This window comes from Dama dama, chromosome 5, assembly GCF_033118175.1.
Source record: "Dama dama isolate Ldn47 chromosome 5, ASM3311817v1, whole genome shotgun sequence".
In the NCBI taxonomy this organism is placed as follows: domain Eukaryota; kingdom Metazoa; phylum Chordata; class Mammalia; order Artiodactyla; family Cervidae; genus Dama; species Dama dama.
This window is the reverse complement of record NC_083685.1, coordinates 112,799,948-112,901,296: the sequence shown is the minus strand read 5'-3', so window position 1 is coordinate 112,901,296 and position 101,349 is coordinate 112,799,948. Positions and strand designations below refer to the sequence as shown.

Here is a 101,349-nt window from a genome sequence, read left to right as displayed (position 1 = left end):
TGTATGTGATGGGTAATCATGTGGCCACATATTTTGCCATCATATCTTGTCAGTTATAACATCAGTTACACAAACAAGGCGTGTCATACCAATTTATTAGTATATGTGAATATTGTTTTTCCGTGGAGATAAACATTCCCAATGTACCTTGGAGTAAAAATCTCCTGTATGCTCTATGTGCTGAAATTATTGTGTCAAGGTTAAAACTTTCTAAGAATGAATGATGAATGTGAAAACCAATAGTTCTATGTACAAAAATAGTGTACAACTTTCAAATGGTGATACAAAGAAATAGGTGGGCAACTATGTAAATATCAAAGAGTGTGTTGACTAAATCAGTGCTTCTCAAACTTAGAGACTATCTGGAAAGTTGGGGCGAAGAGAACTTATTCTCCAGACATCTGATTGGATAGGTCTCTGCACCAGCCCAAGAATTTTCCTTTAGAACAAGTTCCAAGGTGACAATGGTGCTGCTGGTCTGAGGACCTACACTGAGTAGCACCAAGTGAGAAAACTTTGCAAAAAATATCATAGTCTTTTTGAACTGTGAAACAATTATGAAAATATAAATGATAATATAAAGCAAAATGATAGTTGTGCTGTGCTTAATCACTCAGTCATGTCCGACTCTTTGTGACCCCATGGACTGCAGCCCACCAGGCTCCTCTGTCCATGGGGATTCTCCAGGCAAGAATACTTGAGTGGCTTGCCATGCCCTCCTCCAGGGGATCTTCCCAACCCAGGGATCAAACCCAGGTCTCCTGCATTGCAGGCGGATTCTTTACTGTCTGAGTCTCCAGAGAAGCCCAAGAATATTGGAGTGGGTAGCCTACCCCTTCTCCAGGGGATCTTCCCAACCCAGGAATCAAACCAGGGTCTCCTGCATTTCAGGGGTATTTTTTACTGTCTAAGTCACCATGGAAGCCCAAAACTGAGATATGGAGAGATAAAATAAATTTTCTAATGTCATACAGTAGGTAAGCAGCAGATCTGGATTTGACCCCAAGGTCCCACCCTCTTTTCTACACACACACCTGCAGGGCTACTGGGGAAAAAGAAGGAAGATGAAAGGAAGGAAAAAGGGATTTTACAACAGATATTGTCCCAATTTTTCAGCTCATTGTAATATCTCTTTTGGGAGTGCTTCTGGGTAAGATGGAATAGTTCATAGCAAGCCAACACTTTCTTCAGGAAGAGCTAGAAAAGTCAGATAAACTGCAGAACTAACATTTATAAAAGCATTAGACGTGGACAAAATTGTAATTCTAGAAGACACATGCACCTCTACGTTCATAGCATAATTCACAATAGCCAAGACAGGGAAACAACCTAAATGGCATCAACAGATGAATGGATAAAGAAGATGTGGTATATACACATACAATGGAATATTACTCATCCATAAAAAAGAATGAAATAATGCCGTATGCTGCAACATAGATGTAGCTAGAGATAATCCTACTAAGTGAAGTCAGAAAAACAAATACCATATGATATAAACTTATATGTCAAATCTAAAATATGACACAAATGAGAACACATTTGTGGTTGCCATGGGGGAGGAGGGTGGGATAGGGAAGGACTGAGAGTTTGGAATTAGCAGAGGCAAACTGTTATATATAAAACGGACGAACAACAAGGTCCTACTGTAGAGCACAAGGAACTGCATTATGGCTTAATTCTTTCAGTATCATGAATTAAACCATAATGGAAAAAATATAATGAAAGAATAGTTACATGTGTATATAAAACTGAATCACTTTGCTATATAGCAAAAATTAACACAACACTATAAATTAACTATACTTCCAAAAGAAAAGCATTAAAGAGCTGCAGAAGTTCTTTAGACAGACTAATGTTCTGGGGGCTAGAGGGGGATTTTATAGAAATGACTGAAAATCTATAGCTCCTTTTCCCCTGGGAGCATTCATGAATTCTGAGCAGGACCAAACACTGATAATCTGGGCTCATCCTAAACAGAGGGCTTTGCTGCCAAGCAGAAAAGCCATTAGAGCTTCCAACAGTCACATAAGAACTAGAAAATCAAAATGAGAGACTTTAGGGACCTCCCATATGCAGCCAGTTTCTCCTCCAAACCCATGCTGAATTCCAAAGGTATTCAGGGAGGAAAGCTAAAAAGAGACACTGACAAACCTCTGAAAAGCAGAAATTATTATATTTCTCTTGATGTTGAGGACACAATCTGCCAGGCCTCAGCTGAAAGCTGAGGATGGTCACATTTAAAAATAGGGCAAATCCAAGGTGCACTGAATCTCATCAAATCTGTAATACAGCCTCACCCCCACAAGACCCGCATTGGATTAATGGGACTGGCCACACTTTGTGTCTTACAGAGCTAGTATAAACTGTCTCTGGTGGAAAACAACCATTTTGTGGAGACTTTACAGTGCTTAGATACATAATTTCTAACACACAATAAAAAATTACTACCTATGTGAAAAGACAGAAATATATGACTGATAATCAAATGAAAAAAATAAACAATAGTAAATTCGCAGTAGCATCTACTATGAATTCACAGTAGAAGACAAAGGTTTTTAAATAATTATTTTAACAGGTTTAGAAAATAGAAAATATACAAAATAGATGAAAAATGGAGAATTTTAACAGGAAATAGAAAATTTTAAATTAAGTGGTTATTTGATAACAAAAAAATCAAATGGACACTGAAAATAAGAAATCGATGGATGGGTTTACTAGCTATAACAGAGACAGGGTAAATGCACTGAAATACAAGTCAATATCTCTTTTGAGAGGAACAAAGGAATTGGAAAAGAATATTCCTAAATACCTCCCTACTTCTCCTCCCAACCCCCACAAACTCATTCCATTTCCTGCCTTATATATATGTTAGTCACTCAGTCGTGTCCAACTCTTTGCAACCACGTGGACTATAGCCCACCAGGCTCCTCTGTCCATGGAATTCTCCAGGCAAGAATCCTGGAGTGGGTTGCCATTTCCTTCTCCAGGGGATCTTCCCAACCCAGGGATCAAACCTGAGTCTCCCACATTGCAAGCAGATTCTTTACCATCTGAGTCACCAGGGAAATTTCAGCTTTATAATTTTAGGTGATATTTTTTAGGAGTAACTGCAACAGATATTGTTGTTGCTGTTATTATTATTTTTATTTTGAAATAATTTTAGATTTACCAAAGAATTGTAAAGATAATAGAAAGAGTCCCTGCAAATCTTCACCCAGTTTCCTCTAGGATATATATATATATTTAGCAAGTACTAAACCTTTGGGCAAGTAAAATGATCCTCGGTTTTTATTTCCTCTTATGTAAAATTAAAAGGTTGGACCATATTCTTTAAGATCTCTTCCAACTCTAATAACCTATGATCTAAATTGAAGATATATTTTAAATTCTGCCTAGTGGCCACTAAAAGATAATGAAGATGATGATTAATATTTTATATGCATGAGCTTTTATTACTATGTGCCTACCACTCTCCATACATTATCCATCATTTAATCCTCACAAAACTGAACCTATGGGCTAGGTTCTATTATGATGTCCATTTAAGAGATGGAGAAACTATTCACACAGATGTTATGAATGGGTGGAAGTCCTACAGCTCTCTATGCTGTGAAAAAGGAACTAGATTAACTCAACCAACCCAACTGTAATGAGTATTTACCTGGAGAGGGTGAGGGGAGAAATGAAAGAGTGGAAATAGAAGAAGGAATTGGGATAGTCGTGGTATAAGAGAAATGGTCCTTGGGACTTCCCTGGTGGTCCAGCACTTAAGAATTTGCCTGCCAATGCAAGGAACAGAGGTTCAATCCCTGGTCTGGGAAGATACCACACGACACGGAGCAACTAAGCGCACATGCCACACCTACCGAGCTCGTGCGCCCGGGAGAACATGCTCTCCAACAAGGGAAGCCACCACAAGAAGCCCACGCACCACAACTAGAGAAACCAACAAAGACTCAGCACAGCCAAAAAACAAATGCAATTAATTAATTTAAATAAAAATTAAAATGAAGGGCTGCATAGTTATGCAAGATATGGACCCTGAGGGAGGCTAAGTGACCTCCCTGATATTTTTAAAAAAGACAGAGAGAAATGACCTTTGATTTAGAGTAAGCAGTCCTATTTTAAGCTCCAGCTCTACCATGTTTTGGCTTTGTGACTTGAAGCAATTCATGTCAAGTGCTCTAAACTTCAGTTTCTACATCCCCCAAATAAGGGAAATTCTATAATAGTAGCTGCTATAGACTAGATGTTTCTATCTGCTCCCCACCAACACACACTCAAAATTTATGTTGAAACCCTAATCCCCAGTGTGATGGTATTTGGAGGTGGGGCCTTTGGGAGGTAATTAGGGCTAAGTAGGTCATGAAGGTGGGGCCCCATGATGGGATTAATGCCCTTATTAAAAGGAAGAGACACAAAATCTCTGTCTTGGCCACGTGGGGATGCACAAGAAGGCATCTCTTTGCAACTCACGAAGAACCAAATCAGCCAGCACCTTGATCTTGGATTGGCCAGCCTTCAGATCTGTGAAGAATAATGTTGTGTGTCTAAGCCACCCAGTCTACAGCATCTTTTTTGTAGTACCCTAAGGTGGCTCAGTGGCGGAGAATCCACCTGCCACTGCAGGAGACCTGGGTTCGATCCCTGGGTCGGGAAGATCTCCTGGAGGAGGGCATGGCAACCCACTCCAGTATTCTTACCTGGAGAATCCCATGGACAGAGGAGCCTGGCAGGCTACAGTCCGTGGAGTTGAAAAAGAGTCAGTCCTGATTGAGCAACTGAGCATACGCACAGCCCAAACTGACTATGGGGGCTAACACCTACAGGACATACTGTGCGCCTGGCTTGCTCCAGGTTTCTTCATTCATTGCACAAGTATTTTTTGCAAACTTCTCTGTGTCAGGCACTGTTCTAAATGCTCCAGACACTCAGCAAACAAAACCAGATCCCTCCTTTCTATAGCTTATGGTTTAATTTGGAGAGATGAGCAATAAACAAGTAAACCATTAGTCCTTACAAAAACTATACGGAGTAGGTACTATTATTAGCCTCCTTATTTAAACAAGGAAACTGGGGCAGAGCAGGTAAGGGGATTTGCTCACTCCCACAGCTGGGAAGTAATAAAAACAGATTCAAATGCAGACTGTTTGGCTCCAGAGGCCACACACTCCACGTCTACACTGTTCTGCCTGTGTGGTAGTGGCTTCACAAGAATCTTGTGAGAATCTAGTGAGAGAAATGTACTAAAACTCTTTGCAGGACTTCCCTGGTGACCCAGTGGCTAAGACTCAACATCCCCAATGCATGGGGCCCAAGTTTGATCCCTAGTCGGGGAACTAGATCCTGCATGCTGCAACTAAGACCCAAGCACAGCCAAATAAATAAAAACAGTTTTTTAAAAAGTCTCCTTGTAAACTGTAAAGCACTGTACACACAATGGAGCCGGCTGGCCAGGACCTGCAGAGGCAATGACTATGGTGGGAAAGTACCTACAGTGTACTGCTCAATATGAGGCCCCTTCAATTCCAGAATTCTCTGGGATGCTCCTGATGTGAGTGGTTGAGGGGCTGGCAGGCATGCAAAATAATGAATTTGGCTGCCTTCCTGGTGGCTCAGATGCCCCACAGAGACACAGCCTGAAACACTACCTTGATCTTCACTCATCTTATTTTGGGTCACCATCCTGTCAGAAGAGAAGTCCCGTAGGCAGAGTGACTAAGGCTGGTGAGTCATGCACCCTGCCAACCTCTTCTGTGTACCAGCATCCCTCAGGCGAGGGAAAGAGAGGAGAGCTTGTGCCCACCTGCACCCAGTGTCAAGAGCTGGGGCTAGGGAAGCGAGGACTTCCCTTCAGACAAGACAGAAGGCTCTCTATAGTCACTCACAGGCCCTCACCCACACACAACACACATACACACACACACGCATGAAACAGTCTCCTGCCACAAAGAGGTACTTGTCAATCCTTCCTTAGAAGAGGGCCCTCGGACTTCCCTGGTGGTCCCTTGATTAAGACTCTGTACTTCCACTGTAGAGGGCACAGATTCAATCCCTTGTTGGGAAAGTTCCACAGGCCACATGATGCAGCCAAAAAAATAAGAGGCCCCAGTAGTTACTGGCTGGCTGAGTGAGTGGATAAGTGGAAGGACAAATAACAGATCACATTTGCAAAGCGATTAACAGCTTACAAACCGTTGTCCCATATACTAGTTCATGTAATCTTGAAAAAAGAATGAGGTGGGTATCACCCGAATCCCAAATATATAAATAAAAATACTGATGCTCAGAGAATTACTGTCAACTCTTCAAAGTCTCACAGCTGATTAAGGGCATTTACTGAATGAATGAATGAGTTGGTGAATCAGGATCTGAAACCACGTTGTCTTCTCTGAATTCAGTTACTCTCTTTACCATATATGATGGCACTCTCCTCATGAAGAATTAAACACAGTCTCAGGTGGCTCAGATGGTAAAGAATATGCCTGAAATGTGGGAGACATGGATTCAATCCCTGGGTCGGGAAGATCCCCTAGAGAAAGGAATGGCAACCCAGTCCAGTAGTCTCATCTGGAATTCCATGGACAGAAGAACCTGGCGGGATACCGTCCACCAGGGGTCTGTAAGAGTCAGACACGACTGAGAGACAAACACTTTTCCTTTTTCCTCTGAGGGAGGGAAGTTGGAGGCAGTAGTGATAATCAGGCAGTTCAGGAAGATGTCCTGCAAACCAGTGTCACCTTCTCAGCTGATGCCTTTCCACAGAGAGAATGACCCACCCTCTGAGTCCACCAAGTTCGTGCTCTGGCAGCCACCCCAGACCATACTGTTATAACATTTTCACTTACAGACTCACCCCATTTAGGCTGTGAGCCCTGAGCTTTGTGCATCTCTGGGTCCCCAGCATCTCTGGCATCAGCCAGGTAATGAATAAATGAATGAAGTATGTGGCAGAACTCCTTATATTCTCCAAAACAAGGGATCAGCAGTAATCTGACCCCCAAGATTCCATACAATAGTTTGGTAGCAAGAAGATGTACAGGGCCAGTTCTGCCCTGTACAAATCCAAAATCTGCCTCTTCTCCCTGCTCCCGCCCACCTCCCTCTGTCTCCCTTAGAAAGCCCACTAATATTTAGGAGGCTAATATCAACAGGGCACTCTCTACTTTCAGAGAACAAAAGAGGACAAGGACATCCCAACTGCTCCACCCCAGACATCCCAGAGAGCTAAATTCTCTTTCTCCCTCAAAAGGGCCCCACATAGCGTGCTTCCACCCACGACTTGGCTCTCCCACATACACACATACCCTTTTCTACCTCCCTGCAGACAGCCTGCTGCTGCCACCTTCCCACCCAGTCCTCAGCTATCAGAATTCTGAACACCCAAAAAGGGAAAAGCAATTTGTGCTGAGAGAAGATAGAGCCAGGGAGGAAGGGAAGGGCTGTTTGCTGCCAGCTGACGTCCTGCAGACTGAGCTGCCTGCGTCTGTGCCAAGGGTGGGGCCACCGGCAAAATCTGATCAAGACGGAGATGGAGAGAGAGAAATGTATACTGACTCCTACAGCACTTTCTGAGTTCTAGCTTAAACTGTCCTGAATTGGCCTCACCGAGAGAGAGGATGATATCAAAGGCTGGGGACTTTCCTGGTGGTCCAGCGGTTAAGAGTGTGTTTCCATTGGAGGGGACGTGGGTTTGATCCCTGGTCGGGGAACTAAGATCCTGCATGCCACCTGGTGAGGTCAAAAACAAACCAACAAACCAAAGGCTCACTCATGATGAAGGATGGGCGGTCATACATTCATTCAACAAGCATTTACTGGGCATACTACATGCCAAGCAGCACAATCAGCACAGGGATGCAGCTGTGAAAGACAGCACACCTGTCCTGGGAAAACTCACACTGCAGCGGGAGAGATAGACAAGTAAACAGGCAACTGTTCTGCAGAGAGATCAGAGGAAAGGAAGAGACACTGGGCACCGTGAGAGGTCAGAGGAGGGGCACCTCACCCAGACTCAGGAGTGAAGAGGTAGTCAGGGAGTCTGCCTGGAGGAGGCCACACCCAACACACTGAGACAAGAGGAACGAGGAGGAATTAGATCAGTGATCACGGGAGGAGAGGCATTTCTGGGCAGCAGGAACAGCCTGTGCAAAGGCCTAGGGCTGACACAGAGAGAACCCTGCTGGCATGGGCCATGATCTGGAGCAGCCCAGTGAGGGGCTAAGCAGAGGAAAGTTCAAAAGAGGAGTGCCTTTGTCGCAGATGTTAAGGAGTTTGGATGTTGTTTTCCAAGACAGCTGGGCTTTCATCAAAAGGCTTAACAGGAAGAGGTGACTGACCCAATCTGCATTTTGGAAAAATGAGTCTGGCAACCAAGTGGGGAAGAGAGTCCCAGGGTTCAATAGGGGGAAGTAAGGGACTTTTCTGGGGGTTCAGTGGTTAAGACTTCACCTTCCAATGCAGGGGGTGCAGGTTCAATCCCTGGTTGGGGAGCTAAGATCCCATGTTTCAGGGCCAAAAATAAAAAAATAAAACAGAAGCAGTATTGTAACAAATTCAATAAAGACTTTTTTAAATGGTCCACATTAAAAAAAAAAAAACTTAAAAAAAAAAAAAAAGATGGGCAAATAAAAGAACACCAAGGAAGCTAGGGTTGTAACCCAGTGAGAAATGATGAGAACTTGAATTTAGGATGATTCTGAGGGCAGGAGGAGGAAGACACAGATCTGAACAGGATCTAAGAATTAGACTTCCTGGACATGGTGACCAGCAAGGGAATTTGGGGGTCAGGGGAGGGAGAAGAAGATGATGCCCAGGTCCTGTTTTTGGTGTTGAGCGAATCAGATGAGCATGCCTTAAATAGAGTTGGGGAATCTGAGCAGAGGAGAAATTTTGGGCTGGAAACAGACAAGTTCAACATGGAGACTCTTGAGTTTAGCAAGATCTCTCTTGCAGACATCCAGATGCAGCATGGGGTGGAGGTAAGGTGTGGGGCTAGAGATGAACACAAGAGCTGATGCGTATCTGCTGTGGTTAAAATTCTGGGTGTGGATGAGATCGTTGGAGAAGAATTTGCACATCTGAGAGTGTATAGACTCTGTCTTCCTGCCCCCAGGCAAGATGGGCTGAGATAATGTAAGTGAAAGTGCTTGGCCTGACACATGGGTCAGAATGGATGCTCAGTAAATTGCAGTTGAATAAACAGCAGGTCCAGAATCATGAACAATCATTTAGTCTAATGTTTTGCTTCCCAGGTGGCGCTAGTGGTAAGGAACCTGCCTGCCAATGCAGGAGACATAAGAGACGAGGGTTCAATCCCTGGCTCAGGAAGATCCCCTGGAGGAGGGCATGGCAATCCACTCCAGAGAATCCCATGGACGTAGGGACCTGGTGGGCTACAATCCATAGGATCACAAAGAGTCGGACACAATTGAAGCAACTTAACTACAATGTTTCGCTTCAGAATACAATCAACATCATTCCCCTCTTTCTTTCAAAACTTTCAGTCCTGTTATCTCTCCTTTTTTTTTTAAATCCTATCATCTCTTGATCCTAATTGAAAAGTTCCACACCTCATACACACTGTTCCTATCAGATTCCAGTCTTTGAGTCCTGATCATCTTGCTCGCTATATTCACCAACTGCTAACCCTCTCTCCCTGCCTCCTACACTCTCCCTTTGCTGATATTTTTAAACTGTTTATTTTCAGATACTCTTCGTCACTGCCATCAGCTGCCTATTTGAGATATTTTCATCAAATATTGTATTTGTGTAGTTAAATCGTAACTTTTCGTACAGGAAAGCAATGACACAAGTAATCCAACAAAAATGATCAGTTTAAATGACTCTTAATTGGGTTGGGCTTCAGGCGTTGCATCTGAATATGCATTTATTAGATAATCCAAAACTCAAATTCAAACAAAATGGCCATATTAGGGAAATTGATCCAAGAGGAACTTGCTTAGAACTTGCCCAATTGTTCCATTCCAAAGCCTTCAACATGGCACCCAGACTTCTACCTATCCATCTTTCTATCCACCTATCCATTCCATCCATCAATCTTCCCATCCATCTATCATCCAAATCCATCTGTCTGTCCGTCCATCCATCCATCTATCTAAAAACACCTTCTGAATGCCTGCTCTAGTCCGGACACTTCACTAGGTGCTGTTGTTCAGTCGCTGTCATTTCTGACTGCAGCATGCCAGGCTTCCCTGTCCTTCACCATCTCCCAGAATTTGTTCAAATTCATGTCCATTGAGTCTGTGATGCCATCCAACCATTTCATCCCCTGTTATCCCCTGCCTTCAATCTTTCCCAGCATCAAGGTCTTTTCCAAAGAGTCCAGCTTTCCATCAGGTGAAAAGTATTGCACTAGGTGCTGAGGGCTATGAAAATAAATGTAACATGGAACCGAGAGTCTCCCAATCCAAGTGGGAGACTCAAGATTAAATGCTCTAAAAGAAGAATTAGAAGAGAAGGCATAATAACTCTTTCCAGAAGAATCAGGGAAGGCTTCACAAGAAAGGCTCTGATGGAGGAGAAAATTTCGGAAGGGGATAATTGTACCTCTCACAGGGATACAGGACAGAGGGGCAAGATTTACACCCTAGTATACAGGCCACACCTGGGCATGGGGAATCTAACCACAGGACTTCAAACCATGTCCCCTCTCTTCGCCTCTGTATATTCATCATTATGTCAAAGGGTTTGTAATGCCCTTTTCTAACTATGCTCCACTGAAGGTAGAGTAACCAGTTGTCTCTGTTTGCCCCGGTTTGGGAGATTCCTTGGGATTTGGGAGTTTAGATGCAGAACAGATCCAGGATGCTGGTCACTGTAACTGAAGGGTGATCCTCACAGATACCATCGGGAGCTCATAGAGGCAGGAAGCAGAGGAGGCAGGACTCAGGGTGGAGGACGGTCCAGGGTACTCAGAGCTCCCAGTTCTCCTCTCACCGGACCAGTCATGATGCTTTTTACACATGGAGTTTCTTTGTTAGATTTTGTTGGAAGAAACATTGCTGTTAGTTTTTTAAACAGTTTGAAAACCATTGGACTGAATGGTCTCTAGTGTCCCTACCAGTCTTTTGAAATTAAAATTATGTATCTATGGGAAGTTGATTTTTATCTCTCCTTTCCATCATCCTACCTTGTATTTTTTTCCCCCTTTGTCTAATGAGAGGCACAGTGGCCTATAAGACAGATATAAGTATTTTGGCTCAAAAGTCTTCCTTCCTATAGGACTTTTAGAAGCTCTAAAATAAATGAGAAAATACTAAGCTAAATTAAAATTGAGGGGATTTTGCGTCAAGGTTTCTTTTTTGATATGGACTATTTTTTAAAGTCCTTATCGAATTTGTTACAATATTGCTTCTGTTTTATGTTTTGTTTTTTTTTTTTTTTTTGGCTGTGAGACATGCAGGATCTTAGCTCCCTGACCAGGAGTCAAACCCGTACCTCCTACATCAGAAGGAGAAGTCTTAATCACTGGACCACCATGCAAATCCCAAAATTGAGTTTTAAAATCCATACCATTCCAGCCTAAAGGAAGGTATCTTTCGTTTTATATCTTTCTCTCTCTCCACCTAGCACCACTTGTTCTGAAATTATATCTCTGGGGATAAGTTTGGTGATTGGGGGACAATTGTTCAATTGTGTCCAACTCTGCGACCCCATGGACTATAGCATACCAGTTTCCTCTGCCCTCCACTATCTCCCAGAGGAGAGTTTCCATGTCACATTTATTTTCAAATCTCTCAGCACCTGGTGCAATACTTTCCACCTGATGCGAAGAGCCAACTCTTTGGAAAAGACCCTGATGCTGGGAAAGATTGAAGGCAGAGAACGACAGAGGATGAGATGGTTGGATGGCATCACAGACTCAATGGACATGAGTTTGCTCAAATTCATGTCCATTGAGTCGGTGATGCTATCTAACCATCTCATCTCTGCCACTCTGTTCTTTTGCCTTCAATCTTCCCCAGCATCAGGGTCTTTTTCAATGAGTGTGCTCTCCACATTAGGCGGCCAAAGTACTGGAACTTCAGCCTCAGCATCAGTCCTACCAATGAATATGCAGGGTTGATTTCCTTCAGGATTAACTGGCTTCATCTTCTTGCAGTCCAAGGGACTCCCAAGAGTCTTCCCCAACACCACAGTTCAAAAGCATCAGAATTCAGTGTTCACCCTTCTTTATGGTCCAACTCTCACATCCATACAAGACTACTGGAAAAACCATAGCTTTGACTATACAGACCTTTTTCAGCAAAGTGATGTCTCTGCTTTTTAATACGTAGAGACAAGGGGACAATGAATCACCCTAAAGAATCTCTTCTTTTTCAAACAAACAAACAAACAAAAAAAACCCTCTTGTTTCAGGGTGGGACCACGAGCTGAGAGGGGACCATGAGAAGCAGTTGGAAACAACATCCCAGCTCTCCCTCCCATTTCACCTCCCTCTGGCAGCTCTAATTGAGGCCTGTCACAGGGAGAGAAGCCAGCTGCAAATTGCATTCATCAACGAATTACCGCAATTACAGCCCCAGCCCCAGCCTAATGGGGGTGACACGTCCGGTCAGGCAGTCCCTTCCTCTGATTCAGAGATGCCAAATGCTTTGGACTGCCAGGGTCACTTTCCCCAATCCAGACCCGATGCTTTATCCTGGCCCCACACCCTGCCTTCTGTCAATACAGTAGGAAGGATGAATGCTCCCCCAAACTCCTCCCGGGTGCTTCCATCTATCAACTTTCACTGAAATTCACCCAGCAATCTAAGGCCTAATCCCCTGCTGTTTTTTTTTTTTTTTTTTTTTCTTTTTGGCCTTGCCTCACAACATGCAGGATCTTAGCTCCCATGCCCCCTGCAGTGAAAGCTCAGAGTCTTAACCACTGGACCTCCAGGGAAGTCCCTCCGCTGCTGTTTTTTAAGCTGAGTTTCCTCCAGATTTGGTCCTTGGAAGAATTGATTTGCTGACAGTTCAAGGGCCTTTTAAGAATGTTTTCCTTGTTGGCGGAGGGCCAGCCCACCTTCTCCATTCCTCCTGCCCACCCTGACACACAGGGCCAGGTCTAGGGTGAGGTTCAGATGAAACCTGTGGAGGTGTAGTGGAAGTGTCACCTCCCAGAGGGAGAAGTATGTGGCCACCCACATCTGTCCGCAGCTGCTTCCTCACTCCCTTCCCTGGAACCAGCAGTCCTGGTTTCAACAAGAGGGGTGTGTGTGTGTGTGTGTGTGTGTGTGTGTGTGTGTGTGTGTGTGACAAACCACAGGAAATCCACATGCCAGAGACAGGAGGGTTATGGAGCGCATGACATTGCATCCCTCTGTGTGATTTGAGGTATGAAAACACAACCAAATGCCCTCAGAGAATTCTTTCTTTTTCTCTCCCTTGCTTTTTTGATGAGAATTCTGGCATCTCTACAAACAGGGCTGTGCCAGAGAAAAGCGAGGTTCAGAGGTCAGTCCATCCATCCCCCAGCCTCTGACCAGAAACAATCATCTCTTCCTTTCTCCCAGTCTCTGTTTGAATTTGAGAGGGGACAAGGAAAGGAGGTGTCTTTCCAGTGCTGAAGTTTTTAAGGAAGCCAGCCCAGATTCCACCCTTTCCTTCCAGAGAATGTATCCTGTGATGTTTAAGTAGGAGTCAAGCCTTGAGAATGAATTTCTCCAGAAGTGTCCTTGTTCCAAGAGAGGAGGTGGGGATGGGTACACCTAGTAAAGGAAGCATGCAACAGAAGGGATTTGAGTCAAATGTCTGGGAACAGTGGGGTTCAACTGACCCATTGACAAGGAAAGAGGTCAACATGGGCAACCCAGTACCCCAACTTCCTGGAGGCTTTCAAAGAAACTCAGCATTTCATTCTGAGTTTCAGAAGAGAAAGGGCAGCTCAGAGGCAGGAACCAAGGATGCTGGGGGTAGGGAGGGACCAAGAAACAGAGAGAGAAACAAGGCGGGACAGGGCAGATAAGGACTGAGGTTGAGACCCAGAGGGAGAGTAGAAAGAGGATGGGATTGCCAAACACAGGCAGCAATCAGGGCTCTGGCGTGCCCAGGTCAGCGACTTCTCCTCTCGGTCTACACCCTGAGTGGATGCCTTGATGCCCCGCCCAGGCCCCTCTACTGGCTGTGAGTGCTGGTTCCAATGACTCCAACCATTTGTGGTGGCCTCTTCTCTGGAGACCTGAGCAACCAGCAGCCTATTAACTGACTGATGGGATGGGGGAAGGGTACCAAGACCAGCTTCCTTGCCTCAGGGGGCTCCTCTCTGTGGTTTCAGGCTCCATCCAGAGCTTCCCTACTGGGTGAAGTCCAAATCAGACTCCAGCTGTGAGAGGGGGCGTTTGCTGAGCCCCTCTCCTGCCCCATCCTGCTTCCCTCTCTCCTCTTTTCCTGAGACTTTGCCCTCAATAAACCTTGTGCCTCTGAATCCCTGTCTCAGGCTCTGCAGCAAGGATCTAGAACGTCTCTGAGTACAGATTATACCTTTAGCTCCAGAGCCAAGGAAGGTGTATCTGTGCACAATAAAACTAAACCTTAAGATATTATAGGCGATTTTTTTGAAAGAATGAGTGAGTGATTGGATTGATGCTCTGGGTGGGAGACAAGAGGGTGGAGGGTTTTATTGTAGAATTGACCTCTCCCACTACACATACACACACATTCGGGCCACCTGCTAATGTTTGTGCAAACTCAGGAGCAGATAATCCAGATCCCCCAGCTGGCATCTTCCCCTTCAGTAGCTCCTGCCTGAGCTCTCTTTCTGCTCCAGCACCTTTCAGGGGTTGGGAGAGGGCTGGGCTGAGGAAGGCAGCAAGTGATGGGAAGATGATGAAACTTCAGTCTATCAACACTGTTGCTACTATCTCAGCAGTATGATGAAAGGTCAAAAGCTATTGAGTAAAATCAGGTTAGGAATTTTCTGTGGATTCTAGTTAAGTGGGCTCCATCAGCAAACAGACAGTTAAAGAGATGGTTTATAGCATGAACACACCCTGATTGAAGCTATAAAATCACCTGCAAAGTAATCAGGTTTGAATCAATGAGAATCATAATTTGATAAGGTGTTTTCAATTAAATTGAGGGAATTCCCTGATGGTCCAGTGGTTAGGACTCAGAACGTCCACTGCAGGGGGCACAGGTTCAATTCTTGGTCATGGAACTAGATCCCACATGCCACAACTAAGAAGTTTGAATGCTGCAACTAAGACCCAACACTGAATAAATGCGTAACTTTTAAATAGTAACAATATTTTTAAAAGAAATTGAATACGAACAACATATGTAATTTAAGAATTTCTGGGAGCCACATTTTTTAAAGGTAAAATGAAGCAGATGAAACTAATTTTAATGAAGCATTTTAACTCACTATATTCAAAAACTCAAACATATCTATATAAAAAAGTATTTATGAGATGTATACATTCTTTTTTCATACTGAGTCTTCAAAATCTGTTGTATATTTCACATTTACAGGTCTCAGAGCAGTTACATTTCCCCTGCTCAGTGGCCATGTATGGCTGGTGGCTGCCATATTGGATACCACAAGCCTAGAACTTGGGAGTCCCTTTCCTATCCCCTGCCCTACACTGGGCTCCTCTGGAGTGCCGAGGCAGATAATGGGATCTAGATACAGTTTGACCATCCTGGGGTGACCTTGGGAGGAGCTGGGGGAGGGGAGTGGTGAACAGACTCTAGGCAGCATCCCAGGCCAGGTAACTCATTATTGGAAAGGGAGGAACGAAACTGTCTGTTAAACCTCAACCTCAGGTCTTGCCTCCTGAGCAGTAGGTAGGACCAAGAAAGTACTTCCAATCCCATGGTCCTCCAAGCCCCTACTTAATCAGAATACTTAATTCCAGTTCTAAATCTGCTTCTTTTCCTCACCTCCTCCAGGAAACCTTCCCAGATAAATTCCCTAACCTTATTTGATAGTGTCTTTCCTGAATGCTATTAGCATTTATAGATTAAAACAGATTCTTCACTGAGGTGACACCCCAACCCTCCAACCCTTGGGTGGACACCCCGCATTCCACTGCCACTGTCCTGGGGATACAGCGGTGTGCAAAATGGATGAAGGCTGTCCTGTACAGCCTGGAGATGAAGGCAGACAGTAAACAAACTTAAAAACAAAACAAGGTCATTTCAACAAGAGATAAGAGGAAGACAGAAAGATCATTAAGGAGTTCCCCATGCCCACCTCCTACTCAGGACCAGAGAAAGAAAACCAGAAAAGATAATTATGTATTCAATCCCCTCCCTTTACAGATGGGTAAACTGAGGTCAGGGGACAAGAAATGACTTGGTCACAGAAGTCTTACTTCGTGGGTTACTTTCTGAGGTGCTACCTAGTCCAACCGGTGGCTGTTCCTCCCCCATTACACTGGGAGAGTTCCAGGGAATGAGCAAGCACTTCTGCCTTCTCTTTCCTGAGGGATAAGAGTCAGCATCTGGAATGGAAAGCAGGGCATGATCTTATAAAAACAAACACAGTCAAAAGCACAAAACCTCACTTTCAGCAATCTTTAAAACCAGCTGTCAGCCCCACCCTACTCCACCAATCTTTTCACCAGATTTATTAGAGGAGGATGGGAGGTGCTAAAGAGATAAACCCTCCTTCCTCTCCCTCTTCACCATCACACCACTGTATCCAGGAGGTGCAGAGACCCGGATTAGTGCAGAGACCTGAATGAACTAAATAGAGATGCAGTCCCAAACAGCCCAGGGTAGCTGAGAGATCTGATACTTCACACTTTGGCTTCCGGGTTCTGGTTCCGGGAACCCCTGAGTTATAGCGGCTGGTGGGGGGCCCTATAGGGTAGTGGGGGGAGGTCCCGGGCCCCAGCTGTCCTCCTTCAAGCTCAAATCTGTTCACATTCCCTTCAGAGCATGCGCTCCTATCTCAGCCTCACTCCCTCCCCGGGCCAAGTCCCAGGGATTTATTTCAGGAACTGTTTCGCCCACTCTGCCTGCCGCCTGTGAGGAGCTGGGTGCTTAGGGTGTCCTCACCATCTGCCCACCTCCATCATCAGCCAAGCACCCCTGGGTGTAGCTCAATCCTCAGGCCTGCAAATCTTCTACCTTCGCTGGTGATTGTATTTCTTACCTCCCATAAAGCAAGAGCACTGTGAAGTCTATCCGCTTCCACCCTTCCCACTCCCCAACCCCCCAACACTCACCCCCAGTCCCCCACCCCCATCCCTCCACCCCTCCCACCTGCTCAGGCACACACACACCCTTCAGCTTAAAGAGGCCTTAAAATCTGAGGTTGGAGGACCAGGAGGCTGGTTTAAATTCTCCACCAACACACACACTCAAACACTCTCTAAAGGTACACACACATACTTGGTCACTATCTAGAAAAATTTGAAATAAGTGTACCCTTTGACACAGCAGTTTTGGAATCATCTTACAGGAAATCTCCAAGTGTACAAAGAAATATATACAAGGAAGTTCATTGCTGGAGACACACTGTGGATTTAATTCATAAATGAAGGTCCATTCATACGATGGAATCTCATGTAGTCATCAAAAAGAATGAGAAAAATCCATATGTTCTGACATTGAATTATGCCCAAGATATAACCTGAACAACAATAAGCCTGAGATAATCCCATATGTGTCATATATATATGTGAAAGATTATCTATAAAAATCTGTTCAAAATATTAAGCTAGCTCTGAAGTTTAGACAATGGCGTGTTCCATTTTCTAAGTTTCTTTCGTAACAAAAACCTATAACTTTGGTAATCAAGTGAGGCAGGGAAGAGCAGTAAAAAAACAACAAACACATTTTTTAAAGGAAGGAGGGATGAACACCCTCCTCTGTCTTAGCTTGGGGAAGAGGTTCCATGACACCCATCCGCAAACTCCCCAGCCAGGTCCTGCAGATGGCCTTGGAAATGATGGGTGGCTACATACAGACTGCCCATCCCTTATAGCCCATTGCTGGCCTGGGCCTTCCTTACTGCCTTCACTCCCTCCCCTTCCCTGGCCTCCATTCAGAAAAGGTCCGTGTCAGAGAACAAGCTGTCCTGTGTACTCCTAGTTCTTCAGTGGAACTCAGTGCTTCCCAGGCCATGGTGGAGGTGTCCATCTCCAGAAAGACTTGGCATGATGCATGGTCAATGTGAAAGGAGGATGGGGACTTCTGGCCAGATTTGAGGCCAGAGCTCTGCTGGGCTTTGAAGATAAAGTCCCCGCTCTTCAGGAAGGGGAGTGGGGGAGCGGAAAGCTGGCCCCTAATCTAATCAAGGCAGGGAGGGAGGGAAAGAGCTCTGAGGTCCTGGACTTGCTCCCTGTCTCCTATCTCCTGTTGTCTGCCGAGAGAATCCAAAAAGCCAGCCTGAGAGGAAGGATCTGGACACACCACTAAGTAGCTTTATCCTCTGGCAAGTCACTGCCTGCTTAAGGAATTCTTTCCTCTCTTTTTGCTACTTTTTTCCTTTCCTTGTTTTGGTCTCGCCAAGCAGCATTCAGGGTCTTTCTTAGTTCCCTGACCAGGGATCGAACCCATGCCCTCTGCAGTGGAAGCACAGAGTCCTAACCCCTGGGCCACCAGGGAAGCCCCTCTTTTTGCTACTTTTTCTTTGCCTTGAGCACACGCAGCATGAGGGGACAGGCGGGGGAATGGAAAGGTGAAGACCACTGCCATCTTTGCCCTCATGAGGGCTTTGGGGAAGCACAGGGCACCCAGGGGAAACGCCCTCCACCTGGATTTTACCATCCAAACTGTGCGAGACAAGGTGGCTGGGGGAGGGGCTTGCAGCTCCGAAGGGAGCCTCAGTGCTGGGTCCGCTGATTTCCTTTGATTTCACCTCACATGCAGTCAGTCCCTGACCTCCACTCCTGGCCCCTGGACATCCTCGGCCCTGAGGGATCCTCTCCCTCAGTACCTATTCAGGGACTCAAAGAAATTCTCCTGGACTTCCCTTGTGCTCCAGTGGTTGGGAATCCGCCTGCCAAGGCAGGGGACTCGGGTTCCATCCCTAGTCGGGGAAGATTCCACATGCCTCGGGGCAACTGAGCCCATGCGCCACAATTACTGAAGCCCTCACACCCTAGAGCCCATGCTCCATGACAAGAGACGCCACCGCAATGAGAAGCCTGCATACTGCAACTAGAGAGCAGCCCCTGCTCGCTGTGATGAGAGAAAGCCCGAGCACAGCAAGAAAGGCCCAGCACAGCCAAAAATAATAAATAATTTTTTTTAAGGAAGCTTAATAAAGAAGCTGAGACAAATACCGTCAATCCTGATCCCACTCCCATCCCAAGCCAGCTGACCCAGAGTTCAACACACAGAATCCCTGAGGGGATCACCTCCCTCCCACCTCTCTGTCCCTTTGATGGACTAAGGCAGGAGGATTATTTCAAAGCTCTGGGTCCCCACCCAGCCAGAATGTAGCTTTCTAATCAGAATACCCCAGTACTGCCTTCTCCCTACAACCCCTTCAGAGCCACTGGCTTCTCCACTTCACTGTCACTTGTCGCAGGTATCCTCTCCCTCCACCCCCCAGGTGGTCAGGGCACAGGGCTGTGGGGAAGAGCTGGGACATTCACAGGTCTCCTGTGGACCATGACCCCTCCCCAGGGCTGGAGCATGGTGGGGCAGTGGGGGGAGCAGAAGACAATCTAATAAGATGGGGAGGGAGGATAGTTGGCAGATCCGTAGAGCTGGCACTGCAGAGGCCTCTCTGCTAGACATGGGGGAGCACCTCCATGTTATGCTGCATGCATGCTAAGTCGCTCAGTCATGTCCGGTTCTTTGCAACCCTGTAGACTGTAGCCTGCCAGGTTCCTCTGCCCCTGGGATTCTCCAGGCAAGAATACTGGAGTGGGTTGCCATGCCTTCCTCCAGGACATCTTCCCGACCCAGGGACAGAACCCTTGTCTCTTATGTCTCCTGCATTGGCAAGCGGGTTCTTTAACATAGTCCCCCAAATCCAGAGACCTCAGTCCCCCAGGCGACCAAAAATGGAGAGCACAGGTCCTTGGAGATTTTAAAACAGAAGAGAGAATTGGGGTGGAATGGGGAAGAAAGATCTCCCAGCAAGAGCTTAGGGTCCTTCCAGCCAGGGCCTCCCCAGCCTGCTCTTGGGCTGCAGGAGAGGACTCTGCCCCGAGGACTGGGACAGATGAATCACAGGTGTGTGTGGACGGGGGCCAGGTAGCACGTGTCCCCAGCAGAACCAGTCCAGCAGCTCTGCCCAGCAGGCCCCAGTGCTGACGCAGACTTGGGCACCCTTCCGGATGGATGCACACCCACCCCCATCCTACCAGGCACCTTGAGGGCTGGGGGAGGGACGGTGCACAAGTTTAGCAAATCTGAACTGGCCCCAACTCAGCGAAATTCCGCTCCTGCCAACTGGCTAGGAAGAAAGGAGTTCCTTAGGAAGGCTCCCCCAGGTTGGGGTTGCCAGCACCTCCCCTCCGTCCCCAGGTCCTTTCATCTGATTCTGGAGCCAGGACTCTGAAGTGGCTCTTAGGAGCCCTTGTTGGCACAAAGGATGGCAGGCAGCAAGACTGAGGGATTGGAAAGAATTGATGGTGTTTGGCTTTTACTTACAACTCCCACTCAGATTAAGAGGATCTAATTGTCCTCAGACACAGCTGGCCCTCCTGCTGGTGAGAAGGGGGTGGCCTTAAGAGTCTGAGCAGGCCCTCACGACATCAACATTTTATTCTTTCCATCATAGCTAACATTGGTGGCCTACACCAATATCCAGCAGTCCTCACTCCCACCTGGCTCAAACAGCTACTAGATTTCCCCTCTCGTGGGAATAGCTACCATTCCCATAGCTGGACGACTCAGGGCTTAGTCACAGGTGCCAGGCTGGCTCAATCCAGCACAGGCCTCCCCAGCACCAGTCACTGCCATTGCTGCCAGTGAGTTGCAGTCAGCAGGATTGAGCACATAGAGGTGGCTTCAGGCCAGGAGGAAATTACTTTCCATTCTCAGCACATCCCCCAAGGTGTGTGCTGGGTTGGGGGAGGAAATCAGACTAACCACTTGAGTGCTGGGGGTGGGACAGAAGGCCCTTTGAGGACTTACCTATACAGACCTAAGAGATGGCCCCAAGGGCAAGAACATAGGAACACCTGCAAAACTTGAAGTTAAATCTGCAAGGGGACTTCCCTGACAGTCCAGTGGTGAAGAACCTATCTGCCAATGCAGGAGACACAGGTTGGATAGCTGGTCCGGGAAGATTCCACATGCCTTGGGGCAACTAAGCCCATGTACCACAACTACTGTGCCCACACACCCTAGAGCCAGTGCTCCACAAGAGAAACCACAGCAATAAGAAGCCTGTGCACTTCAATGACGAGTAGCCCCCACTCACTGTAACTAGCGAAAGCCCACACACAGCAACAAAGACCCGGCACAGCCAAAAATGATAAGTTTTTTTTTAATGCCTGCAAGGGGCCAGTTAGTATCAAGTAAGAGTAAGTAAAAGCCAGAGGATGAGGGAAGAAAGGGAGAAAGAAAGGACCCCAAAAAGCCCGGCAGAGATCAAGCAATGTGATATGATGTGTGTGTGTGTGTGTGTGTGTGTATGCGCAACCCCACGAACTGTAGCACACCAGGCTCTTCTATCCACAGATCAGGCAATAACATGGAGTTACTTCAACTCTCTCTAATCCCCACCAGCTGCCCCATGAACACACAATCTAATTTTTTAGAAAAGGGCTTGCTTTGCAAATCCAGCTTCAAGATAAGTCCCTCCTCCCCACCCCTGCCTGCCCATCTGGAAATCTTGGACCATCCCTGAGGCAAGGTAAGGAAAGGAAAATGCCAAAACAAGGTTAGAGCTACAGCATCATCAGTCTTTAATAACTTACAGGCAAACGCTAAAAAATAGTTAATAATTATACAGAGGACATACATGGCTTATAAAAACGGTCGTAAGTCTACAAAGGGGGGATTCTTGGCACTTTCATACAAACACAAAAATATAGACAATTATGACTGGCACCCCTAGAAGAGCAACATAGGGACACCCCTCAGTTGGGGGTGGAGGGGAGCCAAGAGCCAGTTCTCATTTATTCCAAATGCATCCTCCAAACAACTTTCCTTTGCCCTTAAACACATCTAATAAAAAAGCCAGAGAAGAAAAACAGGAAACAGGGTCGAGGTAGAGTCAGTTTACATTTAAGCCTCCACAGTCCTGCAGCCTCCACTTCCCCAGAAGTGAGGATGAGGGAGAGATGTGAGAACACATCCCATCTCCCGTCGCCCGTCCCGTGCTGCCCCAAACAGGACCCCTGTTGTGCTTCTTGGTCCTCCATTGAGGCGGACAGGTCCTGCACCCTGGGGCTGAGTGAGGGGCCACAGGCTCCGCCTGGCTGTCCAAGTGTGCAGACCCCTACTGGTGAGGAGGGGCAGCCTCAGGTCACCGTCGCTTCTTGCCTGCCCGGGCAGCCTTCTTCCTCTTGAGGATCATCTCATACAGGCGCTCCAGGCCTGGCTGCAGGCCCAGCCCGTCCACAGCACTGCAGCCCTGCACGTAGGTGAGTGTGGCAGTAGCCAGCTCCCGGACCGCCAGCCTCTTCTCCACCTCGGCGGCGCTCAGTGCCCCGGGCTGATCCTGCTTGTTGGCCAGGACCAGCACAGGCACCCCCTGGTTGTCCGAGGCCCGGCTGATTCGGTGGAGCTCCACCTTGGCCTCCTCCAGCCGCTCAGCCTCAGCAGCATCCACCACAAACACCAGGCCATCTGTCCGGCGTGTGTAGGAGCGCCACAGCGGTCGAAGCTTCTCCTGCCCCCCGACATCCCACACTTGGAAGGTGATGCCACGGGACCCCCCCAGGGGCACCCGGATCTTCTCTGTGTTGAAGCCTTTGGTGGGGACACTCTGGACAAACTCTTTGAACTTGAGGCGGTAAAGAAGGGAGGTCTTTCCAGCTGAGTCCAGCCCAATGACCACAACATGCAGGGCCTGGAAGTGGGGCAAGAAGGAGGTGGTGGGCGCCATCTCAGTCAAATGGTTCCCCATGTTGAACTCTAGCTAAGATGCAGGTCTTGGGGCTCACAGAAGAGGCAGGGAGGAAACCTTGAAATTGCAGGCTTTAGGGATCACAGCTGGGTTATCTGAACAGGGAAAGGTCATGGAAGAAAACAGGAGGATCGATGTTAAATAACAAACATGAAATTTACAACTTCTTGATCACGTCCTAAATCAGCAACCCACTTTGAAAAATTCCTTTTTAAAAATTTGTTTTCGTTGTGTGTGTGTGGTTTTTTTTTTTTTTTTTTAAGCAGCTGCAGGTATAACAGAGGCTCTCCCCTGTGCCCTGGGGGCCATGACAGGGGTGATGAGACTGAGAGAAACCCCTAGGACACTGGGACACTGAGGTTGGAGAGAGAGGCCTCGATGGGGGACAGTCAGCTTCCGCGCTTGTGGTGTGGCAGCAGGCACCGCGACCCCAGCTCCCCAGGAGAGAATCCTCGGGGGAACCTGCATCTGGGGGGCAGTGGCCCGAAATTAAGAATCAAGGTGCGGGTGCTGAAATCGGAGAGAAAGGCCCACTCCCACTCGCCTTCCACAACCCCACGGTTGACACGCCCCTCCTTACACTGAGACCCCCCTCCCCACTGCCCCGCAACACTCCGCTGCCCGCCTTCCTCCGATCGCCGACTCCAGCTCCCCCGGCCCCGTACCCAGACCGCCTCGGCTCGGCCTGAGGAGCGCCTTTACCTCCCGTCAGCCGCGTTCTCCCCGCTCCCCTCCGGACCAGCCCCGCTAGTCTCCACGCCGGTCTCCAGCGCGCGGGCACTGCGGAGCTGACAGGGGCACTCGGCCTTAAAAACCCGCGTGTGACGTCACGTGGCATGGGCCAATCAGCGGCCCTGCGGCAGCGAGGCGGGGCGGAGCTTGGAGATCCGCGGATTGCACCCGGGTCCCCACTGTAATGAGACTCTGATCAATTGGTGACCGTTTTATTTGATCTTTTCTACCATTGCCTGTATTTGCAATTAAACTCGGGATTAACCCGGGATGGAAGGTGGAAAGGGCGTGGCAGCGTTTGGCTAGGGAGGAGAGATGAAGAGCATAATACTCTCAGTATTCCCACATGCCCCTCACACAGGCAGAGATATTCACCTTACGTTTGCGCTTCCTCTGCCAGAGTCTACTCGAGAGATGTTGACAAGTCTTCCTCCTTTATCTTTCCTAATTCAATGTTCTAACCTGTGTGAACCTGGAACCCCATAAAATAGTCTAAACCTATTACCCCTATTGATCCTCATAACAGCCCAGGAGGTAGGGACTGGTGTGGTCTCGCTACACAGGTGAAGAAAGCCCTGAAGGGCTCAATGACTTATCTAATGTCGAGCGTGCGTGCTCAGTCAAGTCCAATTCTTTGCCATCCCATGGACTGTGGCCTGCCAGGCTTCTCTGTCTGTGGAATTTTCCAGACAAGAATACTGGAGTGGGTTGCCATTTCCTTCTCCAGGGGATCTTCTCAACCCAGGGATGGAACCCTCCTCTCTTGAGTCTTCTGCATTAGCAAGCAGATTCTTTACCACTGGGCCACCTAGAAATCCCCCAACGTCACACATAGCTAGTAAATGGCTGAGCAAGGATACGTCTAAATTCAGTGCCTCAGCCCCTCACCACTTACCTATGCAGTCTCTCTAGTCAGGGAGATTATTAGCAGAATTCCCCCAGTTTCTGGTCAGAGTGCCTGCCATAGCAGACCCCACCTTGTTCAAATCGATAAAGGCAGAATTCTTCACTTCGCAGAGTGTTTACTGACTTCATTCATACAGTTTGCGCTGCATGAGCCAAAGAAACTATGAAGACATAGCAAATGTGCAGACCACAAATGCGTGGCTTCAGAGGGCTTCTACTCTAGCAAGGGAGACAAGACTGGTCACTGACAGGGAATACTGGGACTTTGTAAATCGTGAGATAGCATGTGTAGGACTTCAGACGGAGAAGGCAATGGCACCCCACTCCAGTATTCTTGCCTGGAAAATCCCATGAACAGAGGAGCCTGGTAGGCTGCAGTCCATGGGGTTGCTAAGAGTTGGACACAACTGAGCGACTTCACTTTCACTTTTCACCTTCATGCATTGGAGAAGGAAATGGCAACCACTCCAGTGTTCTTGCCTGGAGAATCCCAGGGACGGGGGAGCCTGGTGGGCTGCCGTCTATGGGGTCGCACAGAGTTGGACATGACTGAAGTGACTTAGCAGCAGCAGGACTTCAGAGGAGGGAGAGAAAGTGTCAACTAGAAGCTCCTGGAAAGGTTTCCAGAAATTAATGAGTCCTGTGTAGGACTGGCTGGGAGGTGGACAGCACTGTGTGACATCTCCCCAGTCATTATAGCCTGATTTATTCTGGGCAGCACTGAAGAGGAGATGTCACAAAGGAGCAGTGTGACCAAGGGCTAACAGTGATTACCTACAGGGAGAAAGGTAAAACTGACTGTGGAGAAGGGGATCAAAGGGGAAGCAAATTTTAACTATACTATTTCCATTTTTACAAGGAAGCTGGATTCCTGCATTTATTATGCATCACAGTATTAACTTTTTAGAAAACTGTCTGTAAGAGTGATTAGAAAAGAGGAGGGTGGGGACTTCCCTGGTGGTCCAGTGGCTAAGACTCTGCCCTCCCAACACAGGGTGCCCGGGTTTGATCCCTGGTCATGGCTAGATCCCACATCTTGTGACTTAGAGTTTGCATGCCACAACTAAAAGCTGATGAAGCAAAGATCACAAAAAAAAAAAAAAAAAAAAGGAAGAAAGAAAAAGAAAAGGAGAGGGAAGTCATTGCCAGACCGGAGGGCTTAGCCCTCCCTACACACCAGCTCCCATCTGTTTAGCACCAGCCTGCCTTGCCACCTCCTCTTCCCCTTCCTGCTACAAACCAGCCACCTGGTTTCCCTTAACTATGCAGGGAGCTTCCCCAAATCCCTTAAGAGATCAAGACCTTAAGTAATTAGCTTGTTACACCCCCATGTTGGGGGCTGGCAGGATGCAACAGGAGCTAAGGAACAGGGAAGGAACTGAGCAGAGGGGAAGACAGCACAGACCAGGAGGTTGGGAATGATTGGCCCATTTAAGTAGCCACTGTACGCTAAGCTGTGGTCAAGGAACTTTGCATACTTTTCCTTTTATTCTTTTCTTTCTTTTAAAAAAATTATTTTTGGGCTTTAAGCTTGCAAGAACTTAATTCTATGACCAGGGAGGGATAGAACACTCACCATCAGCAGCGAAAGTGCAAAGTCCTAACCACTGGACAACCAGGGAATCCCCAATACTTCTCCTTTTTAAATATACAACTCATACCATATAGTAAGTATAGTTACTCTTAAAAGAGGACAGCAAGCCACAGAAAGGTGAAGCAACTTGTCCAAGATCACTTAGCTAAAAATTGGCCAAACTTGGCTTGGATAAAATGGTTGTGAAACCAAAAACACAAAGAGAAACAGAGAACACAGGAAAAGAGAACACATGGAAACTGAAAACAGACACATTGTTTTGTGTTTCTTCCACAGTCTTTGAAACTTCTTTGACATTTCTCGTACATCTCCTGGGCCTCACACAGGAGGGAAATTATAACTTGATTATCTGATAAGGGAGTTGAAACTGGCAGTCTCACCCCACCCTTCATCCTTTGCCTTTGCCCAGAAAGGTGTTGATGAACAAATGGGAAGGAGGAGGTGGGGCAAGGTGGGGGTGAAGGAAGGGGCCCAATTTGTCAGGACAACACTGGGGCCTACCCCAGTCCAGTCTCCTTTAAATGGAAACTCTAGTCCCCACCTCCACATCTAGCCTGGGACCCATGGAGCCTTCCTCCATTAATGACCACTTTGTTTCCTGGCAGCCTCACCTGCAGCTCTTTCTGTCCATGAGATCACAGCCCAGGACAGAGTGGGTTGTTGGAGGATTCCCTAGAGAGAACATTCGAACGTTCTTTGAGGATTCATGGATGGAGTGCCTGCCAAGTTGAAGGCCTCAGTGAAATGGATAAGGACCTGCCCTCATAGAGTGGACATTATAATGAGGAGTAGGGAGAGACAGACAATGACTCTAGAGGGTCATTTCAGATAGTGACATAAGCCATCGAGGAAAATAAAACAGGGAAATGTGCTGGAGAGTGACTGGGGGAGAGCTACTTTGCACAGAGGAGGGGGCTGCTCATGAAGGCCTCTCCAGTGGTGACATCAGAGGCAAGTTTAAGTGGCCAGGAGGCAAGGAAGCATCCCAGACAGAAGGACAGACTAGCTGGGACCTACCTGCTTCCTCCCATTGGCTCCCTTACCTGGGTCAGATTCCAGCTGCTGAGTGATGTTCTTCCTCAGAGCTGTCTCCCCACCAGACTAAGCGCTGAGCCCAGAAGCTGGTTCTTCACAGTCACAGCTCCGCAGTGTCCAGCGCTGTGCCTGTCACACAGTAGGCATTCATGAAACCCTCCATGATTCCTGACTACATGATGGATTGACTAAATGTACTCAAGGGTTTCCTTGAGTGTGGGAACCAAGCACCCGGCCTTAGCTGGGAGTTTCCTGGTCTGGGGTCCCTGACACCTTGGGGTTGGGAGGGATACCTATAAAACCCTGCACTTCCAGGCAAGGTCTGGGTAATCCTGAACCCTCAGGCCTTGGGGAAGAGGGATTTCTTAGAGGAGAAAAACAGAGACCATGTGAGGGATGACACTGGAGGGATAGGGCCCCCCTTCAAGGCCTGGTGGGCTGAACCCTGGGCTGAGAGTCATCATGACTCCTGTCCTGACAAGTAGGCTGACTTAGAAAACCACTTTCCCCTAGGAGCGTTGATTTCCTCAGCATGTAATGAGGGGCTTAGAGATTCCAGGTCCCTTTCCGCAGGACAGCTCAGGCTTTGGAGTAGGGGAGGGTACAGGATGGGTGAAGCTAACCTAGGAAGCAGCTGAGGACATCCTTGTGTCCACTGCATCCCAACCGAGTACCTGAGTACATAACTGAAGGGAGGAGAGGAGTCTGCAGGAGGAGGGATGGGAGGGGAAAGGAGGTCCCGGAGCGGCTTCAGACTGGAAATCACAAAGACATGTATTTCAAATCCCAGCTTTTCTTCCTCAAGAATAACACAAAGAGGGAATTCCCTGGGTGTCCACTGGTTACAACTGTGTTTTCCACTGCACAGAGCACGGTTACATCCCTGGCTGGAGAAAAAAGATTCCATGGCCAAAAAAACAAGAATAAAATGGGGAAAACACAACCTACTACTTAGAATGAGTGTGAAAAGAAAAAAGAAAAACTGAGCGGAAGGGGCCTTTAAAGACCCCTTGCTCCTACCAGGGGCCCATTCAGAAGCAGCTCATCCAAAACCAAGTTCCAGAGCCCAGGCCAGGGCAGAAAAGGAGCAGATGCTGCCCCCTGGTGGATGAGTCTGTCAATGCCTAAACCTGAAGCAGAGGGGCAGAGTAAAGTTGGACAGGTTCCTTTCCTTCCTTCTGGGGTCTTTTTGTTTGTTTCTTTTTCTGGCCATGCCACCCAGCTCCTGGGATCTTAGACCCGCTACCAGGTATTGAACCCTTGCCCTTGGCAGTGAAAGCTTGGAGTCCTAACCACTGAACTAACCACAAGGGAAATCCCCTGGAGTCTTCCTTTCAGACAGTACCTTCACTACAACTTGAATGTACAGAGGGAATGGAAAAGCCACCCTTTTCAAGTTGTTTTTGTGGAGGTAAGATCAGATGTAAATGAACATTTTCTGAGCAGGAAATCTGATTTCAGTGACATTTCTTCTGCTTTTACTGAGGGCCTAATAGCTGGTGCTGGGAAGGCAGAGGCGGGAGGAGGCTGGAGGGTGGAGAAGGCTGTGAAGAGGCAGGTGCAGCAGGTTGTGGTGTCTTAGGAGACGGATCCACACGGGGACAGATTCCAGATTCCATCTGCACAGGAGACTGGCACTTGGGGAGACCTTGGCCTCAGGAGGGCCTTGGGTGATCAGCAAGAAACAGCAGCCAGAGCCTCAAGAGGGTGATGGTGCCCGGGGAGCAACAGCCAGCAGCTGCGAGGGGGTAGGAACAAGCCTACCAGAGAGAGACAGAGAGGTGAGCTGAGGGGAGAGAGCCAGGCTCAGTCTGTGCAGGGAACTCGCTGTCGGTCAGTTATCCGAGCTGAGGGACTCTTTAGAGCTTTAACAAAGGGGCTAATCTCCAGAGACCTTATATGTTTGATTCAGCTTTGTAAAACTGTATTTACTTATCTGGCTGTATCTGACCTTAGTTGTGACACACAGGCTCCAGAGCGCTCAGACTTAGTTGCCTCATTGCATGGGGGAATCTTAGCTCCACACCAGGGATCGAACTTGTGTCCCCTACATTGGGAGGCGGATACTTAACCACTGGACCACCAGGAAGTGCCTGATTCAGCTTCTTGATGTCATATATTTCTGTCAAGTCACCCATGTTGTTTGGCCCACATGAATGGGTGCATTCTTATATTGGGGAGTTTGTCAGAATCATCTGGAGGACTTGATAAACACAGAGCTGGGGCCTCCTTCCAGAATTTCTGATTCAGAAATTTGAAGACTTTGTCAGACCCAGGCTAAGCACAGTATACATTGTCTCATTGGACCCTCATCCCAGTCATTCAACACATAGTCATCAAAAATCAAGTACATTCAGAGCACTACCATAGGTGCTGAGAATAGACCAGCAAACGAAAGGTTTACCATCAAGGTGAAAGACAATACAGCACTAATGGCTGTATATTTGTGAATATACCTACATTCTATGTGTCCGTGTCCAAATCTACATGTGTATCTATGCCATGTGAGCATCTGGGGTGTCAAAGCCACTTGGTAGCCAGCAAAAATACAAGACCAGGGAGAGGGGGATATGAAACAAGAAGGCTCAGGTTGAGTAGATACAGATAGTTTGCAAGACTGTCAAATGGAATCATTTCTATTTTACAGGCAAGAAATGACTTTCCCTAGGGTGTTCTCATTGAGACTTTCCCATGTGCTTGCATTTCCACGGATAGATTCACAAGTATGCTCATCGGAGAGGCATTCTTATCATCCACAGTTAAAATATCATGACCCCCAGTTTAAAAAAACCTGAGGCCCCAGTGGTTAGCAGGATGCTTGAATGCAAATCCTTACTTCTTTTCACATTAGTCAAGATGCTTAGCCTCTCAGCACTTCCATCTATAACAGTGCTTTCAAGAAATAAGTGAGTCACACACATAACTTTTTTTTACTTTGGCCACTTTGTGGCCTTTGGGATCTCAGTTCTCCAACCAAGGATGGAACCTGGACTCTTGCATGAAAGCACTGATGCCTAACCACTGGTCCACCAGGTAGTTCCCTCCTGCAGGTAAATTTAAATATTCTTAGGCATATAAAAATAAATAAATAAATAAAGAGAAGTAAGTGAAATTAAGTTTATTTTTTTCCATTTATTTTTATTAGTTGGAGGCTAATTACTTTACAATATTGTAGTGGTTTTTGCCATACATTGACATGAATCAGCCATGGATTTATATGTGTTCCCCAAAAAACATGGAACGCTTCACGAATTTGCATGTCATCCTTGCGCAGGGGCCATGCTAATCTTCTCTGTATCGTTCCAATTTTAGTATATATGCTGCCGAAGCGAGCACTGAAATTAAGTTTAATATGTTCTTTAACTCAAGATAGCTCAGAAATTCTCTGGTGGTCAGTGGTTAGAGCTCCATGCTTTCAAAGACAAGGCAGGTATTCCATCTCTCCTCAGAGATCTTGTAAATCCTGAGGCACACCTCCCCCCCCATGAAAAAAACCCAGATATCTAAAGCATCAATTTTTCGGCGCTCAGCTTTCTTCACAGTCCCAACTCTCACACCATACATGACCACTGGAAAAACCATAGCCTTGATCAGACAGACCTTTATTGGCAAAGTAATGTCTCTGCTTTTTAATATGCTGTCTAGGTTGGTCATAACTTTCCTTCCAAGGAGTAAGTGTCTTTTAATTTCATGGCTGCAGTCACCACCTGCAGTGATTTTGGAGCTCCCCAAAATAAAGTCTGACACTGTTTCCACTGTCTCCCCATCTATTTCCCATGAGGTGATGGGACCAGATGCCATGATCTTAGTTTTCTGAATGTTAAGCTTTAAGCCAACTTTTTCACCCTCCTCTTTTACTTTCATCAAGAGGCTTTTTAGTTCCTCTTCACTTTCTGCCATAAGGGTGGTGTCACCTGCATATCTGAGGTTATTGATATTTCTCCCGGCAATCTTGATTCCAGCTTGTGCTTCTTCCAGCCCAGTGTTTCTCATGATGTACTCTGCATATAAGTTAAATAAGCAGGGTGACAATATGCAGCCTTGACGTACTCCTTTTCCTATTTGGAATTAGTCTGTTGTTCCATGTCCAGTTCTAACTGTTGCTTCCTGAGCTGCATACAGGTTTCTCAAGAGGCAGGTCAGGTGGTCTGGCATTCCCATCTCTTTCAGAATTTTCCACAGTTTATTGTGATCCACACAGTCGAAGGCTTTGGTATAGTCAATAAAGCAGATGTTTTTCTGGAACACTCTTGCTTTTTCGATGATCCATCGGGTATTGGCAATTTGATCTCTGGTTCCTCTGCCTTTTCTAAAACCAGCTTGAACATCTGGAAGTTCTCAGTTCACGTATTACTGAAGCCTGGCTTGGAGAATTTTGAGCATTACTTTACTAGCATGTGAGATGAGTGCAATTGTGCGGTAGTTTGAGCACTCTTTGGGATTGCCTTTCTTAGGAATTGGAATGAAAACTGACCTTTTCCAGTCCTGTGGCCACTGCTGAGTTTTCCAAATTTGCTGGCATATTGAGTGCAGCACTTTCACAGCATCCTCTTTCAGGATTTGAAATAGCTCAACTGGAATTCCATCACATCCACTAGCTTTGTTCATAGCGATGCTTTCTAAGGCCCACTTGACTTCACAATCCAGGATGTCTGGCTCTAGGTGAGTGATCACAACATTGTGATTATCTGGCTCGTGAAGATCTTTTTTGTACAGTTCTTCTGCATATTCTTGCCACCTCTTCCTAATATCTTCTGCTTCTGTTAGGTCCATACCATTTCTGTCCTTTATCGAACCCATCTATTGCCTGAAATGTTCCCTTGGTATCTCTAATTTTCTTGAAGAGATCTCTAGTCTTTCCCATTCTGTTGTTTTCCTCTATTTCCTTGCATTGATCGCTGAGGAAGGCTTTCTTATCTCTCCTTGCTATTCTTTGGAACTCTGCATTCAAATGGGAATATCTTTCCTTTTCTCCTTTGCTTTTCGCTTCTCTTCTTTTCACAGCTATTTGTAAGGCCTCCTCAGACAACCATTTTGCCTTTTTGCATTTCTTTTCCATGGGGATGGTCTTGATCCCTGTCTCCTGTACAATGTCATGAACTTCTGTCCATAGTTCCATCAGGCTCTCTGTCTATCAGATCTAGTCCCTTAAATCTATTTCTCACTTCCACTGTATAGTCATAAAAGATTTGATTTAGGTCATACCTGAATGGTCTAGTGGTTTCCCCTACTTTCTTCAGTTTAAATCTGAATTTGGCAATAAGGAGTTCATGATCTGAGCCACAGTCAGCTCCTGGTCTTATTCTTGCTGACTGAATAGAGCTTCTCCATCTTTGGCTGCAAAGAACATAATCAATCTGATTTTGGTGTTGACCATCTGGTGATGTCCATGTGTAGTCTTCTCTTGTGTTGTTGGAAGACGGTGTTTGCTATCAACATCTCGATTCATGGGGTTGCGATTCATGGGGTCGCAAAGAAGTCGGACACGACTGAGCAACTGAACTGAACTGAAAATATTATTTCAATATGTAACTAATATCAACATTACAGAGATATTTTACAATTTTTAATACTAAGTCTTTTAAATCCCATGTGTTTTTTCCACTTTCAGTACCTCTGAATTGGGCGGAACCACCTGCCCAGCTCTCCCTGGCTGCATGTGACTCGTGGCAGTGACAGTTCAGATCAACAGAACGTTTCCTGTTGTTTAGTCGCTAAGTAGCGTCCGGCTCCTTGGGACCCTGTGACCCGCCAGGTTCCTCTTTGTCCATGGGATTTCCTAGGCAAGAATTCTGTCATGGGTTTCCATTTCCTACTCTAGGGGATCTTTCCGACCGTGTTTCCTGTCTTGCAGGCGGATTCTTGACAATCTGAACCACCAGCGAAGCCCACAGCTGAGGAGGAGGGGCAGGGAAGCGAGGTCCTAGGTGGAGGGACCTTTCGGTAGGAAGCCCGGGATCGGTTTGGTTCCTAGAAGCACCGAAGGACGCGGGCGCTGGAGTTGGAGTGAACCCCTCGCGCGGCCCGGCCCGCCCTCCGCATCCACACGCCCCCTCCCTTCCCCGCTGTGGGCCATCCGCCTTCCGCCTGGCAGGGAAGCCCCCTCCAGACACCCGACCCTACGAAGCCCCTCTCTCCGCAGGCGGAGGCCTGTGTAACACACTGCAGTCCGGCCGTTTCGAGCGAGTCAGCCTTGCGACCTTGTCTTCAGGAAAACTCTCGGCCAAGAGCTCCTCTCACAGGCCCCTCTCGCCGCCCACCCCGCACCCCCTCCGGTCGGGTCTCTCCTCTCCCCCAGCACCAGGGAGGCGCTCCCCTGCCGCAGCCGCGAGGCCGTCCCCAGGGCGCTGCGGTCCCGCCGGAGGCACGCCTTCCTGGCGACAGAGGGCGGGGCATGCAGATTCGAGATGGCGCTTCTGCCCGAGAAAGACAAAGCTACGGCAGATGCGGAATTTCTCTTTTACAATGTGGAGGATGAAGCCTGCTCGAGAGTCTGGTGTGGTGGCGCCATAGCAGTGTCAACGAGACAAAGGCAGGGCGCCCTGGAGTGAGCGGGGACCCGGGTCACACTGAGTGCAACATGCTCGACAGCAGGACGGTGACAGCGACGGGCGGTGCTGCAGCATCGCTTCTCGGCCTTTTGGCTAAGATCAAGTGTAGTATCTGTTCTTATCAGTTTAATATCTGATACGTCCTCTATCTGAGGACAATATATTAAATGGATTTTTGGAGCAGGGAGTTGGAATAGGAGCTTGCTCCGTCCACTCCACGCATCGACCTGGTATTGCAGTACCTCCAGGAACGGTGCACCCCCTCGGGGACAACTATGGTATCCAAAGGCAGAAACTGGTGCATTTCCTTTGTGGATTGAGTCACTTTAGGAGGCTTATTTTTACCCATAGCTGGTTCATATCAATACATAGTAAAAAAAAAAAAAAAAACTACAATATTGTAAAGTGATTAGCCTCCAATTAAAGTAAATTTTTAAGAAAAGTTTATTTTTCTTAGGTTTTCTTATAGTTTGACAAGGGGTCTTGGCATTTATGTAAGAAATAACTAAGTTGGAAAACTCACTCTCTTTTTCTAAACATTCTACTGTGTGTGTGTGTGTGTGTGTGTTTTTCTTTTGTTTTTAATTTAAAAACCTGTTCAATCCCTTAAGAGTTTCTCCATTTCTCTGCCTGGTAAAGTGCAGCCTTATGTGGTTCACTTGAGCCTTGAGGTCTGTTAAAGACAGTCCCTTCAGCTCTGCAGTCTTGGAAGGGGTGCTTTCTCCCCACCCACAGTCGTGTCCGACTCAGAATACTGGAGTGGATCAAACCCAGCTCTACTGCACTGCAGGTGGGTTCTTTACCACCTGAGCCACATTCTCCAAAAGACAGCGCCTTCTGCCCTGCAGTCCAAGCTCCCATTTGATATTCCTTCCCAGTTCCTCCTCACGGCATCCTCAAAACAAAACCAGAACACTAGCTTGACTTTCCTGTCTTCCATCTCTGGTTGTCTCCAACATTACTTAAGTGTTCATGTTTCCTGATTTCAAGCAGTTCCTGCTGAGTCACTGAGATCCACCTGGAGTCTAGGTTGAAACGATGGGCTTTCAACTCAGTGTGTGTCAGTTGTACTGACTGGGATTTCATTTATACAGGTAACTGACTGACAAGGAGAGGTCAGTGCCACTGAAGGAGATTGTATTATTCCTTAGCATTCCAAAGAGAAGAGTGCCTACAAAGACCACTGTGTCTTTTGTCTTTTGGATACACAAGGCAAGGTGTTCAGGGCAGCACAAAGTTCAAATCATGTATAAGCCAGAATGAATTCCCCATATTGTCTCCTTTAATCCTTTTCCATTGATTCTTGGGCATTTGACCAAGATCTATGTGCAGGGTGCTGTCCCCATGTGGATCTGTCTCCTAAGTAACCAAAACCTGCTGCACCTGCCTCTTCACAACCTTCCCGCCCTCCAGACAGTGTGGTACACCAGACAGTATGGTGGGAAAAGCAGCCGCTGTGGGAATCTCCCCAGGAGGTAAGCTCAGATGTAAACGAACATTTTCCAAGCAGGAAATCTGATTTCAGTGATATTTCTTATGCTTTTACTGAGGGCCTAATAGCTGGTGCTGGGAAGGCAGAGGCGGGAGGAGGCTGGAGGGGCGGAGAAGGTTGTGAAGAGGCAGGTGCAACAGGTTGTGGTGTCTTAGAAGACAGATCCACACGGGACAGATTCCAGCATCCATCTGCACAGGAGACTGGCACTTGGGGAGACCTTGGCCTCAGGAGGGGCCTTGGGTGATCAGCAAGAAACAGCAGCCAGAGCCCCAAGAGGGTGACGGTGCCCGGGGAGCAACAGCCAGCAGCTGCCAGATGGGAGGAACAAGCCCACCACAGAGAGACAGGGAGGTGAGTTGAGGGGACAGAGCCAGGCTCAGTCTGTGCAGGGAACTCGATGTCGGCCAGTTATCCAAGCTGAGGGACTCTTTAGAGATTACATAACAGGGGCTGATCCCCAGAGATCTTACATGTTTCATTCAACTTTTTAAAAATCTGTTTACTTTCTGGCTGTATGGGGTCTTAAGTTTGACATACAGGCTCCAGAGCACTCAGACTTAGTTGCCTCATTGCAAGGGGGAATCTTAGTTCTGGACCAGAACTGGTGTGGACCGGGTGTGTCCCCTGTAACCGGAGGTGGATACTTAACCACTGGACCACCAGGAAGTCCCAGATTCAGCTTCTTGATGTCATAGATTTCTGTTAAGTCACCCATGTTGTTTGACCCACACAAATGGGTGCATGCTCAAATTTGGGAGCTTGTCAGAATCATCTGGAGGACTTGGTAAACACAGAGCTGGGGCCTCCTTTCAAAATTTCTGATTCAGAAATTTGAAGACTTTGTCAGACCCAGCCTAAGCACAGTATACATTGTCTCATTGGGCCCTCATCCAGTCATTCAACACATAGTCATCAAAAATCAAGTACATTCAGAGCACTATCATAGGTGCTGAGAATAGACCAGCAAACGAAAGGTTTACCATCAAGGTGAAAGTACAGCACTAACGGCTGTGTGTTTGTGAATATACCTACATTCTATGTGTCTGTGTCCATATCTACATGTGTATCTATGCCATGTGAGCATCATGGGTGCCAAAGCCACTTGGCAGCCAACAGAAATACAAGACCAGGGAGAGGGGGATGTGAAATAGGAGGGCTCAGGGTGAGTATGTGTAGATCGTTTGCAAGACGTCAAATGGAATCATTTCTGTTTTACAGGCAAGAAGTGACTTTCCCTAGGATATACTCATTTCCTCATGTAGCTTCACAAGTACCCTCATCAGAGAGACATTCTTATCATCTCCAATTAAAATATCAGGACACCCATTTTCAAACTCCTGAGGCCCCAGTGGTTAGCAGGATTCTTGAATGCAAATCCTTACTTCTTTTCTCATTAGGCAAGATGCTTAGCCTCTCAGTACTTCCATCTGTAACAGTGCTTTCAAGAAATATGTGAGGCACACACAAAACTGTGTGGGTTTTTTTGATTTTAATTTGGCCACACTATGTGACTTTTGGGATCCCAGTTCTCCAAGGAAGGATGGAACCTGGACTCCCACACTGAAAGCGCTGAGGCCTAACCACTGAACCACCAGGGAATTCCCTCCTGCAGGTAAATGCAAATATTCTTAGGCATATAAAAAAAAAAAAAAAAGAAGAAGAAGAAGTGGGTGAAATTAAGTTTAATATGTTCTTTAACTCAAGATACCTCAGAAATTCTCCAGTCATCAGTGGTTAGAGGTCCACGTTTTCAATGACAAGGCAGGGAGGGTTCCATCCTTCCTTAGGGTTCTTGCAATCCTTGAGGCACACTCCCCCCGCCCACACACACACACACAAAACAGATATCTAAAATATCATTTCAATATGTAATTAATATCAACATTACAGAGACATGTTACAATTTTTAATAGTAAATCTTTGAAATCCCATGTGTGTTTTCTACTTTCACTACCTCTGAATTGGGAGGATCCATTTGTCCAGGCTCCCTGGCTTCACGTGCCTAGTGGCTGTGATAGCTCAGATCAACTGAATGTTTCCTGTTGTTTAGTTGCTAACTAGTGTCCGACTGTTTAGGACCCTGTGACCCACGAGGTTCCTGCGTCCATGGGATTTCCCAGGCAAGAATAGCAGAGTGTGTTGCCATTTCCTACTCCAGAGGATTTCCCGACCCAGGAATCGAACCCGGTTTCCTGTCTTGCAGGCGGATTCTTGACAATCTGAGCCACCAGCGAAGCCCACAGCTGAGGAGGAGGGGCAGGGAAGCGAGGTCCTAGGCGGAGGGACCTTTCGGTAGGAAGCCCGGGATCGGTTTGGTTCCTAGAAGCACCGAAGGACGCGGGCGCTGGAGTTGGAGTGAACCCCTCGCGCGGCCCGGCCAGCCCTCCGCATCCACACGCCCCCTCCCTTCCCCGCTGTGGGCCATCCGCCTTCCGCCTGGCAGGGAAGCCCCCTCCAGACACCCGACCCTACGAAGCCCCTCTCTCCGCAGGCGGAGGCCTGTGTAACACACTGCAGTCCGGCCGTTTCGAGCGAGTCAGCCTTGCGACCTTGTCTTCAGGAAAACTCTCGGCCAAGAGCTCCTCTCACAGGCCCCTCTCGCCGCCCACCCCGCACCCCCTCCGGTCGGGTCTCTCCTCTCCCCCAGCACCAAGGAGGCGCTCCCCTGCCGCGACCCCGAGGCCATCCCCAGGGCGCTGCGGTCCCGCCGGAGGCACGCCTTCCTGGCGACAGAGGGCGGGGCATGCAGATTCGAGACGGCGCTTCTGCCCGAGAACCACAAAGCTACAGCAGATGCGGAATTTCTCTTTTACAATGTGGAGGATGAAGCCTGCTCGAGAGTCTGGTGTGGTGGCGCCATAGCAGTATCAACGAGACAAAGGCAGGGCGCCCTGGAGTGAGCGGGGACCCGGGTCACACTGAGTGCAACATGCTCGACAGCAGGACGGTGACAGCGACGGGCGGTGCAGCGGCATCGCTTCTCGGCCTTTTGGCTAAGATCAAGTGTAGTATCTGTTCTTATCAGTTTAATATCTGATACGTCCTCTATCCGAGGACAATATATTAAATGGATTTTTGGAGCAGGGAGTTGGAATAGGAGCTTGCTCCGTCCACTCCACGCATCGACCTGGTATTGCAGTACCTCCAGGAACGGTGCACCCCTTCAGGGACACTTACAGAAGTACCCAAAGGCAGAAACTAACTCTTTCCTGACTCTGCTAGCTCTGAAATTTAGCTTCTTAAGTTTTTCTACAATCCTTGCAGATGTATTTTTGTGGAATCTGCTTAGACCTCTATTTCTCTGAAAGACACTCTCTTCTTCCTTAAAGTCTTGGAAGAGAATCTTCCTACTCTTGTTTAACTACAAGCTGGTGTCCAAGCTCCCACTTGATATTCCCAGTTCCTCCTGATGCCATCTTCAAGATAGAACCAGCACACTAGCTTGAATCTTCTGCTTCTGTGCCTACTCTTGAGGTCTCTAATGTTACTCCGGTGTTTTGTTTCCTGTCTTCAAGCAGTTCTGGCTGAGAAACACCAGATTCCACCTGGAGTCTAGGTCAAGTTGATGGCCTTTCCACTCAGAAGAGAAGAGGGCCTAAAGTAAGACCACCATGTCTTTTGGCTACACAAAGCAGGCTTTTGAGGTTAACACAAAGTTCAAATCATGAATAAGCCAGCATGAGTGAAAAAGCCAGCTTAAAACTCAATACTGTACTTCCGAGGTGGCCCAGTGATTAAGAATTCGCTTGCCAATGCAGTGGAGAAGGAAATGGCAACCCACTCCAGTATTCTCGCCTAGAGAATCCCATGGATGGAGGAATCTGGTAGGCTACAGTCCACGGGGTTGCAAAGAGTCAGACATGACTGAGTGACTTCACTTCACTTTTTTTTGCCAATGCAGGGGATTGGTTCAATTCCTAGTCCAGGAAGATTCCACATGCCCTGGGGCAACTAAGCCCCTTTGACACAACTATTGAGCCTGTACTCTAGAGCCCATAAACCACAATTAGAGAGTAACCCCCGTTTGAAAGTAGAGAAGCCTCATGCATCAACAAAGACTCAGTGCAGTCAAAAATAATTTTTTTTAAAGACCTCAATTATTAAAAGCACTAAGATCATGACATCTGGTCCCATCACTGCATGGCTAATTGAAGAGGGGAAATGTGGAAGCAGTGACAGATTTCCTCTTCTTGGGCTCTAAAATCACTGCAGATGGTGACTGCAGTCAGGAAATCAGATGATTGTGTCTTGGCAGGAAAGCTATGACAAACCTAGACAGTGTGTTAAAAAGCAAAGACATCACTTTGGTGTTGGGACAATGGTCCCGATATTCAAGGCTGTGGTCTTTCCAATAGTCATGTACGGATGTGAGAGGTGGACTATAAAGATGTCAGAGGCCAAAGAACTGATGCTTTGGAACTGTGGTGCAGGAGAAGATTCCTGAGAGTCCCTTGGAAAACAAGATCAAACCAGTCCATCTTAAAGGAAATCACTCTTAATTCTCCTTGGAAGAACTGATGCTGAACCTGAAACTTCAATACGAGGCCACCTGATGTGAAGAACCCATTCATTGGAAAAGACCATGATGCTGGGAAAGACTGAAGGCAGAAGGAGAAGGAAGACAGAGGATGAGATGGTTGGATGGCATCATCGAATCAACGGACATGAGTTTGAGCAACTCTAGGAGATAGTGAAGGACAGGGAAGTCTGGAGTGCTGCAATTCACAGGGTTGCAAAGAGTCAGACAGGACTTAACAACTGAACAACACTAAAAAACACCATATCCTCTATGCCAGGACATTTTAGTAAATGAGTTTTTGGAGCAGGGAGTTGGAATAGAACCTTTCTCCATCCAGTTTGTCAGGGCAACACCGGGGACTGGCCCAGTCCAGTCTCCTTTAAATGGGAATTCCAGTCCCCATCTCCACATCCAGCCTGGAGCCCTGGAGTCTTCCTCCATTAATGACCATTTTGTTTCCTGCAGCCTCATTTCTGCAGCTCTTTCTGTCAACAAGATCACAGCCCAGGACAGAGTGCATTGGAGGATTCCCTAGAGAGAACATTCAAATATTCTTTCTTTGAGCCTTCATGGATGGAGTGCCTGCCAGGTTGAAGGCCTCAGTGAAATGGATAAGGACCTGCCCTCATGGAGTGGACATTATAATGAGGAGTAGGGAGAGGCAGACAGTGACTCTAGAGGGTCATTTCAGATAGTGACATAAGCCATCGAGGAAAACAAACAGGGAAATGTGCTGGAGAGTGACTGGGGGGAGAGCTACTTTACACGGAGGAGGGATTGCTCATGAAGGCCTCTTCAGTGGTGACATCAGAGGCAAGTTTAAGTGGCTAGGAGGCAAGGAAGCATTCCAGACAGGACAGACTAGCTGGGACAGACTACCTGCTTCCTCCCATTGGCTCCCTTACCTGGGTCAGATTCCAGCTGCTGAGTGATGTTCTTCCTCAGAGCTGTCTCCCCACCAGACTAAGCGCTGAGCCCAGAAGCTGGTTCTTCACAGTCACAGCTCCGCAGTGCCCAGCACTGTGCCTGCCACACAGTAGGCATTCATGAAACCCTCCATGATTCCTGACTACATGATGGATTGACTAAATGTACTCAAGGGTTTCCTTGAGTGTGGGAACCAAGCACCCGGCCTTAGCTGGGAGTTTCCTGGTCTGGGGTCCCTGACACCTTGGGGCTTGGGAGGGATACCTATAAAACCCTGCACTTCCAGGCAAGGTCTGGGTAATCCTGAACCCTCAGGCCTTGTCTGGGGAAGAGGGATTTCTTAGAGGAGAAAAAGAGAGGCCATGGGATGGATGACACTGGGGAGAGAAGCCCCCTTCAAGGCCTGGTGGGCTGAACCCTGGGCTGAGACTCATCATGAGTCCTGTCTTGACAAGTGAACTGGCTTGGAAAAGCCACCTCCCCCTTTGGAGCCTTGGTTTCCACAGCATGTGATGAGGGGCTTAGATGATTCCAAGTCCCTTTACCCAGGACAACCCAGGCTCTGGAGTAAAGGAGGGTACAGGATGGGTGAAGCTCACCTAAGAAGCAGCTGACAACATCATTGTCTCTACTGCAACCCAACCGAGTACCTGTCTGAGTGTACAACTTAAGGGAGGAGAGGAGTCTCAGGAGGAGGGATGGGAGGTGAGAGGAGGTCCCAGAGCAGCTTCCGCCAGGGAATCACAAAGACACGTATTTCAAATTCCCGCTTAGCTTCCTCAAGAATAAATTGGAGAGGGAATTCCCTGGTGGTCCACAGTAACAATTCCGTTCTTCCACTGTACAGGACCTAGGTTACATCCCTGGTTTGGAAAATAAGATTCCAAGGTCAAGAAAAGAAAGAATTAAATGGGGAAAACACAACCTACTACTTAGAATGAATGTGAAAAGAAAAACTGAGGGGAAGGGGCCCTTAGGGACCCTTTTCTCCCTCCAGGGGCCCATTCAGAGGCAACTCATCCAAAACCACGTCCCAGAGCCCAGACCAGGGCAGAGAAGGAGCAGATGCTGCCCCCTGGTGGATTAGCTCTCACTGCCCAAGTCTGAAGCAAAGTGGAGTGAAGTTGACCAGGTTTCTTTTCCCTTCTTCTGGGTTTTTGTTTGTTTGTTTGTTTGTTTTTCTGGCCATGCCACCCAGCTTGTGGGCTCTTAGATCCCCTATGAGGTATTGAACCCTTCCCTTGGGCAGTGAAAGTGTGGGGTCCTAACCACTGAACTGCCAAGGAATTCCCCTGGAGTCTTCCTTTCAGACAGGACCTTCACTACCGTTTGAGGGTTGGGAGTGGAAGAGTCACCCTCTTCAAGTTGTCTTTGTGGAGATAAGATCAGATGTAAATGAACATTTTCTGAGTAGGAAATCTGATTTCAGTGATATTTCTTAAGCTTTTACTGAGGGCCTAATAGCTGGTGCTGGGAAGGCACAGGTGGGCGGAGGCTGGAGGGCGGAGAAGGTTGTGAAGAGGCAGATGCAGCAGGTTGTGGTGTCTTAGGAGACAGATCCACACAGGGACAGATTCCAGCATCCATCTGCACAGGAGACTGGCACTTGGGGAGACCTTGGCCTCAGGAGGGCCTTGGGTGATCAGCAAGAAACAGCAGCCAGAGCCCCAAGAGGGTGACAGTGCCCGGGGAGCAACAGCTAACAGCTGCGAGGGGGGAGGAACAAGCTCACCAGAGAGAGACAGAGAGGTGAGCTGTGGGGAGAGAGCCAGGCTCACGCTGTGCGGGGAACTAGTAGTTGGCCAGTTATCCGAGCTGAGAGACTCTTTAGAGCTTTCCCAACAGGGGCCAATCCCCAGAGGCCTTACATGTTTGATTCAGCTTTTTAAAAAATGTATTTACTTTCCGGCTCTTTCGGGTTTTAGTTGTGACACACAGTCTCCAGAGCCACTCAGACTGACTTACCGAAATGCATGGGGGAATCTTAGTTCTGGACCAGGAATCAAACTGTGTCCCCTGCACTGGGAGGCGGATACTTATCCACTGGACTACGGGGAAGACCCTGATTCAGCCTCTTGATTTCATGGATTTCTGTCAAGTCACCCATGTTGTTTGGCTCACACAAATAGGTGCATGCTCAAATTTGGGAGTTTGTCAGAATCATCTGGAGGACCTGATATACACAGAGCTGAGGCCTTCTTTCAAAATTTCTGATTCAGAAATTTGAAGACTTTGTCAGACCCAGCCTAAGCACAGTATACATTGTCTCACTGGACCCTCCTCCAGTCATTCAACACATATTCATCAAAACTCAAGTAGATTCAGAGCACTATCATATGTGCTGAGAATAGATCAGCAAACGAAAGGTTTCCCATCAAGGTGAAAGTACAGCACTAACGGCTGTGTGTTTGTGAATATACCTACATTCTATGTGTGTGTGTCCATATCTACATGTGTATCTATGCCATGTGAGCATCATGGGTGCCAAAGCCCCTTGGCAGTCAACAGAAATACAAGACCAGGGAGAGGGGGATGTGAACTAGGAGGGCTCAGGGTGAGTAGGTGTAGATCGTTCGCGAGATTCCAAACGGAATCATTTCTATTTTACAGGCAAGAAGTGAATTTCCCTAGGATATACTCATTAAGACATTCCGATGTGCTGCATTTCCTCGTGTAGCTTCACAAGTACCCTCATCAGAGAGGCATTCTTATCATCCCCAATTAAAATATCAGGACCCCCAGTTTAAAAATCTGAAGCTCCAGTGGTTCACAGGATGCTTGAATGCAAATCCTTACTTCTTTTCGCATTAGGCAAGATGCTTAGCCTCTCAGCACTTCCATCTGTAACAGTGCTTTCAAGAAATATATGAGGCACACACATAACTGTTTTTTTTTTTTTTAATTTGGCCACACTCTGTGGCTTTTGGGATCCCAGTCCTCCAACCAAGGATGGAACCTGGACTCCCACACTGAAAACACTGAGGCCTAACCACTGATCCACCAGGGAATTCCTTCCTGCAGGTAAATGCAAACATTCTTAGGCAGATAAAAAAATAAACAGAAGTGGGTGAAAATAAGTTTAATATGTTCTCTAACTCAAGTTATTTCAAAATTCTTCAGTGGTCAGTGGTTAGAGCTCTATCCTTTCAATGACAAGGCAGGGAGGGTTCCATCCCATCCCTCCTCAGGGTTATTTCAAACCCTGGGGCACATTGCCCCCCCCCCCATACAAAATCAGATATCTAAAATATTATTTCAATATGTAATTAATATCAACATTACAGAGATATGTTACAATTTTTAATAGTAAGTCTTTGACATCCCATGTGTCTTTTCCACTTTCACTACCTCTGAATTGGGAGGAACCACCAGCCCAGAGTTCCCTGGATGCATGTATCTAGTGGCTGTGACAACACAGATCAACAGAATATTTCCTGTTGTTTAGTCGCTAAGCAGTGTCCGACAGTTTGGGACCCTGTGACCCGCCAGGTTCCTGCGTCCATGGGATTTCCTAGGCAAGAACACAGTCACGGGTTTCCATTTCCTCCTCTAGGGGATCTTCCGACCCAGGAATCGAACCCAGGTTTCCTGTCTTGCAGGTGGATTCTTGACAATCCGAGCCACCAGCGAAGCCCACAGCTGAGGAGGAGGCGCAGGGAAGCGAGGTCCTAGGTGGAGGGACCTTTCGGTAGGAAGCCCGGGATCGGTTTGGTTCCTAGAAGCACCGAAGGACGCGGGCGCTGGAGTTGGAGTGAACCCCTCGCGCGGCCCGGCCAGCCCTCCGCATCCACACGCCCCCTCCCTTCCCCGCTGTGGGCCATCCGCCTTCCGCCTGGCAGGGAAGCCCCCTCCAGACACCCGACCCTACGAAGCCCCTCTCTCCGCAGGCGGAGGCCTGTGTAACACACTGCAGTCCGGCCGTTTCGAGCGAGTCAGCCTTGCGACCTTGTCTTCAGGAAAACTCTCGGCCAAGAGCTCCTCTCACAGGCCCCTCTCGCCGCCCACCCCGCACCCGCTCCGGTCGGGTCTCTCCTCTCCCCCAGCACCAAGGACGAGCTCCCCTGCCGCAGCCGCGAGGCCGTCCCCAGGGCGCTGCGGTCCCGCCGGAGCCACGCCTTCCTGGCGACAGAGGGCGGGGCATGCAGATTCGAGATGGCGCTTCTGCCCGAGAACCACAAAGCTATGGCAGATGCGGAATTTCTCTTTTACAATGTGGAGGATGAAGCCTGCTCGAGAGTCTGGTGTGGTGGCGCCATAGCAGTGTCAACGAGACAAAGGCAGGGCGCCCTGGAGTGAGCGGGGACCCGGGTCACACTGAGTGCAACATGCTCGACAGCAGGACGGTGACAGCGACGGGCGGTGCAGCGGCATCGCTTCTCGGCCTTTTGGCTAAGATCAAGTGTAGTATCTGTTCTTATCAGTTTAATATCTGATACGTCCTCTATCCGAGGACAATATATTAAATGGATTTTTGGAGCAGGGAGTTGGAATAGGAGCTTGCTCCGTCCACTCCACGCATCGACCTGGTATTGCAGTACTTCCAGGAACGGTGCACCCCTTCGGGGACACTTACAAAAGTACCCAAAAGTAGAAAGTGGCTCTTTATCATCAAGGGTTGGATTATCTCAGTGAAGTTACCTTTTGGTAGGGGTTCTCTGGCAGTCCACTCCAGTACTCTTGTCTGGAAAACCCTAAGGACAAGAAGCCTAGTAGGCTCCAGTCCATTGTGTTGCAAACAGTCAGACTTGACAGGACTGAGCAATTTCACCAAGCACCTGGCCTTAGCTGGGAGTTTCCTGGTCTGGGGTCTGGTCTCTGAGGGCTGAGGGCTGAGGGCTGAGGGCTGAGGGCTGAGGGCTGGGGGCTGGGGGCTGGGGGCTTGGGGCTTGGAGCTTGGGGCTTGGGGCTTGGGGCTTGGGGCTTGGGGCTTGGGGCTTGGGGCTTGGGGCCTTGGGGCCTGGGGCCTTGGGGCGGATACCTATAAAACCCTGCACTTCCAGGCAAGGTCTGGGTAATCCTGAACCCTCAGGCCTTTACTGGGGAAGAGGGATTTCTTAGAGGAGAAAAAGAGAGGCCATGGGAAGGATGACACTGGGGAGAGAGGCCCCCCTCAAGGCCTGGTGGGCTGAACCCTGGGCTGAGAGTCATCATGAGTTCTGTCCTGAGAAGTGAACTGGCTTGGAAAAGCCACCTCCCCCTTTGGAGCCTTGGTTTCCTCAGCATGTAATGAGGGGCTTAGATGATTCCCCAGGACAACCCAGGCTCTGGAGTAAAGGAGGGTACAGGATGGGTGAAGCTCACCTAGGAAGCAGCTGAGGGCATCCTTGTCTCCACTGCATCCCAACGGAGTACCTGAGTGCAGAACTGAAGGGAGGAGAGGAGTCTCAGGAGGAGAGATGGGAGGGGAGAGGAGGTCCCAGAGCAGCTTCTGCCAGGGAATCACAAAGACATCTATTTCAAATTCCAGTTTTGCTTCCCCAAGGATGAATTGGAGAGGGAATTCCCCAGTGGTCCAGGGTTACAGTTCTGTTCTTCCACTGTACAGGACACAGGTTACATCCCTGGTTTGGGAAATAAGATGCCAAGGCCAAGGAAAGTGCCGGGCCTACCGGCAAACGAACAGGTCGAGGACGCAATCACCAGAGCACCTGAGAGATAAAAGACTCGGAAAGATGGGGTTGAGAGGGACGGAGTCAGCTTGTGACTGATTCCGACGACTTTATTGAGGGGTAACATACATATATATGCTAAGAGGACTCACTAAATTTTAGATCAAAGACATGCATACGTGCAGAAGTGCAGACACTAGTTTTAGCTCAGGAATTTTATCTCAACTCTTTAAGACTACCAGAGCATGGCACTGGCGTCTTACAAAAGATTGCCTAGACATAAACCATTCACAGGAGCCTGACAATCTTATCAGAGTCAGGAGAATGGGCAAAAGGTGGCTGCAGCAATTTCCTTGAGGGAGGTGAGAAAGGCCAATTTGCACTTTAATAAATCAGGGGTGGCGGGACAGAGAGGGACCTCTTGATCTCTCTCAGGGCCAAGAAGGAGCCTGAGCAGTCAGGCCGGCTCCCCGCAGGAAAGAAAGAATAAAATGGGGAAAACACAACCTACTACTTAGAATGAATGTGAAAAGAAAAACTGAGGGGAGGGTAAGGGCCCCTTAGAGACCCTTTTCTCCCGCTAGGGGCCCAATTCAGAGGCATCTCATCCAAAACCGAGTTCCCAGAGCGCAGGCCAGGGGTGGGGGTGAGGGGGAAGATGCTGCCCCCTGGTGGATGAGTCTGAGTCTGTCACTGCCTAATTCTGAAGCAAAGTGGTGTTGTGTTGGAAAGTTTCTTTTCCCTCCTTCTGAGGTTTTGTGGTTTCTTTTTCTGGCCATGCGACCCAGCTTGTGACATCTTAGATCCCCTACCGGCTATTGAACCCTTCCCTTGGGCAGTGAAAGAATGGAGACCTAACCACTGAACTGCCAGAGAATTCCCCTGGAGTCTTCTTTTCAGACAGGACGTTCACTATGGTTTGAGTTGGGAATGGAAAAGCCACCCTTTTCAAGTGTTTTTTGTAGAGGTAAGATGAGATGTAAAAGAATATTTTCTGAGCAGGAAATCTGATTTCAGTGACATTTCTTATGCTTTTACTGAGGGCCTAATAGCTGGTGCTGGGAAGGCAGAGGCGGGAGGAGGCTGGAGGGCGGAGAAGGCTGTGAAGAGGCAGGTGCAGCAGGTTGTGGTGTCTTAGGAGACGGATCCACACGGGGACAGATTTCAGATTCCATCTGCACAGGAGACTGGCACTAGTGGAGACCTTGGCCTCAGGAGGGGCCTTGGGTGATCAGGAAGCAACAGCAGCCAGAGCCCCAAGAGGGTTACAGTGCCCGGGGAGCAACAGCTGCCAGATGGGAGGAACAAGCCCACCAGAGAGAGACAGAGAGGTGAGCTGAGGGGACAGAGCCAGGCTCACACTGTGCATGGACCTCGCTGTCGGCCAGTTATCCTAGCTGAGGGACTCTTTAGAGCTTTCACAACGGGGCCAATCCCCAGAGACCTTACATGTTTGATTCAACTTTTTAAAACTGTATTTACTTCCTGGCTGTTTTGGGTCTTAGATGTGACACACAGGCTCCAGAGCACTCACTCGTAGTTGCCTTGAGCATTGTGGGAATCTTAGTTCTTGACCAGGAATCAAACTGTGTCCCCTGCACCCAGAGGTGGATACTTAACCACTGGACCACCAGGAAGTCCCTGATTCAGCTTCTTGATGTCACAGATTTCTGTCAAGTCACCCATGTTGTTTGACCCACACAAATGGGTGCATGCTCAAATTAGGGATTTTGTCAAAATCATCTGGAGGACATGATATACACAGAGCTGGGGCCTCCTTTCAAAATTTCTGATTCAGAAATTTGAAGACTTTGTTAGACCTAGGCTAAGCACATTATACATTGTCTCATTGGACCCTCATTCTGTCATTCAACACATATTCATCAAAAATCAAGTTTAAAAAAATATTTTAAAATATATATATAAAAAAATCAAGTATATTCAGAGCACTACCATAGGTGCTGAGAATAGACCCGCAAACAAAAGGCTTCTCGTCAAGGTGAAAGACAACACAGCAATAAAGGCTGTATGTTTGTGAATATACCTACATTCTATGTGTCTGTGTCCATATCTACATGTGTATCTATGCCATGTGAGCATCATGGGTGCCAAAGCCCCTTGGCAGTCAACAGAAATACAAGACCAGGGAGAGGGGGATGTGAAATAGAAAGGCTCAGGGTGAGTAGGTGTAGATAGTATGCAAGACTTCAAATGGAATCATTTCTAATTTTCGGGCAAGAAGTGACTTTTCCTAGGATATATTCATTAAGACATTCTGATGTGCTGCATTTCCTCATGTAGCTTCACAAGTACCCTCATCAGAGATGCATTCTTATCATCCCCAATTAAAATATCAGGACTCCCATCTTGAAACTCCAAGGCCCCAGTGGTTCACAGGATGCTTGAATGCATATCCTTATTTCTTTTCACATTAGGCAAGATGCTTAGCCTCTCAGCACTTCCATCTGTAACAGTGCTTTCAAGAAATATGTGAGGCACACACATAACTGGTTTGTTTTTTTTTTTTTCATTTGGCCACACTGTGTGGCTTTTGGGATCCCAGTTCTCCAACCAAGGATGGAATGCAGTCTCCCACACTGAAAGCGCCAAGGCCTATCCACTGAACCACCAGGGTGTTCCCTCCTTCAGGTAAATACAAATATTCCTAGGCATATCAAAAAATAAACAAGTGAGTGAAATTAAGTTTAATATGCTCTTTAACTCAAAATATCTCAGAAATTGATGCATGAGACAAGTGCTTGGGGCTGGTACACTGGGACGACCCAGAGGGATGGCAGGGGGAGGGAGGTGGGAGGGGGGTTCGGGATGGGGAACACATGTAAATCCATGGCTGATTCATGTCAATCTATCGCTAAAACCACTACAATATTGTAAAGTAATTAGCCTCCAACTAATAAAAATAAATGGGGAAAAAAAAAAGATATCTCAGAAATTCTCTGGTGGTCAGTGGTTAGAGCTCAATGCTTTCAATGACAAGGCAGGGAGAGTTCCATCCCATCCCTCCTCAGGGTTCTTGCAAACCCTGGGGCACACACCCTCCCCCACCCAAGACACAAACCAGAAATCTAAAATATTTTAATATGTAATTAATATCAACATTACAGAGATATGTTACAATTTTATTTATTTATTTTACAATTTTTAAAACTAAGTCTTTGAGATCTCATGTGTGTTTTCCACTTGAAAGTGGAAACCGTTGAATTCCTGGTACCTCTGGATTCAGTGGTACCTCTGAATTCGGAGGAGCCACCAGCCCAGAGTTCCCTGGCTGCATGTGGCTAGTGCCTGTGACCGCTCAGATCAACAGAATGTTTCTTCTTGTTTTTAGTATCTAAGTAGTCTCCGACTCTTTGGGACCCAGTGACCCGCCAGGATCCTCTGTCCACTGGATTTCCTAGGCAAAACTACCGGAGTGGGTTGCAATTTCCTCCTCCAGGGGATCTTCCGACCCAGGAATCGAACCCAGGTTTCCTGTCTTGCAGGCGGATTCTTGACAATCCGAGCCACCAGCGAAGCCCACAGCTGAGGAGGAGGCGCAGGGAAACGAGGTCCTTGGCGGAGGGACCTTTCGGTAGGAAGCCCGGGATCGGTTTGGTTCCTAGAAGCACCGAAGGACGCGGGCGCTGGAGTTGGAGTGAACCCCTCGCGCGGCCCGGCCAGCCCTCCGCATCCACACGCCCCCTCCCTTCCCCGCTGTGGGCCATCCGCCTTCCGCCTGGCAGGGAAGCCCCCTCCAGACACCAGACCCTACGAAGCCCCTCTCTCCGCAGGCGGAGGCCTGTGTAACACACTGCAGTCCGGCCGTTTCGAGCGAGTCAGCCTTGCGACCTTGTCTTCAGGAAAACTCTCGGCCAAGAGCTCCTCTCACAGGCCCCTCTCGCCGCCCACCCCGCACCCGCTCCGGTCGGGTCTCTCCTCTCCCCCAGCACCAGGGAGGAGTTACCAATGCCGCAGCCCCGAGGCCGTCCCCAGGGCGCTGCGGTCCCGCCGGAGCCACGCCTTCCTGGCGACAGAGGGCGGGGCATGCAGATTCGAGATGGCGCTTCTGCCCGAGAACCACAAAGCTACAGCAGATGCGGAATTTCTCTTTTACAATGTGGAGGATGAAGCCTGCTCGAGAGTCTGGTGTGGTGGCGCCATAGCAGTGTCAACGAGACAAAGGCAGGGCGCCCTGGAGTGAGCGGGGACCCGGGTCACACTGAGTGCAACATGCTCGACAGCAGGACGGTGACAGCGACGGGCGGTGCAGCGGCATCGCTTCTCGGCCTTTTGGCTAAGATCAAGTGTAGTATCTGTTCTTATCAGTTTAATATCTGATACGTCCTCTATCCGAGGACAATATATTAAATGGATTTTTGGAGCAGGGAGTTGGAATAGGAGCTTGCTCCGTCCACTCCACGCATCGACCTGGTATTGCAGTACCTCCAGGAACGGTGCACCCCTTCAGGGACACTTACAGAAGTACCCAAAGGCAGAAACTAACTCTTTCCTGACTCTGCTAGCTCTGAAATTTAGCTTCTTAAGTTTTTCTACAATCCTTGCAGATATATTTTTGTGGAATCTGCTTAGACCTCTATTTCTCTGAAAGACACTCTCTTCTTCCTTAAAGTCTTGGAAGAGAATCTTCCTACTCTTGTTTAACTACAAGCTGGTGTCCAAGCTCCCACTTGATATTCCCAGTTCCTCCTGATGCCATCTTCAAGATAGAACCAGCACACTAGCTTGAATCTTCTGCTTCTGTGCCTACTCTTGAGGTCTCTAATGTTACTCCGGTGTTTTGTTTCCTGTCTTCAAGCAGTTCTGGCTGAGAAACACCAGATTCCACCTGGAGTCTAGGTCAAGTTGATGGCCTTTCCACTCAGAAGAGAAGAGGGCCTAAAGTAAGACCACCATGTCTTTTGGCTACACAAAGCAGGCTTTTGAGGTTAACACAAAGTTCAAATCATGAATAAGCCAGCATGAGTGAAAAAGCCGGCTTAAAACTCAATACTGTACTTCCGAGGTGGCCCAGTGATTAAGAATTCGCTTGCCAATGCAGTGGAGAAGGAAATGGCAACCCACTCCAGTATTCTCGCCTAGAGAATCCCATGGATGGAGGAATCTGGTAGGCTACAGTCCACGGGGTTGCAAAGAGTCAGACATGACTGAGTGACTTCACTTCACTTTTTTTTGCCAATGCAGGGGATTGGTTCAATTCCTAGTCCAGGAAGATTCCACATGCCCTGGGGCAACTAAGCCCCTTTGACACAACTATTGAGCCTGTACTCTAGAGCCCATAAACCACAATTAGAGAGTAACCCCCGTTTGAAAGTAGAGAAGCCTCATGCATCAACAAAGACTCAGTGCAGTCAAAAATAATTTTTTTTAAAGACCTCAATTATTAAAAGCACTAAGATCATGACATCTGGTCCCATCACTGCATGGCTAATTGAAGAGGGGAAATGTGGAAGCAGTGACAGATTTCCTCTTCTTGGGCTCTAAAATCACTGCAGATGGTGACTGCAGTCAGGAAATCAGATGATTGTGTCTTGGCAGGAAAGCTATGACAAACCTAGACAGTGTGTTAAAAAGCAAAGACATCACTTTGGTGTTGGGACAATGGTCCCGATATTCAAGGCTGTGGTCTTTCCAATAGTCATGTACGGATGTGAGAGGTGGACTATAAAGATGTCAGAGGCCAAAGAACTGATGCTTTGGAACTGTGGTGCAGGAGAAGATTCCTGAGAGTCCCTTGGAAAACAAGATCAAACCAGTCCATCTTAAAGGAAATCACTCTTAATTCTCCTTGGAAGAACTGATGCTGAACCTGAAACTTCAATACGAGGCCACCTGATGTGAAGAACCCATTCATTGGAAAAGACCATGATGCTGGGAAAGACTGAAGGCAGAAGGAGAAGGAAGACAGAGGATGAGATGGTTGGATGGCATCATCGAATCAACGGACATGAGTTTGAGCAACTCTAGGAGATAGTGAAGGACAGGGAAGTCTGGAGTGCTGCAATTCACAGGGTTGCAAAGAGTCAGACAGGACTTAACAACTGAACAACACTAAAAAACACCATATCCTCTATGCCAGGACATTTTAGTAAATGAGTTTTTGGAGCAGGGAGTTGGAATAGAACCTTTCTCCATCCAGTTTGTCAGGGCAACACCGGGGACTGGCCCAGTCCAGTCTCCTTTAAATGGGAATTCCAGTCCCCATCTCCACATCCAGCCTGGAGCCCTGGAGTCTTCCTCCATTAATGACCATTTTGTTTCCTGCAGCCTCATTTCTGCAGCTCTTTCTGTCAACAAGATCACAGCCCAGGACAGAGTGCATTGGAGGATTCCCTAGAGAGAACATTCAAATATTCTTTCTTTGAGCCTTCATGGATGGAGTGCCTGCCAGGTTGAAGGCCTCAGTGAAATGGATAAGGACCTGCCCTCATGGAGTGGACATTATAATGAGGAGTAGGGAGAGGCAGACAGTGACTCTAGAGGGTCATTTCAGATAGTGACATAAGCCATCGAGGAAAACAAACAGGGAAATGTGCTGGAGAGTGACTGGGGGGAGAGCTACTTTACACGGAGGAGGGATTGCTCATGAAGGCCTCTTCAGTGGTGACATCAGAGGCAAGTTTAAGTGGCTAGGAGGCAAGGAAGCATTCCAGACAGGACAGACTAGCTGGGACAGACTACCTGCTTCCTCCCATTGGCTCCCTTACCTGGGTCAGATTCCAGCTGCTGAGTGATGTTCTTCCTCAGAGCTGTCTCCCCACCAGACTAAGCGCTGAGCCCAGAAGCTGGTTCTTCACAGTCACAGCTCCGCAGTGCCCAGCACTGTGCCTGCCACACAGTAGGCATTCATGAAACCCTCCATGATTCCTGACTACATGATGGATTGACTAAATGTACTCAAGGGTTTCCTTGAGTGTGGGAACCAAGCACCCGGCCTTAGCTGGGAGTTTCCTGGTCTGGGGTCCCTGACACCTTGGGGCTTGGGAGGGATACCTATAAAACCCTGCACTTCCAGGCAAGGTCTGGGTAATCCTGAACCCTCAGGCCTTGTCTGGGGAAGAGGGATTTCTTAGAGGAGAAAAAGAGAGGCCATGGGATGGATGACACTGGGGAGAGAAGCCCCCTTCAAGGCCTGGTGGGCTGAACCCTGGGCTGAGACTCATCATGAGTCCTGTCTTGACAAGTGAACTGGCTTGGAAAAGCCACCTCCCCCTTTGGAGCCTTGGTTTCCACAGCATGTGATGAGGGGCTTAGATGATTCCAAGTCCCTTTACCCAGGACAACCCAGGCTCTGGAGTAAAGGAGGGTACAGGATGGGTGAAGCTCACCTAAGAAGCAGCTGACAACATCATTGTCTCTACTGCAACCCAACCGAGTACCTGTCTGAGTGTACAACTTAAGGGAGGAGAGGAGTCTCAGGAGGAGGGATGGGAGGTGAGAGGAGGTCCCAGAGCAGCTTCCGCCAGGGAATCACAAAGACACGTATTTCAAATTCCCGCTTAGCTTCCTCAAGAATAAATTGGAGAGGGAATTCCCTGGTGGTCCACAGTAACAATTCCGTTCTTCCACTGTACAGGACCTAGGTTACATCCCTGGTTTGGAAAATAAGATTCCAAGGTCAAGAAAAGAAAGAATTAAATGGGGAAAACACAACCTACTACTTAGAATGAATGTGAAAAGAAAAACTGAGGGGAAGGGGCCCTTAGGGACCCTTTTCTCCCTCCAGGGGCCCATTCAGAGGCAACTCATCCAAAACCACGTCCCAGAGCCCAGACCAGGGCAGAGAAGGAGCAGATGCTGCCCCCTGGTGGATTAGCTCTCACTGCCCAAGTCTGAAGCAAAGTGGAGTGAAGTTGACCAGGTTTCTTTTCCCTTCTTCTGGGTTTTTGTTTGTTTGTTTGTTTGTTTTTCTGGCCATGCCACCCAGCTTGTGGGCTCTTAGATCCCCTATGAGGTATTGAACCCTTCCCTTGGGCAGTGAAAGTGTGGGGTCCTAACCACTGAACTGCCAAGGAATTCCCCTGGAGTCTTCCTTTCAGACAGGACCTTCACTACCGTTTGAGGGTTGGGAGTGGAAGAGTCACCCTCTTCAAGTTGTCTTTGTGGAGATAAGATCAGATGTAAATGAACATTTTCTGAGTAGGAAATCTGATTTCAGTGATATTTCTTAAGCTTTTACTGAGGGCCTAATAGCTGGTGCTGGGAAGGCACAGGTGGGCGGAGGCTGGAGGGCGGAGAAGGTTGTGAAGAGGCAGATGCAGCAGGTTGTGGTGTCTTAGGAGACAGATCCACACAGGGACAGATTCCAGCATCCATCTGCACAGGAGACTGGCACTTGGGGAGACCTTGGCCTCAGGAGGGCCTTGGGTGATCAGCAAGAAACAGCAGCCAGAGCCCCAAGAGGGTGACAGTGCCCGGGGAGCAACAGCTAACAGCTGCGAGGGGGGAGGAACAAGCTCACCAGAGAGAGACAGAGAGGTGAGCTGTGGGGAGAGAGCCAGGCTCACGCTGTGCGGGGAACTAGTAGTTGGCCAGTTATCCGAGCTGAGAGACTCTTTAGAGCTTTCCCAACAGGGGCCAATCCCCAGAGGCCTTACATGTTTGATTCAGCTTTTTAAAAAATGTATTTACTTTCCGGCTCTTTCGGGTTTTAGTTGTGACACACAGTCTCCAGAGCCACTCAGACTGACTTACTGAAATGCATGGGGGAATCTTAGTTCTGGACCAGGAATCAAACTGTGTCCCCTGCACTGGGAGGCGGATACTTATCCACTGGACTACGGGGAAGACCCTGATTCAGCCTCTTGATTTCATGGATTTCTGTCAAGTCACCCATGTTGTTTGGCTCACACAAATAGGTGCATGCTCAAATTTGGGAGTTTGTCAGAATCATCTGGAGGACCTGATATACACAGAGCTGAGGCCTTCTTTCAAAATTTCTGATTCAGAAATTTGAAGACTTTGTCAGACCCAGCCTAAGCACAGTATACATTGTCTCACTGGACCCTCCTCCAGTCATTCAACACATATTCATCAAAACTCAAGTAGATTCAGAGCACTATCATATGTGCTGAGAATAGACCAGCAAACGAAAGGTTTCCCATCAAGGTGAAAGTACAGCACTAACGGCTGTGTGTTTGTGAATATACCTACATTCTATGTGTGTGTGTCCATATCTACATGTGTATCTATGCCATGTGAGCATCATGGGTGCCAAAGCCCCTTGGCAGTCAACAGAAATACAAGACCAGGGAGAGGGGGATGTGAACTAGGAGGGCTCAGGGTGAGTAGGTGTAGATCGTTCGCGAGATTCCAAACGGAATCATTTCTATTTTACAGGCAAGAAGTGAATTTCCCTAGGATATACTCATTAAGACATTCCGATGTGCTGCATTTCCTCGTGTAGCTTCACAAGTACCCTCATCAGAGAGGCATTCTTATCATCCCCAATTAAAATATCAGGACCCCCAGTTTAAAAATCTGAAGCTCCAGTGGTTCACAGGATGCTTGAATGCAAATCCTTACTTCTTTTCGCATTAGGCAAGATGCTTAGCCTCTCAGCACTTCCATCTGTAACAGTGCTTTCAAGAAATATATGAGGCACACACATAACTGTTTTTTTTTTTTTTAATTTGGCCACACTCTGTGGCTTTTGGGATCCCAGTCCTCCAACCAAGGATGGAACCTGGACTCCCACACTGAAAACACTGAGGCCTAACCACTGATCCACCAGGGAATTCCTTCCTGCAGGTAAATGCAAACATTCTTAGGCAGATAAAAAAATAAACAGAAGTGGGTGAAAATAAGTTTAATATGTTCTCTAACTCAAGTTATTTCAAAATTCTTCAGTGGTCAGTGGTTAGAGCTCTATCCTTTCAATGACAAGGCAGGGAGGGTTCCATCCCATCCCTCCTCAGGGTTATTTCAAACCCTGGGGCACATTGCCCCCCCCCCATACAAAATCAGATATCTAAAATATTATTTCAATATGTAATTAATATCAACATTACAGAGATATGTTACAATTTTTAATAGTAAGTCTTTGACATCCCATGTGTCTTTTCCACTTTCACTACCTCTGAATTGGGAGGAACCACCAGCCCAGAGTTCCCTGGATGCATGTATCTAGTGGCTGTGACAACACAGATCAACAGAATATTTCCTGTTGTTTAGTCGCTAAGCAGTGTCCGACAGTTTGGGACCCTGTGACCCGCCAGGTTCCTGCGTCCATGGGATTTCCTAGGCAAGAACACAGTCACGGGTTTCCATTTCCTCCTCTAGGGGATCTTCCGACCCAGGAATCGAACCCAGGTTTCCTGTCTTGCAGGCGGATTCTTGACAATCCGAGCCACCAGCGAAGCCCACAGCTGAGGAGGAGGCGCAGGGAAGCGAGGTCCTAGGTGGAGGGACCTTTCGGTAGGAAGCCCGGGATCGGTTTGGTTCCTAGAAGCACCGAAGGACGCGGGCGCTGGAGTTGGAGTGAACCCCTCGCGCGGCCCGGCCAGCCCTCCGCATCCACACGCCCCCTCCCTTCCCCGCTGTGGGCCATCCGCCTTCCGCCTGGCAGGGAAGCCCCCTCCAGACACCCGACCCTACGAAGCCCCTCTCTCCGCAGGCGGAGGCCTGTGTAACACACTGCAGTCCGGCCGTTTCGAGCGAGTCAGCCTTGCGACCTTGTCTTCAGGAAAACTCTCGGCCAAGAGCTCCTCTCACAGGCCCCTCTCGCCGCCCACCCCGCACCCGCTCCGGTCGGGTCTCTCCTCTCCCCCAGCACCAAGGACGAGCTCCCCTGCCGCAGCCGCGAGGCCGTCCCCAGGGCGCTGCGGTCCCGCCGGAGCCACGCCTTCCTGGCGACAGAGGGCGGGGCATGCAGATTCGAGATGGCGCTTCTGGCCGAGAACGACAAAGCTACAGCAGATGCGGAATTTCTCTTTTACAATGTGGAGGATGAAGCCTGCTCGAGAGTCTGGTGTGGTGGCGCCATAGCAGTGTCAACGAGACAAAGGCAGGGCGCCCTGGAGTGAGCGGGGACCCGGGTCACACTGAGTGCAACATGCTCGACAGCAGGACGGTGACAGCGACGGGCGGTGCAGCGGCATCGCTTCTCGGCCTTTTGGCTAAGATCAAGTGTAGTATCTGTTCTTATCAGTTTAATATCTGATACATCCTCTATCCGAGGACAATATATTAAATGGATTTTTGGAGCAGGGAGTTGGAATAGGAGCTTGCTCCGTCCACTCCACGCATCGACCTGGTATTGCAGTACTTCCAGGAACGGTGCACCCCTTCGGGGACACTTACAAAAGTACCCAAAAGTAGAAAGTGGCTCTTTATCATCAAGGGTTGGATTATCTCAGTGAAGTTACCTTTTGGTAGGGGTTCTCTGGCAGTCCACTCCAGTACTCTTGTCTGGAAAACCCTAAGGACAAGAAGCCTAGTAGGCTCCAGTCCATTGTGTTGCAAACAGTCAGACTTGACAGGACTGAGCAATTTCACCAAGCACCTGGCCTTAGCTGGGAGTTTCCTGGTCTGGGGTCTGGTCTCTGAGGGCTTGGGGCTTGGGGCTTGGGGCTTGGGGCTTGGGGCTTGGGGCTTGGGGCTTGGGGCTTGGGGCCTGGGGCCTTGGGGCTTGGGGCGGATACCTATAAAACCCTGCACTTCCAGGCAAGGTCTGGGTAATCCTGAACCCTCAGGCCTTTACTGGGGAAGAGGGATTTCTTAGAGGAGAAAAAGAGAGGCCATGGGAAGGATGACACTGGGGAGAGAGGCCCCCCTCAAGGCCTGGTGGGCTGAACCCTGGGCTGAGAGTCATCATGAGTTCTGTCCTGAGAAGTGAACTGGCTTGGAAAAGCCACCTCTCCCTTTGGAGCCTTGGTTTCCTCAGCATGTAATGAGGGGCTTAGATGATTCCCCAGGACAACCCAGGCTCTGGAGTAAAGGAGGGTACAGGATGGGTGAAGCTCACCTAGGAAGCAGCTGAGGGCATCCTTGTCTCCACTGCATCCCAACGGAATACCTGAGTGCAGAACTGAAGGGAGGAGAGGAGTCTCAGGAGGAGGGATGGGAGGGGAGAGGAGGTCCCAGAGCAGCTTCTGCCAGGGAATCACAAAGACATCTATTTCAAATTCCAGTTTTGCTTCCCCAAGGATGAATTGGAGAGGGAATTCCCCAGTGGTCCAGGGTTACAGTTCTGTTCTTCCACTGTACAGGACACAGGTTACATGCCTGGTTTGGGAAATAAGATACCAAGGCCAAGGAAAGTGCCGGGCCTACCGGCAAACGAACAGGTCGAGGACGCAATCACCAGCGCACCTGAGAGATAAAAGACTCGGAAAGATGGGGTTGAGAGGGACGGAGTCAGCTTGTGACTGATTCCGACGACTTTATTGAGGGGTAACATACATATATATGCTAAGAGGACTCACTAAATTTTAGATCAAAGACATGCATACGTGCAGAAGTGCAGACACTAGTTTTAGCTCAGGAATTTTATCTCAACTCTTTAAGACTACCAGAGCATGGCACTGGCGTCTTACAAAAGATTGCCTAGACATAAACCATTCACAGGAGCCTGACAATCTTATCAGAGTCAGGAGAATGGGCAAAAGGTGGCTGCAGCAATTTCCTTGAGGGAGGTGAGAAAGGCCAATTTGCACTTTAATAAATCAGGGGTGGCGGGACAGAGAGGGACCTCTTGATCTCTCTCAGGGCCAAGAAGGAGCCTGAGCAGTCAGGCCGGCTCCCCGCAGGAAAGAAAGAATAAAATGGGGAAAACACAACCTACTACTTAGAATGAATGTGAAAAGAAAAACTGAGGGGAGGGTAAGGGCCCCTTAGAGACCCTTTTCTCCCGCTAGGGGCCCAATTCAGAGGCATCTCATCCAAAACCGAGTTCCCAGAGCGCAGGCCAGGGGTGGGGGTGAGGGGGAAGATGCTGCCCCCTGGTGGATGAGTCTGAGTCTGTCACTGCCTAATTCTGAAGCAAAGTGGTGTTGTGTTGGAAAGTTTCTTTTCCCTCCTTCTGAGGTTTTGTGGTTTCTTTTTCTGGCCATGCGACCCAGCTTGTGACATCTTAGATCCCCTACCGGCTATTGAACCCTTCCCTTGGGCAGTGAAAGAATGGAGACCTAACCACTGAACTGCCAGAGAATTCCCCTGGAGTCTTCTTTTCAGACAGGACGGGACGTTCACTATGGTTTGAGTTGGGAATGGAAAAGCCACCCTTTTCAAGTGTTTTTTGTAGAGGTAAGATGAGATGTAAAAGAATATTTTCTGAGCAGGAAATCTGATTTCAGTGACATTTCTTATGCTTTTACTGAGGGCCTAATAGCTGGTGCTGGGAAGGCAGAGGCGGGAGGAGGCTGGAGGGCGGAGAAGGCTGTGAAGAGGCAGGTGCAGCAGGTTGTGGTGTCTTAGGAGACGGATCCACACGGGGACAGATTTCAGATTCCATCTGCACAGGAGACTGGCACTAGTGGAGACCTTGGCCTCAGGAGGGGCCTTGGGTGATCAGGAAGCAACAGCAGCCAGAGCCCCAAGAGGGTTACAGTGCCGGGGAGCAACAGCTGCCAGATGGGAGGAACAAGCCCACCAGAGAGAGACAGAGAGGTGAGCTGAGGGGACAGAGCCAGGCTCACACTGTGCATGGACCTCGCTGTCGGCCAGTTATCCTAGCTGAGGGACTCTTTAGAGCTTTCACAACGGGGCCAATCCCCAGAGACCTTACATGTTTGATTCAACTTTTTAAAACTGTATTTACTTCCTGGCTGTTTTGGGTCTTAGATGTGACACACAGGCTCCAGAGCACTCACTCGTAGTTGCCTTGAGCATTGTGGGAATCTTAGTTCTTGACCAGGAATCAAACTGTGTCCCCTGCACCCAGAGGTGGATACTTAACCACTGGACCACCAGGAAGTCCCTGATTCAGCTTCTTGATGTCACAGATTTCTGTCAAGTCACCCATGTTGTTTGACCCACACAAATGGGTGCATGCTCAAATTAGGGATTTTGTCAAAATCATCTGGAGGACATGATATACACAGAGCTGGGGCCTCCTTTCAAAATTTCTGATTCAGAAATTTGAAGACTTTGTTAGACCTAGGCTAAGCACATTATACATTGTCTCATTGGACCCTCATTCTGTCATTCAACACATATTCATCAAAAATCAAGTTTAAAAAAAATATTTAAAAATATATATAAAAAAAATCAAGTATATTCAGAGCACTACCATAGGTGCTGAGAACAGACCCGCAAACAAAAGGCTTCTCGTCAAGGTGAAAAACAACACAGCAATAAAGGCTGTATGTTTGTGAATATACCTACATTCTATGTGTGTGTGTCCATATCTACATGTGTATCTATGCCATGTGAGCATCATGGGTGCCAAAGCCCCTTGGCAGTCAACAGAAATACAAGACCAGGGAGAGGGGGATGTGAAATAGAAAGGCTCAGGGTGAGTAGGTGTAGATAGTATGCAAGACTTCAAATGGAATCATTTCTAATTTTCGGGCAAGAAGTGACTTTTCCTAGGATATATTCATTAAGACATTCTGATGTGCTGCATTTCCTCATGTAGCTTCACAAGTACCCTCATCAGAGATGCATTCTTATCATCCCCAATTAAAATATCAGGACTCCCATCTTGAAACTCCAAGGCCCCAGTGGTTCACAGGATGCTTGAATGCATATCCTTATTTCTTTTCACATTAGGCAAGATGCTTAGCCTCTCAGCACTTCCATCTGTAACAGTGCTTTCAAGAAATATGTGAGGCACACACATAACTGGTTTGTTTTTTTTTTTTTCATTTGGCCACACCGTGTGGCTTTTGGGATCCCAGTTCTCCAACCAAGGATGGAATGCAGTCTCCCACACTGAAAGCGCCAAGGCCTATCCACTGAACCACCAGGGTGTTCCCTCCTTCAGGTAAATACAAATATTCCTAGGCATATCAAAAAATAAACAAGTGAGTGAAATTAAGTTTAATATGCTCTTTAACTCAAAATATCTCAGAAATTGATGCATGAGACAAGTGCTTGGGGCTGGTACACTGGGACGACCCAGAGGGATGGCAGGGGGAGGGAGGTGGGAGGGGGGTTCGGGATGGGGAACACATGTAAATCCATGGCTGATTCATGTCAATGTATCGCTAAAACCACTACAATATTGTAAAGTAATTAGCCTCCAACTAATAAAAATAAATGGGGAAAAAAAAAAAAAAGATATCTCAGAAATTCTCTGGTGGTCAGTGGTTAGAGCTCAATGCTTTCAATGACAAGGCAGGGAGAGTTCCATCCCATCCCTCCTCAGGGTTCTTGCAAACCCTGGGGCACACACCCTCCCCCACCCAAGACACAAACCAGAAATCTAAAATATTTTAATATGTAATTAATATCAACATTACAGAGATATGTTACAATTTTATTTATTTATTTTACAATTTTTAAAACTAAGTCTTTGAGATCTCATGTGTGTTTTCCACTTGAAAGTAGAAACCGTTGAATTCCTGGTACCTCTGGATTCAGTGGTACCTCTGAATTCGGAGGAGCCACCAGCCCAGAGTTCCCTGGCTGCATGTGGCTAGTGCCTGTGACCGCTCAGATCAACAGAATGTTTCTTCTTGTTTTTAGTATCTAAGTAGTCTCCGACTCTTTGGGACCCAGTGACCCGCCAGGATCCTCTGTCCACTGGATTTCCTAGGCAAAACTACCGGAGTGGGTTGCAATTTCCTCCTCCAGGGGATCTTCCGACCCAGGAATCGAACCCAGGTTTCCTGTCTTGCAGGCGGATTCTTGACAATCCGAGCCACCAGCGAAGCCCACAGCTGAGGAGGAGGCGCAGGGAAACGAGGTCCTTGGCGGAGGGACCTTTCGGTAGGAAGCCCGGGATCGGTTTGGTTCCTAGAAGCACCGAAGGACGCGGGCGCTGGAGTTGGAGTGAACCCCTCGCGCGGCCCGGCCAGCCCTCCGCATCCACACGCCCCCTCCCTTCCCCGCTGTGGGCCATCCGCCTTCCGCCTGGCAGGGAAGCCCCCTCCAGACACCCGACCCTACGAAGCCCCTCTCTCCGCAGGCGGAGGCCTGTGTAACACACTGCAGTCCGGCCGTTTCGAGCGAGTCAGCCTTGCGACCTTGTCTTCAGGAAAACTCTCGGCCAAGAGCTCCTCTCACAGGCCCCTCTCGCCGCCCACCCCGCACCCGCTCCGGTCGGGTCTCTCCTCTCCCCCAGCACCAAGGATGAGCTCCTCTGCCGCAGCCGCGAGGCCGTCCCCAGGGCGCTGCGGTCCCGCCGGAGCCACGCCTTCCTGGCGACAGAGGGCGGGGCATGCAGATTCGAGATGGCGCTTCTGGCCGAGAACCACAAAGCTACAGCAGATGCGGAATTTCTCTTTTACAATGTGGAGGATGAAGCCTGCTCGAGAGTCTGGTGTGGTGGCGCCATAGCAGTGTCAACGAGACAAAGGCAGGGCGCCCTGGAGTGAGCGGGGACCCGGGTCACACTGAGTGCAACATGCTCGACAGCAGGACGGTGACAGCGACGGGCGGTGCAGCGGCATCGCTTCTCGGCCTTTTGGCTAAGATCAAGTGTAGTATCTGTTCTTATCAGTTTAATATCTGATACGTCCTCTATCCGAGGACAATATATTAAATGGATTTTTGGAGCAGGGAGTTGGAATAGGAGCTTGCTCCGTCCACTCCACGCATCGACCTGGTATTGCAGTACTTCCAGGAACGGTGCACCCCCTCGGGGGAACTTACAGAAGTGCCCAAAGTCAGAAACTAGCTCTTTCTCGTTATTTCTTGGTGTGTTACCTCTTTTTTTTTTTTTTTCTAGTTTGTTTACATGCTTAGCAAGTTATCCTGATAATGCAGAGGGAAGAATAAGTACATAAGTTCAGTCAGTGGGGGTAAAATATCAAAGCTAAGACTTAAAACTCACTTATTTTGTCATTTTCTTTTCCACATTCTTTCATTTTTCTGAAATTTAAACCATATCCAATTCTTTAAGAAGTTCTTTATTTCATAACCTCATTGAGTGCAGCTCTGTGGGATTCTCTCAAACCTCAAGCTCTCTGAAAAGTCAGTTCTTTCTACTCTGCATTCTCAGTCAGGAATGAGATGTTATGTCTCTACCGACTGCCTTCCTTTGCTGCCTCTAACATTTCGTCTGTGTACATGTTTTCTGAACTTCAGGCAGTTTCCAGTGAAAGCCACTGAGATCCACCTGGAGTCTAGGTTAAAATGATGGGCTTTAAATTCAGTCTCTGTGTTGGTTGTATTGGGATTTCATTTATACAGGTGGCTGACTGATGAGGTCTGTGCCACTGAAGAAGTTGTATTATTACTTGGAGTTTTTATTACGAAGAAGAGAAGAGGGCCTAAAGTAAGAACCACTGTGTCTTTTGGATACACAAGATAGGCTGTTCAGGTCAGCACAAAGTTCAAATCATGTATGAACCAGAACGACTTCCCCACCTTACCTTCTTTCGTCCATTTCCGTTGATTCCTGCATTCGACCAAGATCTAGCTGGGGTGCTGGTCTAAGTGCACCAGACAGTGTGGTGGGAAAAGCAGCCGCTGTGGCAATCTCCCCAGGTACCACCAGACAATTGCACTCATCTCCTGAACTAGTGAGGTTATGCTCAAAATCCTCCAGGCTGGTTCTCGGTGAACCGAGAACTTCCAGATGTCCAAACTGAGTTTAGAAAATGCGGGGAGCGGCTTGAAAAAGCTGACTCTGGGAGCTGCCTTGATTGATCATCAAGGGTCTGTTCGCAGACATAGCTCTCTGTCCCGCCACCCCTCTGAAATTTACTATCCAAGTTAACTCCTAACAGACCATTAGTGAGCCTTGAATGTACACAAGGTGCAGATAGATGGCTTTGCACGACTGCCCTTAAGATAAGTAGGATGCCTTTGGCGCCATGAGAGAGCTCTGGTTATTGTTATCTTAAAGATGATGTACATGGGGAAGAATTTTCTTTGTGATGCCTCTCTTCTTGGTTTAGTATATATGTAACCCTGAGAAATAAAGAATCATCGTTGACTGCAGCGATCCTCTCGACCCCATCTGTTCTGTCTCCTTTATTTCTTAGCCTAAAGGAACGCGTAGTGTTGCTCGCTGAAATCTTCCGGCTGGCCCGGCAAGTGGCGCCCAACAGCGTGGAGCTCAACGAAAGTTCCTTGCGGCCGCTGCCCGTTGAAACTATTAAGGTAAGTAAGAGTGTGTGTATTTGTATATTGAGGGGCAGGAAGGAATATTGTCGAGAGTATAAACCATGGGACAAGATAATAGTCGTCAGTTGTTTGTGCATATGTTACAGATAATGTTGAAGGATCGGGGAATGCAGGTTACTAAAACAAAATTGCAGACTTTTCTTAGTTTTGTTGAGGAAGTATGTCCCTGGTTTCCACAGGAAGGGACTATGAGTTTAGAGATATGGAAAAAGATAGGGAAACAGATTCAAACATATTATACTCTCCACGGACCTAATAAGGTTCCTGTGGAAACATTTTCATTATGGTCTTTAATAAGAGACTGCCTTGATTTTGAACATGAGGAAGGGAGTAAATTAAAACACATGCTCCCACCCAAAGAACCAATTTATGCTACTCCTAAAGTTTATGCTACTCCTGAAGGGAAAGGACCCACAACCTTTGAATTAGAATATGCAAAACCTTTGAAGGAAAATGAGGGAACGCTGACTTCAGAGGATGAGGAAAGTTTAGAAGAACAGGCAGCTGCTTATCATAAGGATGATCATCGGGAATTACTTGTAACTGACAATTCGAATGTGCAGGCAGCAGCTGCTCCTCCGACAAAGGGTCTGGAGGCACTCATGCAGAAATTATTAATAACAATAAAGGAAGAAATAAAAAGGGAAGGTAGGGATGAAGGCGCTGGTGCAATCTCTACTGCGCCTCCTGCTTATGCACCCTCAACTATTGCTGGATTAGATCCTCCACCTATTTCCAAACCTGAAAATTTGTTGAATATAACTCGTGAATCACAGAGTTTGTCCCCCTTGCAAAAGGCTATGCAACAAGCCCAAAGAGCTGGAGAAACTGTTCAGGGATTCTCTGCTACTTTCCCGGTATTCGAACATGAAAACCAAAGGTATTATGAAGCTTTACCTTTCAAACAACTAAAGGAATTAAAAATTGCCTGTGCTCAATATGGACCTACGGCTCCTTTTACCCAGACCATGATAGAGAGTCTAGGAGGTCAAAATTTGCCACCTAGTGATTGGAAACAAATTGCAAGAGCTTGCTTATCAGGAGGGGACTATTTATTATGGAAATCAGAATTTACAGAACAATGTGGCCATATAGCTGAACTAAACCAGCGACAAGGGATCAATACTACATATGAAATGTTGGTAGGGGAAGGGGCCTACCAAAATACCAATGCTCAATTGAACTATTTGCCTGGAGCATATGCTCAAATTTCTAATGCTGCCCGGCAGGCTTGGAAAAAGCTCCCTTGCTCTAGTAATAAGACTGAGGATCTTTCAAAAATTCGTCAGGGGCCTGATGAACCATATCAAGATTTTGTGGCTCGTCTTCTTGAAGCAGTAGGTAAGATTATAGCTGATGAGCAGGCTGGAATAGTGCTTACTAAACAATTAGCCTATGAAAATGCAAATTCTGCCTGTCAGGCTGCACTTAGACCGTACAGAAAAAAGGGAGGTCTATCAGATTACATTCGTATATGTGCTGATATCGGACCTTCCTATATGCAGGGTATTACCCTGGCTGCAGCTTTACAAGGGAAAAGCATAAAAGAAGTATTATATCAACAGCAAATGAAAAATAAACGAGGATTACCTAGTAGAGGAAATGCTGGCTGTTTTGTTTGTGGCCAGCCTGGACATCGTGCTGCCTTTTGCCCCCAACGAGCCAATTCAGGGAATAATAAAACTCCTAATTTATGCCCTAGGTGTAAAAAAGGAAGACATTGGGCAAAAGATTGTAAATCTAAAATTGATGTCCAGGGCAACCCACTTCCCTCGCAGTCGGGAAACTGGGTGAGGGGCCAGCCCCTGGCCCCGAAACAATGTTATGGGGCAATGCAGGGAAATCAGATGGTAGAAGGAGAGTTACAGACTTGTTCAGAGCCACCTCAGGGAGTGCAGGCTTGGACCTCTGTTCCTCCTCCTACACAGTACTGACTCCCGAAATGGGAATGCAGGCTCTGCCCACTGGGGTATACGGCCCTTTGCCTGATGGAACCGTGGGACTTTTACTCGGACGCAGTAGCTCTACCATAAAAGGGCTGCTCATAGCTCCTGGAGTAATTGATGCTGATTATACAGGAGAAATCAAAATTATGGCCCATTCTCCACAATGCATTACCACCATAGCTAGCGGACAGCGTATAGCTCAATTAATATTGGTCCCTGCGGTGCAAACAGGAAAAGCATTGGCTTCCAGGAGAGGGGAAGGTGCCTTTGGATCCTCTGACGCCTACTGGGTCCAGGCAATAACTAATAATCGTCCTGAGTTCACGTTAAGAATAAATGGAAAGTTCTTTACAGGCATTCTGGACACAGGAGCTGATGTTTCTGTTATTGCTGAGAGACACTGGCCCCGAGAATGGCCTAAACAGATAGCTATATCAACATTGCAAGGAATTGGTCAAACTAATAACCCTGAACAAAGTACAGAGCTGTTACATTGGACTGACCATGAGGGTCACGAAGGAGACATTAGACCTTATGTCCTCCCAAACCTCCCTGTAAATTTGTGGGGACGAGATGTTATGACTCATATGGGAGTATATTTATACAGCCCCAGTGATCAGGTTAGCAATCAGCTTTTAGATCAAGGGCTTCTTCCCACCTCGGGACTTGGAAGAAATAATCAGGGAACTGTTGCGCCTGTTCAGACAAAAAGGTTGCCAAAAAGAAGTGGACTTGGGTATTTTTAGAAGGGACCTCTGATCCTCCTGTAATTCACGCAGATGCTATTACTTGGAAGTCTGGGGAGCCTGTGTGGGTTGATCAGTGGCCCCTTTCCAAAGAGAAAATTGACGCTGCCCAACAACTGGTGCAGGAACAGTTGGAACTGGGACATATTGAACAGTCTAATTCACCTTGGAATTCACCCATTTTCGTTATTAAGAAAAAATCTGGGAAATGGAGGCTTTTACAGGATCTGCGAAAGGTTAATGAAACTATGGAAGTCATGGGAGCATTACAACCAGGATTGCCTTCTCCCATGGCTATTCCTAGAAATGCCCACATAATAATCTTAGATTTAAAAGACTGCTTTTATACTATTCCTCTAGCACCTCAAGATTGCCCTCGATTTGCTTTTAGTGTTTCATCTGTTAACTTTTCCCAACCAATGCTCAGGTATCATTGGAAAGTTTTGCCACAGGGTATGGCCAATAGCCCCACCTTGTGCCAGAAGTTTGTTGCAGCAGCATTGCAGGAAACTCGGACAAAATACTCCGATGCTTATATTCTGCATTACATGGATGATATACTGCTAGCACATATTGATAAAGAGTATTTATTAGCAGTTTATGCCTTCATGGAACCTGCCTTAAAAGCAGTAGGGCTAATAATATCCAAAGAAAAGGTGCAAACCTTTCCTCCTTATTCCTATCTTGGCTTTCGTTTAGAAAGAGAAACATTTGGAGTTCAGCCCATTGCATTACGAAGGGATAATCTGAAAACACTTAATGATTTTCAAAAGTTGCTCGGGGACATTAATTGGATTAGACCCTACCTACATCTTGCTACATACGAATTGAAGCCTCTTTTTGATATCTTAAAGGGGGATAAGAATCCTACCTCCCCACGCAGCCTCACAGAAGCTGGAGAGCGAGCTCTTCAGAAAGTAGAAACTGCCTTATCACAGCAGCACTCCAGTTACTGTGACTATGAAAGGCCTTGGGGACTTTATATTCTTGCCTCAGAACATTCACCTACCGGTGTGTTGTTTCAAGATAATCCTTTAAGGTGGATTTATCTATCAGTCTCTCCCCTACGGGTATTAAGTCCTTACCATGTTCTTGTAGCCAAAGTAATAGCAAAAGGAAGACAGGAATCTGTGACTTATTTGGGAAGAGATCCCCACTTTATTTGTATTCCTTTTTCAACTGAACAGCAACTATGGCTCTCTCAATTTTCTGATGATTGGGCAATTGCGCTTGCACAGTATGCAGGGGAGATTAAACAACATTACCCTGCTAATAAATTGTTACAATTTGCACAGCTGCATCAGTTTATTTTTCCAAAAGTCGTACAGCAATGCCCTTTGAGAAAGGGGACAACTGTCTTTACTGATGGATCTTCCAATGGCATAGCCAGTTTGGTAATCGAAAATGAATCTTATTATTGTCAAACCTCATATTCATCAGCTCAGGAAGTAGAGCTTTTTGCAGTACTCCAGGCTCTGCAACGTGTTCCTCAAAGTTTTAATTTATACTCTGACAGTCATTATGTTGTCAGAGCTCTCTCAGTCATTGAAACAGTACCCCTCATTGGAGCTGCTAAGGCCTCTATTCAAACCTTGTTTTTGAAAATTCAGAAACTCATTCGAGCCCGAACTCATCCTTGCTTTTTTGGGCACATACGTGCTCACACTGCCCTTCCTGGGCCTTTAGCGGCTGGGAATGCTCTGGCTGATGAAGTCACCCGTACGGTATGTTATTCTTCCTTAACCCTTACCTCTGCAGCACAGGCCTCTCATGCAATACACCATCAGAATAGCAATTCATTACGGCTGCAATTTGGAATTTCTCGGGAAGCCGCTCGTCAAATTGTAAAAGCTTGTCCTACTTGTCCACAGTTTTTTGTGCTCCCAACATATGGAGTCAATCCTCGGGGTTTACTCCCCAATGATTTGTGGCAAATGGATGTTACACATATTTCTGATTTTGGAAAATTGAAATATGTGCATGTTACTATTGATACTTTCTCTGGTTTTATCATGGCCACACTTCAATCTGGAGAGGCTAGCAAGCATTGTATTCAGCATTGCTTACGGAGTTTTTCTGCTATGGGCCTACCTAAATGCATCAAAACAGACAATGGCCCTGGATATGTTGGCCGCAATTTTCAAACCTTTTGTGCCCAGCTGCGCATCGTACACAAGACTGGAATCCCATATAACCCACAGGGCCAAGGAATTGTTGAGCGGGCACATCAAACCCTTCAGCACCAACTGAAAAAATTAAAAAGGGGGAGTTTGTATGCTATTACGCCTAACAATCTTCTTAGTCATGCTTTGTTTGTTTTAAATTTTCTGAGCCTCGATAAAAATGGAAAATCAGCAGCTCAACGTTTTTGGCACTATGATAATAAAAAGGCACGGCCATTAGTCAGATGGAAAGACCCGCTGGAAGGCAGATGGCATGGGCCGGATCCAGTTCTAATATGGGGGAGAGGTCATGTTTGTGTTTTCCCGCAGAATGCTGAAGCGCCGCGCTGGCTCCCGGAAAGGTTGGTACGCACGGCAGAGGAGTTCACTGGTAGAGCGAATGAGACAGCTCACAATCCAGGAGACGGTCCCGCTGCCGACAGCTCAGCAGATACAGGCACTGTTACAGATGGCATGTGAGAATGCTTCCAACCCTTCCCCTGCCTCTCCTACTAGTATATTAATTTCATTATTACTTCTTTTAAACCAGATAAGTTCCATGGAAGCCAGTATCTTCTGGGCGTATGTTCCTGATCCCCCTCTTTTACAGCCTGTTGGATGGGAAATGAGTTCTGTTCCTGTGTATGTGAATGACACAATACTTTTGGGGGGGTTTTCTGATAAGCATATTTTTCCACAGAATGCCAGTATTTCTTATTCGGGATCCTCTTCACAATTACCAATGTGCTTTTTCCGAAATCATAATGTTTCAGGATGTCTTACTGTTACAGATGCAGAATACTTTGGTTATGATTATGACCATGACCACCGTAATTGGATAGTGGATATTCCTAGCATTACGAAATCTACAGGAGATGCACGACGAGTCAATGGAACCGGACCTAAAGACATTCCATTTTGTGGCCTGGGGGTAAAAGGACGATATATAGCTGTGCCATGGAAACTTTGTAGAGATGAGACTGCTACTGTATATTCTATTACTAATGACACACATTCACTTTGGGACTGGTCGCCAGACTCCAACAGGAACCCCGGAAAGGAAGGCGGCAGACAACTTGCAGCTAGAATTTGGAATCTTGGTGGCACCACGGTGTATCAGACTGAGATATGGAAGCTGTTGGCTGCTTTCAGAACAGATGGGTCCCTTTTACGGACTGGAGGAAAGACCAAAGGAGTACTATCCTGGAGAGCGTATTGGTGGAATGAGACTTGGAGATATCCTCGGGCCTGCGTACCCTATCCCTTTATGATCCTTGTTGGCTCTGTGACTCTTTCAAAAAATGCTGGCCTATATCATGTTCATTGTTTTAATTGTACCCTGACTAATTGTATAAGAGGTATGGAAAATAATTCTGGGGCTCTGATAGTTAAACAACCACCCTTTGTCATGATGCCTGTAAATCTTACTGAGCCCTGGTATGAAGAGTCAGGGCTTGAGCTGTGGAATAAAGTGCGTACAGCCCTTGCTAGGCCACGAAGGGGGATAGGATTAATAATTCTAGGAGTAGTAACGCTTATAACTTTAATTGCTTCTGCTACTACTGCTTCTGTATCCTTAGCTCAATCTGTACATACTGCTAATATTGTAGATGATTTAGCAAAGAACACTTCAAAAGCTTTAGGAATTCAGGAAGATATAGATAGAAAACTAGAAGATAGGCTAAATGCCCTCTATGATACCGTGAGATTTTTGGGAGAAGAAATATTAGGCTTAAAACTGAGGGCAAAAATCAGGTGTCATGCTAACTATCGTTGGATTTGTGTAACTCCAAAAATTTATAATAATACTGAGACCCCTTGGAATAAGATAAAATTACATTTAGATGGTATTTGGCATAATGAAAACATTTCCTTAGATCTATTACAACTTCATCAGGAAATTCTTGATATAGAAAATGCTCCTCGGGCTAGTATGGATTTGGCAGAAAATGCTGAAGAGTTTGTTAAAAGTTTGTTTTCCAATTTTCCTTCAATAACCTCACTTTGGCATCTTTTTTCAGGGGTCGTGGCCATGCTTCTGGTATTAGCGCTTTTTGTGTGCATTACTCCTTGTATCATAAAGAAATTTGTCAAAGAGTTGTGGGACATCAAGGCTGTCCTACACAGTAATTATTTACGCCAAAAGAATCAGGCGTGCCATTTTATTTAATAAAAGAGGGGGAGCTGCGGGGAGCGGCTTGAAAAAGCTGACTCTGGGAGCTGCCTTGATTGATCATCAAGGGTCTGTTCGCAGACATAGCTCTCTGTCCCGCCACCCCTCTGAAATTTACTATCCAAGTTAACTCCTAACAGACCATTAGTGAGCCTTGAATGTACACAAGGTGCAGATAGATGGCTTTGCACGACTGCCCTTAAGATAAGTAGGATGCCTTTGGCGCCATGAGAGAGCTCTGGTTATTGTTATCTTAAAGATGATGTACATGGGGAAGAATTTTCTTTGTGATGCCTCTCTTCTTGGTTTAGTATATATGTAACCCTGAGAAATAAAGAATCATCGTTGACTGCAGCGATCCTCTCGACCCCATCTGTTCTGTCTCCTTTATTTCTTAGCCTAAAGGAACGCGTAGTGTTGCTCGCTGAAATCTTCCGGCTGGCCCGGCAAGAAAAGACAGAGGAACCAGAGATCAAATTGCCAGCATTCGCTGGATCCTAGAGAGAGCAAGGGAAATCCAGAAAAACCTCTACCTCTGTTTCGTTGAGTCAGCTAAAGCCTTTGACTGTGTGGATCATAACAAACTGTGGAAAATTCTCAAAGAGATGGGAATACCAGACCATCTTACCTGTATCCTGAGAAACCTGCATGCGGGTCAAGAAGCAACAGTCAGAACCTTCTATGGAACAACTGACTGGGTCAAAATTGAGAAAGGAGTACGACAGGCTGTTTTTTCTTGTACCCTGTCTGTTTAACTGTTACGCAAGCACATCATGCGAAATGCCGGGCTGGGTGAGCTACAAGCGGGAATCAGGATTGCCAGGAGAAACATCGACAGCCTCAGGTCTGCGGCTGATACCACTCTAATGGCAGAAGGGGAAGAGAAACTAAAGAGCCTCTTGCTGAGGGTGAAGGAGGAGAGTGAAAGAGCCGGCTTAAAACTCAACATTGGACTTCCTGGTGGCCCTTGCTTAACACCAAGCAGGAGTTAAGAACCTGCTTGCCAATGCAGGGGACATTTGTTCAATCCCTGGTCCAGGAAGATGCCACAGGCCCTGGGGCAACTAAGCCCCTGTGACACAACTACTGAGCCCGCACTCTAGAGCCCATAAGCCACAAGTAGAGAGTAGCCCGCGCTCCCAACTAGAGAGAGCCTACAGGTGTCAACAAGGACCCAGCGCAGCCAAAAATAAATACATAAGTGATTTTGAAGAAAAACACCTCACTATTTAGAACAAAAAAAAAACAACAACAACACTAAGATCATGACATCTGGTCCCATCACTACCTGGCAAATAGAGGGGGAAAAGGTGGAAGCAGTGACAGATTTCCTCCTCTTGGACTCTAAAATCACTGAGGAGGGTGACTGCAGCCAGGAAATCAGAGGACGGTTGCTTCTTGGCAGGAAAGCTATGACAAACCTAGACAGTGTGCTAAAAAGCAAAGACATCCCTTTGTCAACAGAGGTGCATATGGTCAAGGCTACAGTCCTTCCAGGAGTCATGTACGGTGGTGAGAGCTGGACCATAAAGAAGGCAGAGGCCGAAGAACTGATGCTTTGGAACTGTGGTGCAGAAGACTCCTGAGAGTCCCTTGGACTTCGAGGGGATCAAACCAGTCCATCTTGAAGGAAATCCACCCCGAATTCTCCTCGGAAGGACTGGTGCTGAAGCTGAAGCTCCGATACTATGGCCACCTGATGCGAAGAGCTGACTCCTTGGAAGAGACCCTGATGCTGGGAGAGATTGAAGGCAGAAGGAGTAGAGGGTGACAGAGGATGAGAGGGTTGGGTGGCATCACCGATTCACTGGACATGACCTTGGGAACTTTCTGGGAGATGGTGAGGGACAGAGAACCCTGGTGTGCTGCAGTCCATGGGCTCAAGGAAGAGTCGCACATGACTTGGTGACTGAACAACAGGACCAGTTTCGGGGGTGCGGGGTGTGCCAGGAGGCTTGGGGGAGGGGCCGGAGAGGGATAAGGCCTGGGGCAAGTGGGGTTGTGGGTATGTGGAGTTAAAAAAGCACGTCCATATTTCTATATGTGTGTGTATGTGTGCTAGTGTGTGTGTGTGTATTTGTATATGACATGTCTGTCTGGTGCTAGATACTCACAAACTCACAACCATCTTGGGGCACAGAGGGGCGGGCACCTCTAGTGGCAGAAGGGAGGGGGATGGCTGAAAAGGGGCCCACGTTAGGTTTTCTTAGAACCGAGCTTCCCACCAGGAGATGACGGCTCAGAGAAGTGTCTGGCAAAGTCACTGTTTCTCCCTAGTGTTTGCTAGTTGAGGGCTGACTCCTGCCGGGCGTGTCCAGAGGGGGCCTGAGAGCTAATCTGGCCGGCAGATTATTAGGGTTCCCTGAGAAGGTGTGAAACAGATCACCACCCCCACCCTTTCCCTCCCACAGGAGAGAGGGAAAACCCAGGGCAGCATGGAGTCACGGAGCCAGGAGCCGAGGCAGGGTCAGGTGAGGCCGTGACCCCAGGTGCCACCCACCCTTATAGAAACCCTGGTGCTGTGGGCCGGGCGCCAGCAAACCGGCGTGTGTGTCACCAGCAGCCCTGCGCCCCTCCAAAGTCGCCTTCTTCTGCTGGCCTCCCCCTCGGAGGCGCCATCAGTGAGCGGGGCCTGTGCTCCAGAAGCGGGCGAGGTCTTGGGACACCGTGGTCCACCCCGCAGGTCAGCCGCCCGCTAGCTGTGTGACCAGGGCAAGTTTCTTAGCCTCTCTGGTCTCATGGATCACGACAGTGACACGAGGATGATGACAGCGTCGATCCTCTCTAGGGTGTCCAGTATCCAGGTGGGTGTGATCACAGCAAAGAACGCAGGGCAGCGACTGCCAGGCGGCTGTCCTGTGGGGCCATCCCCGGGGGGCGGGTGGGGGTCTTTCCCCTCAGGGTTGACAGAACTAGAGCGTCGGTTAAGGGAGGGCCGACTCTGCTAGTCTCACAGACCCTGCAGCTCTCTAGCGCTGTGCAGAGGACTGAGAAAAGACAAGTGCGCCCGCCTGGCCATGTGAAAGTCGCTCAGTCGTGTCCGACTCTTGGCGACCCCATGGACTGGACCCCATGGAGTCCACCAGGCTCCTCTGTCCGTGGAATTCTCCAGGCCAGAATCCTGGATCGGGTAGCCGTTCTCTTCTGCAGGGGATCTTTCCAACCCAGGGATGGACCCCAGGTCTCCCACAGATCCCTTGCAGGCAGATGTTGCCACCACGGAAGCCCAAGAATACTGGAGTGGGTAGTCTGTCCCTTCTCCGGAGGAGGTTCCCAACCCAGGAATCGAATCGGGGTCTCCTGCTGGTGGATTCTTTACCAGCTGAGCCAGCATCCCAGGGTCTCAGTTAAGGAGCCCGGCCAGGACCGTGGGAAGGAGTCGGGTGTCTGGCAGCCTCGGGCTCACGCGGCTCCCCCGGATGCACAGCCACGGCCCCGGGGCTCACTTCAGGCTTCGCGGACCGTTCTGGTCCTGCAGCTCCCGCACCCCAAGCGCACTCCCCCCGCCTTCGGACCAGAGCTGGCACCTGTGATGCCTGAGCTGAGCCTGAGGATGCTGGTCACGCCCTCAGGGTGGAGGAGGGCGGTTCATGGGAGCAGGCCAGGGAGCCAAAAGAGATGTGAGAACCAACCAGAATGTGGAGAACAAGTTCAGTGTCACTGGTCTGGAGCGGACACGGGCTAGAGAGCCTGGCTAGGTCGCTCAGGGTGAGCCGAATGGAGAGGAGGGGAGGATGGTGGCCGCCTGCCCGAGAAAGCACCACTGCTTTTCCACCTTTAGGCTAAGATCAAGTGTAGTATCTGTTCTTTACCAACGTAATGCCGGATACCTCCTCTCTCTGGGAACAATACCAGTTAAGTGAGTTTTTGGAGCAAGGAGTTGGCATCGGAGCCTGCAGTGTGTCGCAGCACTTCCCAGGAATGGTGCACTCCCTCCGAGAACAAAACTGGCACCCCCAAATGGTAGACTTGTTCCTTTCCTGGTTTTTCTCCTCGGGAGATTTCTCTTTTGTGTTTTTCACTTGGACTTCAGTGGAGTCTGTGCAGCTTTTTCCCTGTCTTAGTTTTGTTTTCTTTTAAGCTGATTTTGATTCTTTCAGTTTGATCCAATTGCTTAGTCCTGCTTTTCCCTGTCCATTTCCTGTGGTGACCCAAGGAGGGAAATGCAGGTAAGACCTAGGAGGGTCTTTTTGGAATGCAGGAACAGAAAGCAAGACCCTTATCGTCCTTTCCTTCCCCCATGCTGTAACCGTTAATGGATTTCAGGTCCTCGTGAGCAGTGTAACCTGTCTCCCCTCCTACGCCATAGGGAGAAGATATTTGCCTTAGTCTTCCCTCCAACCCACTATATGTGCCTCATCCAATCAGAAATGACCCCCAAGACCCCTATCCCACTCCGTGTACCCTGGGTATAAATGTGGACAAAGGACCCATGTTCAACGTCGGCTCTCTCTTGAGCTGGCCCGCTGTTCCAACAGTGTCTCCCATTTTAATAAACTTTATTTCCCTCTTGTTCTGTCTCATGTCTGGAAATTCTTTTCCAACCTGTGCGCCCGGACCATGACATTTCCCTGTTCGTCACTAACTCCCAGAGCTTGCTCAGACTCATACGGGTGATGCCGTCCGACTGTCTCTCTCATCTTCTATCCTCCCTCTCTCCTCCTGCCTTTGGTCTTTCCCAGCATCAGGTCTTTTCTAAGGAGTCAATCTTTTGATTCTTTAACCTTTAGGTTTTGTTTGGAAGATCCCCCCACACCAGCCCCGTGCTGTTGTTGTCTTTATCTGCGGACTGGTTTCTGGAGCGGTCTTTTCTATTGTGCCAGAGGATTGAGTCGTTCCTGTCTGAACTTTTGGTCTTCTCCTGTGTGCTTTGTACAGAAGGCGCTGTGCTAAACTCGCAGCCAACAGAGATTTTGGCAGCCCCGACACTCAGGTCTGAATCTATCAGGGTGAGTCTCATCAGGCTCCATCCTCCTCTCTCGTGCCTCGCCCCCATCTCTTCTGTCTCCCAAGCGCCTCCACATCTCCTGAAACTCGGTCATCTGCCAAATCTCCCACATATCTGCTGCCGTTTGTTTCTGGTACAGACTCTAATTAGTCCCAGAGAGGATGGCAGACTCATGCCTCAAAATATCCATCTTATTGGGGTCTAGAGGCCAGGTTCTTTCATGGAACCAGAGAGAGGGAAGCGGTGAGGAAGCAACGTACAAAAAAGGCCGAGGAGAGAGGGCGAGGCGGTGAGGAATAAACTAAAAGGGGCCATCAGTCCTGCAAAAACATCTCTTGGAATGGCCAGCCTTGCGGAGGGGATATGCAGATCTCATCTTTCTTGGAGTCGTGCACACAGGTGGGTAGGGTCAGATCAGCCCTCCTGGGAGCCGACCAAAGACACTTTAACAGACGGGCAGAGAGGCAGGGTTCTCTGGGGGCAGGCCATTGTGTATGATGATAGTAACAAAAGCAACAGAAACCCAAGCTTGAAGTCCAAGAAACAGATCCAACACGGAGTCAGAATTGGTTCTACCCTGGACGGTTTCCTAGATGTGCCTGGTTCACTCACTCGCCCTCCGCCCCTCACGTCGACCCCAGCCGACGGTAAGTTGGACGGTGACCATCCTCTGGTAGAAATACCACCCAACATGGCCACGTAAGAGAATAGCTTGGACACCCCCTCCGATGTAGGCGATTGAAGTCACGTTCCTACAGGTAGCCCTAAGGCTGGCTGGGCCTGACCAAACAAATGACAGGCCAGTGACGTCCTACCCGCAAAGGTCTTTCCTCACAGGGGAGGAAAGTTTTCCCTTCTAGACCTACTGTGGGCGGGGGTGTGGGGTGGTGGTGGGGTGCTGTCCAGGGCTCTCGTCGCAGTCGTACTTGGGTCCCGGGCACCAGGCACCACCGTCCGGCCGTGGTGAGGCAGGAGGTACCTGCCGCTCCCCACCTCCACCCCGGGGTAAAGCAGTTGGATCAGATGTGTTCTCTATTGACCAAAAGGTCCAAGAGGAGAAGGGCAGGGCAATGAGGGCGAGCGGGCTGGGCCCCGCCCAGACCACACATCTCTCTTTCTGGAAGTCGGGACACCTCCCTGACCACACAGGTACAGAACGGCTCCTCGGAGGTCAAAGGGGAGTGATGCAAACGAACGCCAGGCTACCCACAGGCCTCTTGGGTAGAATCCACTTTGGCTAAGAGATGCATGCACACCTGTAGAAGGACCCTGAGATATATGCCAAATATGGCCTGTGAACCAGGCAGATCCAAATGATCGGCCAAAGGAAACCTGGAGAAATGCCTCACAAAAGCAATTCAAGGGACTTCCCTGGTGGTCCAGTGGTGAAGACTTTGCCTTCCAACACAGAGGGTGAGGGTTTCATCCCTGGTTCGGGGAGCTACGATTCCCACACGCCTTGTGGCCGAAAGATCTAAAAAGTAAACTGAAAAAGTAATTCAAGCCACCACAAGGGCGCGACTCAGGGACTCTCCCTCTGCGTCTGCCCGCGTGCCTATCCACACATAGCGTACTCTTTTGCTCTCAATAAGTGCCCCACTTGTTTCACCACTTTCCGTCTCCGTGGGGATTCCTTTCCGCAGAGCCGAAGGGCCAGGGTCCTTGTCACTGACCACGGGTCTAGAGGCTAGGACCCGGTGCGTTCACCGCCGCGACCCAGCCCCAACCTCCGGCTGGGAACCCAAGCCCCTGCAGGCCTAGGTCTCCCGAGATCAATCGGACCAGACTCTCAGGCGGGGCCCAAGTCTCGCTGTACTTCCAAGCTCCACAGGCGTTTCCGAAACAGAAGGGAAGGGGGCAGGGCACAGCTTTTGAAAGAATGGCACAGCCCGAGGACACAACAAACACTCATTAGAATCACATGGGTCTGAGATGGGCTTCCCTGGTGGCTCAGATGGTAAAAGGAATCTGCCTGCAGTGCAGGAGACCGGGTTCGATGCCTGGGTCGGGATGATCCCCTGGAGAAGGGAATGGCTGCCCCCTCCAGTATTCTTGCCTCGAGAATCCCATGGACAGAGGAGCCTGGCGGGCTACAGTCCGTGGGGTCTAAGCTGGCAGAGAACTCAACTTCAAGCGGACCTTGATTCTCAAGCAGCAAGCTAAAGGACATACCCAGAGGTGCCATGAGAGTTCCAAGGCACTGTCAAAAGACCAAAAAGTGGGCAGTGGCCCAATTCCTGGAAACCTCCACCCCTTTCCCCTAATAGTTGGAATGATCCTCCCACTCACCGTCGGTGCCCAGTCGCTGGGTCAGCCCGACTCTTTGGGACCACGGGCTGCAGCTCGCCAGGCTTCCCTGTCCTTCACCATCTCCCAGAGCTGGCTCAGACTCACGTCCTTTGAGTCGAGGCCGCCACCCAACCATCTCATCCTCTGTGGTCCCCGTCTCCTTCCGCCTTCCATCTTTCCCAGCATCAGGGGCTTTTCCAGTGGGTCAGCTCTTCGCCTCAGGTGGCCAGAGCACTGGAGCTTCAGCTTCAGCCTCAGCCCTTCCAATGAATATTCAGGGTTGATTAGCCGAGCAGCTGATCAGCTCATTAGCCTAGGAGATTACCCGGCCCATGAAAGCTAACCACGCCACGTTTGGAGGCCGCCACACTCGCCCTCTGGGATGGCCCACACTCTGCCTACGGAGTGTGTTTCTCTCAGAATCAATCCACTTCTTACCTATCACTTTGTCTCTCACTGAATTCTTTCTGCGATAGGACGTGGAGAACCTGAGCTTCATCGGGTCTTGAAACCAGCCAGGTACGGTGGGCTCTGGCTGGGTCGGAGGCCCAGCCGCGTGGATTGGTGTCCCAGCCTGCGCTTGGCCGGGTTCGAGTCCCGGTCTGAGGTCAAGGGCTTCGCTCCCACTGCCCGGCGTGCATCCGGAAGCCCTGCTCAGACGCCCTCGTGTTCTGACACACGGACTTCTCCGAGACAGGGAAAGGGTCTGATGCACTCCTGCCGATGCCGGTCGAAATCGGCGTGGGACAGCGCCAGACCGGTTTTGGGTATAACCCGCCATAGGCACTCTGGTGGACAGTGGACGGGTGAGGAAACACCGAATTCGAGGGTTGTGTCACGGACGGGAGTCCGCCCAGTCCGGTGGGGAGGCCTGTGGATCCGTCCTGGAAAACGTTGAGCGCAAGCCCCATAGATTCCGGGTCGCATCTCCCCATCCCCCTACCCCCAAATTTGTCCTGCGTGCGGAGACCGATGACCGCCCCGCCCCCCCCCGCCCCCGCCGCCAGATTCCCCCCAGAGAGATTGACTGACAAGTCCCATGAGGAGGCTTCCCAGGGAGAGCGGGGTGGCTCTCCGCGGCAGACCAAGAGCCAGGAAAGGAGGCCAGGTCGGTGTTCCGATGGTGGTGAGCAGTGGAACACTTCCCTCCACATCAGTAAACGAGGACGCCACAGTCACCAGCGACTGCGGCCGTCACGGGAAGGTGAGCCGGTGAGCCCCGCGGGCGCTCAGGACTGAGAGAATACCTGCCGTCTAGCGGCCATCCCACCGCAGCCACTGCCTCCAGGTGAGCCCCGAGGAAGCCCAGAATGTGAAAACCACAGGACGGTGGCCCCAGAGAGCCGAGATGCGTGTCAAAGGAGTGATTTCCGTGAGCCCAGACTCGAGCATCTCCCCCAGGTATAGAAAAGCGCTAAGGTCCTTACACCCGGGATGCCTGGTTTTCTTCCATGTACAGAACAGGAGACACCCCTTGACGTTCAGACCGCCTGCCCTTTGTTTGTGGCAAACCTTGGGTGTCACCTGGCTCCTCCCCCCACCGCCCACCTCCTCCTGGCGGTTCTCTCAGGGTCGCTTCAGACGCTGACTGCGGGGCTTGAGGTCCTACATATTCCCGCCGAATAAAACACAAGTCTCGACTTTTAGGTTGTGGATTTTTTTTTTTTTTTTTTTTTTTTTCTTTTTTCAAGTGGATAGTGCTGAGCAGAGGGGCGGCCGGCGTGAGGCTTTTCTCATCAGCTTGCCGGGGTCCGGCGTGAGAGGGGACGAGGGAAGGGCGAGGCTTAGCAGCTCTCGGGCAGAACCTCAAGGCAGAGTCAGACCCTCCGTCACACACCACCAGCTGCTTTCTCCTCGGTGAAGCTCGGGAGGAGAGCCGCCTGGACACGGGCACCGTACAGAGGGGTCACAGAAGCGCCTTGATCTGAGCTAGGAGGGCTCCGGCCTGGGTAAAGGTGGGGCACAGCAGGGCCGTGCTGGTTCCCCCCCAGAGAAGCTGAACCCAGCCGGCCCAGTCTGGGATACGGAAGGAGCCTGTGAGGGGAGAGACGTGGGGTTGGGGGATGAGGAGTGTAAGAGAGAGCCCACTCGCAGCAGGCGTTCCCCGGAGCAGCCGTGAGGCCCAGCTCACACCCTCGCAGCGTCTCGGCGGGTCGGCGGGGTGCAGGCCACGGCCCTCCTTCGCCCAGCGCGCCCCCTGGCTTTGCACCTCTGCGTTCCGGCCGACGCTCGTGCCAAGCGCCTCCCGGAGGCTCTTGCCCCCAGGTTCCCCCCTTCTGTCAACGTGACCGGCCCGCGCACCGCCAGCGCCCCCAGCGAAACTCTAACCTGTCCTGGAGGCCGTCTCCCGGGTCAGGAAGGCCTTCCTGACTGGGCTGGCTTCCTGTCTGTCCTTCGCACCTGGTCACTCATTGGGTGTGTCCGGGTAGGGATCCCGAGCCACCCGGGAGAGGCCTGGAGCCCTGAGGAGGTCCCACCAGGTGGGAGCCGCACCGAGTCGTCCACCCTCTCAGCAGGTCCCTCAAGAGCTTCCCAGGTGGCGCGGTGGCAAGGAATCCGCCTGCCAGGGCGGGAGACGCAGGTTCGATCCCTGGGTCGGGAGGATCCCCTGGAGTAGGAAATGGCAACACGCTCCAGTTACTCGCCTGGAAAAGTCCATGGACAGAGGAGCCCGGCAGGCTACCGTCCACGGGGGTCGCAACGAGTCGGACGGGACCGAGCGACTGAGCGCACACAGGGTCCCCTCCTCATCACGCCCGGGGTCCTGGCCATTCGGCTCCCGGGCGGGACAAGTCCGGGCAACAGGAGCGGTGTCTGGCCCTGGGACCCAGCACAGGCCCTGGTGGGTCGAGTCTCGGGTGGTTAGTGACCGTTTGTTTGTCAGAACCGGGGGTGAAGGCGGGCAGCCCGGACCCCAGCTCCGACACTCACAGCTGTGTCCTGTCAGGCAAACCCACGTCCCAGGGGTAAAGGCAGGAGCCTTCTCACTCGGACTCCTGGTCGGGCAGAGGGCCGGTCCCCTCCACATTGCCCGTCGCTGCCGGAGCCGGCATCCGTTCTCCGGAGAAGGGTCATTCGTGTAAGGGATTCCTACTTGGCCTTGAAGGGTCACCTCTCAGCGTCGGGCTCTGTCTGACTGGGTGTACCACCCACCGTCTGCACGGACGGGAGAGGTCAACCCGGGGCCTCGGCGTATCAAAGGTAGTTAGGTCCGTGAGTTCTGCTACAGTTTAAAGGCACGTCCAGGCCTATGACTCCAAAATGCACATGGGATGCCGTTGAGGCTTACAGGCGGCATCTCAAACAGGTGGTATGAAGGGGAAATTTGCTCATTCACACCGTGCTCCAGAGGAAGGTGGGGCAGTGGTCAAGAATCCGCCTGCAGATGCGGGAGACGCAAGAGGCGCGGGTTCCATTCGTGCGTGGGGAAGATGCCCTGGAGGAGGAACAGGAAATGGCAACCCGCTCCAGGATTCTTGCCTGGAAAATTCCATGGACAGAGGAGCTTGGCGGGCCTACAGTCCCATGGGGTCGCCAAGAGTCGGGCGCGACTGACCACCACCACCCAACCCCGGGAAAGCACCTCCCGGCTGGACGATGTAGATGTTGAGGGAGAAGAAGACGACGACCTAGAGGAAGATTTAGGAAATTATTTCATAAGCCCTTTCGGCTCAAAATGGAAACGATATCTTCTTTAAATGGATAAATAGGACGATATAAAAACGGAACCTTTAAACAATGCAATCGTCATCACCTTAAGCAAAGCCCAACTGAAAAGCCAGCAGGAATAGGGAAGAGGGTCGAACACCACCGACAGGGAGGCTATTAATAGCTCACAGAGAGAAAATGTAAAGGCTTCTCTGGAACAGGAGGGGACCCTCAACTTTATTTACCCACGAGAGAAAACCGCACATCCGAGCCAGGCTGGAGCACCGTTTGCACCTAAGAGATCCACCCCTCGCGCTCCCCCCCCCCCCCCTCGCCCCGCCACCGAAAAAGCAGTCCCAAGTCTGAGGCCACGCGGGGTTGTTGGCGAGGCTGGGGGACGAGGCGCTGCCGGAGAACGCCTGCCCTGCTCTCCCAGTCACCGTCCCCGATCTCCCGAGCTTCAAGGCTCCGTTGCGGCGAGGGTGGCCGGGACCGCCACGGCCCCGCACCGCCTTGAGGGCACAAGGGGCACCCGAGCGGCCTCCGCAGGGCGCGGTGCCCCGGGGCCGGACGCGCTTCGCAGACCCTTCAGTCCGTGCACCCGGATCGGAGCAAATTCCGCGGGAGCGCATCACGCAGTGAGAAACGGAGCTGCCAAGTGTTCGCGACGGGCAGGGTTCCATTCCAACAACTGTCCCCCAGGACATCCCTTCTCAGGACGAGTCCCCCCCCCCCCCCCACCCCGCCGCCCCAGGGGGGCCGAACTGTCGGGCAGAAGACCGGCGGGAGAACACGGACGCGAGCAGAGCGGCCCGGAGCAAGGAGGGGCGAGGGGGTGTGGTGCTGGCCGTTAGAGCCGCGGACACCGTGACGGGTGTCGGGCACTAGCTCAGCGTGTAGGAGGCAACGGTTGCGAGTGCAGCGCGAGCCGGGGAACGAGCGACAAAAGCGAGCTCTTGATTTCCGGGGCTCGATCCGTGAGAGCTGCTTCCGTGTCAGCGCTTCCCTCGCCGTCTCCGGCAGCCGCCCCTGGGTGGGGTCTGCGGCAGGAAGCGCACGGGGCCAGGAGGCCGGGAGGCGGGCTCCCGGTCTGGTGTGGGCTCGGGGAGCGAGGAGGCGGTCCGGAGGGTGGAGTCCGCCCGCGGTAGCCGCGCCCCCTCGGGCGGCAGAAGGCGGGGCATGCAGATTAGAAATGGCTCTTCGGCGCGGGAATGACGGAACAGTTAAGGACATAGAACTTGTCCTAACAAAGGTAGAGGACAAAAAAGTCTGCCCAGGAGTCCGATGACAGCACTGTCGACGACGCAAAAGGAATCAGACAAGGAGTGTGGTTGAGGGTGCTCACCGTGGGTTGAATGGGGATGGAGCGAGGGCGGCTGCGGCCAGGCGGAGGTAACGGGTTATCGCTTCTCGGCCTTTTGGCTAAGATCAAGTGTAGTATCTGTTCTTATCAGTTTAATATCTGATACGTCCTCTATCCGAGGACAATATATTAAATGGATTTTTGGAGCTGGGAGTTGGAATAGGAGCTTGCTCCGTCCACTCCACGCATCGACCTGGTATTGCAGTACTTCCAGGAACGGTGCACCCCCTCGGGGGAAAAACAACGCTGGTACAACAAAAACAGACGTGTTTAGGATAAGGCTTGTAAAACCTGCAGTTGTCGAGACAAGAAGTGATCAGACTCCCGTAGGTCTTTCTCCCCTCGGTTCTTGCTTCCCAGCGCTTGCGGAGAATCTGATCTCGTCGCGTTCTTTCCTGGTGTAGTTGAAGCAAGCATGCTGTGTTCTTGGCGGGTATAGTGACCCAGGCATTTCTTTTTTTTTTTTAATTTCCGTTAGTTCTTCTTGCCTCAGGGAGGGGAGATTTCTCGCTGGGAGGCCTCTTCCTACCGACAGAGTTTGCTTCGTTTTAGAGGTATGGGTTTCCATTTTTAGCCGCAGAAGCTTTCTCCGCCCCCCCGCCCCTCTTTTTTTTTTTCTTTTTTTGCTTAAAGGCGCCCGCGTTCGGTAACTTGTTCTTACTACGTGTAGCTTTGAAAGGGGCCGCAGTTTAGTGACACTCCATTGAGACGTTTGGAGGAGGGGGAGGGAACAAAAGGTTCAGCTAGCTGAGGCCCTGAGCCGGGAGACCCTCCAGCGGGCCTCAGGGGCACAAAAGTGATCTAAGTGCAAGCACGGGCATGCTGAAGCAACTCAAAAGGATTTACACGTAATGCCCGAAAGCAAGCACTGAGTAGTTGGTAGACATTTAGTGAGGGAGAGAGCATTTCCTTCTCCCACTGCTGCTCAGATGGCGGAAGCTAGTCGAATTCGTCAGTATGAAAAGGAATACACGGAAGGTATTAGCGAATGAGGGGAAAATGAAAGCACTACACCAAGTGCTGACCTGGAGCAAGGATTCCAAGGAGGAGGCTTAAATGCTAGTGTGATTACGTGAAATGTTCGTGTTCCTGAGAGAACTGTTGTAGCAGGAAATAATGAAGACGTTCCATTTTCAAGGCCAACCGGTCTTGACCTTATACAGTCAACTCCCTTCAAAACCTCTGGCTCTAAAAATACCACCTCGTGTGCTTTCGCTAAGTGATAGACGGCTAGATTTTCTGGATTTAGAAAAACTCCAACCCCTCAAAATGAGGAAATCTGTGCAGCTGACAGGCTAAAAAGGAGCGCGCTCGCTCTTCACTAAAATGGAGCAGCCGGTCAGAACTGACTCCAGGTATGAGTCCTGGGCGGCGGCGGCCATCCTCTCCTGGCTTCTTTCAACGTGAGCCTTCCAAGGCTCCCCGAGCGTTGGAAGCTGTGAACGACGCACCCCGCACGCGATTCCATTTGGCTGCGGCTAGGGAGGACTCTGATGACCCCAGTTGGCCCGAGGATCAAGCATCCAGGCCACTTCACCCGGCGCCAGTATCAGCGCTTGCTTCAGTCTCGCAGAAAAGCTTTCTCCAAAACGACTCAACCGGGTAACTTACAGCCGAGCCGTTGAAAGAAACCAAGGAGTAAAAAGAGAAAACAAAGGGAGAGAAAACCTCCCCCTGGTTGTCCAGTAGCTAGTCATTATGCGCCGTGCCCGAGTCCCACACACATACCAGGCCCCCAAAGTCGGTGCCCTACAACGACTCGGCGCCCAGTGGCTGCCTGCTGCTGTCACAAACACCACTAACTAACTACAATGAAAACTGTGGCAATCTGAACAGCATCCATTAAAAATACCTCCATGGCAGCAGCAGCTTTCGCCAGCTGCCACTGTCGAACCCGCCCAACCCGCCTCGCGAACAGCCAGTCTAGTTTTGGTAAGACACAGATTATTCCCCGAAGGGGGTGCACCGTTCCTGGAAGTACTGCAATACCAGGTCGATGCGTGGAGTGGACGGAGCAAGCTCCTATTCCAACTCCCAGCTCCAAAAATCCATTTAATATATTGTCCTCGGATAGAGGACGTATCAGATATTAAACTGATAAGAACAGATACTACACTTGATCTTAGCCAAAAGGCCGAGAAGCGATACCGCTGCCTTCGCCTTGGCCGCTACCACCCTCCCCTCACCTCCATTAAGCTCACGGTGAGCAAAGTCAGCCTCAAACGAAGGCCCGCCCTCTCCCCTAGACTGCACGGTGTCCTAGTGCCACAACTTCTAAGACGTCCATCGTTCGTCGGATGGTTTCGCTTGTTGGGCGCCTTTAGGCTTTCTGTTCTCCCACGGCACCCCCGCACCAGCAGACAGCCGAGAAATTTGCATGCCCCGCCCACACGCACGCCTTCTTCCTGCTCCCCGTGTGCGCCGTCTCGCGGTGGAACCGAAACAAGCGCGTGGCCCAACGCTCCCGGAAACGCCCAGACCGAGAAAGACGCAAACCGTTCCAACCGGGTTTTTCTTTCCGGCATTTCTTTTTCTTCTTAAGATTTTTTTCCCGAACACATAGCTACGTACCCACCCACCACTCATCATCTTACTGTTATTTATTGTGTACACAGACACAGATGAGTCGGCTATGTTGAAGTTCTCTTTTTACTTTCTAGATTTTAATTCGTCGTGACTTACTATGGCTTTCTTTCCATGGTCTCTTTTCTTTTTCTTTTTGGCTACCCGGGCTCTTCTACGGGTCATGTGGGAACTCAGTTCCTCCAGTACCGATAGAACCCGCGGCCTAGCTTACATTGGGAGCGCAGGGTCTTAACCACTGTACTGCCAGAGAAGTCCCTGCAGTCACTCTTTTCCGTTTCCCTCAGACTCTCTCGGTATTTTTATTTGGCATTGCTGGACAGGGGGCCAAGATATTCGCGACACAATTTGGCTGCTCTTCCGCCAGCTGCTCGCCAAGAAGGCTTCCACGTAGGCCTCCTTGGCTTGATGGGAAGCTCCGGGAGAGAGAGTGGGAGGATTTCTCCCAGTCCAGATTGCTGCGGACTCCTTGCCATAAGGCCGTGCCCCATCACAGCTGACCTGCCTTCTTGGCCGCTCAACTGCAAGCCTGCTCTGATCCCATGGACTGTAGTCCCAGCATGCTCATCTGTGCGTGGTATTCTCGCTGCAAGAATACTGCATTCCTTTCTCCAGGGTTCTTCCTGACCCAGGGATCAAACCTGCCTTACAGGCAGATTCTCCTGCATTGTAGGCAGGTTGATTACTGTCTGACCCACTAGGGAACCCCCAAACTATATAATCATAATATAATTATCTGGCTCCAGGGGAGTGATCACACCATCGTGGTCATCTAGGTCATGATCTTTTTTGAATAGTTCTTTTGTGTATTCTTGCCACCCCCCCCCCTTTTTTTTATTTCTATCACTTTTACCCTGAAAGTAACGAGCTTCCTTCCAATTTTGGGATTCTCCTTGCCATGGACAATTAGACAAAGCTAACTTCTCAAAATTCTGACCCTGAGAGAACATAACCATGCCTAGCAAAAAGCTTGATGTAGAGCACAGTATTTAAGTTATAAATTACCGTGCTCTAGTGCCCTCCAGCAGCAACTACTGAGTCTTTGTGTTGCAGGAAGGGGGACCCCTTCCAGGGCCCAAAACTGGGCTCTTGTCTAACACTCGGAAATGAATTGTCCGAGGAGATACTTGTGCTGACAAAGCAAGAGATTTTATTGGGAAGGGCACCTGGGTGGACAGCAGGAGGGTAAGGGAACCCAGGAGAACTGCTCTGCCGCGTGGCTTGCAGTCTTGGGTTTTATGGTGATGGGATTAGTTTCCGGGTGGTCTTTGGCCAATCATTCTGTTAGGTAGTTAGAATAGGGAAAAAGAGTCCAAAATGGCGGTGGCTAAATGACCTGGAAGGGAAAGCCCACAAAAATAGAACAAAGGAAGGTCGGAGGACCAGATTGAGAACCTCAGGTAAAACAAACAACGCTCCAGCCTAAGCCCAATTTACATAAGGCAGGCCCAGGGACAGAGAAACATATAAAAGAGGAGCCAAAGCCCTCTTCTTCCCCTTTTTTTGCTCCCTCCCTCTCCCCCCGCGGGTGCCCTCATAGATGGATTTTCCTGCTATTTGTTCTGCCCAATGTCCGAATCCCCGAGCAGGAAGAGAGAAGGCCTCCAAGACAATGCAACTGGCAAAAAGGGGAAGTTTATTACAGACTCGAGCCAGGGCCCTCTGCCGCATCCAACGCAGTGGTGCAGGTCAGAGAGCCCCGAGCCCAAGCTGTTACACAAATTTATAGGGTGAGCACACGCCGTTGGTAGTTGGTTTAAGCGGATTGGTTACAAGTTTGCAAAGCAATTTCATTGGTCAAAACTTTCACGCGGGCGGGACTTTCCTGGGGGTTTCCGCCCCGTTCCTAATTTCCTAATTTGCAAAGAGGTCAGTATTAAGTGAAAGCTAATTGGTCCTAATTGGCAAACAGCGGTCAGTGTTAAGCGAAAGCTAATTGTTTGTATCCAGGTGGCCTGATAATCTTACCAAGTAGGAAGGCCTACTCCTAATCTAAGCTGCGTTACTTCTGCTCGCCTCACACTATTATCTACATAAATACAGCTGTAACACTGAGCTGTAACACTGGTTTATTTAAGAGCTATAACACGGTCTGTTCGAGACCTGAGAGCTATAACACAGTCTGTTCTCCGAGAGCTGTGACCCGCCAAGGGGCTTTAATGTCCGTCACTCCAAATTTTTGTTGTGATGAGACAAAGAGCCGAGGAACATACACTCGCGTGACAATTCTAATTCAGTCTTTCCTGGTGGTGCACGCATGGCTCAGCCAAGATGGATGCTAGCAAGAGGGATTCTGGGAAGTGGACGGACAGGCAGTGTCTCCTCTCGACCTTTCCCAAACTCTTCCGGCTGGTGGTGGGTTATTAGTTCCGTATTCCTTATCAGGATCTCCTGTCATAAAACAACTCATGCAAATGGTTACTATGGTGCCTGGCCAGGGTGGGCGGTTTCAATCAGTGTGCTTCCCCTAACATTTGTGCTACAGCTACTGAAGGCAATGGGTTTAGAGCCTGCGCACAGAGAAGAGTAGTCCCCAACTGGCAGCAACTAGAGAAAGCCTGTGCGCAGAAAAGAGGATCCAGTGCAACCAAAAGTAAATATGTTAATAATAATTTTCGGGCCTCCCGATGCTTACCGCAGGCTGTGTTCTTACACTGACTGTATAGAAAGAGGAGGCAGAGTAAATCCACCCCATATACACCTCAGCCCAGGCAGGCCCTTTACCTGGTCTGTATTGTGAATGGGGAGACATGGAAAAATAATAATAATAATAATAATTTTTGGAAAATTAGTTTAATTGGATTAAATACTTTGGATTGGATTAATTGCTTATTTGGATTAAAGATTTACTGAGCATGGCCATGCCCATCAGAACAAGACCCAGTTCCCCCAACAGTCAGTCTCTCCCCTCATGAAGCTTCCATAAGCCTCTTATCCTTATCCATCAGAGGGCAGACAGAATGAAGACCACAATCACAGAAAAGTATGCAAACTGATCACATGGACCACAGCCTGTCTAACTCAATGAAACTGAGGGAGGAAAGGAACAGGCCGAGCTGACTCCATTTTGAAAAAGAAGGAAACTCCATCCTACACTTTTGGTGAGCTTTGGACTATGTGCCTGTTAGCCATGGGGATAACATACCTATGCCTGAACTGGCCTCCTGGACTGATAAACACCAGATTCCCTATCAAGATTTCCCATCGCCAAAAAGAATGTAATAATCCCCCATGTAGTATCACCTTTGTAATCTTTATGGCACTGATTGGTGTAGGCTACAATGTATAACCAGCTGACCCTTCTGATTATGAATCATGGCTATAACGTGACTGTATCTCCCTTTAACACTCTGCAGGCTAGGTTTAAGGAATTTTGGGATGTGGGCTTGAGCAGTACACTTAAGGTATATAAGGTTTTCACAAAGTCAGTCGGGGTCCTTGGCTAAGAGGAGACTCTTCCTTGGGCCTGCTGGTGTAATAAACTGCACTCCACCATCTGCATTGTCCTTCTGAGTAGTTTGTTTCCCGGAACGCGTGGCTACAACAAAACTGTGAGCCATGCAGTGTAGGGCCACGGGGTTATGGTGGAGAGTTCTGACAAAACATGGTCCACTGGAGAAGGGAATGGCAAGCCACTTCAATATTTTTGCCTTGAGAACCTAATGAACACTATGAAAAGGCAAAAAAATATGACTCTGAAAGATGAACTCCCCAGGTCCATAGGTGCCCAATATGCTACTTGAGAAGAGTGGAGAAATTGTTATAGCCACGCATTCCGGGAAGCAAACTCACTCAGAAGGACAATGCAGATAGTGGAGTGCAGTTTATTACACCGGCGGGCCCAAGGCAGAGTCTCCTCTTAACCAAGGACGCCGACCAGCATTTGTGAAAATCTTTTATACCCCATGTGTACGTGTCCAAACCCACCACCCCAATTCCCTTGAGACTTACATAAACAAAGGAAGGGTAAATACAACTACAATAACCCCATCATTCACGTATTATGTGTCCAAACAGTCAATAATCAATAAGTCCGCAGTTACATTCCAAACAGTTAATAATCAATAAGCTTGTGGTCATGTTCCAACCAGTTAATAATTGATAAGCCTGTGATTACATCCTGATAGATACGGAAAAAGTTTATGACCTGTCTGGAGACAGGGGTGATTACGGTATGTTTCCTCTTAGGCGATGAGTAACCTGGATGTGATCTTCAAGATTCCCCTGTCCGGAGGGGGTCTTATCCTTCCATTGTCGTTCCCACAGGCACTAAGCAGAGAGTTCAGAGTCCACTGGAGAGTCAGCAGAGCATAATCCTCACAGATAGGCCTGAGATGGAGTCCTGGCCCTATGAATTCCTTCTTCAAAATAACTCCAGAAAGAATAAAGGGATGGAGCCAAAGCGAAAACAACGCCCAGTTGTGGATGTGACTGGTGAGGGAGGTAAAGTCCGATGCTGAAAAGAGCAGTATCCAGAAACCTGGAATGTTAGGTCCATGAATCAAGGTAAATTAGAAGTAGTCAAATAGGAGATGGCAAGAGTGAACTTCGACATTTTAGGAATCAGTGAACTAAAATGGACTGGAATGGGCAAATTTAATTCAGATGACCATTATATCTACTACTGTGGGCAAGAATCGCCTCATAGTCAAAAAAAGAGTCCGAAATGCAGTACTTGGGTGCAATCCCAAAAATGACAGAATGATCTCTGTTCCTTTCCAAAGCAAAGCATTCAATATCACACTAATCCAAGTCTGTCTATGCCCCAACCGGTAATGCTGAAGAAGCTGAAGTTGAACAGTACCCTGAAGACCTACAAGACCTTCTAGAACTAACACCCAAATAAGATGTCCTTTTCATTATAGGGGACTGGAATGCAAATGTATGAAGTCAAGAAATACCTGGCAAATTTGGCCTTGGAGTACAGAATGAAGCAGGGCATGGCTAATAGAGTTTTGCCAAGAGAACACACTGGTCATAGCAAACACCCTCTTCCAACAACACAAGAGAAGACTCTACACATGGACATCACCAGATGGTCAATACCGAAATCAGATTGATTATATTCTTTGCAGCCAAAGATGGAGAAGCTCTATACAGTCAGCAAAAACAAGACTGGCAGCTGCCTGTGGCTCAGACCATGAATTCCTTATTGCCAAATTCAGACTTAAATTGAAGAAAGTAGGGAAAACCACTAGACCATTCAGGTATGACCTAAATCAAATTCCTTATGATTATACAGTGGAAGTGACAAATAGATTCAAGGATTCAGACCTGATAGAGTGCCTGAGGAACTATGGATGGACCTTCATGACATTGTACAGGAGGCAGGGATCAAGACCATCCCCAAGAAAAAGAAATGCAAAAAGGCAAAGTGGTTGTCTGAGGAGGCCTTACAAATAGCTGAGAAAAGAAGAGAAACTAAGGGCAAAGGAGAAAAGGAAAAATATACCCATTTGAATTCATATTTCCAAAGAATAGCAAGGAGAGATAAGAAAATTTTCCTCAGTGATAAGTGCAAAAAAAATAGAGGAAAACAATCAAATGGGAAAGACTAGAGACCTCTTCAAAAAAGTTACAGACACAAAGGAAACATTTCCTGCAAAGATGGGCAAAATAAAGAATAGAAATGGTATGGACCTAACAAAAGCAGAAGATATAAGAAGGGGTGGCAGTGGAGAAGGAAATGGCAACCCACTCCAGTATTCTTGCCTGGAAAAGTCCATGGACAGAGGAGTCTGGCGGGCTGAAGGCCATGGGATTACATAATTGAGCATGTGTGCACGAGGGTGGAGGGAGATGGGTTGGTAGCAACAAAGTGGTAGAACTGAAAAAAAAGGGGGGGGGAGGGGGTGGCAAGAATACACAAAAGAACTATTCAAAAAAGATCATGACCTAGATGACCACGATGGTGTGATCACTCCCCTGGAGCCAGATAATTATATTATGATTATATAGTTTGGGGGTTCCCTAGTGGGTCAGACAGTAATCAACCTGCCTACAATGCAGGAGAATCTGCCTGTAAGGCAGGTTTGATCCCTGGGTCAGGAAGAACCCTGGAGAAAGGAATGCAGTATTCTTGCAGCGAGAATACCACGCACAGATGAGCATGCTGGGACTACAGTCCATGGGATCAGAGCAGGCTTGCAGTTGAGCGGCCAAGAAGGCAGGTCAGCTGTGATGGGGCACGGCCTTATGGCAAGGAGTCCGCAGCAATCTGGACTGGGAGAAATCCTCCCACTCTCTCTCCCGGAGCTTCCCATCAAGCCAAGGAGGCCTACGTGGAAGCCTTCTTGGCGAGCAGCTGGCGGAAGAGCAGCCAAATTGTGTCGCGAATATCTTGGCCCCCTGTCCAGCAATGCCAAATAAAAATACCGAGAGAGTCTGAGGGAAACGGAAAAGAGTGACTGCAGGGACTTCTCTGGCAGTACAGTGGTTAAGACCCTGCGCTCCCAATGTAAGCTAGGCCGCGGGTTCTATCGGTACTGGAGGAACTGAGTTCCCACATGACCCGTAGAAGAGCCCGGGTAGCCAAAAAGAAAAAGAAAAGAGACCATGGAAAGAAAGCCATAGTAAGTCACGACGAATTAAAATCTAGAAAGTAAAAAGAGAACTTCAACATAGCCGACTCATCTGTGTCTGTGTACACAATAAATAACAGTAAGATGATGAGTGGTGGGTGGGTACGTAGCTATGTGTTCGGGAAAAAAATCTTAAGAAGAAAAAGAAATGCCGGAAAGAAAAACCCGGTTGGAACGGTTTGCGTCTTTCTCGGTCTGGGCGTTTCCGGGAGCGTTGGGCCACGCGCTTGTTTCGGTTCCACCGCGAGACGGCGCACACGGGGAGCAGGAAGAAGGCGTGCGTGTGGGCGGGGCATGCAAATTTCTCGGCTGTCTGCTGGTGCGGGGGTGCCGTGGGAGAACAGAAAGCCTAAAGGCGCCCAACAAGCGAAACCATCCGACGAACGATGGACGTCTTAGAAGTTGTGGCACTAGGACACCGTGCAGTCTAGGGGAGAGGGCGGGCCTTCGTTTGAGGCTGACTTTGCTCACCGTGAGCTTAATGGAGGTGAGGGGAGGGTGGTAGCGGCCAAGGCGAAGGCAGCGGTATCGCTTCTCGGCCTTTTGGCTAAGATCAAGTGTAGTATCTGTTCTTATCAGTTTAATATCTGATACGTCCTCTATCCGAGGACAATATATTAAATGGATTTTTGGAGCTGGGAGTTGGAATAGGAGCTTGCTCCGTCCACTCCACGCATCGACCTGGTATTGCAGTACTTCCAGGAACGGTGCACCCCCTTCGGGGAATAATCTGTGTCTTACCAAAACTAGACTGGCTGTTCGCGAGGCGGGTTGGGCGGGTTCGACAGTGGCAGCTGGCGAAAGCTGCTGCTGCCATGGAGGTATTTTTAATGGATGCTGTTCAGATTGCCACAGTTTTCATTGTAGTTAGTTAGTGGTGTTTGTGACAGCAGCAGGCAGCCACTGGGCGCCGAGTCGTTGTAGGGCACCGACTTTGGGGGCCTGGTATGTGTGTGGGACTCGGGCACGGCGCATAATGACTAGCTACTGGACAACCAGGGGGAGGTTTTCTCTCCCTTTGTTTTCTCTTTTTACTCCTTGGTTTCTTTCAACGGCTCGGCTGTAAGTTACCCGGTTGAGTCGTTTTGGAGAAAGCTTTTCTGCGAGACTGAAGCAAGCGCTGATACTGGCGCCGGGTGAAGTGGCCTGGATGCTTGATCCTCGGGCCAACTGGGGTCATCAGAGTCCTCCCTAGCCGCAGCCAAATGGAATCGCGTGCGGGGTGCGTCGTTCACAGCTTCCAACGCTCGGGGAGCCTTGGAAGGCTCACGTTGAAAGAAGCCAGGAGAGGATGGCCGCCGCCGCCCAGGACTCATACCTGGAGTCAGTTCTGACCGGCTGCTCCATTTTAGTGAAGAGCGAGCGCGCTCCTTTTTAGCCTGTCAGCTGCACAGATTTCCTCATTTTGAGGGGTTGGAGTTTTTCTAAATCCAGAAAATCTAGCCGTCTATCACTTAGCGAAAGCACACGAGGTGGTATTTTTAGAGCCAGAGGTTTTGAAGGGAGTTGACTGTATAAGGTCAAGACCGGTTGGCCTTGAAAATGGAACGTCTTCATTATTTCCTGCTACAACAGTTCTCTCAGGAACACGAACATTTCACGTAATCACACTAGCATTTAAGCCTCCTCCTTGGAATCCTTGCTCCAGGTCAGCACTTGGTGTAGTGCTTTCATTTTCCCCTCATTCGCTAATACCTTCCGTGTATTCCTTTTCATACTGACGAATTCGACTAGCTTCCGCCATCTGAGCAGCAGTGGGAGAAGGAAATGCTCTCTCCCTCACTAAATGTCTACCAACTACTCAGTGCTTGCTTTCGGGCATTACGTGTAAATCCTTTTGAGTTGCTTCAGCATGCCCGTGCTTGCACTTAGATCACTTTTGTGCCCCTGAGGCCCGCTGGAGGGTCTCCCGGCTCAGGGCCTCAGCTAGCTGAACCTTTTGTTCCCTCCCCCTCCTCCAAACGTCTCAATGGAGTGTCACTAAACTGCGGCCCCTTTCAAAGCTACACGTAGTAAGAACAAGTTACCGAACGCGGGCGCCTTTAAGCAAAAAAAGAAAAAAAAAAAGAGGGGCGGGGGGGCGGAGAAAGCTTCTGCGGCTAAAAATGGAAACCCATACCTCTAAAACGAAGCAAACTCTGTCGGTAGGAAGAGGCCTCCCAGCGAGAAATCTCCCCTCCCTGAGGCAAGAAGAACTAACGGAAATTAAAAAAAAAAAAGAAATGCCTGGGTCACTATACCCGCCAAGAACACAGCATGCTTGCTTCAACTACACCAGGAAAGAACGCGACGAGATCAGATTCTCCGCAAGCGCTGGGAAGCAAGAACCGAGGGGAGAAAGACCTACGGGAGTCTGATCACTTCTTGTCTCGACAACTGCAGGTTTTACAAGCCTTATCCTAAACACGTCTGTTTTTGTTGTACCAGCGTTGTTTTTCCCCCGAGGGGGTGCACCGTTCCTGGAAGTACTGCAATACCAGGTCGATGCGTGGAGTGGACGGAGCAAGCTCCTATTCCAACTCCCAGCTCCAAAAATCCATTTAATATATTGTCCTCGGATAGAGGACGTATCAGATATTAAACTGATAAGAACAGATACTACACTTGATCTTAGCCAAAAGGCCGAGAAGCGATAACCCGTTACCTCCGCCTGGCCGCAGCCGCCCTCGCTCCATCCCCATTCAACCCACGGTGAGCACCCTCAACCACACTCCTTGTCTGATTCCTTTTGCGTCGTCGACAGTGCTGTCATCGGACTCCTGGGCAGACTTTTTTGTCCTCTACCTTTGTTAGGACAAGTTCTATGTCCTTAACTGTTCCGTCATTCCCGCGCCGAAGAGCCATTTCTAATCTGCATGCCCCGCCTTCTGCCGCCCGAGGGGGCGCGGCTACCGCGGGCGGACTCCACCCTCCGGACCGCCTCCTCGCTCCCCGAGCCCACACCAGACCGGGAGCCCGCCTCCCGGCCTCCTGGCCCCGTGCGCTTCCTGCCGCAGACCCCACCCAGGGGCGGCTGCCGGAGACGGCGAGGGAAGCGCTGACACGGAAGCAGCTCTCACGGATCGAGCCCCGGAAATCAAGAGCTCGCTTTTGTCGCTCGTTCCCCGGCTCGCGCTGCACTCGCAACCGTTGCCTCCTACACGCTGAGCTAGTGCCCGACACCCGTCACGGTGTCCGCGGCTCTAACGGCCAGCACCACACCCCCTCGCCCCTCCTTGCTCCGGGCCGCTCTGCTCGCGTCCGTGTTCTCCCGCCGGTCTTCTGCCCGACAGTTCGGCCCCCCTGGGGCGGCGGGGTGGGGGGGGGGGGGGGACTCGTCCTGAGAAGGGATGTCCTGGGGGACAGTTGTTGGAATGGAACCCTGCCCGTCGCGAACACTTGGCAGCTCCGTTTCTCACTGCGTGATGCGCTCCCGCGGAATTTGCTCCGATCCGGGTGCACGGACTGAAGGGTCTGCGAAGCGCGTCCGGCCCCGGGGCACCGCGCCCTGCGGAGGCCGCTCGGGTGCCCCTTGTGCCCTCAAGGCGGTGCGGGGCCGTGGCGGTCCCGGCCACCCTCGCCGCAACGGAGCCTTGAAGCTCGGGAGATCGGGGACGGTGACTGGGAGAGCAGGGCAGGCGTTCTCCGGCAGCGCCTCGTCCCCCAGCCTCGCCAACAACCCCGCGTGGCCTCAGACTTGGGACTGCTTTTTCGGTGGCGGGGCGAGGGGGGGGGGGGGGAGCGCGAGGGGTGGATCTCTTAGGTGCAAACGGTGCTCCAGCCTGGCTCGGATGTGCGGTTTTCTCTCGTGGGTAAATAAAGTTGAGGGTCCCCTCCTGTTCCAGAGAAGCCTTTACATTTTCTCTCTGTGAGCTATTAATAGCCTCCCTGTCGGTGGTGTTCGACCCTCTTCCCTATTCCTGCTGGCTTTTCAGTTGGGCTTTGCTTAAGGTGATGACGATTGCATTGTTTAAAGGTTCCGTTTTTATATCGTCCTATTTATCCATTTAAAGAAGATATCGTTTCCATTTTGAGCCGAAAGGGCTTATGAAATAATTTCCTAAATCTTCCTCTAGGTCGTCGTCTTCTTCTCCCTCAACATCTACATCGTCCAGCCGGGAGGTGCTTTCCCGGGGTTGGGTGGTGGTGGTCAGTCGCGCCCGACTCTTGGCGACCCCATGGGACTGTAGGCCCGCCAAGCTCCTCTGTCCATGGAATTTTCCAGGCAAGAATCCTGGAGCGGGTTGCCATTTCCTGTTCCTCCTCCAGGGCATCTTCCCCACGCACGAATGGAACCCGCGCCTCTTGCGTCTCCCGCATCTGCAGGCGGATTCTTGACCACTGCCCCACCTTCCTCTGGAGCACGGTGTGAATGAGCAAATTTCCCCTTCATACCACCTGTTTGAGATGCCGCCTGTAAGCCTCAACGGCATCCCATGTGCATTTTGGAGTCATAGGCCTGGACGTGCCTTTAAACTGTAGCAGAACTCACGGACCTAACTACCTTTGATACGCCGAGGCCCCGGGTTGACCTCTCCCGTCCGTGCAGACGGTGGGTGGTACACCCAGTCAGACAGAGCCCGACGCTGAGAGGTGACCCTTCAAGGCCAAGTAGGAATCCCTTACACGAATGACCCTTCTCCGGAGAACGGATGCCGGCTCCGGCAGCGACGGGCAATGTGGAGGGGACCGGCCCTCTGCCCGACCAGGAGTCCGAGTGAGAAGGCTCCTGCCTTTACCCCTGGGACGTGGGTTTGCCTGACAGGACACAGCTGTGAGTGTCGGAGCTGGGGTCCGGGCTGCCCGCCTTCACCCCCGGTTCTGACAAACAAACGGTCACTAACCACCCGAGACTCGACCCACCAGGGCCTGTGCTGGGTCCCAGGGCCAGACACCGCTCCTGTTGCCCGGACTTGTCCCGCCCGGGAGCCGAATGGCCAGGACCCCGGGCGTGATGAGGAGGGGACCCTGTGTGCGCTCAGTCGCTCGGTCCCGTCCGACTCGTTGCGACCCCCGTGGACGGTAGCCTGCCGGGCTCCTCTGTCCATGGACTTTTCCAGGCGAGTAACTGGAGCGTGTTGCCATTTCCTACTCCAGGGGATCCTCCCGACCCAGGGATCGAACCTGCGTCTCCCGCCCTGGCAGGCGGATTCCTTGCCACCGCGCCACCTGGGAAGCTCTTGAGGGACCTGCTGAGAGGGTGGACGACTCGGTGCGGCTCCCACCTGGTGGGACCTCCTCAGGGCTCCAGGCCTCTCCCGGGTGGCTCGGGATCCCTACCCGGACACACCCAATGAGTGACCAGGTGCGAAGGACAGACAGGAAGCCAGCCCAGTCAGGAAGGCCTTCCTGACCCGGGAGACGGCCTCCAGGACAGGTTAGAGTTTCGCTGGGGGCGCTGGCGGTGCGCGGGCCGGTCACGTTGACAGAAGGGGGGAACCTGGGGGCAAGAGCCTCCGGGAGGCGCTTGGCACGAGCGTCGGCCGGAACGCAGAGGTGCAAAGCCAGGGGGCGCGCTGGGCGAAGGAGGGCCGTGGCCTGCACCCCGCCGACCCGCCGAGACGCTGCGAGGGTGTGAGCTGGGCCTCACGGCTGCTCCGGGGAACGCCTGCTGCGAGTGGGCTCTCTCTTACACTCCTCATCCCCCAACCCCACGTCTCTCCCCTCACAGGCTCCTTCCGTATCCCAGACTGGGCCGGCTGGGTTCAGCTTCTCTGGGGGGGAACCAGCACGGCCCTGCTGTGCCCCACCTTTACCCAGGCCGGAGCCCTCCTAGCTCAGATCAAGGCGCTTCTGTGACCCCTCTGTACGGTGCCCGTGTCCAGGCGGCTCTCCTCCCGAGCTTCACCGAGGAGAAAGCAGCTGGTGGTGTGTGACGGAGGGTCTGACTCTGCCTTGAGGTTCTGCCCGAGAGCTGCTAAGCCTCGCCCTTCCCTCGTCCCCTCTCACGCCGGACCCCGGCAAGCTGATGAGAAAAGCCTCACGCCGGCCGCCCCTCTGCTCAGCACTATCCACTTGAAAAAAGAAAAAAAAAAAAAAAAAAAAAAAAAATCCACAACCTAAAAGTCGAGACTTGTGTTTTATTCGGCGGGAATATGTAGGACCTCAAGCCCCGCAGTCAGCGTCTGAAGCGACCCTGAGAGAACCGCCAGGAGGAGGTGGGCGGTGGGGGGAGGAGCCAGGTGACACCCAAGGTTTGCCACAAACAAAGGGCAGGCGGTCTGAACGTCAAGGGGTGTCTCCTGTTCTGTACATGGAAGAAAACCAGGCATCCCGGGTGTAAGGACCTTAGCGCTTTTCTATACCTGGGGGAGATGCTCGAGTCTGGGCTCACGGAAATCACTCCTTTGACACGCATCTCGGCTCTCTGGGGCCACCGTCCTGTGGTTTTCACATTCTGGGCTTCCTCGGGGCTCACCTGGAGGCAGTGGCTGCGGTGGGATGGCCGCTAGACGGCAGGTATTCTCTCAGTCCTGAGCGCCCGCGGGGCTCACCGGCTCACCTTCCCGTGACGGCCGCAGTCGCTGGTGACTGTGGCGTCCTCGTTTACTGATGTGGAGGGAAGTGTTCCACTGCTCACCACCATCGGAACACCGACCTGGCCTCCTTTCCTGGCTCTTGGTCTGCCGCGGAGAGCCACCCCGCTCTCCCTGGGAAGCCTCCTCATGGGACTTGTCAGTCAATCTCTCTGGGGGGAATCTGGCGGCGGGGGCGGGGGGGGGCGGGGCGGTCATCGGTCTCCGCACGCAGGACAAATTTGGGGGTAGGGGGATGGGGAGATGCGACCCGGAATCTATGGGGCTTGCGCTCAACGTTTTCCAGGACGGATCCACAGGCCTCCCCACCGGACTGGGCGGACTCCCGTCCGTGACACAACCCTCGAATTCGGTGTTTCCTCACCCGTCCACTGTCCACCAGAGTGCCTATGGCGGGTTATACCCAAAACCGGTCTGGCGCTGTCCCACGCCGATTTCGACCGGCATCGGCAGGAGTGCATCAGACCCTTTCCCTGTCTCGGAGAAGTCCGTGTGTCAGAACACGAGGGCGTCTGAGCAGGGCTTCCGGATGCACGCCGGGCAGTGGGAGCGAAGCCCTTGACCTCAGACCGGGACTCGAACCCGGCCAAGCGCAGGCTGGGACACCAATCCACGCGGCTGGGCCTCCGACCCAGCCAGAGCCCACCGTACCTGGCTGGTTTCAAGACCCGATGAAGCTCAGGTTCTCCACGTCCTATCGCAGAAAGAATTCAGTGAGAGACAAAGTGATAGGTAAGAAGTGGATTGATTCTGAGAGAAACACACTCCGTAGGCAGAGTGTGGGCCATCCCAGAGGGCGAGTGTGGCGGCCTCCAAACGTGGCGTGGTTAGCTTTCATGGGCCGGGTAATCTCCTAGGCTAATGAGCTGATCAGCTGCTCGGCTAATCAACCCTGAATATTCATTGGAAGGGCTGAGGCTGAAGCTGAAGCTCCAGTGCTTTGGCCACCTGAGGCGAAGAGCTGACCCACTGGAAAAGCCCCTGATGCTGGGAAAGATGGAAGGCGGAAGGAGACGGGGACCACAGAGGATGAGATGGTTGGGTGGCGGCCTCGACTCAAAGGACGTGAGTCTGAGCCAGCTCTGGGAGATGGTGAAGGACAGGGAAGCCTGGCGAGCTGCAGCCCGTGGTCCCAAAGAGTCGGGCTGACCCAGCGACTGGGCACCGACGGTGAGTGGGAGGATCATTCCAACTATTAGGGGAAAGGGGTGGAGGTTTCCAGGAATTGGGCCACTGCCCACTTTTTGGTCTTTTGACAGTGCCTTGGAACTCTCATGGCACCTCTGGGTATGTCCTTTAGCTTGCTGCTTGAGAATCAAGGTCCGCTTGAAGTTGAGTTCTCTGCCAGCTTAGACCCCACGGACTGTAGCCCGCCAGGCTCCTCTGTCCATGGGATTCTCGAGGCAAGAATACTGGAGGGGGCAGCCATTCCCTTCTCCAGGGGATCATCCCGACCCAGGCATCGAACCCGGTCTCCTGCACTGCAGGCAGATTCCTTTAACCATCTGAGCCACCAGGGAAGCCCATCTCAGACCCATGTGATTCTAATGAGTGTTTGTTGTGTCCTCGGGCTGTGCCATTCTTTCAAAAGCTGTGCCCTGCCCCCTTCCCTTCTGTTTCGGAAACGCCTGTGGAGCTTGGAAGTACAGCGAGACTTGGGCCCCGCCTGAGAGTCTGGTCCGATTGATCTCGGGAGACCTAGGCCTGCAGGGGCTTGGGTTCCCAGCCGGAGGTTGGGGCTGGGTCGCGGCGGTGAAAGCACCGGGTCCTAGCCTCT

General features: G+C 49.6%; 2 protein-coding genes, 2 long non-coding RNA genes, 12 other non-coding genes and 1 pseudogene across 18 annotated transcripts; 12 read left to right on the top strand and 5 right to left on the bottom strand.

The window, feature by feature from the left end:
* Window positions 1–21,812: 21,812 nt before the first annotated feature.
* On the bottom strand, window positions 21,813–23,789 carry ARL4D (ADP ribosylation factor like GTPase 4D). Its single transcript, XM_061141220.1, has 2 exons — window positions 23,698–23,789; window positions 21,813–23,090 (listed from the first exon to the last, which is right to left on the bottom strand). The coding sequence occupies exon 2, from the start codon at window positions 22,993–22,995 to the stop codon at window positions 22,393–22,395; it is 603 nt and encodes a 200-aa protein (XP_060997203.1). The 5' UTR covers window positions 22,996–23,090; window positions 23,698–23,789; the 3' UTR covers window positions 21,813–22,392.
* Window positions 23,790–30,491: 6,702 nt separating this feature from the next.
* Window positions 30,492–30,598, bottom strand: LOC133058038 (U6 spliceosomal RNA). The gene has a single exon (XR_009693163.1). It is a non-coding gene; the product is annotated as a U6 spliceosomal RNA (small nuclear RNA).
* Window positions 30,599–33,886: 3,288 nt separating this feature from the next.
* LOC133058197 (U2 spliceosomal RNA) lies at window positions 33,887–34,077 on the top strand. Its single transcript, XR_009693302.1, has one exon. It is a non-coding gene; the product is annotated as a U2 spliceosomal RNA (small nuclear RNA).
* Window positions 34,078–38,281: 4,204 nt separating this feature from the next.
* Window positions 38,282–38,472, top strand: LOC133058221 (U2 spliceosomal RNA). The gene has a single exon (XR_009693321.1). It is a non-coding gene; the product is annotated as a U2 spliceosomal RNA (small nuclear RNA).
* A 6,651-nt stretch (window positions 38,473–45,123) lies between these two features.
* Window positions 45,124–45,314, top strand: LOC133058223 (U2 spliceosomal RNA). The gene has a single exon (XR_009693323.1). It is a non-coding gene; the product is annotated as a U2 spliceosomal RNA (small nuclear RNA).
* A 5,323-nt stretch (window positions 45,315–50,637) lies between these two features.
* Window positions 50,638–50,828, top strand: LOC133058209 (U2 spliceosomal RNA). The gene has a single exon (XR_009693312.1). It is a non-coding gene; the product is annotated as a U2 spliceosomal RNA (small nuclear RNA).
* A 6,650-nt stretch (window positions 50,829–57,478) lies between these two features.
* On the top strand, window positions 57,479–57,669 carry LOC133058231 (U2 spliceosomal RNA). Its single transcript, XR_009693331.1, has one exon. It is a non-coding gene; the product is annotated as a U2 spliceosomal RNA (small nuclear RNA).
* Window positions 57,670–62,935: 5,266 nt separating this feature from the next.
* Window positions 62,936–63,126, top strand: LOC133058230 (U2 spliceosomal RNA). The gene has a single exon (XR_009693330.1). It is a non-coding gene; the product is annotated as a U2 spliceosomal RNA (small nuclear RNA).
* Window positions 63,127–64,096: 970 nt separating this feature from the next.
* On the top strand, window positions 64,097–72,006 carry LOC133057538 (endogenous retrovirus group K member 6 Env polyprotein-like). Its single transcript, XM_061144138.1, has 2 exons — window positions 64,097–64,594; window positions 69,803–72,006. The coding sequence occupies exon 2, from the start codon at window positions 69,804–69,806 to the stop codon at window positions 71,640–71,642; it is 1,839 nt and encodes a 612-aa protein (XP_061000121.1). The 5' UTR covers window positions 64,097–64,594; window position 69,803; the 3' UTR covers window positions 71,643–72,006.
* Window positions 72,007–75,407: 3,401 nt separating this feature from the next.
* LOC133057991 (U2 spliceosomal RNA) lies at window positions 75,408–75,580 on the top strand (annotated as a pseudogene).
* Window positions 75,581–80,575: 4,995 nt separating this feature from the next.
* Window positions 80,576–86,199, bottom strand: LOC133056114 (uncharacterized). 2 transcript variants are annotated; one of them, XR_009692735.1, is made up of 3 exons: window positions 86,080–86,199; window positions 81,211–81,490; window positions 80,576–80,916 (listed from the first exon to the last, which is right to left on the bottom strand). It is a non-coding gene; the product is annotated as an uncharacterized LOC133056114 (long non-coding RNA). The 2 variants fall into 2 exon arrangements; XR_009692734.1 differs by lacking the exon at window positions 86,080–86,199 and adding an exon at window positions 81,871–82,804.
* LOC133058228 (U2 spliceosomal RNA) lies at window positions 83,933–84,123 on the top strand. The gene has a single exon (XR_009693328.1). It is a non-coding gene; the product is annotated as a U2 spliceosomal RNA (small nuclear RNA).
* Window positions 85,849–86,039, bottom strand: LOC133058227 (U2 spliceosomal RNA). The gene has a single exon (XR_009693327.1). It is a non-coding gene; the product is annotated as a U2 spliceosomal RNA (small nuclear RNA).
* A 2,895-nt stretch (window positions 86,200–89,094) lies between the features above and the next one.
* On the top strand, window positions 89,095–89,230 carry LOC133058176 (small nucleolar RNA SNORA51). Its single transcript, XR_009693284.1, has one exon. It is a non-coding gene; the product is annotated as a small nucleolar RNA SNORA51 (small nucleolar RNA).
* A 4,194-nt stretch (window positions 89,231–93,424) lies between these two features.
* Window positions 93,425–99,048, top strand: LOC133056113 (uncharacterized). Of its 2 annotated transcripts, none has more exons than XR_009692733.1 (3): window positions 93,425–93,544; window positions 98,134–98,413; window positions 98,708–99,048. It is a non-coding gene; the product is annotated as an uncharacterized LOC133056113 (long non-coding RNA). The 2 variants fall into 2 exon arrangements; XR_009692732.1 differs by lacking the exon at window positions 93,425–93,544 and adding an exon at window positions 96,820–97,753.
* LOC133058226 (U2 spliceosomal RNA) lies at window positions 93,585–93,775 on the top strand. Its single transcript, XR_009693326.1, has one exon. It is a non-coding gene; the product is annotated as a U2 spliceosomal RNA (small nuclear RNA).
* LOC133058225 (U2 spliceosomal RNA) lies at window positions 95,501–95,691 on the bottom strand. The gene has a single exon (XR_009693325.1). It is a non-coding gene; the product is annotated as a U2 spliceosomal RNA (small nuclear RNA).
* Window positions 99,049–101,349: the final 2,301 nt, after the last annotated feature.

What these genes read in the sequence shown, in the direction of transcription:
- ARL4D (XM_061141220.1), bottom strand. Translation starts at nt 22,995, where the DNA reads ATGGGGAACCATTTGACTGAGATGGCGCCCACCACCTCCTTCTTGCCC.
- LOC133057538 (XM_061144138.1), top strand. Translation starts at nt 69,804, where the DNA reads ATGCTGAAGCGCCGCGCTGGCTCCCGGAAAGGTTGGTACGCACGGCAG.